Source organism: Eucalyptus grandis, chromosome 6 (genome assembly GCF_016545825.1).
Source record: "Eucalyptus grandis isolate ANBG69807.140 chromosome 6, ASM1654582v1, whole genome shotgun sequence".
NCBI lineage: Eukaryota > Viridiplantae > Streptophyta > Magnoliopsida > Myrtales > Myrtaceae > Eucalyptus > Eucalyptus grandis.
Window position 1 is genome coordinate 54,328,573 of NC_052617.1, and position 110,595 is coordinate 54,439,167.

Sequence of the window (110,595 nt, forward strand, 5' to 3'; positions counted from 1 at the left end):
CGGTGCGTTGGAAGAACGTGACCAACACAACTGGAGACATCATCGAGTTCGTGACAGCACCGAACAATCCCGATGGACAGTTAAATGAGGCCATTCTCCATGGCCCTAATGTTAAAACTATTCACGACCGCGCTTATTACTGGCCACATTTCACCGGAATTCCTTCCCCAGCGGACGAGGACCTCACTATCTTCACTATCTCTAAGCTCACTGGTCATGCCGGTAGCAGATTCGGGTAAATATGCCAAAACCCTTAACTTTTTCCCCAGATTCCGATGTTTCCTGCTATATATCACGGTTCAAATTGTACTTTGATGTTGCTGATTCAGCTGACTGTATCATTGCTTTCGGTAAAGTCTTCTAGCTTGCCCATTGGAGATCAATTCTTTCATTGTTTACATTGGCTATCAATAGATGGGCATTCATAAGGAATGAAGAGGTGTACCAAAGGATGAACACATTCCTGCAATTGAACACGATGGGCGTCTCGAGGGACACCCAGTTAAGAGCTCTGAAGCTTCTGAAAGTAATCATCGAAGATGGAGGGAGGGAAATATTCAAGTTCGGATACAAAACCATGGCCAGACGTTGGGACAGACTGAGGAAGACACTGTCCACGTCAAACAGATTCTCTCTCCAGAAAGTAGCACCTGAAAACTGCACCTATTTCCAGAAAGTTAGGGAACCAACTCCAGGTGAGAACTTGCCACAACCCTATAACTTCTTTACAACGGGAGGAGCAAATGCGAATAAGATGACAGATCGATATAATTGTACAATGATTCGTCAGTAGCAATCTTTTCGAAATGTGGACCGAGTTTCTCTATCGACAACACGTGTCACACAGCTTTTGTCTGAAAAATAGCCCGGTAATGCCCTTTGCAGTCTTATAGACATGTATTTAGAAGAGGATATCTCTTATGTTACGCATCAGCAAAACTGTAGCCAAATTCCAAGGGGTGTCGATGTGAGTGCTCTCTTTCCCGTTTTGGCTGTATTCTTTTACACAAATTAACTCGAGCATTCATGGCAGCTTATGCATGGGTGAAATGTGAGAGGGAGGAAGACAGGAACTGCATTGAGATCCTAAATGCAGCCAAAATCCTCGGCAGAGGAGGGAGCATCTTCCATGATGACGATAGATACACAAGGCTCAGCCTCATTAGGAGCGACGACGATTTTGACATGTTGATAAGCCGTTTAGAGAGCCTAGTCTCCGGGGAAGATGGAGCCAAAATCATGTGATTGTGAAGAAAGAAGAACGGTCAATCTTGTGTTGATCTGTGATTCTGGATAAAGTGATTAAATCATAGGTATATATCGTGTGAACTAGAGTGAGGTCATGACTATTGACCTATTTAAGAAAGAGTAATGTGATAGGTCTTAGTTTGTAAGATAGAGACAAGACCATGTGATTGTGAAGAAAGAAGAACAGTAAATCTCGCGTTGATTTGCGATTCTGGACAAAGTGATTAAATCATAGATATATGTCGTGTAAATTAGAGTGAGGGCCAGGACTATTGATCTCTTTAAGAAAGAGTAATGTGATAGGTCTTAGTATGTAGATGGAACCAAAACCATGTGATGGTGAAGAAAGAAAAATAGTCAATTTCGCATTGATTTGTGATTGTGGACAAAGTTATTAAATCATAAATATATTTACTGTGAACTAAAGTGAGAAATGATGATGATTGACCTCTTTAAGAAAGAGTAATGTGATAGGTCTTAGTATTGAAAGAAATCATGTGATTCTGAAGAAAAAAAAAACAGTCAATCTCACATTGAACTATGTGATTCTGGACAAAGGGATTTAATCATAGGCATGTTTCTTGTGGACTAGAGTGATGGTCATGACTACCGACCTCTTTAAGAAATGGTAATGTGACAGGTCATAGTTTGCAAGATAGAGCCAAAATCATGTGATTGTGAAGAGAGAAAAATAGCCAATCTCACATTGATCTGTGATTCTAGACAAAATGATTATATCATAAGTATGTTTCCTATGAACTAGAGTGAGGGTCGTGACTATTGACCTCTTTAAGAAAAAGTAATGTGATAGGTCTTAGTTCATAAGATAATTCCAAAACCATGTAATTGTTATGGAGAGAAAAAAAAAACAATCATCTCTCGTTGATTTGTGATTATGGATAAAGTAATTAAATCATATGTATATTTCCAATGAACTAGACTGACCATTGACCTCTTTCAAAAAGAGTAATGTGACGAGTCTTAGTTTGTAGATGGAGACAAAACCATGTGATTGTGAAAGGAAAAAGAAAAAAAAGTCAATTTCGCGTTTATTTGTGATTCTGAACAAAGTGATTAAATCATAAATATATTTTTTATGAACTAGAGTAAGAGTCATGACTACTGACCTCTTTAAGAAAGATAATGTGATAAGCCTTAGTTTGTAAGATAGAGCCAAAATCATATGATTGTGAAGAAATAAAAGCAATCAATCTCACATTGATTTGTGATTTTGGATAAAATGATTAAATCATAGTATATTTCCTATGAACTAGAGTGAGGATCATGACTTTGACCTCTTTAAGAAAGCGCAATGCGATAGGTCTTAGTTTGTAAGATGGAGCCAAAACCATGTGATTGTGAAAGTAAAAAGTAGCCAATCTCACGTTGATATGTGATTGTAGACGAAGTGATTAAATTTTAGGTATATTTCCTGCAAACTAGAGAGGATCATGACTATTAAACCTCTTTATGCAATGTGGTAAATCTTAGTTTGTAAGATGATTGTGAAGAAAGAAAAACAGTCAATCTCGCGTTGATCTGTGATTCTGGACAAAGTGATTAATTCATAGGCATATTTCTTGTGAATTAGAGTGAGGGTCATTACTACTGATCCTTTTAAGAAAGAGTAATGTGATATATTTTAGTTTGTAATACATTGCAAACATTGGTATAACACCAGACAATAAAGCAAGACTATACGTTTCTCTTTTCATGAGGAGCCACTTTTAATTGTAGTTGTTGACACCTATTTTTAAACAAAAACAAAAAATAAAATAAAACAACAACAAAAAAGAAAAAGAAAGAAAAAGGGGAAAAAAGAGAGAACTCGAAGGGGGCGTTGGGCCAAATTCGGCCTTGGCCCAACTTGCCTCTCCCTATTCTTCTCTCACGGACGCACGGCCTGGCCCAGCTTCCCTCTCCCTTCAACCCGGCCCACACCTCAGCCTTCTCCCTCCTCCAGCCATCTTCGCACCCAAAACCTACATAAAAGAAGAAGGAACATAAGAGAAAAGATAGCAACAGGAGTAGGGGAGCAAAGGAGGAGCAGAAGATAGGGGCGGGGAAAAGATAGGAGCAGAGCAGAAGGAGGAGGGGATAGCACACAATCGAGGGAGGGGAACGCGAGGGTAGAGAAGGCAAGAAGGGGAGGGAGAACATAGAGAGCAAGAGAGAGGAAACGAGAGGGAGAAGAGGAGAAACAAGAAAAAAAAAAAAAAGGAGGAAGACAGAGTGTTTGGAGGTGGACCAAGGAGCCAAGAGCCCCGGGATACCTTGCCACCGCCGGAGAGCTGCCCATCAATTGCCGATCGCCACCATTTCCTCTGGCTCTCCTCTCGTCCCCCTTTGCATTTCCTGCTATTCCGATACGCCTCGCTAACCCTTTTAGCTCACGCTCGAGTCTCAATCAAGTCGGAAATCTCTCAATCCGATCGTGCCCACCACTTGCTCGCCAAAATGCCCAGCCGAAAGTTGGTTTTTGTTTCCCTCATTTAAAGATCTAGCGCGATCAATAGGCTACCGGAAGGGACGCCATCGTGCGGTCAAGGTCGAGCGTCATCCTTCCCCCATCCGAGGCAACACTGTCGTGCCCGGCCGGAGAATCGCCTGGGCATGGCGTCACCTCCTCTGGTCGCAACTAGGAAGTCGTAGACTAGAAGAGGGCAGGCTAAGCCAGGCCAAATCAGGGATCTAGCTAGCTCGGCCCCTTCTTTCCCAGCAGGCTGATGGCCTAGAGACGGTTTGGATTGTGGGCCTGTGCGTAGCCCTTTTGCAAAAGGGGTTGGGCGCATTGGTCGAGCCCAACCCGCAATTAAACAAAGACCTTATCATGGCTGGTTGGGCCTAGCCCATTCGGCGGGCGGCCGCCCGCCCCCGCCCCAACCGAGCCGGACCTAAGCGATCTAACGAACTTGCCCGGCCAAAAAAAATATAATATTTTTTTGAAATTAAAAAAATCCAAAATCCAAAAAATGCGGGGTTTGGTTTGGAATTATCATGTATTACCTTCTTAGTATAATTAGGCTTTGTATATTGATTATATCGCATGTTTAATTTGTATATTCAATTATGTTTGCGAATGTTTAATTGCACATGCTTGATTTTACTGCAATTAGGATCTTGGTAGTTATAATGGGTGCGTTTGGTAATATTTATGTTTAAAAATTATTTCGAGAACAAAAATAGAAAAAAGTATTTCTACTTTAGGAAACAATTTTTGAACAAAAAACACGTTTAGTAAATGCATCATTCGAAATATAAAAAAGAATAGAAACACGTTTGGTAAATTTGTATAATTTTTTTATTTCTTTTAATTTGTTAATATTTTTATTTTATTTTTTTCTATTTTCTTTCTTATTTTTCTTATTTTCTTATTTATTTTTCCTTTTTTTCTTTTTCTTTTTCCTTTTTCCTTTTTCCTTTTTCCTTTTTTTTCTTTTGGCGGGTCGCGGGCCTCGACCATGGCCGACCAGGCCGACAGGGCGGCGGCCTCGCCCGGCCATAAGGAGGCTCGCCGGCCCCGACAAGGCCGAGCCTCGCCGTAGCTGGTCAAGGCTCGGCCTTACCTTGGCCGGGCGAGCTCGAGTTTGCCGAGATCCCGTGACATCTTCAGTCGACCGTTTCGATAAAGTGAAATGGGCATGTCGTCAACGCGCTATGTTCCTTTTTCTCGAGCGATCACTCACGAGTTAACTAACCTATTGGATGAAACCGTTAAGGGATGTATCCGTAGTAAAATCCCTAAAAGCTACTCAATTGGTTGGATTGAACTAAAATCGCGTACGATTGATTCTAACCATGAGATTTAAATTGGTTTTGAGAATCGAATATTCGAAGATGTCACAATTCATTTTAAAACCGTCTCATCGTCTATCAATTTATTGCCGAGTTCGAAATTTCAAGAAATAAATTATCAGAGGAAAAATCAAAGACCAAATTAATAGAAAGAAAAAGGGGAAGAGAAAAGGAAAATATAAATAATGATATTAATTATTTTCTTTTTCTCTCTCTCTTATCTCTCCTCTCCCCTCGCCCTCGTGCGAATTCCCCCACCGACTCACTTTTCTCTTCTTCTCTCCCTCTTCTTTTGACCGGTCAACCCTTATCTTCTCTCTCTCTCTCTCTCTCTCCTTCCCCTGTTCGCTCGACACCCAGCGAACCAGAAGCGGAAGAAGCCGAGCAGCAGTAGCTCGCCAAAGCCGTCGCCGCTCATCCCGCCGCCCACGCCCGCGCTTGCCGTCCGCCGCTCACCGCCCGCCTTCGCCTCTCCCTCACCCTCCTCAGCCGCCGACGACACCTTCTTTCTCCCCCTCGGCCTGCTGCTCGACGTCCCAGCAGATCTAGAAGGACGCCGGAGCAGAAGCTGCAGCTCGCCGTCGCCGCCGCACGCTGCTGGGCCGCTGTCCGCACCACCCGCGAGACGCCGCGCGTTCAGCCGCCGCCCCTCGCGCCCAGGCGTCCCCCCCCCGGCGCGATCCAACCCCTCCTCCGCCTCTGCCCAGCTCGTCCAGCCACCTCCGGCCGCCGCCCAGCTCCGTCCGGCCACCGTTCGGACCCGCCGGAGCTCCCCTCACCCTCTGCCAGCCTCCCCTCGCCGCCTTAGCCGCCGGACCAGCCTCGGCCAGCCCTGAACAGCAACCCAGCGAGTGGGTATCCAACTCCCTTCCGGCTCGTTTTGGGCCGTTTCTGGGCCCCGAACCGAGGCCCACTTTGGATTTTATCTTTCTCACGTCATCCCCGTCGGATTGGTCCGACTTGCGCGCGGAATCTCACTAATCCCTGCTTAGTTTGTTAATTATGCTTAGGAGTTGGTTAGGTTTAATTAAATGTAATTAGTAGGTTAGATTAGAATGGATTAGTGTATATTAGGCAATTGTGATGCGAATTAGATAAATTAAGTGTGCAATTAGCAAGTACTATTTATTGAAAGTATCTCGGATTTTTCCCGGCCCTTAGTGGGCTTCAATTAGGCTTTTCGGGCCTAAGTGGAATTTTTTGTATTTAAATATTATTTTTCAGAATTAAATTAAATAATTATTTATTTTCGAAAATTCAACTGTGATGGCCCGTGACCGAAATTTTATGCTGATGACCGTGGTGAAGTCCATTTATTTAATCGAGGCTTTATTTTGAGCTAAATTGAATTTTTAATATTTATTAATTAATTTTCGTAATTAATTAATTAATTAATTAATTTTCGGAAATTAAGTTTGAGATGGCCGGTGACTGAAATTTTATGCTGATGATTGTGGTGCAGTCATTTTATTTAAATGGGCTTTAATTTGAGCTAAATTGGATTTATGGTAATTAATTATTAATTTTCGAAATTATTTATTTATTTATTTATTTTTCTGAAATTAAGGCTGGGTTATCCAACGATCGAATTTCGTGAGAATCATCGTGGTGCAGTTTATTTATTTAATCGAGCTTTATTTTGTGCTGAAATGAATTAATTGTGATTATAAGATTATTTTCCTGGATTAATTAATTTGGATAATTAATTGGAAAATAATCGGGTGTCGGTTGACAGCACCAAAAGTGTTTTGATGGATGCAAATAGTGGTGGGATTTTTGGAAACGAAATTATTATATTTTGGTTAAGGCCAATCGTGTACTCACGTACGATATTTTATCGAGAATGATAAAAGATGAGAATAAATGCTGTGTGACTTGGCTCGGCAATTGTTACATCGCTTTGGCATGTAGGATGCCTTAGAGAATGCACGTAAATTGTTGAATATTGATCATGCCTGTGTGACGATAATTGATCATGCCTGAGTGGCGATAGTCAATCATGCCTGTGTGGCGTAGATCGTGCCTGCGTGGCTATATTTCTGTGTGTCGAGTATCGTGCACGTGTGGCTGAAGGTAATTGGAATGCCTAAGAATATGCACATAAAATGTTTATTGTACGTCACATTGGCGAAAACGACGCCCGAGAGCATTACTATAGCTCTGTGACTGAGAGTGCAAATGGGAGGTTTTATATTGAGAAGTGATTTGACCTGGAACCTAGACTTAGAACCAGGGAAGGAGAGTAAATTTACTGCAGGTATGCATCCCACAGCGGGCGAACAACCCCGTTCAAGCCCTTTAGGGACAGCCTTTTAGGAAATCACTCACCCCTTTAGTTCGAGCCTAGAGACACTCGAGATGCCAGGATGGAAACGTTTCTAACCTGCCCAAGCTGCATTTCTTGAAGGATCCTACCAGGCTGGAGAAGAAGAGGGAGTTTAGAAAGCCATGGAGAGATTTTCACAAAGCACACATTTTACTTCAGGGGACTCTGCCCAAAACATTACACCCTCCTTGCCTTATATAGGCAATAAGAGGTCACAAAGACACACAGGGGACCTAGCTCACGGTCCAGTACAACAGGGCACCGAAGGGAATTATTCACACACTATGAACAGCAACAGCATCTGTGAATGCAAGTACATTCCCTAGCCTAGTGCTACGAAAAGTAAACAGTGATTTGCTACGGTGAAACCGTACGGACTCAACGGTCTCGTCCATCACGAGCATTGTAGCTACACACCGAGTCATCCGAATTGTCTTCTAGGAGATGTGCCTCGTACTTGTTCAAGGGCTTCAAGGTCTTACGGTGAGAGGATTTGGTTCGGTCTTGACGAGGATGCTTGTTCATGAGCCCAATGTGATGCTTCTTCTTCACCCAGCTTTGTATTTTCATCTTCTTGAAGGTCAGGAATTCTTGGCTGAGGCCAATTGGATGGTTCTGCATAGAAAGATGTGTCCATGCTTTGGAATTGTTCGTAGGGATCCTGGGACAGTGGTCCTCCAAAGCGTGCATAGGGGTCCTGGGTGGATTGGACGATATCATCTTCGCTTGTCATTTTAGGCTCTTGGGACGATGAGGCTTGTTTGTATTGTCCGAGTGCTTCCTTAGCTTCTGGTGCTAGGTCATAATGATCCCACGTAGTGGGTGCATTATTCCAAATATCTTCGGGAATGGTCTTGTTTTCCTGACACGGGATTCTTTGGAGTTCTCGATATTCGTTTTCACGTAGTCGAACATATCTAGGATAAGATTTGTAAATCCGAGCTTCTCGATTGCTCAAGTTAGGTTTATAGGATGCGGTTCCTATTTCCGGTGGTGCATTGAGAATGCTTCCATTATTTCTGCAAAAATTCCAAGGACGTCAAAAAACAGGATGGTATGGACTTCGGGGTTTGGCGTCATCGATCTCGATTCTTTTTCTAAGTCTTGTTTCCAACATGTAGGGGGATAGAACCAATTTAGAAATTCTAAAAGATTTCTATCACATTCCTTTTCAATGTTTCTTCCGAGCAAAAATATCCTTGTGAGGTTAGCAATGAATCTTCTGGTTGGGATTTCAAAAGCTATTAGATACTTATTGGTTAAGTACCATAATAACGTTTTGAGCTGCTCGGGAAAATCATCTTCCTTCCGGATAAGAGGATGAATGAATGGATAATTCATATTTAACCCAAAAGGATAAAGAATCGAACCTCCATTGAATCGAATAGGTCTGTGTGGCTTTGCCACATGAGGTTCTCCGGGTTCTCGGCAAGGCAAGGTCGTTAAGCGGATCCGAATAATCTCCAGGGATATTTCCAGCTACGTGAATCTTTGATGTTCTCGATTTTGTATTTTACTCCATGATTGAGCATGTGGAAAGCAGGCCTTTTGATATACATGTTGATCTCGGCTGGTACTTTTGGCCTTGATAAGAAGTTAGCGAGTACATTCTTCTTTCCAGGAATATGCTTAGTTTCAAAGGAGTATTTTGAAAACCATTCAGCCCATCGAAGCAGTTGAGAATTTGGAATCTGTTTTTGTTTAAACTTGGTCATCTGAGGGAAAGATGCCATGTCTAGTTCCACCAGAAAGTGGTGGCCAATGAGATGAAACTCAAACTTTTTGATTCCATTTTTGACTCGCTAAGATTTCTTTGAAGGTGGAATGGTAATGCATTTCAGCTTGAGAAAACTTTCCACTTTTATGGGCACAGAGAAGTCTCTTACCATCAATTTCTTCAAAAAGAACAGCCGCCCAGTATTCATCACTAGCGTCAGTTTGGAGAATTCTTTGCTTGTTGACGGTATTTGTAATGGTGGAAGATTCTGCATAATCTCTTTGAGTTCAGCAACTGCTTTGGTCTGAGCTTTTCCCCAAGGTGGGGAATTCTTCTTCAGCATGGATTGCAAAGGAATCAGAAGCTTTACAATATTTGGGACAAAAACCCTGAGATAGTTAATTATCCCAAGAAATTGCTGGACCTGCTTTGTTGTGAAGTTATCCTGAGGAAACTTTAATAATTCTTGAGCGATATGTGGCCCTGGGTAGTATGTTCCTTCGTTAAGGTGCATACCAAGAAATTCAATTTCTGTCTGGGCAATATTCATCTTTCTTTGCGAAAGCATAATACCGTGCTTCTTTACGATTTCTGCAAACTGTTCAAGGAGTTGGCAGTGTGACTGTTCATTAGAACTGTAGAGCAGAATATCGTCAATGTATACGGCTGCACTCGATAGAATCAGTTGGAAGATGCGACACATGGCCTTTTGGAAAAGGGATGGTGCTACCTTTAAGCCAAAAGGAAGAACCTTCCATTGGAAGTGCTGGTTTGGAATACAGAATCCTGTCTTGGATCTGTCTTCAGGATGGATGCCCAATTGCCAAAATCCGGCTTTGAGGTCGAATTTGGAATAGATGTGGGCCTTGGTTAGACCACTAAAGAGTGAGTCTCTAGATGGTAAAGGGAATTTATCATCTTGGAGAAAAAGATTGAGAGGTTGATAGTTGATCACTAATCTCATTTTTCCTCTGTTTTGCTCGGCACGCTTATTGACATAAAAGGCTTCACAAGCCCATTGTGAGTCGGAAACTTCAATAAGACCTTGTTGCAGGAGTTCCAAGCATTCCCTTTGGGCTAAAACCAAATGTTCTAGTTTCATTCCCATGTGGCTCGCCTTGGTTGGGTTTATGTCTTCATTTTTTTTTAAAGGAAGACGAACAAAAAACTCCGGGTTTTTCCATAAAGGATGAGAGCACTTTTGAGCAAATTCTGCATGGGATTCTGAACAAAATTCTAACAATTTTTGCATAATTGGATCTAGTAGACTCATTTCAATGGAGAACAGTCTCTGGATATTAACAAACTCAGAGAATTGATCTTTATATCTAAGACTTTTTCCAGGAATGATGCGAAGCTAGGAGATTTGAGTCATGATATCCCACCCAATTATCAGATCTTTATTGGGAAAGTTAGATCCAAAAATCTTTGCGGTTATGGAACACTGTGGAAAGAACTGACATTCTGAGGTGGTTCGACATTTGTGGAGAAAGTGTCTCCCCGACGACTGAAATATCTTATGTAAGGGGTCCAGAATTCTTCAGGGGAGAATTTTGGTATCTAGAATAGAACAACTTGCTCTGTGTCAATGAGAGCAATAACGGTGATAGGCTTGGCAAACTTTGATGTAAGGATTTTCACAGGAAGTGTGGACAAAGTGAGTTTGGCTCGAAAATATGTCCGTTTGGTTCCGGGGATGATGGTGATATGTGGAAAATCTCTTCGGACTGAGTCGACTCGCCACCGGAAGTTTGGTAAGAGGGAATGGCACAAAGAGTTTGGTCAAATGGTTCTTCATCGGCGAGAATAGGGATTCAATATCATCATTTTCGAGAGAAATACCTATTTCGTTCTCAATATGATGGATTAGATGATTCGACATTTTCTCGCTTGAGGACAACTTTTGGCAAAGTGTCCTTTCGATTGCGAGATGTAACAATGATTTGATTTCTTGTGGCTTGTGCGATCCTTTCTTTTTGCGTAGGTATCGCCATTTCTTCTTTTTCCGGAAATGCTTGGAGCCATGTTTGGATTTCTTTATCCAAAACTTCTTGTAGTGTTTCTTCTTCCGAGAATACTTGCCACATGTACCATCACAGTCTTTCTTGGAGCATTTAATTTTCAGCTCCTGACGGGAACAGCGATTCAAGGCGCTTGTCATATGTGATGTATGTCTGCACCATCTTGCGTTTTAAGCATAATTCTTCTAGGCATAGATGGATTTCTTGCTGTATTTCCCCTAAGGGAATATCTTGTACCCGTCTTTGCTTTCCAAAGAACGATCTTTCAACCATCTGGGATAGTTCTTTCGGGATGGAAGTAAGGAAGACATGCTTCAAATTTGGGTCTGCTCCAACTTGATAAAAAGTTTGAAGCATTAATTTAAAATGCTTATCAAGATGTTTTTTCTGGAGGGAACAACATCTTCTTTCAAAGAACTCTCTTCTTTTTATCTCTATGAGATCACCGGGTTTTCCCACAAAGACATGATATAAGAGAGTAAGGGCATGGCTGAAATTAGGTGACATCGGAAAATGAATGGTCCCGTTCGACGGTGATTGCCACCAGAACTTCAGCTTCTGTGAATCTTGTAACAAAATTGTACAAGACATCATTCATATCATGATTGGTGATAGACTGGGTTTTCAGCCATGTATGAAATTCTTCAAGACGGTGAGGCCATTTCTGGTAAGGAATATCATCAATAGTGAAGAATTGTTTTGATGTAGTGGACACATCTTTGAGTGGGATTGCGAGTAGGATTGCTTGTCTGGCCCATTTCCATATCAGAATAATCTGATTCCATGTCATCATCTGGTGGGTCAGCCATGAATATGGATGAAGCGACTTGTGCAAAGGGGAGAGTATCGACTATAGGAATTGAGAAGGATGAGGAAGAGGAAAAGGATATTGAAGATTCTGTTTCAGTATCATGAGAAGTTTGCTCTACTGGGAGCAAAGTCTTGGGAGGATCGGGTTGTTCGAGTCAAGGATAACGAGTCGGGTTCCTGGTGCCTAAATCCTTTAGAAAAGATTCTAATGGATTTGATAGCATCATATGTTCGGCCTTTCTCTTATAACAATGGAACTTGATCTTGTAGGTGATGCTTTTTCGGGTGATGCCTTTTCTTTCCCCCTATCTTTCTGTAGGGTTTTGATACGATTTCGTAAATTTGCCATATCTGGTTCTCTTCTATAAGGATCTGGTGGAATAGTGGCAAATATGGAGGTTTGAGGTGGTGGGGGTAAATACCCAGTTTTAACAGGAGGTGCTAATGGGTCGAATGGTCTCGAACCTTCCTTCTTCAAGAAGCTGGATTTGGGTTTTGAGCTTTTCTATTTAAATTGTGGACTTTCAAGATAATGGTACCCAAGATGTTGTCCCGATTCCAAGGCGTGGAGCCTTTTTGGAATTCGAAAGTATCTTCTTGGTACTTTCATCATACCTTCGAAGATCTTGTTGCACACTTCCAATTTTGGAGTCAATTGCCTTGAAGGCATTGTTTTGTGCTAACATAGTCTCTGATTGCCAATTTAGAACAGCTTCGGCAGCAGAGGTTTTTTTTCTGTTTCCCATGTTCATCCACATCAGTGGGGGTAGGAATTTTAGGAACATGGCAGTATCTGCCATGAGGATCAATAAACTCTTCTGCAGCAGGGAACGAGAGTTTAGAACTTTCCTTGACAAGAGGAGGAAAGTCAGTATCCTGAAACATAGCGATAGAAGAAGTAGATGATACTTCTTCTAGAACTTCGAGGGGGTAAGAATGTTTCTTGGCCCACTTAAGAATTGGCTTATAAAATGGAGAAAGGACCTGTTTTTTCTGGGGAGGAGATGATGGTGGTGTTTTTGGTAGATCTGGTGAGTCCTAGGATGTAGTTTTAGACTCTGGTGGTGGAGGTGGTGTATAAGAAACCATGAATTGGTATTTGTCACATTCCCCAAGAGTATCAACGGAGGAATCTCCGTCTAAGTACCTTTGGAACACCTTATCCTTTGGCCTTCTCCGTCGAGGTGGGGATCTTGCAAAAGGATCTACCTCGTCGGGGGAATTTGTACAGTGAGAACATTGACAAAAAGGGTCCCACAAACAATGACCATAATTGTCTTTATAGTAATGGACAGGATGTCCATTACCATCAAAATGTCTAACATGCTTCTTTGGATCTGGCTCGGAAATAGATTGGGGGACACATGGTTCAATCATGAGGAGGGTTTGGAAGATAGAAGGACTTTCTTCCTTTTCCTTGCCAAATTTGATGGAAACAGTTCCATCTTTTTTTCTTACGAACTCTGAGTCCGTAGACCGGAAAGGTTTGTTGTGTTGATGTAACTTTTCGTAATTGGTAATCCAGTCTCGGAAGAAGCTTGGCCAACGTATCCTTTGGGATGCATGGGAACATGGATACGGGATGCCCGGTCATTTTGCATGGAAATGAACAATGCATCTTCATTACCATTGTTGAAGTTGAGATCAAGTGCATGGTTTTGTACTCGATAAACCATCTGGTAATGTAGTGTTGATGCTACAGAGTCAGCAGTTTGAGGGGCTCCGGTAAGCTGAACTTGGACTTTCATAAAAGAAAGTAACTGGGGGTCCGAAAGAGCGATGTTGAAGTTGGGATATAAGGTGACAAAGACTGTTCCTGCATTCAAAGTAGTTTGAACAGTACCAATGTAAGCATGCTGGTATTGTAAAAACCTGGTGTCTAGCAATGCTACTCTTGCCACAACTGGCAAACCTTTTCGACCGTGGAAAGTCAGAGCAAGACGAACAGCTCCATAATGGACATGAGTGTATCCCTGTTGAGCCCATTGTCCTGGGAAATTCTCGGAGGGATCCGGAGAGTAACAAAATATTCCTTCTCGGTAAGCGTGAATAGGATGCTGGTCGAATTTAGAGGATTGGACATACTCTTTTACTTGCTTTGGGGTTTGGTGAATAAGTTGGCGGATGGAGCGAATAGGTGAGAATGATGAGGTTGGCTTTGCGAAAAGCGAATAAGGGTTCATGAGGGAAGTTGGGTTTCGAAATCTTGGTTTCATCACTAAGAGACTTCATAAAGATAGTCTATCTTAGAAGCATTAGAGACATGAAACTCAGAAGGTGTTGAGGATGAAGACGAAGGTACAAGGGAAACTGGTGCTTCGAGGATTTCTGGTTCTGTAGACATGATGAGACGAGGTCTTCTCAGCTCTGGATTCACCTATCAAGCGCATGGAATGGGTAATACTAAAAACAAAACCATGGCTAAAACCCTGAGATAGTTAATTATCCCAAGAAATTGCTGGACCTGCTTTGTTGTGAAGTTATCCTGAGGAAACTTTAATAATTCTTGAGCGATATGTGGCCCTGGGTAGTATGTTCCTTTGTTAAGGTGCGTCAATCAGACCATTCAAAGTCACTTCCACTCAATCAGTCAATTCACGACAACGGATCAAATCATTGATCAATCGACTGGGTCGATTTGATCGATACTTTGATCAGTGATGTGATTGCTTGGATGCCTATTTGATCTATACTAATATGCAGGTGGAATCTGAGGCCAAGGTAAGTCATCTACCTTGTGCGTGTTTAGGCAGCCTATAATATAATGGTTTGCTAATTGGGTCTTAGTGTGGTAAAACTCGCTGAGACATAGTCTCATTCCGGTTTGGGGAAAACATTTCAGGACCCCAATGAGGAGCTGAGGAGGAGGAATCTAAGAATGAGATCTCTGAGATGAAACCTGAGGAGAAGGATTTTTAGAAGAAGAAGATAATACCGAAAGGAATCTTGCGTACGACCTAGATGGACTGAGATTACATCTTCTTTTGAGATCTCCATTTTGATGTGAATAGAGATAGAGTAGGAAGTTGTGAAGTACTCTGGTTTGTGTTTTGTATAAAAGTTTGGTTATAAATTTCAATATGAAAAATATGGCCATGCTTTTCTATCCCATCGATTTATTGGCTAGGGATTTATAACTACTTCCGCATATGCTTAATATATAAAAGGGTTGGCGATACATAGTTCTGGGATATTACATTAGAAAATCAACCAAAGGTAAGGGATGTGCACGTGCTCGAGGATCATGGTGTGACAGATCCGGCGAGGCCAAACTCGCCAAGGGTCGGCGACGCTTCGCGAGGTCGCCGGCCTCGACGGCATCGCCGCCATGGCCGAGGCCGTGGATCGCCAAAGAAAAAAGAAAGAAAAAGAAGAAGAAAAAGAGAGAAGAAAATGGAAGAGAGATAAAAAGTGTTCCTAAATTTTGTTTTTCTTGTTTCCGTTCCAGATGTGTTTCGGGAACACAAAATAATTTTGAAACAAAAACGCAAATAAACGCGTTTTGTTCCTTTTTTGTTCCCGGAACAAAAAAAAACAAAAATTTGTGTTCCCGGGAACAAAACACATTTTAACAAACAGGCCCAATTATTATTTTAATAATTACGCACTCGCATGATCACTTCACATGTTAATGGATATGTATAAAATCAATCCAAATTGCTTGAAAAAAAAAAATCTTTTCTTTTAAAATGAACAAGATTATGTAACGAAAGGGCACTAATTGGTTAATTAGTGTAATCAAGTCCCCGACCCTAGATTTTCCGGCTACATAGAAAGTGAGATACACTCTCATACCTCACTTGGTTTCTAGCCGATCATAATAGGCTAGTGGTGACTCCTTATTGCGAAATTCTTGAGAACGTCCCAATAAGGAAATTCTTGAGAACATCCCAATGTCACGCGAGGTATGGGCTTGGGAGAGCCCAAGCCTGATCATGGATCATAGACCCGTCCTTTAGGCAATACCCCTAAACCTATTCTCTCGAGAGAGAGGTAAGTCGTGACAGTAGTCTTCTTCTTATTTGTACAAATCATACGCCATGATTGATGATCACCCTTCTCGACACTGTCATCCTACTGGAGTTCTGCAGACACATTGCACTCAGTCTACCCATGTAAGAACTTTGTAAGTCTGATCTGTGCCCAATTAATTATATCAAACAACTCTATCTTTTTGGCCATGGATTGCTAAAACAACTTAACTATCTACCCTTCCTTCAAAAAGTACTATAAAGTTGAAAATGAAGAAGAAACCATGTGTACACAACATAGCAGAGAGCTCCAAAGTCAAGACAATAATGAGTCTATGGTCGGAGGCTCCACAGTGCAACCCTAAAATGGAGGGGCATTGGAGTTTCATATCAACAAGGGATAAGAGAATTAATCCATTTCGAACTCATGAATGCATGCGAAAAGCCCACACATGTCAATGGGGAATAGTTTTTTATATGTTCACCTGTTTATAAATGACAAAATAGTTCAAATCAAACAGGGAGTGCCTCCCATAGTGCCAGGATCTGAATTGAAATAATACTCAAAACTGTGAACTTTTATTCGTATAAAATTCTGTAATGTGTTGATTCTGAATGTCATAAATAATTTAGGTTTAGCATTGATCATTTGTCATAAGACAGAATTACAAAATCAAGTACCCTCCACAAATGGGCTCTTTTCCCCTTCTTCCCCCTCCTCTCCTGTTTCTGCATTTCTTTCTTCTTCATTTCTTCTTTAATAACCGTCTGATTTAACCTCTGCCACACTCACTAATCGGATTGTCTCATATGGTTGGACATATTTGGCTACCATAGAAAATACAGAGCTGATGAATAAAGGCATAGATGCCACAACTGCGGTGAAGACAGTTTAAGTCACAATGAGAAATTATTCTAACCGGAGTACTCACAAGAACGTTGATGTAACACCACAGTTTTGAGACGAAAGTTAAGGCATTATATATAGTCTAGGAGTTAGAATGAAATACTCTATCGTTGGTAGGGTTGAGTACGCAACCTAGCAAATCCAGGCAGTAAAATACAGTATAATACAATAAAACAACATGAAAATGAGATACATGTCTGGAACTTTAGCCCTTTTTTTGCCATTCTAAAGTCATTTTTCAGTATTCTAACGTTTCTGGACATTTTTTGAGAGTTCAGTATACCAGAGCTACAATCACTCTGTACAAAGCCGAAGACGTCTGAAGCGAAGTCCAGTGACTTTTCGATGCCACGGACGAACTAAAGAAAGATGGCCAGAGCTAAATGATGAGAAATCTGAGCCAAGCGGGTGCACTGGTGATAAGAATGAAAAAGCATTGGATGGCGGACTGCAGGGTGAAAGATGGATGAAGAAATCAACTCCACATTTGCAATGAAGTTAATGAAGAGATCGCATCATCTTTGGGAGAGCGAGAGAATGTTTGGCTGGACTCAAAGCTCCTCCCACGAACTTTTGGCATTTTCCATTGAAATGAAATATAACTTTCTTGTCTTTGAATAATAATAATAATAATAATAATAATAATAATAATAATAATAGAGTTTATTTGTTAATGCACAAGTCTAATGAGAATGTAATTTTAGTATGAAATAAAAAGGAATAAGTGCATTAGATATCTTAAAACTTGTCAGGAAAGTATAATTGAGTCCTAAAACTTTCAAAAAAAATATTTAAATCCTAACACCTATCATGAAAATTCAATTTAGTCCTTCCTAAAATTTTTAAAAGGTTTAATCACATCTTAAAACTTGTCCTGAAAGTGCAATTAAGTCTTAAAACTTTCAAAAAGTGCAATCAATAAAAGAACTTAGATTGAATTAATTTGATAAGTTTTAAGATATAATTGCATTTTTGAAAGTTTTAGGACTTAATTGTACTTTGTAATAAATTTTAAAACTTAATTTCACTTTTTAAAATTTTTATGATTCAACTACACTTTGTGACAAATTTTAAGACTTAATTTCACTTTTTGAAAATTTATGACTCAATTGCACTTTATGATAAATTTCAGGAATTCTAATATACTTATGCCAAATAAAAGTCATATCTCAAGTTCTAAAGACTTTAAGCCGAATTTAGAGGGAGAGAGAGAGAGGGGGGGATGAGGCACGGAAGGTGATGTCGGAAAACAAAACGGGCGGCTTTCTCCGGGGTTTAATTTCTTTGATTGAATTTTCTTAAAATGTATTTTTCTGAAATGAGTTTTTTTTACTTAAATGAAAATGGGCTTCCTCTGAATTTCTTTAGCTCTAAACAGAGGCCCATGAAAGTCAGCCGATTGGGTTTGCTCAATATGAAGCCCGAAGCAATGATCAATTTGAGGACCATTTGTTTTTTTTTTTTTTATAAGTGTATTGCAAGTCTTAAAAGTTGTCACAAATATGTAATTAAATCTTAAAACGGTCAAAAAGTACAACTAAATCCTGAAAAACTCATCATAAAATTACAATAAATTTCTAAAATTTTCAAAAAGTACAATCAAATTCAAAAAATTATAAAGTTTGTGGAATCAAATCCTTTTATTAATTCCATCCAACTTGATAAATATAAAATGATAGCAATTTTTAGGGTTAATTGCACCAACTTGATAAGTTTTGAGACTTGATTGCACTTTTTAAAAATTTTAGAACTTAATCATACTTTTGATATAAGTTTTGAAATTCAATTGTATTTTTTTGAAAGTTTTAAAATTCAATTATACTTTCATGACATGTTTTTTAGGACTTCTAGTGCACTTATCCCTTTTTTTTTTGTCATTTTTTCTGTTTTATTTTTTTATATATGTTAAAACTCCATTTGTTTCGCAAAAAAATATTTTCCAGAAAAATACCTTTCGAATCTTTCGTGAAAAACATTTTCTCCACTTTTTAAGACAAAGCCCTACCTCTCGAATCAGAAAGTCTCTGCAATTCATTTCACTTAGCCCCAACCCAACCAATACAAACAAGATTCTCACGGGATTGGGATTAGTTCTTCGTCGTCTTCGATGAACGATCTGCTCCATCTAATCTTGAACCACATGAGTTCTCTCTGTAGAGTACACTCACAATCCCTAAAAGCTCATGAATCAACATGGCATGGCAACACAATTATTCCCACATCATCTACTTTCTCCTTAGGGTTTAATGGTTATTTGTATGACGTGAATGTGAAGTAAATGTATGGCGAGGAACAAGCTCGCTTGCTAGTTCACAAAGCTCTGTAAGGGCATAGCGATGCTTGTGGGAGGCCACGTTGTAATGCAAATCCTCCTCACGGCTATTAATTATCTTGCTTTGATTCATGCAAGGCATTTTTAGTTTGGCTAGTGTCTTGATCAATCAATTTCTTTATTATTTTTTATTGGAGAGTTTGCTTTGCGTGCCTCGACAAGAAAATACCCTTTGACTATTTTAAAGTAAAAATCAATAATACAAAGTCCTAAAACTTATTAAGAAAAATAACGATGTAAATAGATATATAAACTCTGGCAAGTTGAATTTAAATAATTGACTTAAAGTGGGATCAATTTCAAGAGTTATTCAAGGACTTCCTATTTTTAACTTCTAATTTTGATTTTATATCTTGCTTGTTATTCCACATAAAAAAGAAAGAAAAAGAAAAGAGTCATAAAATTCAGAATTAGTAGAGACTTTCTTCTGAGCAAAATATTGCTTTGAAAATTCTTCTCCTTTTATTTTTTATTTTCATAAGACAAAAAAGAAGTCAGAACCTTATCCGCCCTGATAGAGAGAATCGAGGAAAGGGAATCCAGCACCAACCACACACAAAAAGGTATAGAACGTGATGCACAAAAGGGGCACCTCTCGAAGACCTAATCTCTAAGAGAATAGCACCCATAAAAGTTCTAAGTTTTACAAAAAGGAAATGATGTCCTACTCTCTAAACTGTTCTAACTTTTTTATAGGATTGGTTTCAGTTCATGATCGGCGTTTTCAAGGCCGACCGATATGATCGATCACGGTTGAAGCATACTCCGGTTCCCTCACGGGGGGAAAAATGTTATGAGCACATGCCCCGTTGGTGTAGAGAATGAATTCGTGGGCTTCCATAAATCAGCTTCTACCGCTCAAAATTATACTCGAAAATCCTAATTCATGTGGAAAATCCTCGATCAAGTAATTAAAAAGAAGAAGAAAAAACAGAGAAACAAGTTCACGTCCACACAAGTGTATCATGATGTCGTGGCACCAGAAAAATCGCAGGTGGTGCGTTCTGTTCTTTAACTTTAGGCACGAATTCGAATTTTCTTGCGAACGTCAGGTGAATCCATTTTTCATACAACGGTCCACGTGGCCGATCTCCCATTGGTTGGAGCTTTGGAACTTCGTTGAGGAGGCAGGAGGAAGACTTAAATCCCGTAGCCTTCATGTCATATTCTCTCGCTTTTCCTTTCACCAACTTCAGTACACTATTTCACCCGTCGTTCTCTATGCTCTGTTCTCCTTGATTCCCTCATTCTCTCTCTCTCTCTCTCTCTCTCTCTCTGTGAAAATCTTCTTGGTTGGAGATACAGAGAGAGGTAGAGAGTCTTGGTGATGAGAGCATGGCCAGATCAGAGGGCTCAATCTGTAAGCTGTGCTTGGTGTGTTCCGTGATCGCGAATCTCTTCTTCGGGGTGAATCTTTACCGGGGTCGCCGTGGCCTGTGGGGGCGGAACTGGAGCATCGATGAGGTGAGCATCCAAGGCCTGAGCTGGAGCGGGAGGGCGGCGGCCGAGGCCGAGTCGGCGGCGGCACGGGAGTGCTCAGGCCACGGGAGGGCGTACCTCGACGGGGTGGTGGTCGACGGGAGGCCTGCCTGTGAGTGCAACAATTGCTACGGGGGTCCAGACTGCTCCCTCTTCTTGCCCTCTTGCTTTGCCGATGCCGACGAGTTAGTTTCCCCGTCTCATGTCAATCATTTGGTATAGGACATTAAAGCCTTTCTTTCCTTTCTTACGTCGTTGGAACACGCGCAGATTCACTGAATTGTTACTGTAATAAGGATAGCTGACAGTCTCATCCCGAATTAGATTCAAAATAGAAGGCTTTCCTGAGGAATTCACTGAATCAGTATTTCTAATGGTCCTTTAAAACATTCCCCGTCGCTCGGGGAATGCCAATGTGAATATCCAAGGCCTGAGTTAGATGCGTAACTTTTCACCTCAGTTTATCATTCGAGTAGTGAAAATTGGCAGGTTCACCTGTAGTATCACCATATTCAATACGATATCAAATTATAGGCCTCGAGCGTGATTCTTTGTTCCTATTCACTTTCACGAAAATTCATGGATCAGTGATGCACCTGCACATGTCCCTTATGGATCGGAACCGTTCTTCCACTGGGCACGTATAGGGGTTTATGTTTCAGGCTTTCATGGTCTGTCAGGCTATCACACTTCGGGTATGCGAGTGATAACTCATAAATTTAAACCACCTCGTGTTGGTAATAGTTTAAGGTTTTAGAACAAGGAGCGGCATTTTCCACTCTTTCGAAATTTCCTTAATTTTACAGTCCATAAATTTTATTTTATTGTTTGGTTGCAGGGGAGATCCATTGTTCTTGGAGCCGTTCTGGAAGCAGCATGCAGAGAGCAGTGCCGTAATGGTGGCGGGGTGGCACAGGATGAGCTACTCCTTCAGTGACCAAACCACCTTGTCCCAAGAGCTTGAGTCTCTCCTCAGGAAGCTGCACTCCCTGGTTGGGAATGCCATCACAGACGGCAAATACATTTTGTTTGGTGCTGGCTCTACCCAACTCCTCAGTGCTGCTGTCCATGCTCTCTCTCCTCACAACTCTTCACTTCCTGCTTCAGTTGTGGCCTCAATCCCCTACTATTCGGTCAGCATCTTTCCTTTTATGAGCTTGTCATGACCCTGTGATTCGTCCTGCTCTATCCTTATGCTCAATCTTGACATAATTTTACATTTCGGGTATCGGTGTTTTTCTTCTTCTTCACAGCTTTATCGAGAACAAACAGAGTTCTTCAACTCAGCAGACTGCAGCTTTCAGGGAGACCCGGCGCGTTGGAAGAACGCAACCAACACCACTGGAGACATCATCGAGTTCGTGACTGCACCGAACAATCCTAATGGACAGTTGAATGAAGCCGTTCTCCATGGCCCTAATATTAAAACTATTTACGACCGTGCTTATTACTGGCCGCATTTCACAGGGATTCCTTCCCCAGCAGATGAGGACCTCACTATCTTCACCATCTCGAAGCTCACTGGTCATGCTGGAAGCAGATTCGGGTAAATATGCCAAAACCCTCAACTTTTTCCCGAGATTCTGATGTTTCCTGCTATATATTCACGGTTCAAATTGTAGTTTGATGTTGCTGATTCAGCTGACAGTATCATAGCTTTCAGTAAAATCTTCTAGCTTACCCAGTGGGAATCATTTTATTTCATTGTTAACGTTGGCTTAAAGCAGATGGGCATTCATAAGGAACGAAGAGGTGTACCAAAGGATGAACATGTACCTGGAATTGAACACGATGGGCGTCTCGAGGGACACTCAGTTAAGAGCTCTGAAGCTTCTGAAAGTAATCATCAAAGATGGGGGCAGGGAAATATTTGAGTTCGGATACAAAACCATGACCAAACGTTGGGACAGACTGAGGAAGACATTGTCCATGTCAAACAGATTCTCTCTCCAGAAAGTACCACCTGAAAACTGCACCTATTTCCAGAAAGTTAGGGAACCAACTCCAGGTGAGAATCCGCAACCCTATAACTTAGTTACGACGCGAGGAGAAAATGCGATAAGATGACAGATCCATATAATTTTATGATGATTCATTAGTAGCATTCTTTTCAAAATGTGGACCGAGTTTCTCTATCAACATGTGGCACACAGCTTTGTCTGAAAAATACCCCAGGAATGCCCTTTGCAGTCTTATAGACATGTATTTAGAAGAGGATCTCTCTTATGTTACGCATCAGCAAAACTGAAGCCAAATTCCAAGGGGTGTCGATGTGAGTTCTCTCTCACGTTTTAGCTGAGTTCTTTTTCACAAATTAACTCGAGCATTTATGGCAGCTTATGCATGGGTGAAATGTGAGTGGGAGGAAGACACGAACTGCATTGAGATCCTAAATGCGGCCAAAATCCTTGGTAGAGGAGGGAGCATCTTCCATGACGACCACAGATACGTGAGGCTCAGCGTCATTAAGAGCGACGACGATTTTGACGTGCTGATAAGCCATTTAGAGGGCCTAGTCTCCGGGAAAGATGGAGCCAAAATCATGTGATTGTGAAGAAAGAAGAACGGTCAATTTCGTGTTGATTCTAGACAAAGTAATTAAATCATAGGTATATAATCATGTGAAATAGAGTGAGAGTCATGACTATTGACCTCTTTAAGAAAGAGAAATGTGATAGGTCTTAGTTTGTAAGGTTGAGACAAACCCATGTGATTGTCAAGAAAGAAAAGTAGTTAATTTTGCTCTAATCTGTGATTCCGGATAAAGTGATTAAATCATAAGTATACTTCTCGTGAATTAGAGTGAGGGTTATAAATATTGGCCTCTCTTTAAAAAAAAAAAACAATGCAATAGGTTTTAGTTCGTAAGATAGAGACAAAATCATGTGATTGTGAAGAAAGAAAAGTAGTCAATCTCACGTTGATTTGTGATTATGGAGAAAGTAATTAAATCATATGTATATTTCTTGTGAACTAGAGTGAGGGTCATGACTATTGACCTCTTTAAAAAAGACTAATGCGGTTATCTTAGTTTATAAACTAGAGCCACAATAATATCATTATGAAGAAAGAAAAACAGTCAATTTCGCGTTTTATCCGTGATTCAGGATAAAGTGATTAAATCATATATATATATTTCCTATGAACTTGAGTGAGGGTCATGACTATTGACCTATTAAAGAAATAGTAATGCAATGGGTCTTAGTTTATAAGTTGGAGCCATGTGATTGTGAAGAAAGAAAAACAATCAATCTTGCGTTGATCCGTAATCATGAACAAAGTGATTAAATCATAGGTATATTTCATGTGAACTAAAGTGAAGGTCATGACTATTGACCTCCTTAAGAAAGAGTAATGTGATAGGTCTTAGTTTGTGAGAGAGATACGAAACCATGTGATTGTGAAGAGGAAAAAAAAAGTTAGTTTCGCGTTGATTCATAATTCTAGACAAAAAGAATAAATCATAAGTATATTTCTTGTGAACTAGAATGTGAGTCATGACTATTGACCTCTTTAGGAAAGAGTAATATGATAGGTCTTAGTTTGTAAGATGGAGACAAAACTATGAAATAAACGCAGTCAATCTCGTGTTGATTAGTGATTATAAACAAAGTGATTAAATCATGAGTATATTTTTTGTAAATAAGAGTAAGGGTCATGACTATTGAACTCTTTATGAAGGAGTAATGCAGTAGGCCTTAATTTATAAGATGGAGTCTACCATGTGATTGTGCAGAAAGAAAAGCAGTCAATCTCATGTTAATATGTGTGATTCTAGACGAAGTGAATAAATCATGTGTCCTGGAGCTGTGCAGACACACCGCACTCGGTCTGCTCTTGTATGCACTCTGCAACTCTGATCGGGTCCTAGTTAATTATATCAAACTCTTTCTCTTTGGCCATAGATTGCGGAAACAACTTAACTATCTACACCTCGTTCAAAAAGCACTGCAGATAGCTCCAAATGAAGAAGAAACCATGAGGTACCCAGCACAGCAGATAGCTCCAAAGTCCAGACAATGGAGTTTGTGGCTGAAGGCTCCACAGGGCAACCCTAAAGTGGAGGGGCATAGGAGTTTCATATCAGCATGGTATAAGAGAATAAATCCATTTCAAACGCATGAATGCATGCAAAGCCCACACATGTCGATGGTGAGGAATTTTTCTGTATGTTCACCTGTCTATAAATGACAACATAATTCAAAAGAAATAGAGTACCCCTCCCAGAGCGCCAAGATCTGAATAATGCTAAAAAATGTGGACTTTTATTCATGTAAAATTCTGTGATGTATTGACTCTGAGTGTCCTAAATATAATTTAGCTTTAGCATTGCTCACTTGTCAGAAGACAATGTTACACAATCAGGTTCCCTCTACAAATGTGCTTTTTTCCCCTTCTGCCACCACGTCTCTTGTTTCTGCATTTTTCCATTCTTCATTACGTCTATGACAACCATCCGATTCAACCTTTGCCGCAGTCGCCAACAAGACTGTCTCAGATGGTCTGATATATGTAGCTGCCATAGGAAGTACAGCGCTGATGAATAAAATACAGAGCAAAATTTGCTTCTGATCAACTAACTCCAGAAGCCCTATACAACGACTGACTTTTTCAGTGCTCCAGTTTGTCTATGCTTTAAAAAAGGCATTCTCCGCCTAAAGAGTATGCAGATAAGTGCAAGGACAATAAGAATTAAAAGAAAGTACACTCCCAAGTGAGCATTCCAAACAAAGCCCATTAATTCAATACTGCTCTTGCCACTGCAGCTACAATCACATATACTTTTTAACTGATTATCGACTGGTGTAGCAACGGGATCCAGGATAAAATCCAGAGTCATAGCTCCCTCTTCCAACCAGATGGTCGTGGTCTTGGGTTTGTACCCAGGCATAGATGCCACAACTGCAGTGAAGATACTTTTAAGTCACAATGAGAAATTATTCTAACTGGAATACTGACAAGAACATTGATTAACACCACATTTTTTAGATCAAAGTTAAGATATTATATGTATTATCTAACAAGCACGCGATGTATTTAAAAAATGCTTTTTGTTGCTGTTAAAGTTCAATAATCACCAGTAAGATCACTAGATACTCCTAATAACAAAACAGCAAATAATGAAGTACCTTCATACTTTGCTCCAGGGGCAAGCACCCTATGGTAATCAGCGAGTCCTCTACTAGCTTGAATCTGCTAAGTAATTTAGGACCATATAGCATCTTAGAAAGAAAGGAAAAATAAATGAAACTACCAATACAGCTATATATTCCTAACAGAAAGAATCAGCTGTACTTCAAACAGCTTATACATTATTAAACCACAGAGATCACTACTAGATGGTGAAAATAAATGAACAAGACAACAAATGGCTACTGCATGCAAACAATTAGGACTAAAACAAATGCTGGGACGTACAGTGCTATTTATTCCCTTGATCAGGACAAAGCCAGGCAATGGCCTTCCACTATCCGAAGAGTAGATTCTTCCATGAACTCCAGTCTGTAAGAAGTTTTAGGGAAAAAAACGATTACACAACTTTGCATAGTTAACTAGAAAAGCTTTGTTGTACATGTAAAATTAAATTTTTTTTTCATCAGGGTAGTTTCTTTTTCTTTTTCTTTTTTAATTTCTTGCTAGAGATTTTCTGGATATTTTACTATCTGCAATATAAAACTCTGTGCAGACCACTTACCTTACTAACACTGGCAACAAGATTAAGCATGCTCATTTTGTTGTACTCCCATAGAGTGGGAAGCTGCAAATTTACACAGAGAAAGCTCAAGCAAATCGATCACTTCCCAAATACAAAAGTAATAGATTAGCACATGCAAGTGATGAGTCAGAGCCATATGAAATTAAAATATTAGTCAGTTTCAGCATCAAATTTGGCTCTTATTTAAACTAGGGAAGCAGCTAAGGGTCGAAATACCAGAACCAGATCCTTACGGTAATTAGAACCTATCTGGATTGCAAATGTTTTTAACTCAATTTTCTAATTTACCAGATTTGGTTAATCATGTCCATCCATTTTCTGGAGAAATTATTTGGTGGAGTGAAGAAATTTATGTCAACGGCACAATGCAAGCTCCAAACCATGTAAATGATGGTCGCAATAAGTAAAGCATACAAATTGACTCTTTTGGGAGCAGACCTCACTAGCATTTGGCCATTTATTGTCACTAACTTCCAATGTCAATTCGAAACAGCCACCATGGATATAGTTCCAGTCTTGCATGCCACCATATATCGGATACCTAGAACAAGTTAAGCGATATTATTAATGAAACTTTTTAAATAGTCAAATGCCAGGTAAAGCACTAAAGCGCTCCATTATAGAATGGAACTATTTCTCTTTTGCAAAGTCCAGCGGTTCACTTCACAAAGGTATTAGATTAAAACACTGGAAAGATCAGCACTTCCTATATTATGAGCTACAATGGATTTAGCCTCAAAACTGTCATACCAAGCTGCTCCATTTGTAATTCCTCCTTCAAATTCTTTACTCAATGACATGTTACGGTGAGAACGACTATATATACTTGCCATGAACCGAAAGGCTTCATCATCAGGGCTGGCAAAGTAATGTCTCCTGCAATTTAGGATTGCCAATAGTCATTAAGAATACAAAATATGAAAGAAAAGTATAAATACTGCAGTAATTTATGAAAAGTTATCAACAACAAATCAAGTAGGCCAACAAAAGATCACATGTAAACTTCAATTAATGTGCAGCACCTTTCTATCTTCTGTAAAAGATTTCAACTTTTTCATCACTATAAAAGGATGACTTAACTTAACATAGGAGTAATACAGAAAAGATTTGGGACACGCTGCAAACTGGAGATCAAAGCAGACTTACATATTAGCTGGAGATTTAATTCATGAACATAGAGAAAGAACAACCAATCAATGAAAAAGTAATAATGCCTAGTACATCTGGCAAAGAAGATGCAGGACAACACAGATCAAAGTGACAATAGGCACTGCACACAGGCTGGGAAATCAAGCAAATTATCAAGATAAGTGGCCCATGAATTCAACATATGAACCAGAACGTCAGACAATCACCTCTTGTCCTCCGTTCCATCCCATGGATAATTTGCAACTAGTGCGCCCTGAGAAATTATAAGAGGATGCACATTGTTATGTTTATTGTTCAAATAATTCTTCATATTTAAAATTTTAATCACATTACACATGGGAGGGAGAGGGGGGGGTGATAAACAAGTGTAAATCATGCATCAATAAACAAGTATATAATCAGGCATTGTCATCAAAGGCCCTGCCAGCATGACAGGATCTAGCACAAAAAAAAAAAAAAGTAGCTAAATTTAGTACCCCGTGCAAGGAAGCAGATGCTGTGAAACGAATCCCTCTCAACCATTTCATAATTGCCCTTGTTTCTGGCTGTCGTGAACTTATGTCTCCATTCATTGGAAAGAACTGCCCTTTCATGAAATACATACAGCATAAGATAATACAACAAAACTAAAAGTAAAGGGGAAATTGATCATAAATCATGGAAAGAGAGAAGTCTTTTCTTTATTCATATTAAGCAAGAAGGAAAATGCTTTGCTAACAACTGCAAAAATGCAAGAATTATATCTGAATACGCGACAAATCCTCAAAGGAAGAAAGCATACATGATAAGATCTTCTCCACTAGAAAAGATGAAGAGAAAAGGAGAACAATTGTTAAATTCCACCGTGACTCTTGAAAAAGATCTTAAATTGATGCAAGCCATCAAAGTTGGAATCAATTGCAAGACCCAAAGACTTGTTCCATTATTGGGCTATAGATGAAGGAAGCAATTATTAACATTATCTGACAATGAGAACAAGAAATTGAAGAGAAAATCATTAGACATGAGCCTTGATATAAAGCATGGCAATATTTGATGAAATAAAAGACACCTGTGAAAATGTCAGATTAGGAGTTATCATTCATAAAAGGTGAAAAAAGCAATACCCAAGCATGTTAGGGAAAGCTCCAGACTTCCAATATTAAGCTTTTCACCATATCCTCCAAGGGAAACTACTCTCCCTTCTTGCAAACGCTTTACTATCCTCTTTAAAATTCTAGGAACAAATCTTCACGATGATCCTAGAGTTCCCAATTTGTAAATTTTTTCATTTATCATTTTTCAATTCTTAGTTCGGTCTAACTAGATAGTTAAAACTTCGGTCAAGAAATATATGGTTAATTTTTAAATCACAACATTCGAATGCACATTATAATCACTTTTTTTTTTTAACGATGAAAAGGGAGTCCACTTCATATAAGGAAACCTGGTCCATGGATAAAACTTGTTTCATGCAGATGGACTACACAGACAACTTTGTTCGTTAACATTAAAGCCATGCATGGGGCTGGAGCCCATTATAATCTTTACAAAACTACAGATTGCAGCAGTAATAAACTACCTGATCAGGAAAATCTCGATTTAAATCAATGTTATTGGCATTTCCGCGCCTTCTAAGTGTGAACCCATCTGGGTTCATTGATGGAAGCAAATGAAGGTGAAGATTCTCCACAATTAATTTTGCCTGCAACACCAATATTGGGCGATAAAACATCAAGAATGCTTAATTATATCTACAACTGAATGGACAAGACTGTAACGAGCAGAATGCTACTTCTTAAGATACATCGCGAGAAATAAGATTTACATAGCGCACCATCCATACAAATGCACAGATATAGATTGATCATTAGAGGCCAAACATGACCAACAACGCTAGTCATAAGAACAAGCTAAAAGCCAATCAAGTCATGTTGATATCTGGAATGTTTTTAGTGAATCTGGACTTCCACGATCTGAATGGATATGCAGGAATGCTGACGATTAGCTTGATGAGTACCGTCGAAGAATGAAAAATGAAGCCAATCCTCTACACTGATGATATTAAGGAAAGAGAGAGAGAGAGAGAGAGAGAGAGAGAGAGAGAGAGGGAGGGAGGGAATTACCAACGGATCCTTCAGGTAATTATCACAAATCCAATTCGCTAGAAGCATCAGAAGCTCACGACCGACAGGTTCATCCCCATGCACATTTCCTATGAACTGCAAGAATTTGACAAAATGGGAAATTTCAAATTATATTATTTTGTGATTAAATGATGAAAGATATTGAAAGATCAAGAAAGGTGATCTCAATTCACCTCAAGAGAAGGAAAATAAGAGCAAAAGCCATTTCTTGTAAACAAACACAAAGCACAGGAAATATCTACAAGTTATTTATGAATTAGTCAAAAGAAGGGTTTCCCAAGGAAGTAAAAAATTAACAGTTCAGGATTCAACCTTCAGATCCTAAGTTCCGACCTCCAAAGCAGAGAAAAAGATGGTAAGTCATTTATAAGAAATACATGTGCCACAAGGCTCTGAGTCTCCTGATTGTAAACGACATGCATTTTCGACATGAAAGTACCAGAAGAGAATAGCATCCAACTAATTGACTTAGCCACATATGCGAGAAAATGATACTTAATCAGATGCCGTGTATGATGACAGATCTATGAACCAAAAGAAAAGCACAGTGCAACATTAAATAATTGCAAATTCTGATAAAGCAGCAATCATCAAGTAGCTGATTCCATGAAGATAAGAAAGAACCCATAAAGAATGAGGGAAGTTGTAATAAGTGATGAGAATGGTGCTCAGTTCCTCAAGAACCTCTAAAAAAAATGTTGGAATAGATGAACTCCAGACAAAGACACATTTAGGTGGCCTAGGCCTTTAAAGGGCAAAATAAGATGTACGCTAATTTGGAGGAAACTTACTCCTAAGAAGAAGGTGATGGCATAGTGAATGGCATGAAGGAAAAGGAAAACTTATATGAAGATTAATGCTTTAATTAATGTGATGGTAAGAAACGATACACATCAAAAGGGTTTGAATAGCAGAGACCATTACACTCACAATGGCCCACTGGTGAATCGCTCTATCTTTCACTTGAATATATCATAACCCACAAACAAACTTGCTAAATTCCGTCCATCAGAGTTAAATAAGATTGCAGGAACAAAGGGACAAAGGGTAAGTCAAATAATTGTTCCGTATCAATGGCATAACAACACACTTAAAAACCTTTGTTTAAGGATGAAATTAAGAGAAGCAGGGAAAAGAGATTTACTTTAAATGCAGGTTCAGCCTCTTCTATTCCAGGCTTGTCCGAGATCTCTATAACCCACTGTTGCCAATTTATCAGAAAGCCCGGTTCAGCAATCAGTCAGAGAGCCATATGAAAAAGGAAAAAGACATCGCAGGCTAAAACTGACAAATTCAATACCAGGGGAACTCCATTAACACTCTTGCCAATACTGATGTCCATCACAACGAATCCCTCAAAGAGAGAAGCAAAAAACGAGTCAGCATCACCACACATAGTCTGAACTTCGATTATGAGAGAAAAATCTCGTAACGCACTGATACAATCACAAAAAAGCAATAACAGAAGTTGACAGAATCACCTGTATATCCTAGAGATATTGCCACATCTCCGGCCGAAAGCTTTGACGGCCTTTTCAAGATCAGAATTGGTCATGTACCCACGAGCCACATCAGGACTGCCAAAAAAAAAAAAAAATTACAAAGAAAAGCCAAAGATTTAGACTTTAAGACTTTATACGCCTAACAGCTGAATACAGAGAAGAAGAAACGTTGCACAAGCCAAAAAGCAGAAAGCCCGAGAGATAGCATACCTCACCGCCGGCCGCTCCCCGAACAAGTGCCTCGCGGCCCCAGCATAACCATCGGTCGCAGAGCCTGCGAGCAGCATCAAACAACCAAAGTGAAGCGAACCCAGATGAAGAAAATGAAAACCCATTTCACCCGAAATTCGTAGCGATGAAATCCCGTCATGGGTAAGGGACCTGATGAAGGGAGGGATCGACTCTCGCCGCCTCTGGCTCCCGCGTGACCGAACAACGACGAGGAGAGAACGAGATGGAGGAGGCACGAACACAAGACAAGCTTCATCTTTCCCTCGCTTCTTCGCGGATTGATGGCGCTCGTTCTTCTCCGGAACAAGATCGCGCGACGAGCTCCGGGATCGGATTCATTCGCCGCAGGGGGCAGTTTCAGCTGGAGCAGGGTCCGTTTCGCATCGTCGCGCGGACAGAGAAAGTGCAAGAGAAACTGAAGATGAAAGTAACGCGGCGCCGCACGCAGATCGATGCCCGATCGAGACACGCGATTCGGAAATCCGTTGACTTGGGTCCGAATCCCAGGTGGGGTGGCCTTTTCTTGCCGAACTCGGACTCTCTCTCTCGTAGGATCCACCCCCCTTGAATTGGAAAGTGATACAGATGATCTTTCGATGTGTAATGGCGATCCTTGAACCGGTCCTAATTACTCTTTAGGACGAAGTGGAAGAACATACTTAGTCCTTAAATATCTAGAATTATAGAAAATCAGTTTTAGTTTCTTATTTTTTACTATTCGTGATCAATCCATAGATACCGATAACTTGAACAAATAAAATATAGCTATGGTAAAACTTGGAGATCCAACTACAAGATCACAAGTAATTTGATACAAGTATTGCGCCTCGACACATTTGGAGGAGAGTTGGATGTTTCTTTTAGAGTACACATGACAAAATTTCTAGAATAAAAATTAATTTCTATTTCCTAAATAAGTTTCTAAGTAAAAATATATATTTCATGCTTGAGTCAAAAATTCTATTTCTAAAATACAAATTCGTTTGATAAAAGAATAAATTTCTATTTTAGGGAACAGTTAGCATCCAACAGTCGATGTCTCACAAACGAGGAAAAGTGCCAAAAAGTCCTAAACATTTTGCCTTTGTCGATTTAGTCCTAAACCTTTTTTCGGTCCGATTCGGTTCAGTAAACCTTTTTAAGTTGTGCCAATTCAGTCTTTTGGACGGATTTTGCTTGACCGGCCGTCCGACCCGCGTGGACAACTTTTAATAATCTTTTTATTTTTTATTTTTTTTTCTTTTTATTTTCTCTTTTTGTCTTTTTCCTCTTTTCCTCCAGGTCGCCGAGGTCTCGGCGACCGCCGGCCACCACCGGGCGAGGCGCGGCCGACCTCGCCGGATCCGCGAGGTCGAGCCTCGCGACCCCTCCATGGGCGAGGCTCGCCCATGGCCCGATCCGGCGAGGTCGGGCGAGGGCGAGCCTCGCCCATGGCGATCTGTTGAGCCTCGCCGCCCTTGCCGGGGCGAGGTTCGCCTCGCCAAATCCGGCGAGGACGAGGCTCGACCTCGCCGGATCCGGCGAGGTCGGCCTCGCCCTCGCCGGGCGGTCGCCTCGGCGGTCGCTTTGGCGACCCAGGCTAGAGGAAAAAGACAAAAAAAAAAAAATATTAAAATATTATTAAAAGTTGTCAATGTTAGTGCCGATTAGGCACGTCGGTCGGCCGGTGTCCGTCCAAAAATCCGGCCAAAATTGGCCAAAAAGACTGAATTGGCACAACTTAAAAATGTTTAGACCGAATCAAGACCAAAAAAGGTTTAGGACTAAATCAAGACAAAGACAAAAGGTTTTGGACTTTTTGGCACTTTTCCCCACAAACGACGAGCGGGCGGTGAGTAGTGACAAGAGTGAATGATGATGAGAGTTTTCATTTTTCACTTTTATTGCAGAAATTAAAAAGTTAAAGATTTTAGTTTCTGATTTATACTCCAAATCTATTTCTAGACTAAAATTTGTTCTAAAAATATAAAAATGAAATTGTATTACCAAACGAATTTTTGTTCCGAGTCTCTTTCAGAAAATAGAAAAACAAATAAATAGAGAAACAAACAATTTGTTATGCCTTCTTAATTTGTTCAATGTCTATCTCTAAATGGGCTTAAGCACTTCACTCGCTAGGGGATGGGATTCATTCACTTGCATTCCTGCCAACGCTACAAAAAGCTCAAGTCTTAACGCCCTTACTACCGTTGTGCAGCCTTTCCTCGGGTTCGTAGAGTTGGGTTTCCCATTTACCCACAACGGAGGAGCTGCCCCCACCAGGCAGGCGGCCATGGGTCATAACGTACTCTTCGCACAACAAATCCACTTTGAAGTTGACTTATTTGCTCGGCCAATCGTCGAAATGTGTACGAGATACCATAAGAGCCCAATATCTCAATGGCACTTTTGTCTAAAGCTTTGAATGAGTCCATGAACTTTAACTCGGAGTGTGATGTAATCTCCAAACTTACAATTTCTTTAATGTGGCCCTTGCATTTTTTGTTCATGTTCAAACTAGTCTTTAAACTATTTTGTCTCTAAACATAAATTAATGGAAGGATAACATGAGATATTTTCATATTGTTAAAGGATTAGTTTGAACATTTACAAAAAAATTCAAAGATCATATTAAACAAAATAAAAGTTTATGAACGATATTGCACGTTATGTTAAAGTTTAAAGACCATGTTGAATAAATTAAAAATTGAGTAACCATATTACCGATTATAGTTCATAAACTACATTGCATATTTGTTAAAATTCAAAAGTCATTTGTATCCTTATCCCAACATAAATTTTTGTACATATGTTAATTATGTTATTCTAATCAAGTGATATTGTAAGAGAAAAAGGAAGAAAAATCTATTTTTTAGATCGAGGCAATTTTTGTTTGAATAATAGCGATTTTCCCTTTCGGGAGATATAATATTAAGGGCCTGGAGAATTTTGACTTAGAATGTTTATAATATGAACTATCTTTCAAGAATTTCTTCTCCCATGTGTAACAGTTACAGGTAAATGAATTTGCGTAAAGCACATGTGGTATGACTAGTAACTTCTTATTGCTTAAAGACGGAAAAAGAAGAAGAAGAAGAAAGGACAATTATGATTTATTTATTTATAGGGAGAAATCCCAAAAACGACCCTTTCAAGAAAAGTTTAAAAGTTGGATCAAAGACTTTTGGAACAAAAAGAAAGAGATGTGGAGGTTGTAATCTAAGGGCGCATTTGATAACGATTCTATTCCCTAGGAAGTAGATTCTAATCGAAATGATTTTTTTTTTTTTTGAGAACAAACTCTGATTAAAAATGATTTTTTTTATTCTATTCCCAAGAACAAATTTTAAGTTTTTTAAGTCGTTTGGTAATTGTCTAAAATTTCTAATTTTAGAATAAAATTGCATTTGATACTGTGTTCATTGATTCTATTCCAAACTAATTTTTTTTTAATTTTTAAATATTTTTATACTTTTATACTTTTTTCCTGTTTTTTTTTTTTTTTTTTTTTTTCTTTTTTTTTTTTCTTTTTTTCTCCTATTCTTCTTCTTCTTCTTCTTCAAGCCCACCGGAGTGTCACGGCTGAGCGTCACCGCCCTCCTACAAGGCCGGCCCTCATCGGCCCCCGGAGCCTTACCGAGGAGGCCACCGCCGGCCGGGCGAGCCTTGCCAAGGCTGGGTGAGGCCCACCTAGCCACCGATGGGGCTAGGCGTCACGAGGCTTGCCCAGCCCCAGTGAGGCTCGACCTCGCCAAATCTAGCAAGGCTAAGCCTTGTCGGTGGCTGGACTTGCCTTCGGTGAACTTATTGGACTTTGCCTTGGCCTGGTGAGCCTCCGGCGAGCTTGCCGAACCGGTTGCCGGCGACCAACGGCGGATGGTGGCAAATCGCTACCACGTAATTGAAGAAGAAAAAAGAGAAGAAAATAGTTGGTTTTGATTTTTTTTTTTTTTTTCTGATTTTGAAACAAGAATTACATTTTTTATTTTAATTCTTGATTCTACTCTCAATTTATTATCGGGAACAAAAATTTTATCAAACGCGATTCTAGGCTCAAACTTGATTCTGGAAACAAAAAATCAAAATTTGGTTATGTTTGGATGCTTACCAAACAAGGGCCTAAGCATTGTTACCTTATCATAGCTGAAATTGAGAATTAAAAAAAAAAAAAAAAAAAAAGACTCATTTTTGTTGAATTCCATTTTCAATTCCATTGCATCACGAGCTAGACTTGTAAAAAAAACCTATGTATTAAGTATGACCCTATACATTAAATATGTACCGCCGGCGGTACTTCCGTTATTGCTTGGAGTCAGTGAGCCTCTTAGAAAAGAAAGGAGAAAAAAGAAAAGAAAATGATTTATTTCAGATGTTATTATAAAAACAAGAAATTGCTCTTTTTTTACTTCTATTTTTATTCTGGAAAATGGATTAAATAAAAATTAGAAAGAAAAAAATTGGAACGTTTTTAATGGCAGAGAAACACCAGTAGGGGAGGGGAGGGCAAAAGCGTCATTGCACGCCGTAAACAGGCATATATAACTCGCTCCAAACCCTAGCTCTTCTCTACACGGCCAACGAAAGGAAAGAGAGTTCTCGCGCCCCCTCCCGCATCGCCGCCGCCCGCCGCCGCCGCGTCTCCGAAGCCCGTGTCAACCGCGATGGTAAGAACCGCCGGCGGTACCTCCGTCCAGCTCTATTTTCTCTCCTTCTTCTTCCTTTTTCTCCCTCCCTGGTTTCGAGTGGTTTGGAGATGGACGCGTGCGAATTCGTGATTCCTTACGGTGTGAAAAATGGGCAGTCGCTGGTGGCGAACGAGGAGTTCCAGCACATCCTGCGTGTGCTGAACACCAACGTCGATGGGAAGCAGAAGATCATGTTCGCCCTCACCTCCATCAAGGGTATCGGCCGCCGCTTCGCCAATATCGTCTGCAAGAAGGCCGACGTCGACATGAACAAAAGGTTCGGCTCCTCTTTTCGCTCCCGCTGGTGCGAAGCTTGCGTTGCTTCTGGAGAATCGAGTATCATGTGTGTGCGGCTAGGATAGTTCGGAAAAAAAATTGGTTCTTTATTTGTGGGCGCTAGGATTAATCTTCCGAGTAAGAAAAGTTTCGTGCTTTCTGGCTGTTTGATGTGCAAGTGGTACGTCTCCACTCATACAGGCATCTGGGTCGGATAGTTTCTGTCGTATTTTGGAGGATAGTTGTTAGTGGTCATCATTATCTGAGTGGGTCTTCGGTGATCTTGGAGCACTGTTTTTTCGGTTGGCTACTCACCCAACTACTTGGGCACTGGTCACATGCGAAATGAAGTAGCTACTGATTTTGTAGTCATCGTGAATTTTATGGAAAACCTGGGAAACATGATGACTTGTAGTGTTTTGTCTTGTGGACGGAGTAGGAATTAGGGAGATTCGGTGCTCATTACTTCTTTTTCTAAACTGAATTACAGCACTGGAAGATAGTCTATATGATTGGTTTAATCTTCTGTTTCATCTACTGGTTTAATACATTGCTAGTTCTAGCATGTGAAATAATTGTCTAGTGAATGATTTGTCTTTGAATTCCTCGCAAAATGATAGGCATTTCTGCTATAAGATGCATCTAATGCGGGAATTTTCTCTTTTGCTGCCAGGGCTGGTGAATTGTCTGCTGCAGAGCTAGACAACCTCATGGTTATTGTCGCCAACCCCCGTCAGTTTAAGATTCCAGATTGGTTTTTGAACAGAAAGAAGGACTACAAAGATGGAAAGTATTCCCAGGTTGTCTCAAATGCCCTGGACATGAAGCTGAGGGATGATTTGGAGAGGTTGAAGAAGATCAGGTGACTACAACATTTGCCCATTTTCTTGCTGTGTATTGGTTTTTAGTGCTGTCCCATGATTAAGACAATTTGTCACTTTTTCATTCTGTACAAGTATGTGGTTGGGAGACCTGCATGTGTATCGTCACTTCTTGAGCATATGTTCATCCAAATTGATTTTTTCCTGATTGCAAAGCTAGCTTTTGCTAGTAGCCTTCTCTGCTAGTTTTGTTGGACATATTTGTTAGACATAACTTACTTTATTTTGGCATCATCCCTCTTAGTCAGAGGAATCTGAACATGATGATGTAAGTAGCTGACATTAAAACTGCAATGCAGGAACCACCGTGGTCTGAGGCACTACTGGGGCCTGCGTGTCCGTGGCCAGCACACAAAGACTACTGGCCGTAGAGGAAAAACTGTTGGTGTCTCCAAGAAGCGTTGAGTTTTATTCCTTTCAATTGTTGGCATTACATGGAATGCCTTCAGAGGAGTTCTTCCGCTTGATCTCTGAGTTTAAGTTCCTTGCATGGACTTAGTAGATTTGAAACTCAATATTTTTTTCCTTTCAGTTGTATGATGTGTTTTGCCCGGTTTTGCTGAAGTGGTAGTGCAATTACATGAATCAAATTTTTGAAAGAATGCCGTTTCTCGTCAAGCCTGCTGTTTGTTATTTTCAATGGCAAATGATCATGTAGTTGATATGGTCTATGCTGAATTCACCTAGGCTTGGCTTCTGATGCTGAATTCACCTAGCCTTGGCTTCTGATGCTAATTTTGAGCCTTGGCTAACTATTGGGGACCTCGGGTTTTCCTTTTTAACAAATTTTAGGCCTTTGAATCAATGGGGCACATTCGCCAACAGCTACTGAAACTTATACCATAACTAACGATGTCATGGATTCCATACGGCTTGCAAGTAAATTGGACATGTATTCTGTGTCATTTTTATGGGATGTGATGGTATATCAGGTGTTGCCATCAAAATTCGGCTGTCACTCAGGCATATGAAACTTCGGGGATCAATAGATGAATGTTAAGTACCCAACTTGCATATAATTGTCGCCATCTAAAATGGACTTGCAAAGGTCTGAACTACTTTAATGCTAGACGATAATACTTCAAATCGTGGGGGGAAAGTACACTGGTTGTTTGGGCGTTTTGCGGTGACGAGGGGCTTTATCTTCTTTATCCTCTTACATTCCTTCCGTGGAAGCCATTGAGATGTTCAATTTTGATAACAATCGACAAGTCCAAGATTCGCATTCCAGTCTTTTTCGCTTTTTGCTTGTACATAACTAGCCTCTACCTTTGAATCTTTCATTGACAGCCACGAAGGCGTGGACCTTCATCTATCTGGCAACCCTGTCTCATTTACTCGATATTTGCTTGGTCCACCAGATTGTCCTGTTGAGGTAATGTTATGTGTGTATTAGAATCTTCAACCCTTATTGTGCCACATGAACTGACTAGGGGACATATTCACCTTCCTTTGCTCATCGCACGTTTTGCTTATCGCACGTTTTTGTTTCACTGTCATTCTCGGGTTAGCAGACGAGAGAAAGAGGCTATTCTCTTTTTTAGCCTCTGCTGTCTGAATCTTCGTCTTGGGTGTTGGGTGATCGATCCCAACTCTTCGATCACTATCGAATAGGGGAAAAAAAGGAAAAAAGAAATAAATCTTGTCCGTTAATTGTAAAGCTTTACCATTTTGTGCGTTACAACAATTTTACATAAGAGTTGTGGGAAAAAGGGAAACATCCGTTATGGTCCATCCCCTCAAACAGACCATAGAACTGCCGCTCGGATTTCATCATGCTTCGTCATAATAACAGTTAAAAGAGAACCCACACATTTCTATCCTCAAACGAGGGAAACAGACCGCATGAATTTGATCAATTCTACGCGACAGGAGTCCTCCCCACGCTACTTCCATGCAAGATGATAATGCTCCTCTTCCCCTTATTTACCCTTTGGAAAAACTAACTTTAGAACATTTAACATTGCACCCGAGACTTGAAAAAACTAGGAAATAATTATGAAAATACCAGGTGAAAAGTATGAGGTCTCTTCCAGAAAATGCAGAATCCGATGTCTAGGATTTTAAAGTATGACGTGCCGAGTGTATGTTTTAATATTAGAAGATGCAAAGTGTAATTGACAGATAAAATTTGAAGATAGATTTTTGTAAATCACAGGCAAAATTAATTGGCTAAAACTAATTTCCTGATGACGCTTGAACCCTTATTCAGTAGGTTTGGTATTTCTGATAATTATTTTAATTTAAATGCACATCAGTTCGTTACCAAGCAGTAATAAGGCAACTCAGAATGGAGATAGATGACCTCTCAATAAAAAGTCACTTCACCTAAGTAGGAACCCTAAATGACTGGGACTGAAAGCTGCAGCATGCATGAAGTGCTGCCTTTAAGCCAAAGAACAGAGAATAGCCTGGACAAGCTTGCTCCACCAAGAAGAGTGAAGAAACCAAACCTTTTTATAATTATGAAATGAACAACAATTTAATTACTATAATTTATATGATCAAGCAGGGAAAATTTTTGCAGCACAGCTAAACCTATTCAGCAAGATCTGTTCCCTTGGAGCGGCTTGGGGACAACAAAGAATAACTCAATGAGGAAAAACAATGGAGAAGAAAAGGAACACTGGTTTTCTAATCTCAGATGATAAATTGGAATCAGCTATCTTGTATGTTCGCTCACTGGCAATCACTAATATTCAAACTTTCCCATCTACTTCGGTGGACTCCGACAAACTACCGTGTTTATGTTGTCTGCTGGTAGGAAGTGAATGGCTTCGGCGCTCCTTCCCCCCAGGCTTAGATGACGCATTGCCATACCAGATCATTCCAACTACAGCTATGATCATGCCGATGACTACTTGGAGATTGAGACCCTCCTTCCCAAAGAAGAGGAAGCCCATGATCAAGACAAGGATTGTCTTCATATGGCCAATTACTTGGAAAGAAACAGCAGTAAATCTACCGATGCAGATGAACTGGCTGAGATTAGTCCCCACAGCAATGGTGCAGGATAGAATAATAAACATCTGCAAAATCCAACAAGAAAAGCAAGAGTTGAGTAACTGCTCTTCATGATTAGAACTAATTGAGAAGCTTTAATAGAGTAACTGCCCATTCTTATGGTATCATTCAACACAACCTCGAGTCTTTATGTTTCCCTACTATGAAACATCAATTTTCTGTGGCTAGGAAACTCAAAGATGAAGCAAAATCAAAGAAGCAATATCAAAATCCCATATATTAAGTGTATGATATCCACGACATCCATACTGGTCATGAAAGTTATCTGGTCCCTGGTAAATAAAACTGTAAGGAGGCCAACATCAGTTTCTGAACTCCAACAAGAACAACAACAGTAGGAAGGTGCATGTGGTTCATCAACAGGTCAAATATAGGCAAGCACATTCCTAGAATGTCCAATCAATCAGGTTAAACACTGTCAGAATATACCTCAACAAAGTGCTAGCCTCATCTACGAATCTAACCGGAGCAAGGAAATTGTACATTAAATATATTACTTTTAGCACAAGATTCAGAGAGCAGAGGCTCAGTCCATTGCAGTGCAGACAACTAAAATGTTACTTTAAAGACTATGAATATGTAGGCTTACCACAGCAACTGGGGTGTAGTCATAAGCGTCAACTCTCTTGCTTGTCATCCAATAGTCCAGAAATGGGCCTACCAAGAGCAGCGAACCAGCCTGGGCAGGAGCAGTATGTCCCAGCAAGTTGAAAGAACTTAATGAATACTTTCGCTGAAGGTAATGTACGTACTGCACAAGGAAAAACAAGGTTCCCAGATGGTGAACTCAGGCAGCTATTCTGTACATCTATAAGAAGCTTGAACATTAACTGGAGGTGCACAAAAGGCATACCATAGCCCCAAAAAACACAATTAGGATGCAGGATAATTGACTTTGCATGCCTAAGAAATACTTGAAATAGGGTAAATCATAGACTAACATTAAAAGAAACAAAGATTACTTACATATTGTTGAAGCGCAGTGCTCCACACTGCAATCAGAGCAGCAACAAACCCTTTAGTATTAACACTCACATCAGTGACAGTACAGACACCAACTCCTAAAAGAACAACTCCTATGCTCAGCTTTGTATCTCTGGAGTACCGCATTTTGTCCAACACCACTTCCAAAAAGCAGGAAACAGGGATCATGCTCAGCTTTGCAATCTGATAGTGGATTAAGCAAACGTGTAAATTGTAAAGCATCTCGCAAAATTATTTACTAAATTGAAGAATCAGATGTACCTGATAGAATCCCACTGAGTTCCACATTAGACTGACATTCATTCCGACAATAGAAAAATTGGCGAAAATGACAAATTTCAGAAGCTCCTGGAAAGGCAGATGAGAGGACTGGATGTATCCCAACCACCTTAAGATGGCTGTCATCAAGGTCGTGGTAACAAAATGTAAACCAGTCAATGTTGTAGCTGCAAAGGAAAGAGAACTAATGTCAGGAATAAGGGTATATCGCCGTAAAGTATCAATAGTTTCATATTACAACTGGATTAACTTTATCCGCAAATAACAGTACTGGTTCAGGAAAAATCCGTTGTCCTCACACCTCAAGAATACTACTACTTTTATCCAATTACTCCCTAAACCATACATTTGTGGAGGAATCCATCTGAGATAAGATATCATGTTCACTTTCTTCTCACGATTGTAGAGATCTATTTAGTTACTACCATAGTGGACTGTTTCGGAGTTCTTATCTGAAATTGAGGCTGCTCAAATAAAACGAACCAAACAACTCCTGTAAGCCAAATCTCACAGGTAGCAGGCAAGGAACAAGAACTTCAAGACTACTCAGCACTTAATTCTAGTAAATTTAGAGTTCTTGAGCTTCCTGGCAGGGGGCATCATTGTTTGGGCTCAAAAGTATTACTGAAACAAGAGAGCAGTTAAATATAGTGTTTCTAGATAATCATGAATATGTCCCGTGCCATTGATAATCTTCCTATCACTGCAAAATTTGTTTTGATGGTATCCTAACATCAAACTCCCCAAAATAGATTTGGTTTTGGCCATGCAGAAACTTCACTCATTCTCTGCAATTTTAACTACTTAAAATTTTTCACTCTCTATTCAATTGCTTCACCTTTCCTTTGACATTTATTGTTAATAACCCTCAGCAACTCCTCTTACCTGTTCCCACCTTACAGATGACAGGTACAACTCCAAGGCATAAGCTTAAGATTGAGATCTTTAACCACTATGTTGAACAAACTACCGGAGGAAATCACCCATGTGACGATCATAATGCTAGGACTTGTATGGCTTAAGTATTAAGTTTTATGCTAGGTCAAAGTAAGACAAAAGGATACTCCAACAATAAGAAAGCATTAGCTTACCAAAGCTGAAACCATAAGTAGCCATCAAGGCTTTGTTGACAATGATAATACCAACTGAAGTAACAACATTGAACATCCAGGCAGCTACATCTACAGCTGCCTTTTGATCAGCTTTGCTAGATAGAGCCATCTTTCAATTTCGTCAACTATGCTCCCTAAAGTCTATCTTTCAGTCTCCATAAAGAAAGTCGTGGAAGAAGAGCCAAGAGGGAGTTACTTGCCAACACAAGCTTCTGCAGAGACATCACAACAACAAAGGAGAGTTAGAAAGGTCCGACTCAATAAGCTGGCATCTTAAACATCAAATTTGTAGCATCTACAAATTACACAACCAAATTGCACCATGCAGAAATTATTGAAATAAAAACCTCTAGGATATTCAAAAGCCAAAATAAGAGTCAACCTCCATCACAGTGAAAAATAGTAACAGTGAAGCAAGAATTATACTACATCTCACTTCTTTCTGTAGAGAGCTCAACTAAAATGATGAACTAATCCTATGAAGAATCTGAACTAGAATCTAAAGATCACTAGTTAACTAGCTTTGCTCTGAAAAAAATTGAATTTTGTCGAAGTGCCATTACAGTATGCCCAAACCAACCTTTGGAGATGTGTAGAACGCATTTTAAGATGAAATCAAACCTTAGTATCTAAATTAAGCAAACTATAAATTGATAAGAAACTTATTCTTCTCCTTGTTCAACTGGGATTTGTTTCTGTAAGCAATAAAGCTCCACATGGACTTAATAAGTGGGCGTATAAATCACAATTCTTCCTGTTCAGTAAGTTGTGCTTCGACAATTATTTACCTTTGAAAGGACCCCCAACTCTAATGTAAAGGAGATATTGACATATTTAGCTGCTCCAAGGGCATTTTACCAGACTAACATATAATGTGGATGGACAATCTACTCTGTGAATCCCTATCCTAGCAATTTCCCTTTCTCATTCCATCCAACTGCCTGATAAGTATTCATGCATTGAAGTCTCGATATAGTAAATTTATCTACTACAAGCACAGAATTCTCAGTGATTCTCCATAGAATTCTTTCCTGGAAAAATGGGTAACGTTGTATGGCTTTCACTAAATTGGAATTAAGTAAAAGCTTTTCCACCATAGACAGCAGACTGATTTGAAGATCGTGACGCCATTTAGCAGTATATGTCATATCTAGCTTATTAAGGAAATCAAGCTAACTCTAGCATGCTTTTTCCATGGAAAGATGCCGCAATTCTACAGGGCGTCCACGCAACCAAAACCAGAACCAGATCACTACGTATTCTCCCAACTGAGACCCAACACGATTTCAAAAGATAGCGAGCATAACAACGGACACTCTGCACAACAATTGCTAACAAACCAGCTAAGCCAGCCTCGATCAAGCTCCGGGACTTAAAAAAAGTAGACAAAAACCAGGGAGCTCGAGCAAGAGCTCGCCCTCGGAGCGGCCGATCACTAGACTGCGCTCGAGCTTCAAGATCATCGATCCAAGCAGCGCATAGGGAGATGAACAAAACGCACGGAAACCGAACGACTACAGATCGCGAGCAAGCCGATCCAGAACGGAATTCAGCCGCCGGTCGGGGCGATCGAGCCCGATCGAGCTCAAACAACGAGCAGGATGCGACACGCGCGACACTAGTCTAGCGAGCCCCGCGCGAATGTACCTCACGAGAAACCCTAGATCCGATCCGGCGGCGAGCTCCGCTGGACGGCCGGCGAGGGAGGGAGAGAGATCGCCGAGCGGGAGGGCGGGCGAGCACCCGGAGATGCGAGGAGGATCGAGATCGGCGATGGGATGCGCGGAAGAGAGAGAAAGAGAGAGAGAGAGAGAGAACCTGGGAGATGCAGAATAACGAACCGGAGAAGAGACGGAGCCGCCAAGTTCGCAACCTTCTCGCTCGTTAAGGAGCTTTTAATTAAGCTTACGTTGCTCTAATTAACCTTCAATTATAGCTTCACTCGATGTGTTTTTTGGCTCCCTTTTTATAACCGCAATTAATTCGCATTTATTTTTTAAAATATATATGATTTTCGGCGACGCTAATAGCGCAGCCTCTTTTTTTTTTTTTTTAACTTTTTTTCGTGCAGACGAGACGGATTAAAATGCTGGGATACAAAATGAAGTACCGGCTTTTCCACACAGCTCCTACTTTGGCTAGCGGACGTGGGGCCTTCTTTGCGATATTATTCAAATTTCGGTAAATTATCGTGGCGTTATATGCGGAATCGCGAATACACGAGACATCCAACGACGCATGACCTTGGATTGAGGTCGGGGAAGCAAAGGACGACTTCGACCGAGGTTGGTCATAGCAGTCTCGACTTCAAATCTTGGTCAATTTTGAGTGGCGACCCTGATTTGAGGTCGCCGCGAACCACCATCATTGGTCGACGACCTCATTGTGGTCATTCGAGACAGGAAATGACTTGCGATGTAGAGAGAGAGAGAGAGAGACGTCGAGGTTGAATTTTAGAGATAGCTTGGAGAGGTGACATCAATCAAAGGTGCCAAAGCGGGACGATGGTCGGAGTGGCGAGGTGCAATGAAGGGTGGCAGTAGCAGATGTTGGTGGACATTTTGAGTGATCAGAGATAAAAGATGGAATTCAGGATCTTGTTTCTCCTCATGTGGTCTTTCCATTATAAGAATTGGTCTAGCGGTACTAGAAAAGTATTTTTGAAACTAGGGGTATGAAATAGGAGTGAACGATTTCAAAGTCAGTTAAGGTTCCACCATATACTTATTTATTAGAATCAATTCCTTTAGAATCTAAAAACTACTCTAATAAGAACTTAGAACTTATTCTATCATAGATTCCAAGATTAATTCTAGGGTACACTCAAGTTTTACTCGTATTTTAATTAAATGATTACAGTAAATCATCACCTTTAATAATCCTTATTTGACTATAACTCATAGTTACATACACGAAGAATATGAAGCAAAAACAAAGTAAAAATCTCAATCATAGGATATTGCCAAAATTGGAAACTTGGATGAGTAGTTCCAAATTACACTCATAATTGACCGCCATTAAATGCCATAAAATTGGGCAAAAAATCAAACACACACAAACTTATTCTAAGAATTTGGAACTTGGAACTTACCTGTCGGAATCGATTCCCCAATTTTTGAAACTTAAAACCTATCTTACATATCTTGGAATATGAAATTAGACCATATCCTAGCTCCAGATGGATGATAGTAGCATGCTTGACACATCCAAGTCAAATGGAAAATAGTGTTTCCTCTGGCGAACAAGTGAATAAGGCGTAATAACCTACCCCATAGGCTGAGGAGCAAAAGGAGGAATATGCCTAAGGAGGGGTTTGCGTTCGATTAGCTAGTTAGTGAGGCTATAGTGTACTGAGGCGATGATTAGTAGCTAGTCCGAGAGAATGATCAGCCATATTGGGACGGAGACATGACCCAAACTCCTATGAGAGGCAACGGTAGGGAATTTTTCACAATGGGAAAAGCCTAACAAAGCAATGCCATGTGGAGATAAAAGGCCTATGGGTTGTGAACTTCCTTTTCCAAGAAGAATTCAATGATGATGTCTACGCGATAAGCATTAGCTAACTTTGTGCCAACAGCTGTGGTAATACATAGGATGCATGTGTTTTCCGATTCCCGATCTCTATCCCGAAACATGCTCACCTCTAATACAAAAGTGGTACGTGTGTGAAAAATGTGTATGTGAAGGATATTATTGGATATAAAAATGAAGAAAGTTTGGCCCGATGTATTAATTAGATTGAAAGATTTAATATTCAATAAACTTTGCAATTCTTTTATAATCGATAGGTAGTGGCGTGGAGACTCATTTGCCGGAGGTTTGTGGAACACCCTACAAACTTCATGAATGGCTTAAGTCCAAATGGTTAGCCTATGCAGGTAGTCTTAACTTGAAGCAGTTTTGCACACAGATGAATGGATTTGAATGGGTGACATTTAGTTTGCCCCAATCAACTACGCCAATTCTGAAGGGTTTACTTCATAATTTTCTGAGCTTATAAATCATTTCGTAAGTAAAAAGTAGAAGTAACAAACTCTTAAAATTCTAGCTCGGGAAGTCACTTATCTAAATCTCATGGTAAATTGCTTGCAAACTGCCTTAAATCGGGGCCAGTTATGCTTAACCAAAAGAGCTAGTTTTAGTTGATTTGTAGGATTGCAAGGTCTTCAAATAGCCAGGTTTTCCACTCGTGCCCATGGATCACGGAAAAGAGGAAAGGAAAAGTTGTAATTTTCATCCCTGCATTTATTTATTTATTTTTGCAATCAATTCCATGTGCTTTAAATTTGTCTAATCAAATTCTTCTACTTTCGTAAAGTTTCTTATCAAGTTTTGCCGACACCAAATCCAATCAAATTTAACTTATATGGTCATTGAAAGACGTCAAGATGTGATACGGATAAAAGATACAGACATAAATGGGAATTTTTTTGTGTATGATGTGAATAAAGTGTAGCCAAGGTGGACATCCATGTGGATGACCATGAAGGAAATTTTTTTCCAAGTCAAGTTATGAGGTAACGTCAGCTGGATTCAATCAGCCTTGGTGTTAGAAGAATTTGATTAGACAATTTGTGAAATGTGAACGGATTTGGTTAGCCAATTAAAAGTAGATGCACTTAATTGGAAAGAAAGTACACAGACGAAACGTAGAATTTTTTTCTGAAAAAGAAAAGTGGGAGCAATTAATATACAAAAAATTTAGAAAATTTTTGTTGGATTTGAATAATACACGCACATGCACATGCACATGCACCGTCTTTCCATCTCCGCACTACCCTCCCTTGAGCAAGTTTCAGAACCCTCCATTTGAAAATAGTAAAGTAGTGGAATATTTCATGTGCTATTCATGGGACGCATCAATAAATTCCTCATAAAGTATGAGTATATGATTAATTTATCTTCTTTAATTTGTTTTCAAAAGGAGGTGGGCTGCTCATTCCAAATGAAGGAGCGTTCCACCAAACAAGGTTTAATGGCAATTCCATGGCTCCATCGATGAAAATGGACATTTCAATATTAAAAAAAAAGTTATAATCAAATATTACAAACAATTAATTTAGATGTAATATTATTTTTTGTGTTAAATACCATGAAAAATCTTAAATAGGTATATTTATAACAAATTTATCAAAAAATAATTTTTTGATCATAAAAAACTCTAAACTTGTATATTTATAACAAACTTATCCTGAACTAATTTTTTTACCATATTGGTGATCTGTTAAATTTCCTTAAATTAGATTAATATCACAAAAAACAAATTAGTATAACTATGATAAATGGAGGATAAAATCCTAAACCGATACACTTGCCAACTACCACGTGTCATCCAATTTAATAATTTGATGGTAAGATTTAACAAAAACTAATGAAGTGTAAAATTCTTACAAGTGTACCAGTGTGGAGTGTTTGGTAGATTTGGGTAAATTTGTCATAAGTACACAAATTTGTGATTTTTCATGATATTAACCCTTATTTTCCTTGTAAACGACATATTTTGATGATATTCTAGACTTTTCAATGTCGATCCTTTCCAATCCAAAATTTTCCAAACACACAAAAGAAATCAACAGGAAAAATTATCAAAAAAAAATCATATATATATTGCATGAATGCAACTTAGGCCCAAACTTTTCAATTTGGTTCAATTATTCCAAACATTTTAATAATTTATGGTCAATTTTGGGTATAAATCACTATATGGATGTTAGTCATCACAGTCGGCGTTGTATTGATAGTTTTTACAAAATTTTTAATTTTTAAATTTTCTTTTATTATTATTTTTTTTTTTCATAGTGGCAGCATGGCTGCAAGGGCCTTCAAGTCCTCATTGGCCACAATAAAAAGAAAAAAAAAGAAAGAAATGAAAAATAAATAAATAATTCAAAATTTATTCACATTAACATTGACCGTGGCACAAAGGACAATGGATGTCAATGTCAATGACCTCGAAGCATGATTGACTACAAATGGTTAAAGATTAAATTGGCCAAATTAAAGATCTAAACCTAATTTGGAATCTACATAATAAACTATAACTTTTTTTATAATTTTCCCAAAATCTGCTCATCTTTTGACTTCATTACTTCATAATAGGCCAACGCCATAATTGTAATGCTCATTCCAATATGTCGTATTAAGCACCACGCAACCTAAAGTAGAATGGCCACTGTCGCTGACCTTTCCTTCAATCAGCCATTGCCGACTTGCCCAATTAGCTTTGGATGTTTATTACATTCACTACCGATGCAAAATAAGAATTTACCCATTCAAATAGATTATTAACATGCGATAGAATTTAATTTCAAAACTGACTTTAAATATGCATATCACTTAATCCAACAACAAACGCATAAAGTACTCTTTTCACACCAACAACAGGCTTAAAATAACACCTTACCTTTCTACGCAAATTTTCGTGATGTCCAAAAGTCCTTTCTTTTATTTTATACAATCATATGGAGAGTCCTAAGATTTTCATTCCATGTACTTAAATCCCAAAAATTGTCAGTTTCTCCTCTAGTCCTTAGGTCAGCTTTTATTGCAAAGAAAATCTAGGCAAAGATAATATTTTTTATTATTATTAATTTTCCCTTTATTTTTTTCGCTCCGATGGCGTAGAAGTGATGCCAAATGGATGTCTCACCAAAACCAGACTAAAATAGAAGGATAAAAAAGGACTGAAATAGAAAAAAAAGGCGCTGGTGCGCGATGGTGGTTGGGACGATCCTTGCCATCCCCGACCCAGGACGACGTCATTGCCCTCGTTTGCACATGGCAAGGCCGAGCCCGGTTTTGCCTCGTCCGCGTATCGTTTTGTTTCTCTTCCTTTCATTTTTAATTTATATACAACTTTTAATTTATATATCCTTGATTTTCTTTTTTTCAATAATCTGACGTAGCATCGGAGAACAACGTCATCATCCCTATGAGAAAGCTTTGTCAAGGTACTAATGATTGGAGTGCAAGTAAAAAAAATTGACCGAAAAGCCCGATAAAACCGAGCAATTCTGACTTTGTTTTGTTCGCAGAAAATGGATGATTTGGAAAACGTTTTCCTAAAAATAATTATTTGTATTGCTTGAAATAATTAATCAATAGAAAATATTTTTATTATCGATAATAGTTCCCGTATTAATATATTTATGGACAATAAAAATATATTTTATTCTTTTATTTTTTAAGCAATACAAAAGATCATTATTAGGAAGATGTTTTTTAAATCATTATTTTCGCAAAATAAATGAAGTCATGAAATTTCAAATTTTTGGAGTAAACACAACATTCATGACTCAAACAAAGGTATAATATTATAAAAAAACTTCCAACTTTAGATCTAAGCCCATTCTAGACTTTAAACTTGTTTTGTCTTATAACAAATTAATAAATTTCACTTGAATTCCGTATCTGTTCTGATTAGACCTCCATTTAAAATCACCCTTATCGATCCTACTTGACATTTTTAGCTTTTCCCTAAATTTCAAGTTCAAGAAGTTGTCTTTTGGATATATGAATTTCCACATCAGCCAAATGACATGTTCTTGGATGTGATATTTGGGTAAAAACTAGTGCAATTATGGTTGGCTTCTTTAATTATGCCTACTGTTTCCATCTTACTCGAGAATCTTCAATTTTGCACTCAATCTTCAATCTTTCGCTTGAGCAACTTGCACTTGGGGGCAGATTTGGATGGAGGGCAAATAAGGACAAATTTAGGACTCAAGTAAAAGTAGATTTTTTATGTAAGATTTAAAGTTGGACCCTAAAATTGTTTTTTTTCAAGGTATTAAGGTGAGTTTAGTGGTTTTGAGTGTAATACAAATGTTGAAAGCCAAAAGGTCCAAAACTCTTTGAGGAAATGCACATTACCTTCGGTAAAAACTCTTTGCAAAGAGACTTTGAGTTCAAATATTGTTTGGCAACATATATTACAAGGTGCTTTGGCTACATTTTTTTTTTTATTACAAAAACCTCAAACCTTTCGCTTAAGCCGACAAGTCGCCTCTAGATCTGGCGTTAGCGGCCATCGCTTGGGTCTTGTGATTTCTAGCGACGGTCGTCTTGGTCACCTGACCCTTCCTATCTAGATCTAGCCCTGTCAATTCTCATGGACCATCCTCGAGCGAAGAAGATGAAGAATAACAAAGAGGGGAAAAGAATATTTTAATCACAGCTTCAATATTCAGATGCTATGTCGAAAGACTAGGTGAGAGTAGCTTTGAACTCCTAATAGTAATATTTGGTCAAAAGTTACTTCAAAATACTTGACGAAATTTTTAATAGTTCGTTGAGCACCTTTGGGGGCTGACAAAGTCTATTGAGAAAGTTAAATCAGATGTAACTTGGACCACGAAATGAACCACCAATTTATGAAATTCGGGAATTTTGACCGCACTTTCTAACTTTATGGCCTTTCCGGGGGGGAGGAAGAGAGACAATAATGCCCGGGGGAGGGGAGAGAAGAGAAGACAATAATATTCCTTCGGAAAAACAAATGATTTTAGGGGAAAGGGAGGGGGCTGGGGGTGGGACACCGAGATGGGGTCCCGTCGCTATCATGCGCCATTTCAGTCACTGTCCATGTCGCCTCCCCCTCCCCCTTCCTTTCTTTCTTTCTTTCTTTTTTTTTTTGATAAAAAAATTAATAATTCCTATCCATAATGTGCTCCCCCTCCTCCCTCACTATTCCTTCTCTCCCCCCTTCCCCTCCCTCCTCTCTCTCTCTCTCTCTCCTCTCTTTCTCTCTCTATCGGCGATCTCCCGCAGTCGAATCCCGCGACGCGCAGCTCTCCGGGCCGCGGCGGCGCCGCCGATTCCACCGCCCCCATCCCCCCGCCGCCGCCGCCGCCGCCGCCGCCGCCCCCCCTGCTGAGCTGGAGGAGATCTCTCAGTCTCCCTTCGGCGATCCCAGTCCTTCGTCTCTCTTCGGGTGCTTGTTCTGCTTCCTCGCCTATTTCTCTCTTTCTCTCTCTCGTTTGATCTGGATTCCTCTGCTGTTCGTTTGCTTCGTCGTTTCGCGGGCGGGAGAGTCGGGGGACGTGGATGAGCGAGCGCTCTGCTGGAATTGAGCTCGCCCCGAGTCGTCTTGATTTCTGCATCGTTGCTCCTTTTTTTTTTTTGGTTGATTTTTTGTAAGTTCGATTAGCTTCGGAGGCGGGGATGTTCAGTGAAATTTGGAATGCTGTCGCTTGCTCGAGCTTGGATATGTCGTTTTGTGCTGCGAGTGGAGCTTGTGATGGGAGTGAAATCGGATGAGACTTATCATTTCCGTGTCCGCTTGCTCGTTGCTTAATTTGAACGTGATCGATATCCTCTTCTCTTTCCTTTGCTCGATTTGGAGGATTTTAATGAAGGTTGTAACGACCTGCTAAAATTGGCATCGGAAATGGTCTCTCTGCGTTAAATGTTAGTTTGGCTGGGGTGGCTGTGAGAGCGATTATAATCTTTTAAGGCATTGGAGCTCTGAGGGTCGTCAAATCTAGAGGTGATACATCGATTGTCTCCGAGGTGCTTTTTGACTTTTTGTTTCTCTTGGCTGTGTAGACAAAGGTCTCGTGTTCTGATTTTGGCTAAAGAGGGTTATAGTGCATCCGGAGATTAGCCTTTGCCACGTCAAGGTCAGGACTTAGGAGCCATTAAACATTTTTGCAATAGTAGTAAGAGCAATAATACCAATCGTAGTAAGAGCTGAACACTAGCACTCCTTTAGTTCAGGCTGTTCTAATTCCCATCCTTCTCTGAACTACGTGTGTTATTTTCTATCGTCACCTGCTCTTTGGGCATCCTCACAATTCGCTCATTCCGGTTGGTTCAACGAAAAGTCAATTCAAACAACATGCTATTTAGGGTGGAATGTAGCAATCAAACAGCCATATCACTTGGAGAATGAACCATCGGAGATCATAAATATAATTCAGTTTCAACTTCATTACTTCTGTTTTATTCATTTTTCCCTTCAACAAGTTTTACTTTTCGACATTTAATTTTCTGGTGGATTTTGTTTGGTGCATTTACTTTGATCTTGTTTCTCTCAAATCTTTTAATGTTGTGTGAACAATCTTATAATGATTGATATTATGAATGAAGGGCTACTCGCCTCATTCTTGGAGGAGAAGGCAATACTCTCAAAATTGATTGATGGTGCACAAATGAGCAGGACTAATGTTATTGGCAGTGGAAGGAGGAGGATTCTTCTCTGCTTCAGCTTCTGGGTATAGCAAAGGCCTGACCCTTCTTCTCTTGGGTCAGAAGAACGAAGACAAACAGATGAGAGTATCCCCGTGGAATCATTACCAGTTGGTGGACCAAGAACCTGACACCGACCTCCAGCTGGCTTCCACAAAGAACCGGCTTTCCCGCGGTTGCGCTTCCTTTATTTGCTTTGGTCGCGCCTCCGCAGGACTCGACACACCATCCCCACTTAAAGTAGGCCCAACCCAACAGCAGGAATTTGTGCCAGATCCATTAGTTTCTGATAAAAGCAAGGATCAGTCAACTATTGTTGAAGATGATGATGCTCGAAAGGTTGCTTTACGTAGTAGCTTGAAGAAGTCATTGACTTCTAACATGGTTCCAGTGGAGCATACTAATGAAAATCAGGCTGTTAATGAAGATGGAAAAGATAGCCATGGTCTAGTGGAAGGACGAAGAGTTCAATGGACAGATGCTTGTGGCAGTGAGCTTGCGGAAATCAAGGAATTTGAACCCAGGTATGGGACTTAAATTGTTTTGTCACACATGTACAGTGATGATTCGCTAGTCCTGCTCATCCGCTCGATGCATAATTCTTGTATATGTATACCATTCTGCATACATACTAAACCAACTTCATAAATGCATTGTGTCCTCTCGATTCTGTAAATTTATTCTATATTATGCTTTTGAAAGCTTGCCCATTAGCTGTTTACTGGTAGTGGTACTCTCCACTAATTGTCCTGATAACCAAAGAGTTCATGCGACATGAATTGTGATTTTGTTTGTCTCAACAAGAACAGTATGAGTTTTGCTGAGCTCGGATAATCTTTTTCTTATGTGTGCAAGTATCCTTCAAAGTGTAGTCGTGCTTGATGGAGCCAGGTCAAGTGAATATGTTTCACTGTCAGACTACATCAAGCATTTGTTTCTTTAAATTAATACAATAAAGTCCATCACTTTAATAATCACTTGATGGCTAAGGCTAATTGTTAATTGGTAAAAGAGGGATATGATGGATTCTGCTTTCAACCTTTTAAAAATTCAACTCCTGGATGAATATATAATGTCTGTTGTCCCTTAAACATGTTTTAGCATTGAATGAATGTGCGTGAGGCTGAGTTTTGTACATGTTATTGATTTTGAGAATAGCAGAGTTTCAGGAGAGAAGAAGTTGTAATGCAAGTCTTTGTGGAAAAAAGTCTTCAAGCTCATGAGCTTCAAAGGAAAAGATGTCTGACATGCAATGACTTGTGACTGAGCAAATTGCTGTAAATAGACCAAATTTTCTGTTTTTTCATTTGCTTTTCATTCTTGACCAAAGCTTGACTTTATTATTGTAAATGGAATCGTGAAGGAAAGCTAGGAGGCATTTCATCATTACATGATCCCACTACATGAACTTGGATCAATGAAAATTATTTATCAAGGAGTAATTGGAAATGGGTTTTTTCCCTCTGTGTGATAACTTAATGAAATGCTGTCCTTATTTTCCTTAAAAAATTTGCCATAAGGTGAGGAAGCAGTTTCTCAAGCTGTCTTGTACGGTCAACCTTTATTTATTGGATTCTCTCATATATATTATAGGACATGCTTTAGTCATCAATTATCACATTCTTGGCTTTTTTGCACCAACAGCAGTTTATGGCATGAGGAGATCCTTTAGGCAACTATTTATACTAATCCAATTCTAGACAACTTGGCTTTTGTCAGGCAGACTAAAACTACCCCTTCATGAATATAAACAAGAGGAGTCCAAAAGTTGGTTGGAGCTTATCTGTACCACTTCTCCCATTTAGTTATGATTTTTTAATATAATAACAGCAATGAGTCAGCAAAAATGAATAATAACATTTATTATAAAGAGAAGTGATTCATTTTCAACTTTCTATGATGAGCTATTTACAGCCTGTCACATTCCATTGATCTTAATACCTTCAAATGGAAAATCAAGGACGCATGATAACGTTGTCCTATTGCTACATCTTTTATACTCCCTCACTTGCTTGCACAAAGGGACTGAATAGGCTAAAACTTACTGCCCTTTTCTTTAGGCCAAATGAAAGGCTCCTTAGTCTTCATTGTTTTTTCTTTCTTTTTATAGAGTAATGTGCCCAAAGGCCCAAATCCTTTAGCCATGCTAGGCAATAAAGGGTGGGCTAGCTGAAATTAGAGGAAAACGGTGTAAATTACTTACTTTTCATGAAAAGGTCAGCATTTGTACAATTGCTGTAAACCCATTGATACTTGACATATGAACTTAAAGAAAACAGTGTATACTTGAATGGGAAATGGAAGCATAAATTGAATTTTTGCTATGGCACTTCTGATACATATAGTATGCATGTAAGATAAACCAGATGATGAGTCCCCAGACACATGTCAATATTTTCATTCTCATAGCAAGTCTGGATGTCTAATATTTCTTCGAGTCAGACACTTGAGACTCTCCTGTACCTGCACCCTACACTTGTACTGGAGTTCAAGTGACGCTGCTCTTATATAGCCATTTCTTTTTGCATGATCATGCAAAACTACATACAAGTGTCCATATTTTCGTTTTCTTTGTTTCTTTTCCTTCCAGTACATACCAACTATGACCTAATGGCAGGTCTTGGTCTTTTTCTTTAAGAATGTTTCCACTCAATTCACATTTCCTCTTTTATGTTTGGCATATGACTGACATATTGCTTTTTCCAGGTACTTGCATTTCTATGCTAGTAGCTTTGTGGGTTCATTTTTGTCATAAATTTGTTTGAATAAGTTTGGAAATATAATGTGAGAAAATGTTGGGAAATGTCCTCAGGTGTTAATCCTTCTATACAACTCTTAAAGTTTTAAGTGAACTTATTTTAAATAACCTTAACCTTTTTTTTATGCTCTATATAGAAATTTTTGGCCCAGTTATTAAAATATATTTGGCGCTCGAGAAAGCCTCCCATCTAATATTCAACTCTTGTCCAACACCCATATCTTTTCACATTTGTGTCTGTTGTGTATGTACACTTTTTGGCAATCATTGTAAAGGGGATAATGGGTGGTTGCTTGGTGCCTCCCATCTACAAGTTTGACTAATGTCCTCATCTATCAAAATAAATCGGCCTGATGTTTACCCAAATTTTCTCATGACTTACCATCGACTGTTGGCATTGAGAATTAGATTCATACAGAAAAAGGCTTTGGTTTTGGGTTGTGAAAGAAATTGTTACAGTTTGTTTTCTGTTCCGAATCAAATGGTTCTGTGTCGTTTCAACTTAGATGTCATGCACTAGCAAGTTAGATAACCCAGTAACTTAGTGTCTTGAATGCACTCATCAGAATCTACTGTCTAAGAACTGTTATAGGCCCTTCAATTTTGTACTTTTGATGTCATCAATGAGTAGGAAAAGGTCACTCTTTTGACATTTAATTGGAGGATGCTAAATATTGCTGACAGCACTAGGATATAGATATTGTGAAAAATTTGAATGTTTCTTCAGTTGTCACCGGTGGTCATTGTGTGTGTTCCTTCATCTACTTTGTTCTGCATTTCATTTTCCTTTTCTCATTTTACCTTTCGGAATATAATTAAGATGAAATTTTGAACCAATTGCAGCGAAACCGGTGGATCTGATGATGAGATGGACAACGGTAATGAAAGAAGCTGTGCTTGTTCCATCATGTAGTGGTTTGGCCTAAAAGATGGTATGTTCAACTTGTAAAGAGACGCAGTCGAGGATCAGGGTAAGCATGGCTAGAGAGGGGCTTGTTGATTGCAGACGGCCGGCCGACTCCTGAACAGAGGGTGTATGCTGATTTTGAGTGCCCCTTAGAACGATCCCGCCGGTCGTGAAACCCACCTTCGATATCCTCTCTCCTCCGCTTGTTGCGCCAATGCTTTTTGTCTATAACTGATCGACACGGGGTTTCAGTTTTGTCGTTTCGGGTTGTTGCTTGTTCAGGTTTATTAATCTTTATTGTAGTGTGTGGCTGCACATCATCCATTCATAAATTAATGTGTTATTATTGTATGGACGATACCTTAGCTGAAAATCCCGCGTACTGCCGCGAGTGTAAATTCTTCCGTATCTCTTCCTCTTTTACTGAAAGTTCCGAAACGATGTGGAGAAACGGCGACTAGCGATCAAAATGCATTATGGGTTATATAGGTAATAGTTCTCGTTGGCTCAAATGACCCAGAATGAATTACAGAAGGTTCATCTTTTTGCACTGAATCCAGGAATCCGAAAGTCCGGAATTACTAAAAAGATGGGTTGGTATTCTAAAAAATTTCTAATTGATACATTGACGATAAATTTATTTAAAATTAATTTTTTGACCAGCAAATATCATAAGTATAATCTTCAGTAAATTTTACTGTAAAAATGTCGAGTTGAATGACACGTGATAATTAACGTGCATATTGAGTTGGAGTTTTACTCTCTATTTTCACAAGTATATTAATTTATAATTTTTCGTGATATTAATTTAATTTAATGAAAATTAATGGATCCCGCGTGTATTAGTTTGATTTTTTAACACAAGTATCACATCCTAGCGCTTCTTAAGTGAGCAAAATGATCATCAAAATTAATTTGGATAAATTTATTATAAATATATCAATTTGAATTTTTATCAACATTAATCCTAAAAGTAATTTATAATAAAACTGAATCGACGTCCACAAGTAGTAACAATTTCATTAAATAGGGGAGGAGAGAGAGAGAGAGAGAGAGAGCGAGCCGAAGCGCGCACCTGGGAAGTTGCCATTCACACAAAGCTCTCCAAAAACGAAACTTGGCCACGTCTTATCCACACACGCCACGCACCCGACGCCCCCCTTCTCTCTCTCTCTCTCTTATTTCGTTCTTGATCATGTCCGAAAGAAGTTAGAACCACCACACCCGTCCCGACCAAGGAACTCCAATAACCACTACTCCAGAAAGGGAGCCAGAAGGGAGCAGAATCGGACCGGTCGTCATGTGCGTTCCCTCCTCCGCCCCGTGCCTCAAAATCCCGCCCTCCCCCTCCGCCCCCTTCTTCCGATTCTCCTCCTCCGCCGCCCCGAGGCCCAGCGTCGTCAGCGTCGCCACCACCATCCGCAGCTCCCAGACCGAGGGCCCCTGAGGCGCCCCGTCGCCCCTCCCCTCAGGCCCGTCCCCCTCCCGCCCCCTCCTCCTCCCCGCCGTCGTCCGCGGTCGCCCCGCCGCCCCAGCAGCCGAAGCCGCCGCTCGCCCCGGGGGCGGCGGAGGCGGCTGTGGAGGACGGCGGCGGGATAACGCTGGAGTTCCAGAGGCAGAAGGCCAAGGAGCTGCAGCAGTATTTCAAGCAGAAGAAGCTCGAGAAGTCCAATCAAGGCCCTTTCTTTGGGTTCATCGGCAAGAACGAAATCTCCAATGGAAGGTGAGCTCAGTCACTTTCTTTCTTCCTTTCTTTTTTTCCTTAACGAGTTCGATATGATTAAAAAATGCATTTTTAAGAATTATGCCGGGTATTTATATAATATATAATATATAACATATGGTTGATTTTGAGCTAGAATTCTGCTTTTGTCAAATCCCTTCTAGAGTAATCCAAAATCAAGTGGTGATACCGAGACGACGGTGCTTGTTGTGCCCTGAGAATCAGATTCAGGGTGCTTTTAGGTGTTAGCTAAAGGACATTAAAGTAGTTTGTTGCTAGTGACACATGTAGGCTGGATTGGTCTCCTTTTGGGATGATGTCGATTCAAAAAATGGGTGTTTCCTGGGACGCTTCGTGAGCTTTTGTGGTTCATTATCTGCCTTTCTATTGCGCTCGCCAGTCGCTGCGAGGCCAACTCAACCAATTGGTAGAAGCTGTGGATGGTGGTGTTTCTGTTCAATATATTATCGGATTGATGAGGTCTCGTGTCCGGTTCCTCACATTCCTCTCTCTTATCCCCCCCTTCTTTTGATGCGTTGTTTCCACCATTACTTTATCCAAGTGCGTAAAGGCTTCATACTATATTCTTTTGTCATCTTACTTGCCTTCATGTAAGTGCAGTAGTGCTTTTTTCAGAGTAGTCGGCTCTGCACTCACTTTGATAGTATCATCATGAGTCCTTTGGCTTCTTGACAACCCCGAAAGCTGAAAATGTTTTCAAGGCCTTCCATCTCCTTATTCAGTTCTGGTTCACCCCTGTCGAGATTATTCAAGGGGCTCTTGTTTTATGAGCTCCTTACTTGATGGCGGAATTATTTGGTCTATTATAATAAGCCTGGCTATGCAGAGTTATTCGATATGAGGGACATTTTTTCTTTGCTAGTACTGCTCGTTTCCAATGTTCAAAATGTGCGGATCAGGACAAGTAGATAGTTCTGGGTCAAATTCTGTTTCTAACGCATTCTCATTGTTGTCTGCATTGTCAGACATATTATCATGTTGTCTATGTGCACTGAAACTTTTCACTTGAAACAATTCAGTTGTGATGTGACTGTCTTATCAGGCGAAATCCTTAGATCCCCATGAAATTGTTGAATGTACCATCTTCAAGTGTGTAAGATTAGACCAAAATTATATGACACTTCTACTGGTTTGAGTTTTACATATCATGCCTTGGTCTTATCACCTTATTGGGACAATTAAGCATTAGTCCACTCTGTCAGGGATGTTCTTGCTGGAAGTTAAATATCTCTGTTTTTCTATAGTTGTCTATTTATTAACATGTAATGTCTTTTCCTAATTCCCATGATTTCCACTGCTTCCCATGTGTTGCATTTATTGCACATAATCTTAGAAAGAGCAGTTGGTGCATTTTGTTCTTTTTTACCCATAGATTTCGTCTAAATCCTTGCCCCTGCAATTGGCTATTGTTTATCCGAAAGAAACAGTGCCTCCTGACTTGGTTGTAAAGTTTTAGTTTCTTAAATGGGTGTTGCGAATTTGTTTAAACAGATGGGCGATGTTTGGTTTTGCTGTCGGGATGCTGACAGAGTATGCCACGGGCTCGGACTTTGTGGATCAAGTGAAAATACTTCTCTCTAACTTCGGAATAGTCGATCTGGAATGACTTCTTCTCCTCTGGGTTCCCCATAGCATCAACTCTTTTTGGTGTATGTAATTTGGTTCAAAGTCAGTAATATTTTCAATGTATAATGTTTTTATTGTGATCTTCATTTGCTTGCGAATGAATGATGCTCTCAATTGTTTCCTCAATTTTTCATACATGTAAGCTGTTCTCCTGATCTCGTACTTGGACTAGGATTGGATCAGTAGTCAATTCTTACAGCTTGATTTAGTGAATTTACAAGATGACGGTACCTTGCAATATTCCAAGGGTTTTGTCAACCAGCGCCTTCGCTCTGCTGGTTAAAGCAACTATACATTTTCAAGACATTGGAAAGAAATATAATGCAATAAAGAACTTACATGACAAAAAAATATTATACATGTAAAACTTTATTACTATGAAGAAGAAAATCCTAAAATTTCGGCAGTTGAAATCATGAATTTTATCAGGTGCTGGTAACTTTCAGGAGCTAATGGTAATCTTCATATTTATTAATAATTTCTCAATTATTTCATTGCTCTAGACAGCAAAGCATTCATATGTAGAATCGTCCATCTTATTATAGTTTCGAATTGTTGATAAATCCTCGATCTAGATGTTATCTTACCATCTGAACCTGAGCAAGCTTTCCTTGTATGTTAACTTGGACCCCGCATGACTTTGATCTTCAAGAATTCATATTCTAGTTGATAAAATTATAGAATCTGAACCTCTCTTCCTATCTTACAGATTTAATCCCTCACGTGTGTATTTAGCGTATGCTGCTGCTACTTTAGTGTTAACTGTAGTTTTAGGGACGATACAACCAATTTATGAGTGCGTCGATCCTATCAAAAGGATAAGTTGTCGACTTCAAAGAAAGTTAGTTTTATGTACTCTTTTTGAGATGTCTAGGATTGAGTAGATCTTAATATCTGATCTTCAGACACTCTCAACGATCCTAAAGTAGGATCCAATTTTGTCAAACTTGATTCCCGACGCTCTGATTGTAGCTTAATAAGTGGCTTAACAGCGCTTGTCGAATGAAATCTTTCCTTGAGGTTTAGAAAGAAGAAGATTCGGCTCTTGCTAGGGCAAGAGTTATATATAGCTCTTACTTGTGATGGGATGATTAGTGATTAACTATAATGAAGTTAGAATCAGGCATTTAATTAGCTCTTACTTTATCCTAATTCATATTTGCTGCGAGTTACGTCGCCTCGGCAATTTGAAAGCAGTTTTCTTCCTGTTCAGAAGCTCAAAGCGTAGCTATCTTCTCTTCATTACATTAAGCATAATATACGCATTGCTAATCATTAAACGAGAAGATTTACGAATGGTTTGGTTTGCTAGTGCTTTGTGTAAGCGGTGGAACATTCTTGTGGAGATATCATGTGCACATACTTCACTTCTACCTCAAGAAATGTCATGAGTAGAACTTCATAATATTGCTGCGGGGATTGATTTATTCTTCATGAAGAGATCAGCAAGGTTAAACCGAAAGAAAGTTGCGAACAAAGTTGAGTGCGTAACTGAGGAACCGTTTCATTCACATATGCCTATTGCATGCACAATTCAAGTTTGATCTCCCCACAAGAAAGTATAGTGAAATTCGTCCTTGGCTTCACCTGCTCGGGATTTAGCTTGCGCCGTCTGTCGATTCAAGGCATTTTATGAACCCAAGATTTATTCAAGATGGAATTTCATGTCATTGTAGACATAGGGTTCAAGAAAGGTGAGCAAGAAAGCAAAGATTATCTATGAGGCCGTAGGAGGGAAGGCAGGGGAGTGGATGGAGATCATAATTAGCATTTCATGAGGGGGTGTGTGCGTGTTTGAGTGAACCTTAAGGAAAGCTACGTCTGGAGCTCATAATTTTCTTTGCATCCACAAGATTTTCCCCCCCCAAAAGCGTAGAACTCGAGAGAGTTGTTCACTTTCTAATCTTTTGGGCCACATTCCCTTTGTTACTTAAACTCATATTTCTAATCACCAATGGTTCTAAGTACCACTTCCGAGATTCTTCGATTATCTTACCATCATTCATTCTCGCGGGCATTATGTTTTTTTTTTTTTTGGCCACATAAAAGGATTTAAACAAATTTGGGATCAACCTCACGCGTATTGTTTAAGTCCATCATTGCAGCCGCACCAGGTGGGGCAGAAGTCCTAAACTAGCAATACACCTAAACTTAGGTTCGCCCTCACAAATTAATAAAGGTGTTCCGAGATTGAAAACAGATTGGGGAATTGGACCCATGAACTTCGGCTTGCAAAACAAGTTTTGGATCACTCGGGCCGATCACCTAGTTGGTGCTTCTGCAATTAGATTTATCAACATGCATTGGTTGCCGATGCGATGATGGTGTAGGGCGGAGGTGATGGGGAGGTTTTACGAGTCAATCCCACTCTTCAATAGCTTTACCGTCGGATGAACGGTTAGCAGCGTCCATCAATTCTAATCACGGGCACGCTAAGTAGGTAACGAGAGATATTTCAGCTGTGGTAGAAATCACTTTTACTCTAAACTAAACTCAAACAATCATGAACATTTCAGTTGCAACTACCGATTCCAGTCGCACATCGAAGTCGAACCGTGAGAAAACTGGCCAAGGAAAGAGATAAAAAGTGGCAGCATCGGCCGAGACTAGAATTCCAAGTCGAATTGTTCGTGCGTCGTCCTGTCAAATGATGTTCCTCAAACGATGCTCAAAAACTCATCCTCTCTCTCTCTCTCTCCCCCATTCCATCGGGGATCACAAAGGGGGAAAGAAAACGTGGAACGTAGAAGCAAAAGCATGAAACGAAATTTGAAATGATCCTCTGTTCTCTACAGTCACCTGCATTTTCCAAAAATAGCCGGCCGAAGGACGGCCTCTGCAGATTGATTTCTATACCTCTTCACTGTGTCTCTCTCCCGCTTCACCATATGTCATCTTCTTGTACACCTCCTCCGTTGTCTTATTCATCGTAACACTGTTTGCCCTCGTTTATATCACAGGAAAACCCACCAAAAATAATCCATAAACAGCCCGCCAGACAGAGACAACCGATGGGCTGTGTTCAGACCAAGCCATCCGAGAACTCGCCCCCCAAAGGCCTGGAGAAGCTGAAGCAGCTCAATGGGTACGTCCCGAGCAGCGGAGGAGGAGGGAACGCGAACGACCGGAGGTCGACCAGCCAGGGATATGCACAGCAAAGCCAGGGCGGGCCGTGCAGCCCCGAGTTGAGGAACAACCACAGCGGGCGCTTATCAGGTGGTGTCGGGAGTGATGGCCGAGGCGGCGGCGGGGGTGGCAGTGGCAGCGGAGATGTGAAGTTTGGGAGTGGGAGTGGGAGTGGGAGTGGTGGGGCCAAAGGTAAGTTGGAGAAGGATGGTGCATCGAGGAGGGAGGGTGGATGGTCAGGAGATGATCAAGTTCAGCTTGTGGATGGTTGGCCCAAATGGCTCACCGATAATGTTCCAAAACATGTGTTGAGAGGTTTGGTACCGAAGAGCGCCGACTCCTATGACAAGATCGATAAGGTAATTCAAACTTCTTTTATTCGTTCTTCTTCGATGTAAAGCTGGCTCAAAGTACCATCTGGTGCCAAGCTTTCACTAGTCTTAACATGTGCACTGTCGAAAGCATGAGATCAATGTCTTTTTGAGTCAAGTCTACGATGATTCATTCATATAACCGGTTTGAACTTGATCTGTCTGAATAAAAACTAAAGACAATCTCTCCTCAGTGAGTGGAATTCTCCATTTGATGCCCAAGCTGTCGAAATCAAGTAATGAGAGGAAATATGGGACTCAGAGCTCTAATGTCGATCGGCTCTTAATATGGTTAAAATTGTTAGATGTGAATATCTTCAGTAGTTTGCAGATTCACTGTCATTCGATTCATCATGATTGAAAGTTTCGTCAGAATAGACATTCAGAATGCAGTTTTGGATATTCCAGGTAGGCCAGGGGACTTACAGTAATGTCTACAAAGCATGGGACAGAGACACCGGAAAACTTGTTGCCCTGAAGAAGGTTCGGTTCGACACATCGGAACCAGAGAGCATAAAATTCATGGCACGGGAAATTATGACCCTGCGAGAGTTGGACCACCCCAATGTGGTAAAGCTGGAGGGGCTGGCAACATCAAGAATGCAGTTCAGCCTTTATCTAGTCTTTGAATTCATGCAGTCAGACTTGCAGAGGATTATCACCCGTCCAGAGGGACGACTAACTGAACCGCAGGTACGTGTACCACACTGCACATTGAATGAATCTGCGAGAGAGCCTTGTAACATTTTCGTCAATTTCTAATAATTTTCTTGTGATAGCTCATCAGCAAATATTAGTGACCTAAATCGATGCCAATTGTGGAGTAGACAAATGTAGTGTTTGTTTGTGGTTTCGAGTAAATTCCATAAGAAAGTTCCTTCCACTGAGTTTGATCCTAAGCGCTTATGTGGCTCTGAAAATATTGACTCATGCAGGTGAAGTGCTATATGCATCAGCTTCTTTTGGGGCTGCAACACTGCCACGACAAAGGAATTCTGCACCGCGACATAAAGGGATCGAACCTACTGATAGACAAAACAGGCACGCTAAAGATTGCAGATTTTGGGCTTGCAAATTATTACAGACCTCGAGATAGGCTTCCTCTAACAAACCGGGTGGTGACCCTCTGGTATAGAGCTCCTGAACTACTGTTAGGTGCAACCGATTATGGAGTCGGTATTGATCTTTGGAGTGCCGGATGCCTCCTGGCTGAAATGTTCGCGGGACACCCACTTATGCCTGGCCGGAATGAGGTAATGAAGATTAAAGATACGATAACTGTTTCTCCAAGTATCCCTTATCATAGTGACCGGACTAGGTGATTTCATTTAGATTTTAGGTAAAATTCTTCTCCTTGATCTCTTGATTGGACATATCATATTGTACATGGATCAGTTCATGTTTCTGGGCAATCAACAATGCCTGAATTCGTGCAGCTCTGATTTTTTCACTTTGTCAATCGAAACACTAAGAGGAGCTCGTTTCTCGTTTGGGTCTTCAGGTAGAGCAACTCCACAAGATTTTCAAACTCTGCGGCACGCCACCAGAGGATTACTGGAGGAAGATGAAGCTACCCACGACCTTCAGACCGAGACAGTTTTACAAGTCAAATCTCGTAGAGATCTTCAGGGAATTCCCCGATTCTTCTGTCAGTCTTCTTAGTTCTCTTCTCGCTTTGGACCCTGCATCTCGTGGCAGCGCGTCTTTAGCCTTGCAACATGAAGTAAGTACTAGCCAGAAAGACTTAGTTTTCACATTTGCCATAAACAAGATCAACCGTGTTGTTGTTTTTTCGTGACATTTTTCTAGTTCATACTTTCATGCTACCAAAAATGGAAGAAAGTTCATAATATGATGTTTGAGTCTATTTACTGGCCTTATTCTGCGCAATGCCTTTCTCTCGCAGTTCTTCTACACAAGCCCGTTAGCGTGCGGCCTTTCTGGTCTTCCAATAATCCACCACGAGGAGGAAGAATTTATTAAGACCAACGAACAGAAAATGTACGTTGACTTTCTTCCTGTGGTACATTTACAGTCGTTTCCGCCTTGTGGCGGAACTATTCAAGCAGTCGCTTCCATTTGTTCTCATCATCATTTCCCATGGTGCTCTTTAATTAATTGATTCTCACCTTTATTTTTTTTAGGCGCCGGAAGGCTAAAAGACGGGCTCGATCACAGCGTGAACGGAGGAGGAAAGACACTCTTGCTGAGAATCAAACTGGAAATGGCGAATCAACCAAAGAGGTGAGGCTCTTCACTAAATTTGCATCCTTTCATTCAATTCTTCAAGAGGGAAAAACAGACGCAATATGTTAATGTACTTTTGTCTCGCTAAAGTAGTTATGCGAACATTGTGTCTTTCCTTCCATACTTCGAATTTCTGCACTTCCTTAAGTCATTTTTTTATCGCTTCATCCAGCTTCGAATGCCATGCCTAAGTAAACATCCGTGGTGACACAATCTAAACTTTGATTGTAATGTAATTGCATTTTGAACGTTCTATCTTGAATATGCATGATCGAAATAAATACAGAAGCAGGAGCAGGAGCATCAGGTACAAACTGATAACCAAAAGCCAGAACTCAGGAGCAGCTGGAGTAGCAGCTCGTCCGGGCTAAAGGGCACCCAACCTGAGCAAAGCGAACCACCTGTCTTGCTTTCTTCAGGGCCCATCATACAGTCTTTCAAAGAGTTGTCTCCAGAAATAAGCACGAGCCCCGATGCTGGCAAAAACCGAGACCTTCCGCCACTGCCCGTACTGAAACCATGTGTTGCGGATTACAGAAGAGAGAAAGATGGCATGTACAGGTTGAATCAGGTCAGTAGGTCTGCTTCCACGAGAGAATTCAGAAGTTTGAACAATCAAAGGAAACGCTTGGGACGGTTTGCCGTCGAGGATTAGGAATGCCTTAAAAGGTACTCGATGAGATTCTTTTCTTGCTGTAGTATTGGTCCATTCTTGCTTCTTGTAAGTGAATTTGTCAACCATTGAAGAAATATATATGAAATCGAAACTCAGTTGCATATCTTGCTCTTGGCCGCAACCATGAAAAATCGGATTGACCATGAAGAACACTGGAAGGCATGCTTTCGATTAACGGATGTCGCGATTGCATATGCTTCGGACCAAAGCCACTCTCGCAGTTCAAAGAGATTTTCCATGCTCTTTTTCAGCAATACCATTCTTTTCAGGATTTTGTGGACAGCAGATATGATCATGATTTTCCATATGATTCAGGAACGTTTCATCGATCGAAATACTTTTCTCTCAATCTCAAACCATGATTCAATGAAGATGACACGATGCTTGAAGTGCACATGATGAAAAAAGGTATGGAACCCCCCACAAGACAACGAAACTCGATCCTTGGTTCATGGCAAACGTTCTTCCACATGAATGGAACCGCTATTCTCTCCATCATGCATGAGACTGAGTTATTTTTCATGTGAAATCAAATTGTGAGATTAATCGACTAGAGGACCATAAACTCTCTTCACTGTCTGATACAATGCAAACTCTTTTTTTGTGCCAAATAAAAATGTGGATTTTTTCTTCCGTGACAGCAAATTTTAGCAAATAAGAATCATCAAAAGACTGTTAATAAAAGAAAATGATAGATGATTAGATAGTTTAAGTTTTGGGTGACCATTTTTAACTATTCTAAAAATTTAAAATGTTAAACAAAAGCGGGGTTTAATGTTAAGTATTTTAATGTTCCTCCTTGTCCTATCACTAAAGTGTGAAAGTACATGAGATGAGTCAAATAAACAATCTAGAAAGATTTAAATTCAGGACTTTTTATTATGATACGAAGTGAAATTTTGTAAGATCATTTTTAATTATCCTAAAAATTTAAATCGTCAAATTAAGTCGTCATTTGAATATTATTTATATTATTTTCAACGAAAAGGGCTTGCAACTGCTGAGTACTGCATAATGGAATTGCACCTGATTTTCGGGATATCATTAGGAATGGAGTCAATTGAACCTGGTCGCATTCGAAATCTGAAAGCTCTTGGCTAACAAAAGCAATCGAGACCAATGCTGATCGGTGCAGTTCATGCAAAGTTGCAAACAAACGCCTCAAGCCTTTGAATGATCACAGTTCTCCGAATTCAAATTCCCAAGCAGTAGGCTCGCACGCAACGTCTTGCCAAGTGACACAAATTTTGAGCTTCTGCTGATTACATATTCTTGACATACTCATAAACAGCTGATGCAATTTATTAGACACCGCCACGGTCTATAAACAAGCAAGCAAAAGTAGCAAAGGTCACAGATCCTAGCAAAACAAAGTTAACCCCAGCTGATACATACACACACTTATAAGGGGTCCCATCATTTCAATTCAGCATAGCTCTCCAGGTCCTCTTCCACCACGGACTTCAAGAGATCGGGGTTCTCAGAATTCCTGACTGAGCAGTTGGCTCGGATTTCTCCTTTCGTCCCCGTCAACAAGCCGAATTGCCCCATCTTTGTCATGGCTAGGACAAACTTCTCAAAGAACAATTCCTGGTCCTCGGCAAAGCTAGTGACAATGTCCCTCGTTGCAGGATCCTCATACAGATCTTGGTCTGAGGTGAACAGGCCTTGGCGGTTCACCAAATCAACAAAGTACTTGTTGTCGAATCGGTTGGGTGATCGGATGTCCAAGACCGTAGTGTTGGTGGAGTTTGTGGTGGGGCACACGCCCTTGAGATCATGGGCAAAGGTCTTCTCCATCGTGGGGTCTTGGGTCGGGTAGAGCCGATTCTCAAAGGAGGTGCAGTGCCCAAGCCCGATGGTGTGGCCTCCAGAGAGGGCCACTACGTCGGTAGCGTCTAAGTTTTTCTTGGCTAGGGCGGAGAGAATTGCACTGGCGTTCTCAGTTGGTGCAGGTAAATTCTCTAAGGTCACATTTTGAGTCGCAAACGTGAGTCCATCCCGCCTTCCCAACGGCACATCATACTCAGGTCCGCCTGACTGCACATGACGACGAGAATAACAGAATTAGAATCCAGAACTCGGAAAACATCTGTTGACGCTCATTGATATGATGGGCAATAGTAATCATAATCGAGAAAACTTCCATGATGTATAGGACATGAAGCCAACGGAGAACTTTGATGTCTTTTCGTGTGGAGGTGATCATTTGCAAGTCAACTCTCATAAACTAGAAGCTAGTTGGGATTAGCTTATCATTAAACAGAATCGTCTACCTAGGTTGTTATTTCATCTGCAATTTTCAAGAACTTTGTGAGCACATGCTTACCTGACCATGTTGAAAGAGTCCAAAGACATGTCAAGTTGCAGTATTTTATCCATAAACATGATCCCAAAATTCAGAATAGACCTCCGACTGGTTGGGATCTTAAAAAAATGGTGATGACTACCCGTTAAAACTCAGATATAAACAACGACGATGTCTCAGTTTTGACCATTGAAATTTGCTGTATACTACACTCTTTGGCTCATAATGACAGGGTTAATTGTCCTGAGTTTCCAAGATAATGCTGCCGACTTAAATGGACATCTGCTACATCTCACAAGATATTCAGAACACGAACAGGAGGAAACTACAAGAATCCAGCTATAGTTTAACCACGCTTGGTTACATCAGCGAGTCCACTTTCTCATGATTTATATAATTCCTCTTACCAAGCATCATCGAACATTACCATTGAGAGAGCAATAAAGTATAATTATCACCATAACTAATGAGTACAATCAAGCCTGAGCCTAAACAAGAGTGGTTAAACAACCCTTGTCATCGCATGGCCACATGACCGAGATCAAAGTTCCAGGTACCATGTTGCGAACGCACACATTCTGTTAGGTTTGGGGTATTTTATACATCAACTTGATTTCCAAAAACAGTAGATTAATGGGGTGGTTGAATGTTTAACAGAGGGGGAACTTCCAATCAGTGAAAATTCTATGTGAACGGGTAACTTACTATATGTTTGGTTAGTTTAATAATCCAATTAATCCCTAAAAGGAAATCCATTTATCAACTTGAACATAAGAACTGTTACAATTATCTAGGAAGCTAGCTAACTGACCGATACTGTTTTCTGCTGTTGCTCTATTTTGAAAGCTTATGATCATAATTGCCTTCCCACCACCAAATGCAAAAGCATCATACAGACTGCAAATCAGTACTATTTACAGGGACGAGCATGTTCGGCAAGAATCTGTATTTCTATCAAATTTTTGATAGTATGAGCTCAAGAATGCCTAAATGGTTTGTACGTGGCAAGTATCATAGTCAGAACTCTGTTTTGGTGTGTTACTCTCTAGTGATGATGGAATGATAGCTTAAGGGGGGCTTACCAGGACAACGGAGTCACGAGCAGCAATGGCTGCGATATCAGCACAAGAGACTACTCGACCACACTTCTTGTCCACGAGCTCACGGAGGTCATCGATGATCTTGAATGCTGATGGTCTCAAGCTCCGGTTCGGTGGAGCGTCCTGCTCACTTGGTCCACTGGCTGATCCATCCAGCAACACCGAAGCATCACATCCCTGCATCACTCATCAGATCTAAAAAATAAGCGTGAATTTGAAGAATATTTTATCATTTATTTGAATGTAAGTGATCAAGATTCAATTGTAAAAGAAACCGTGATGACTTAAACCCATCCTAACCTTCAAAGTGAAAAAAATCCTCGCCCCACACAATCCGGGCTTAACTAGACTGCTCGTGCAATCATCTTATGAAGACAATTTACCAGAAATTATTACTGCAGCTCTTTATAACAGCAGAACATGGGAGTTCTGTGAACTTCTATGTTCTTCATTTTAGCATATAAAGCACTAAAGATCAGGACCAACTATGTCAAACGCTCAAAAAGCATCCTCCAAAACTTCAACAAGTGTTTACTATAAGACAGTAATATTTGTATGCTAAAGACGAAGTGACGATGGCTTCAGGCACCCACATGACTTCGTAATCTACCCAGCATCATGAATTTTTTTTTTTTTTTTAAAGTCCACTTCTTGCAGCTGCTAAACTAGGCCACCAGCTCGAGAAGATTTTTTCGTTTTTTGTTGGCATCTCTCATTTCTTATTCTCGTCTATTTTGGTGAAGATGATCACACATCTTGCCAAAAAGTGTGTGTGAACGTTTAACGATCAGCTTTACCATCTTACACAAGGACATGTGATGAGCAAATCAAGATACAACTTCTAAGAAAATCGCAAATCTCTTTGCCCCGTTAGAGTGAATGCGGATTGTGACGGAGCTCGCTGGGTACCTACCTTAACAAAGCAGTCATGGAAGTGCAGACGAAGCAGCCCAGCAGCTTGGCCAATATCCTCCTCGAACACCTTCTTGAGATGTTTCTGATGACGGACTCCACCTTGGGACAGCTCTTCTCGTAGAAGGACCACGAGAGCCCCTTCACCAAGTGAGCAGAGCTCGTAACATGAACATGTGATGCAGCTATCACAAGAAAAGAAACCAAAACGAAAGAGCTGAAACGGGAGGCCATGATGTGGTCTGGGTCTGGGTCTAAAGTTACTTCTGCAAGGTGAGTTCAACAGAGCAAGGGGTCCCTTATTTATAGGCAGGTAATATGACTTGATGCAAGAGCAATTTCGAGTTTTCTAACCTCGCACGAGGTTGAATAGTATTCATTCCGAAGCCGCGTGGGAAAGGGAGGTAGCTTGTTCCGATTCTTAATGGTGATCGGTACGGACATTGACGAAGACCGTGTTCGTGTTCAAGACTTTCCGGATGGCATGTGGGGTTGAAAGTTCAAAATGCCGTGGGAACCCCACAACCATAAACCTTATCTCCCTCCTTTCTGTCGTTTTCTTGATGACGATGATTGGACTTTGGGACACAGGAGGCTCTTATCCGCCATACGTTCTTCTGCCCATTTGACAAACTACAGCTATGGCCGACGTTTGGCAAGTTGGACATGATATTTTGACAGATATTTTTTTGGTCAATTTTACTGTATTTCTATTCTAACTCCCACCTTCATATTTTTGCCCCGACCTATTACAAGACGTGAAAGTCGAAATTCACATTTGAAACTAAATCGTCTTCACTCCAAGATAAAGATTCTAACAAGTTCCATTTCGCACTTGGAGCGATCTTTGTGTAGAATTAAGTTTGGATCATCTTCGATATAGATCAAATCAAATTATTCCACTTGATCTAGGTAGAGTATGAAATATATAAAATCAAAACTAGACAAGGAGGAAAAAGAAAAGTAGAGGGTGAACGGTAAAGAGGAGCCTGACCGATTGTGGAGTATGAGGGAGAGAATCACCGGTCGGTGGTCCATTGATGGCAACAATTGAGGTGGTTACATTCTCGGGTCGTCACCGTCGCTTGAGATTTCGTCCCCCCACTCCCTACCTAACCACCTTATGACCATTGCAATGGACATACTCTATAGGCGACAACCTTGACCGCCACAACAATGGTGGTCGATATCACAGTGTGTAAGATTAAAATAGGATGTTGCCTATTTCATCATGATATATACTACACTAATTATGTCGGTCTATAAGATAACATACTATATGATAGTTGCAATGTATGATAAGTTTACAAATGATACGCAGAATGTAAGAATATAGCGATACCTTACACAATCCTATAATGTGTTTTTTGACTAGACATTTTGAACAATCAAATACAATAAATAGATAAATATCATATTCTTATGTTGATTGAAATTTAATAATCAATTCAACACTGTTCATCATTACTCAAAAATCTAAATTAGAAGATTGTGTACTCTTTGTAGTCATTAGGAAAAATAGGGTTAAGCATCAAGCCTGTTTAATTGGGGAACCAATTGGAACTAATCTTGTTAGTTTAGTAAAAACCGGTTCAATTCTCGATTCAAAAATCAAGAACCAATCCAGATTAGTTTGGTTCCTCGTTCCAAAATTGCAATCATCAATTCTACTACTAAGGAAAAAAAAACCCACGTTCATTAAGATTCAAATCATGATTTCCATTACGAAGAAATATATGAATAACTCCCTAACAAATTTTTTTTTTCTTGCTTAAAAGATGCATCCTTAATGTTTAATAATAATTTCTTAAATTTTTACCTTTAAAAAGAAAAGTGACCGGTTGTTGAGAATTGCCATACTCGAATTAACAAGTTTGCTTCTCAATTTCGAGAATACTATTAAGAAAAGATATATTCCAGATCCATTCACCCCTATAAAGTCCACAAATCGCGCAGATCAATAATCACCTCGTACGCATGGAATCATTGGACTGTCGAGATTAGCGGGGTGTTTGGAAAAATACAAAAAAACTTATTCTGGCAAAAGTTGGAAACTTTTGAATTTTAAACAGAGGCAAGATTCTCGCACATGCTAAAAGTAGTGATCATTATCAATTAACATTCTAACACCTCAAAGGCCTGCAAAAAGAAGAAGAAAAAAAGCCAATCCTGAGGGCGTCGCATTATTGCAAAAAATAGAGGTCTGAAGAAAAGTCGTTGCCCTGTGTTAATTGAATTTATATACCAAAAACAAATCGTTGCTCATGAATCCATACGTCATCCTTCCTCATAATTATTGTTTTCCTTCTTCTATTTCATGAAAAATAAATAAACTAAAAAAATAATTTCCTAATAAGAATCACTTATATCACTTAAAAATATTTGTCAATGGAAAATATGTCAATATTGACAAAATTTTATGTATAAAATTTTTCGTAGATGATGAAAGTTTTTTTTTTCGTTTGTTCTTTTTGTAAACAATACAAGTGATTATTTTTAGAAAAAGATATTTTTCAAATCATTTATTTTTCACAAAATAAATGCATATCATAAAACATTTTATTTTCATTTTCTTGTTCGTGGATTTACTCAGCATACTATCATTGATAATATAAGAGGAAGCCTTGAAGTTGACATATCATATAACCAATCTACTCCCACCTTATTGCGCGAGTGTGTTCGTCACGAGTACATATAATATTTGAAATACTTTTACCTGATTTTTTGTCTCTCTATTCTTCAATTATCGTGAACGGAACATTACCCATCTCATGGTCCTTTTCCTACGCAGAGTACGCCCTCCATTTTTGAAAATTAACATCTCAATCATAAAAAATCATGCTCGCGCCTCAGAATTCAACATGGTAGGAAACGTTCTTTATGAGATTAGGTGAGATGGAAAGTGTAATGAATGAGAAGTTGAGGCTGACTTCTTTCCATACTTTCCCCCCTTGCAAAGGTCAGAAATTAATTTTATAGCAAATGGGTCTAGAACCCCTCGAGGCTTGGGGCGTAAGCTTTAGGGTCGTCGGTGGCCGCCAGGACAATCGCATTCAATCGCCTGCAACTTCTGTTGAAATGGTCTAAGGTCTTATCTTCTTCTTCCATAATTGGTGGCTGTGCATTTTTCAATAAACGGGGTAGGCGCTAGAGAACAGGGTGCGAGATGACTTTCGCTATGCCTTTTTCTCCTTTTTCTGTTTTTCCAGACCGACTTCTTTTAGCCTTTTTCCCTTTTGCGATTCGCGTGCTTTCTGCATTCATCTCATCTTTCTTTCCTCTCTTTAGTCATATATGGAGAAAAAAATATGCGAGAAGTCTTAAATCTATTACATTAATACAAAGTTAATTCTAAATATTTTAAAGGTATCAATTTAATCATAAATCTTTTAATCGAGTATCAGTTCAATTTTTTTTTTTTTTATTTAACGTCAATTCAGACATTTCGGATAATTTTAGCTAGATATTACTGACGTAGATGTTAGCTATCTTATGTGAAATAGCCGGTGCTAACACAGACAACTATTGATAACATTTTTTTTAAAAATTTTCATTTAATAATTCTTTTCTTTTTTCCTATTTTTCGATTCTTTCTCTTTCTTTTTTTTTTTTGCCTTTCCTTCCTTCTTCCTCCAACCAATCGCTAGACCTCCACGACCAACCAGTAGTGAGGCTCAAGCCTTACCGCCAACGCAAAAAGGGGAGTGAAATAAAAAAAAATCAAAAAATAAAAATAAAAAATAAAAATGCTATTAAAATTTGTGTAAGTTAATACCGGTGTAAGATAAGCGGTGTTCACATCAACAATATGAAACCAAAATTAGTTGAAAAGACTGAATTGGTATTAGTTCAAAAAGATTATGACTAAATTAACATAAATATAATACGCTTAAAACTCTTTTTACACTTTTTCCATCCTACGTAGAATATTGAGGGCATTTCCATAAATTCATTTGTTATGATTTCACCTCTCATTAGGCTTTTTTTTCTCTTGTTTGGGAAAAGATCATGTGTTTACGACGAAAATGTGAAGTTAAGGTTAACAACGCCAACTAAATGTCAATGAATGCGAAGCAGGTCGGTTCTTGGTTTGGTCAGAAATAACACAAACACACTATTGAACGCATTTGAAATTAGATTGTGTTTACAAATATGGACGTCATCCATTTGCAAAACTTGCCCAAACGTCAATGGAAGCGATGCTGGAGTGTGGAAAAACTGTGCAGAGGTATGTGCAGCTTTTGGGCCCCAAGCTGGAAGTACCATAATCGTGCGTCCTTTTCATTGGAAGTGGCTAGGTCGTAGATTTGTTGATACCACATGGGCGAGCATGAACTGTCCTTTTCGTCTTTTTCTTTTTTTCATGACCTGTCCTTGACCTTTCCGAATGTCTAGACTTCAAGAAGACCCACGAGAATTCCAAATCCACAGAAGAAGGAAGGCCCACGAGATTAGCCTCTGTGTTGATCTCCAGCCTCGTCATTTCTTTTTGCTCAGAAAATCAGGTTTTGATTCAGGCATGTCCTTTGCTGACTTACGGAATTTCAAGAATATCTCATTTTGGACCAATGCCAATATGGACAAAAGGGTCGGTGTAGAAAGACTTCCCATGTAATGGACACAATGAGCGCAATGTGCATCCGCTCTTTAGATCATATGGTTTTTAGGCTCGCATGCTCTCAAAGCAAAATCCCTTAAGAAGACCTTAAACCCACTCACCGGAACAGCAAGATCGATACCCGGTAAATGCAGGATCACAAAGACCAAACACTTCATATTCACACACAAATTTTGTGGATGTAGCAATTATTCAAGATGTAATAACTCCCGCCATTTACTTTTATCGAGTCATTTACACAAATGCGCAGTTCAAGTTTCATCATGTTGCTCAAGTTAATTTCTTCTAAATAAAGACATAGTTTCGAAGAGATGGTTGCCATTCTCCGTCTGAAAGCATCTCGTCAACATGGAGCAATGAGATGATGCATGGAAACATATTTGCATCATTGCTACAACAAATTCGAGTCTGGATGAAAATGAGAGAGATCGAAATGGTTTCGAGAGAACACCTCTGTGGGATTAATATGGACATGCATGGGATTGTCCTAAGATAAGTATATTACAGTCTAAGCAAAATTCTCGGAGGGAAAGTCAATCTCAGTTTTTTGTTCTATAATCATAGACGAACCGACCAAGTCAACTCAACATCCATCATTCTTATTTCCGAAATATTCGATGAGGATGTTTTTGAGGAAGCATATTGGAGATGAGATTGACATGATGCAGACCAAGATGATGCTTGCATTGGCATGTGAAAATAGCAAAGAAAGTAAACTCTCTATTTCAATCATTCTTAGAGAGGAGATGGCCGTTCTAGCAAATCCGGATTCCCAACAAAATTAACTGTGATCGACATGGTCTTGAATAACTCTATCTAGATACGATATCCTGTTGTCTATCTAGCGTGTATCAAGTTATTAACAATTGCAGAAGCTGCATCTGCATGTCATTGCCTGCTTCAGACCTCAATCAACTCTACAAAGCTATTACATTTTCTCGATAAGGCCACGAACAGAGTAAAACCTTGTTTAAAACATGGATATTTGATGTTTTATAATAATTTCTTAAGTTTTTCCCTTGAAAAAAGTGATTGATTCTCGGGAACTACCATACTCAAATTAATTAGTTCGATTCTCAATTATGAAAATAATATTGATCCTCAATTCTAGGTCTGGAATTGATTTATTCTAGATCGACTAGCCTCACCACTTTAAAACCCACAAATTGTGTAGATCAATAGTCACCTCATATGTATAGAATTATTTGATTGTTGAGATTAGTCCGGTGTTTGAAAGAATAAAACAAAACTATTCTTGCAAAAGTTGGAAATTTATGTAATTTTAACCGAAGCAAGATTCTCGCACATGCTAAATTTAGTGATCATTGTCAATTAACATTCTAACACCTCAAAGGCCCGCAATAAAAAGCCAATCCTGGAGGCGTCGCGTTATTGCAATAAAAAGAGGTTCGAAGAAAAGTCTCGGCACTGTTTTAATTGAATTTATACACGAAAAACAAACCGTTGCTCATCAGCCCATGCCTCATCCTCACTCAGAATTAATGTTGTCTTCCATTTATTTTGCGAAAAATAAATAATTTAATAAAATAAATATTTTTTTAGATATAATCGCTCATGGAAAATGTTTTGTCAACAACAATTTATGTTTGTAAATTCTCATGGACGCTGAAATTTTTTTCTCATTTGTTCCTTTTTTGTAAACAATACAAATGATTATTTTTAGAAAAATATTTTCCAAATCATTTATTTTCTTTAAAAACAAACACATCTTGTAAAACCTCTTACTTTCATTTTCTTGTTCGCAGATCCACTTAGCATAATATCATTGATAATAAAAGAGAAACCCTTCAAAGCAACATATCATATAACCAACCTGCTTCCATGTTATTATGCGAGTGTCTTTGCAACCTGTCACGTGTGCATACGATGCTTGAAAGACCTTACCTTTTTTGTTTGTCTCTCTACTTCATTTATCGTGAGTAGAACATTAACCTTCTCACGATCCTTTTCCTAGACACCATATGTACACCCTTCACTTTTGAAAATTAACATCTCGTCATTAGAAATCATGCTTAGACCTCATAGCTTCAATATGGTTGTAGGAAACATTAATTATGAGATTAGGTAAGATGCAAAGTGTAATGAATGAGAAGTTGAGGCTGGCTTCTTTTGATACTTTTCCCCCCTTTTCCACCCCTTGCAAAGATGAGAAATTATTATCATAACAATTGGATCTAGAACCCCTAAAGGCTTGGGGCGTAAGCTTTAGGGTCGTCGGTCGTCGCCAGGACAATCCCATTAGTCAAATTCAATACCTGCAGCTTCTGCTGAATGGTCTAATGTCTTATCTTCTTTAATGGGTGGCTCCAAATTTAGCATCGGGGGACCTCTTTTCATCAATGCGGTACACGCTAGAGAAAAAGGTGCGAAAGGACTTTCGCTGTGCCTTTTTCCTTTTTGTTTTCTCACCTTATTTTTCAATGCTTACCGCGTTCATCTCATCTTCCTTTCCTTGCTTCAGCCATGGAGAACATCAAGGGGCAGCTTTCGCAAATCCATTTATTATGATTTAACCTTTCAATGGGCTTTTTTCTTCATTTGAGATAAGATCAATACTCGGGGAAAAACCGGTTTACATTAGGTTGTGAATGCTAATTGACTCGGGGCTTGGTTCAGTCCAGAATAACCTAAAACATGCTGTCGAATGCATTTGAAATTAGGTTATGTTTACAAATATAGACATTATCCATTTGCGAACCGACCTAACAGGTCGATCCCAATAGGCTATGTCAGCATATATAACTTCGTCGGTCAGAGTAGTGAAAAACTGTGCAGAGGAACTTGCAGCTTTGGGCCCCCAGGCTGGGGTACCATAGTCGTGTGTCCTTTCCTTGGAAGTGGCTAAAAGTCGTAGGTTGCTGATATCTCGTGCGCGAGCAGGACCTGTCCTTGACCTTTTCGAATGTTTAGAGTTCAAGAAGGCCCATGAGATTTCCAAGTCCACGAAAGAAGGAAGGCCCGCGAGATTAGCCTCGGTATTGATCTCCAGCCTCGTCGGTTCTTTTTGCTCAGAAAATCAGGTTTTGGTTCAGGCATATCCTTTGTTGACTCATGGAATTTCAAGAATATTTCATTTTGGACCAGTGCCAATATGGACAAAAGGGTCGGTATAGAAAGGCTTCGCATGTTTTGGGCGCGATGAGCCCAATGCACACCCACTCTTTAGATCGGATGTGTGCATCTGAATTATGCTCGCATGCTCTCGAAGCAAAATCTCTTAAGAAGGCCTTAAAGCCACTTGCCAGGACAGCAAGATCAGTACCCGGTAAATGCAGGATCACATAGACCGAACAGCTCATATTCACACACAAATTCCGTGGGTTTAGCAATTAGTAAAGATGTAATAACCCCATTTGACTTTTATCAAGTCATTGGCACAAAGGCGGGATTCAAAGTTCGTCACGTCCTCAAGTTCATTTCTTCCAAATAAGGATGTAGTTTCAAAGAGGTGGTCCCTCCTCTCCATCTGAAAACATCTCGTCGACATGGAGTGATAACGCGTCAAAACATTTTTGCAGCATTGCTTCAACAGTTTCAAGCCCAAATGAGGAGGGAGAGAGATCGAAATGGTTTCGAGAGAACACCTCCTTTGTGGGATTAATAGGGACATGATGCATGGAATTTACCATAAATATAATACAGTCTAAGCGAAATTCTCGGTGAAAAACTAAATCTCAGTTTTTTGTTCTATAATCATAGATGAACCAACCAAGTTGACTCAGCATCGATTCTTCTCGTCTCCGAAATATTCGATGAGGATGTTACTGGGGAAGCATATTGGAGGTGAGATTGACATGATGCATACCAAAATGATCCTTGCATCGGCATGCGAAAATAGCAAAGAAACTTAACTCCCCGTTTCAATCATTCTCAAATAGGAGACCGCTGTTCCAGCTAATCCGAATACACAACAGCATTAACCACGATCGACAGAGTCTTAAAATAGCCCAGAAAATCTATTTAGATGCGATATCATTTTATCGACGGAGTATGTAAAGCTGCATCTGCAGGTCATATCCTGCTTCAGACCTCAGTCAATTCTATAAAGCTATTCACAAATTCTCATTAAGGCAACGAACCACCAGAACTAGACTATTGACTCACAAGCTCCCTTGAATCCCTCCCTTTCCGGGTAATTTAACTTCGGCAAAGAAACCATACCTTTGATGAATCCCCCTGGTTTTCATCCGAATGCAGACATCAACAACTCGAGAACTCGGCTCATACCTGGCCTGTCGCGATTACGATGGCTAGTGCACATACACGCAATGCTGAAGTACTCCTCCACCCTCGCTTCGACCAGGCCATCCCTCGAAACGGCCGGATCGACCATCTCCATCTGCCGGTTCTCATCCACCATGTTCCGAGCCCAAACAGTCATCTCGACCTCCTCTCCCTTATCCACCACCGATAAATCAGGCCTCCTACCCGTGGCGATCTCCACCATCAGAACACCGAAGCTATACACATCGGCCTTCACGGTCGCCGCCGTGAACCCTTCCTTATACTCTGGCGGCGCATACCCCATCGTCCCGCCAAATTGCGTGGACACATGGGATCGTGAGTCCTTAATCATCCTCGCAAGCCCGAAATCTGCGATGTGCGGCTCGAATTCGGCGTCCAACAGCACGTCACTCGCCTTGATGCCTCTGTGAATGATCGGCATTGGCAATCCGTGCATGTACGCTAATCCAGTGGCCACGCCCCTGATTATCTTCATCCTAGTGTCCCAGGACAGGGGCGGCCTCTCGACCGAGTGCCTCGACCACGAGATGTCACCGTTCTCGGACGACGACGTGGTGTCGTACAGCCACTGGTCGAGGCTTCCCTTCTCTATGAACTCATAGACCAAGACCCTATCCGAATTCGACATCCAGTAACCGAGGAGTTTGACAATGTTCGGGTGGTGAAGCTTACCTAAGGCTTCCATCTCGGCCCTGAACTCCTGGAACCCCTCGAAGGCGTCGGGCTCGAGCTTCTTGATGGCAACGGTGAGGCCGTTGGCGAGGCGGCCCTTGTAGACGAGGCCGAAGCTGCCGTCGCCGATGATCAACTGGGGTGGAAGTTCTCGGTGGCCGTCCGGAGCTCGGCCATGGAGATCCAGAGCTTGGGGTCGAAGGAGGCGCTCTCGGTGCCGGCGATGAACGAAAGCTCCTCCTCCTCCGAGTTCGAGATCGTCTTCCGCCTGCGCCAATTGCAGGTGATGGCAAGGCAGACCAAGAAGAGGGAGACGCCGACGAGGCTCGCGACCGCAGCGACGATTGCTTGGATACTGGAGTTCATGTCAGAGAGGTAGAGAGAGAGAGAGAGAGAGTGAGTTTGGGCGTTTAGCTGGCTGAGGGAGGTGGGTGCGAGGAAGAGGAGAGAGAAGTCGACTGAGAATATATATAGAGAGAGAGGAGGTGGCAGAAGAAGAAGAAGAAAGACGACGACGACGATGACGACGACGGAGAGGCGCGACGGTCTTTATATATTCGCCGTAAAACGGGGGATTTGCTTTTAGGAAAATGAGGAGTCATTCTCGGTCGGACTTTGATGAACTTAGTCAACGGTGTTCTGCTTCTACTGCACGTTCGATTATTGAAGGTGCAACTTTCTTTTTTAATTGTTACCAGAATTTCTGATAAATTTATCCTAATTTAATTTTTTAAATCATCAATAATCTTAAATTAGTACATTTATAATAGATTTACCAGAGACTTATTTTTTCTATAAAAATTCTAAATTGATACACTTATGAAAAATTTATCCTATCATAAATCAATGCATTTATGATAAATTTATCCTCATTTAGTTTCAGTTGAATTTTACTGTTAAATTTACTAACGTTGATGATTCAAAGTGACGTGATATGAACAAATATTACAAAAAATCTCAAATTGATGAGTTAAATACGACTCTTTTGAAGACCAAACTTTTCCCCAATCCGATGATCATGTCTTCTGCTACAAGTGATATATGAAACTATCATTATCAGAGCTTGGACGATCAAGTCATAGTTTTGGTAATGAGATAGAACTTTTAAGGGCTCTTTCAATGGTGACCTGTGTGACATGATTTAAATACACATTGATCATCAACGAAATATAATCATATCAATTTTGGGACAATATTTGTGCTTAAACAAATATCATCAGTTCAAAATCTTAATAATTGATAACATGGAAAGCAAATAAGTTTTTTGCTGATTATATCTGAAGTGGTGCACCTATAGATCATGTCGCCATTGACTCGTTAATTCGAAGAGGCCATATAGGTCAATCTCGTGTCTGATGAGTTGGTCATGAGTACCGTACGATTATTAATCACGTCTCACGGGCTGGACACGAACACAATTAATCCCTAACCATGTCAGCTAATTTCCAGTCGTGTCAGAAATCGCTATCTCTAGAGTGACCCGGCGGCTGCTCATGCGGTTGCCGTCTAGCTTATTGAATATAGGTCGAATTTATTGAAGAGACGCGAGTTGGGAAATTGCACCACACTTGCGTTGCAAATTTCACTTAGGTTGGAAATTAAGCTGGCTTCGGGCTCTCGTGCTGCTGGTCCGAAGTTAGAAAGCTGTGCAATCTAATCTGAAATTCCACCTTGATTTTATGAAATTATTTTTTAATACTAGTCTTCGATCTCAAGGTTTTACATGCTAGGTGGACCTCTCTCGCAAGGTTTTCATCCAAGAGACCGTGGAGTTTAAATTTCTCTTAAAACACCAGTCATGGTAAGAGTGTCAGAATCAAACTAAAATTTCTTGCATTTGCGGTTCGATTCGGATAATGGTTAAAGCCACATTTCCGGTTTGATTCAAATAATGATAAAAAGACGCATTTCTTTTTACCAATTTGGTTCGATTAACCGAACCAAATGATAAAATATAAAATCCATGCTTATAGTTATAATCGTTGGAAGCCCTGTCAATACTCTCTCTCTCGTCTTCTCCTGCTCGAGTTCAAGACGAACGGAATTGCATTGGTCTCTTCGAAGCAACACCACCAGCAGGTCCCCTATTGCTGGGGACGGCGACGGTGCCGATGTCGGCGCCGACGACTAGGTTTTGGACCCAAAACCCACAAATGAAGCGACCCACTTATTACCTTCTGCACATAACTCTAGGAGATTGAAGGATTCGGAGAGTTCACCTCGGCTTTGAGGATTTCAGGTGAGTAGTTCTTTTGAATCAAACTAGGATCTGCGATATAGGAGCTCTGTTTTGTGTATTCTCCCAGATCTGCGATCATCTGACGAAACCCCTTTTTTTGCCTTTATTTGCAACCATTGCTGATGACGGGCTGTGCTTTGGGCTTAGCTATCTCGACTTTGCTTCAAAACCAAAGGGTCCCTCTTTCTTCTGTTGCCTTCTTCCTTTCTGGTACTCTGGTGTTGTTTGATAACGCTTTTTTGAATCGACACATCATCTAACCAACCCGCTCACACATTATCATGTCAGTGAGTTTATAACTCTGTCATGTGTGCGTATGATACTCGAAAGACTTTACCCTTTTTTTCTTTCTCTATTCTTCATTAATCGTGGACATACCATTAACCGTCTCACAATTCTGGTACTGCCTCTCCACTTTTGAAAATGATAGTTCTTGGAAATCATGCTTACACCAAAGAAATTCAATATGAGACAGACAAAGTGCAAGTGAAGATGTTTTTTTCCAAATTTAGATGGTACGTAATGTCAATTACAAAATTGTTAAAATGCAAAGTGTAATCAATGAAAAATAAAATGCCGTTTGGCAAAATTTTCAAGTTGCTTTTGTCGAGATGCAATTGCATCTCTAAATCTCTCTAAAGGCCTTTGACTCAAGGGAGGTCCGGAAATATTTTGAAATGCAAATAGACTCTTTTTTGTTACAAAATCGTACGTCGATTCCAGAAAAATAACGCTCGCAAATAATTCACCAGACATATTATAGTAATAAAATAACAGAATCGATGAACACACCAGAAAATTTGTTATCGAAGTTCACTCAAACTCCGCGCTACATCTCCGCGCAGAGGCACTCTGCGAATCCACTAGACTTCAGAAAAAGTTAGAATACAACAATGATCTTCTCTCAAGATCAAAGCACAAAGAGATTGAGAACCCTCATTAAGAAAAAACTCACTTTTTTCTTTTCTCTTTTTCTTGCTTCTCTATTTCCTTTTTCAGCGTCTTGACGGCTAGGGTTTTGTCATCGCTAATATAAAGATACCACTTTTTAACCTAAAAGAAAATCTAATAGAAAAGACAAAAAAGCCCCTAAAAATAAATATTTGACTTCATCTATAACATTTTTTTCCCTGCCAACTTTACTCTCGCTCAACTTCAAAATTTTGCCTTCAAAAATACTAATTTTACCTTTGTCACTGATGAGTAACTAACAAGTAGTTGGTGTGCCACCGGCCCGCCACCGACGAGTGGCCGAGCTACCGCTGCCCTCACTTGAGGTCGAGCGACCTTAGGTGAGGTTGGCCAACGGCCGATTTGGTTTGCTGTTTCACTAGCAAATAGTTTGATCTTTTTATTAAAACAATTAGCAAAAATCCTTTATCAAGTATAATTTTTAGCAAGCAATATTTTCATCAAAGTTGTTTTCCAATGTGTTTTAAAATACATTTTATAAAACACCAATAGCACTTCGTGAAATCGTTTTCAGTTCCCATAGATATTCATCAAAATCGAATCAAACGCACCCCAAAACTCTGAAGGGCTTGGGGGCGTAAGCTTAGAGTCGCCGGTCACCATCGCATTGGTCAATGCTTGCAACTTCTGTTGAAGTGGTCTTCTTCTTCTTTAATTGTTGGCTCCAGAATTCGCATCCCTCCGGGACGTCCTTTAATTAATGCCGCGTGCTAGAGGACAAGGGGACAAAGGACTTTCGCTATGCCTTTTTCCTTTTGTTTTCTCATCTTACTTTTCACCTTTTTCCCTTTGAATTTCGGTGCTTACCGCGTTCATCTCATCTTTCCTCACTTCATAATGGTAAAGGGCAGTCTTGCAAATTCGTTCATTATGATCTAACCTTTTATTGGGCTCTTTGCTTGTTTGAGATACGTTTGATGCTGGGGGCAGGGGGCATATTTACGACCAAAAGCAATAGCACGTCAAATTAACGTTTACGTAAGAAATCTTTGTCAAACATAGCCAGCTGAAATTTGAATTAATGTCAATCGAGTAGGTGTTTCATTTATAGCCTCATTGAATTAAAATATGCTACTAAACACATTTGGAATTAGGCTACGTCTAAAAATGTGGACATTATCCATTTGCAAACTTAGCTAAAAATCAATACAGGCGATGGATGTCCCGTGCTAATGACTTAATCGGTTAGAGTTGCGGTAAACTCTGCAGAGGAACGTGCAGCTTTGGGCCCCAAGCTGGGGCACCATAATCGCGTCCTTTTTATTAGAAGCGGTTAAGTCGTAGATTTTGCTGATATTCCTGTCCTTGCCCTTTTCGAATGTCTAGACTGCCCATGAGATTTCCAAATCCACAAAAGAAGGAAGGCCCACGAGATTAGTGTTGATCTCCAGCCTCGTCAATCCTTTTTGCTTAAAAATCAGGTTTTTGATTCAGGCATGTCCCTTGTTGACTTATGGAATTTGAAGAACACTCCTCTTAGATCAGTGCCAATATGGACAAAAGGGTTGGTATCGAAAGGATTCGCATGTTTTGGGCGCAATGAGCCCGATCGCACATCCTGTTCTTTAGATCAGATGGATGTACCTGAATTAGGTTCGTATACTCTTGAAGCAAACAATGATGCCGTCCCTTGAGAAGACCTAAATCCACTCGCTGGGATGGCAAGATCGGTACATCATAAATGTAGGGTCACAAAGACCAAATAGCTCATATTCACACGCATGTTTTGTGGGTTTAGCAATTAGTCAAGATGTGATAATCTCATTGAACCGCCATTCACTTCTATTGAATCATTCGTATAAAGATATGCTTCGAGTTTCGTCACGTCACTCGAATTCATTTTTTCCAAACGAAGACATGATTTCAAAGAGATGGTCACTACTCTCTATCTGAAAGCATCTACTCAACATGGAGTGACCACGGAAGAAAACATCCTTGGTGAGATTCGCGGGGACATGCATATAATAGCATCAGAATAAGTATGATACGGTCTAAGCGATATCCTCAATCTCGATTTTTTGTTCGATAATCATAGATGAACCAACAAAATCTGACTCGGCATCAATCCTTTTTGTTTCCGAAATATTCGATGAGGATGTTCTGGGAAACATATTGGAGATAAGATTGACATGATGCAGACCAAGAAGATCCTTGCATCAGCCTGTGAAAATAGCAAAGAAACTAAGACTCTGTTTCAATCAATCTCAATTAGGAGGCCGTCATTCCGGCAAAAACTCGGATTCACGACAGCATCAAGTGTAACCAACAGAGTCTTGCAAAAGCCACAAAATCTATATAGATACGATATCATATTGTCTATCTACTCACAAGCTTAACCTTGATTCCCTTCTCTTTCTGGGTAATTCAACTTTGGCGCAGAAACCACACCTTTGACGAATTCCACCGTTTTCATCCGAATGCACACTTCAACAACTCGAGAACTTGGCTCATAACTGGCCTCTCCCTCGAATGCTCGCTAGTGCACACGCACGCAATGTTGAAGCACTCCTCCACCGTGGCTTTCACCAGGCCATCCCTGGAAACGGCGGGATCGATCATCTCCATCTGCCGGTTCTGAACCACCATGTGCCGAGCCCACACGGTCAGCCCGACCTCCTTTCCCTCATCCGTCACTGGTAAATTGGGCCTCCGACCGGTCACAATCTCCAGCATCAGAATACCAAAGCTATACACATCGGCCTTCACAGTGGCCTCCGTGAACCCTTCCTGATACTCTGGCGGATAATACCCCATCGTCCCGGCAAGTTGCGTGGACACGTGGGATCGCGAGTCCTTAATCATCCTAGCAAACCCGAAATCTGTGATGTGCGCCTCGAAATCGGCATCCAATAGCACGTTACTCGCCTTGATGTCTCTGTGAATGATGGGCATCGGCAATCCGTGCATATAAGCCAATCCACTGGCTACGCCCTGATTATCTTCATCCTAGTGTCCCAGGCCAGGGGCAGCCTCTCGTCTGAGTGCGTCGACCATGAGATGTTGCCGTTCTCCGACGACGGGTACAGCCACTCGCTGAGGCTCCCTCTTTCTATGAACTCATAGACCAAAACCCTATCCGAATTTGACATGCAGTAGCCAAGGAGTTTGACGATGTTCGGGTGCTGAAGCTTGCCTGAGGTTTCCATCTCGGCCCTGAACTCCTGGAACCCCTCGAAGGCGTCGGGCTCAAGCTTCTTGATGGCAACGGTGAGGCCGTTGAGGCTGGCCTTGTAGACGAGGCCGAAGCCGCCGTCGCCGATGATCTTCTTAGGGTGGAAATTCTTGGTGGCCGTCCGGAGCTCGGCCATGGAGATCCGGAGCTTGGGGTCGAAGAAGGCACTCCCATCGACGGCGATGGATGATAGCTCGTCCGGCATGCAGCCGGTCTGGACTTGGAGCTCGCGGCCACGTTTCCGCTTGCGGCGGCTGCAGGTGAAGGCGAGGAAGATGAAGAAGAGGGAGGCGCAGATGAAGCCTGCGGCCGCGGCGATGCCTATTTGGATGTTGCGGTTCATGTCACAGAGAGAGAGAGAGAGAGAGAGAGAGTTAGAGTTTGGGAGTTTAGTTAGATGGGGGAGGTGGGTGTGAGGAGGAGGAGAGAGAAGTCGACAGAGTATATGTAGAGAGAGAGAGAGAGAGAGAGAGAGGAGGTGGAAGAAGAAGACGACTGAGAAGACGCGGGAGGGTCTGTGTTTTTCGCCGTAAACCGGGGATTTGCTTCTAGGAAAATGAGGAGAAATTTCCGATGGACCACCAACACTTTCGGAGTATTTTCGTATCATATTGAACACTTATTCAACACTTTCCCATACATTTTGATACTTAAGTCCACACGTGTCGGAAAATTTGAGACCTGATTAACTCTCCCGACACTCTCTCATATTCAAATCTAAAATTCCGACATACGAGTTTGAAATTCCAACACGTAATTCCGACATGCATTGGTCAATTTTAAATTTTTTAATAAATTATGAGTCCAAATGTAAGTATGTAAACAAATAATAAAAATAATAAAGAGCAAAGAAAGAAAAACTTAATATTGTCTTCTTTCGACTCTTATTTCCCGTGATACACGATTCATCTCTCAAGTTTGTTTTTTTCTCTTCTCTTCCAACATGTTATGACATACAAGTCTAAAAATGTGGATTGCTTATTTTTTTTTTCCTTGAAGTTTTATGAATTATTGAAATGGAATTGAATTTGTCAAATTGAAATAATGAATGATATTAATGAATTATGAGTTTTTGTTTTTAGTATATATTCATTTTATGCTCTTTATTTATTTATTTATTTGTTAATTTGAATAAAATAATCACAAAAAAGATAATTTATCATATATATACATTTTAATATGTGTCCCAATGTATCAGAATTCTGCATTTTTTAATAAATAACGTATTGATGTATTGTGTCGTGTCATGTCATCAGTGTTAATGTTACTTAGGTCATTTTCAGTTGGACTTTGATGAACTTAGTCAACGGTGGTCTACTTCTACCGTACATTCAATTATTGACAATGCAAACTTTTTTTCATTATTGTTATTGTGAGAAATCTTATATTGATGTACATGTGACAAATTTATCTAAAATTAACTTTTTAATCATTAAAAATTTTAAATTAGTACATTTGTGACAAATTTACTTTAAACTCATTTTTTTTACCATAAAAATTTCCAAATCGATATATTTATGACAAATTTACCATAGACTCATTTTTTTTACTATAGAAAATCATAAATCGATACATTTGTGATAAATTCACCCTCCGTTACTTTTCGTCAAATTTTACCGTTAAATTTGCTGACATGGATGATTCAAAGTGATATGAGCAGATACAAAAAAAAACCCCAAACTGATGAGTTAAACCTGACTCTTTTGAAGACAAAATTTTTCCTTGATCCGACGATCATGTCTTCCGCTGCAACTGACATTTGAAACCAACACTAACAGAGCTTGGACGATGGAGTCGTAGTTTTGATAATGAGATGGAACTTTTAAGGGCTCTTTCAAAACACGACAACTTGTGTAACACGATTAAATAGTGCATCAACCATCAACGAAATATAATCATGTCAAATTTAGGACAATATTCGTGTTCGAAGAAATATCGCTGGTTTAAAATCTTAATAATAGATAACATGGAAAACAAATAGATTTTTCACTAATTATATGTGAAGGGGTGCACATAGAGATTGTGTCGCCACTGACTCAATAATTTGAACAGGCCATATAAGTCAGTCTTGTGTCTGATGAATTGATTATGAGTACGATACGATTATTAATCACATCTCCCAGGCTGGACACGAACACAATTAATCCCTACCCATGTCAGCTAATTTCAGGTCGCGCCAGAAATCGCTCTCTAAAGTGACCCGGCAGCTGCTCACGCGGTTGCCATCTAGCTTACTGCATATGCGTCCAATTTATTGAAGAGATGCGAGTTGGGAAATTGCACAACACTTGCGTTGCAAATTCCACTTTTGGTTGGAAATCAAGCTGGCTTCAGGCTCTCGTGCCGTTGGTCCGAAGTTAGAAAGTTGTGCAATCTAATCTGAAATTCTACCTTGATTTTTTGAAATTATTTTTTAATACTTGTCTTGGATCTCGAAGTTTTACACGCTAGGTGGATCTCTCTCGTAAGGTTTCCATCCAAGAGATCATGGAGTCCGAATTTTTCTTAAAACAAGTAGGGCTGTCACAATCAAATTAAAATTTTGTTTATTTTCGGTTTGATTCGGATAATAGTAAAAACCACATTTCCTTTCACCGAACCAAACCGAATGATAAAATATAAAATCATGCTTATGGATATAGTCGTCGAAGCCCTATGAATACTCTCTCTCTTCTTCTCCTGCTCGAGTCCAAGACGAACAAAGTTGTATCGGTCTCTTCGAAGTAACACCATCAGCAGGTCCCCAATTGCCGGGGACAGCGACGGCACCGGCGCCAACCACTAGGTTTCCGACCCAAAGCCCACAAATCAAGCGACCCACTTACTACCTTCTGCACATAACTCTAGGAGATTGAAGGATTCGGAGAGTTCACCTCGACTTTGAGGATTTCAGGTGAGTCATTCTTTCGAATCAAACTAGGACCTGCAATATGGGAGCTTTGTTTTGTGTATTCTCCCAGATCTGCGATCGTTTGAAGAAAATCCTTTGTTTCCTTTACTTGCAACCTTTGCTGATGGCGGGCGATGCTTTGGGTTTAGACGTCACGGGACTTTGCTTCAAAATCAAAGGGTAGTGGATGGATAAATTTATGTTTGTTCGATTTCTTTTTTTCTTTTGGCAAAAAAAGTGAATCAAAACAAAAAAACAAAAGTAAAAATTGAAAATCCTGACCAAACCAAACCGATAGGAGTTTCGGTTTGGGTCGCATTTGATTCAGTTTAGCTATTTACCATAATGATTTGGTTTTTTTGGAAAACTGAACCGAATCATTAAACCCCTAAATGACGATCATAAATAAAAGTTTTAAGAGAAGAAGTGAACATTCTTGAGAGAGAGAGAGTTTTTGGTAATGTTTTTGTTTCTCAATTTTATGATTTTTCTTTTGTTCTTGGAACAAAGAGAGAGAGAGTTTTTGGTAACGTTTCTGTTTCTCAATTTTATGATTTTTTTTTTTTGTTCTTGGAACAAGAAAAGAATAGAAATCTATTTTAGCTAATTTTCTTATTTTCCAGAGCAAATCAGAGTGTGGACAATAACATTTCCATTTCGAGGAATAATTTCTTTTCAGAAATAGATATTTTCTACTTCTACTCCCTGGATCCATTTCTGAGTAAAACAACGCATTTAACAACTATACAAAATTTCTATTCTTGGAATAAAAAAGAATATGAATGCGTTTGGTACAATCCATAAAACGAATGGGAACACGTTTGATCGCTACCATTTGCCGCCTCTGCAATCGGCAACTAGTGGCGATGGTTGTCGGCAAAGGTGGCTAGGCGCAGATGGTAGCCCAAGCAGAGTGGCAAGGAAAAAGATGAAAAGAAAATGAGAAAATAAAATAATTACTTATTTTTAGAAACTATTTCCGAAAACAAGAACTATTTTTTCTACTCCTTATTTATGTTCTAAATCTATTCACTGGTTACTCTTTTATTCCAAGGAATAAAAAAATTAATTAACATTATCAAATGAATTTATATTTTTTTCTTGTTCCGGGGAGTAAAAGAACAAAAGAATAGAGGAACAAAAACGTTCCCATGCGCCACCTTAGGCTGTGTTTAGTAATGCTCCCGAGAATAAGTGTTTCTGTTCTTTTGTTTAGGAGTAGAAATATAACAAAAACACCTTTTATAAGTTTTTTGTTCCCAGGAACTTGGAAACAAATTCCTATTTGGAATAGAAACAAGAAACAAAAAAAAATTACTTCTTATTTCCATGAACAACTCAAGAAACAAGAATCGAGCTTCTTCTTTTTTTCCTTTCCTTTTCTTCCTTTTTTTTTTTTTCCTTACTCTTTCTCCCTTCTTCCCCTAGCCAATCGTCGGCCTCAACACTGACCAGCTACCTCACCGGAGCCTCATTAGCCCTCGGCAAGGTCGCCATGAGCTTGCCGGCCATTGGCAAGGTCCCCCTGAGCCTCCTGTGGCTGGGGAGGCTCCCCCGAGCCATACCATGGCTGGGCGAGGCCCCTTGAGACCGACCTTGCTAGCCCTTGTTTGGCCGATTGCTAGCTAACAACCGGTTGGAGGAAGGAGAAGAAAAATAAAGAAAAGAAGAAAAAGTAATAAATTTATTAATAAATTAAAAGAAATTATAATTTATAAAAATATATGGGGTCGTACCAAACGCATTTCTTTCTCAAGAATAGAAATTTTGCGTGGTTACTAAACATGTTGAAATGCTCGGAAACTGTTCCCGAGAATAGAAATAGGAAAAAGTATTTCTGAAAAAAAAATTGTTCCCTAGAATAGAAACGTTATCAAACGCACCCTTAATAAATGCCGAGAATAAATTTGAAATAGAAACAAAAACTTTAAAAAAAAAAAACTTAATTTTTGGTTTTAAGAAACAATTTATGAAACAAGACATTTTTTTCTTTTTCCTTTTCTTCTTCATTTAGCTGGTCATCACAAGGGCCTCGGCGAGGCCGACCTCACCTAGCCACGATCAGGTCGTCGACCAAAAATGAAGAAGAAGGGATTAAAAAAGAAAATAAAAGAATTAGAAAAATCTCAAAAAATTATTAAAAAATTAAAAGAAATCTTATATCACAACAAAATTTGAAGTTCGTACCAAATAGATTCCTATTCTTTTTTTATTCCGGAAATAAAAATTTTGTGTAATCATCAAACGTGTTTAAATGCTTAGAAGCTCATTGAAGGAATAAAAAAAAAAAAAAAATTAGGAAACACATCCTAAGTGTATTTATGTTCCTCGTCCTATCACTAAAGTGCGAAAGTACATGAGAGGAGTCAAATAAACAATCTAGAAAAATTTAAATTCAGGACTTTTTATTATGATACAATATGAAATTTTGTAAGACTATTTTTAATTATTCTAAAATTTAAATCGTCAAATTAAGTCGTCATTTGAATATTATATTCCACGAAAAGGGCTTGCAACTGCTGAGTACTGCGTAATGGACTTGCACCTGATTTTCGGGATCTCATTAGGAATGGAGTCGATCGAACCTGGTCGCATTCGAAATATAAAAGCTCTTGACAAACAAAAGCAATCGAGACCATTGCTGATCGGTGCAGTTCATGCCTTTGAATTATCACAGTTCTCCGAATTCAAATTCCCAAGCAGTAGGCTCGCACGCAACGTCTTGCCAAGTGACACAAATTTTGAGCTTCTGCTGATTACATATTCTTGACATACTCATAAACAGCTGATGCAATTTATTAGACACTGCCACGGTCTATAAACAAGCAAGCAAAAGGAACAAATCCTAGCAAGACAAAGTTAACCCCAGCTGATACATAGCCACACTTATAAGGGGTCACGTCATTTCAATTCAGCATAGCTCTCCAGGTCCTCTTCCACCACGGACTTCAAGAGATCGGGGTTCTCAGAATTCCTGACCGAGCAGTTGGCTCGGATTTCTCCTTTCGTCCCTGTCAACACACTGAGTTGTCCCATCTTCGTCATAGCTAGGACAAACTTCTCGAAGAACAATTCCTGGTCCTCGGCGAAGCTAGTGACGATGTCCCTCGTTGTGGGATCCTCATACAGATCTTGGTCTGAGGTGAACAGGCCTTGGCGGTTCATCAAATCGACAAAGTACTTGTTGTCGAATCGGTTGGGTGATCGGATGTCCAAGACCGTAGTGTTGGTGGAGTTTGTGGTGGGGCACACGCCCTTGAGATCATGGGCAAAGGTCTTCTCCATAGTGGGGTCTTGGGTCGGGTAGAGCCGATTCTCAAAGGCGGTGCAGTGCGCAAGCCCAATGGTGTGGCCTCCAGAGAGGGCCACTACGTCGGTAGCATCGAAGTTTTTCTTGGCTAGGGCGGAGAGAATTTCACTGGCGTTCTCAGTTGGTGCAGGTATATTCTCTATGACCACATTTTCAGTCGCAGGCGTAAGTCCATCCCGCCTTCCCAACGGCACATCATACTCAGGTCCGCCCGACTGCACACGACGACGAGAATAACAGAATTAGAATCCAGAACTTGGAAAGCATCTGTTGATGCTCATTGATATGATGGGCAATAGTAATCATAATCGAGAAAACTTCGATCATGTATAGGACATGAAGCCAGCGGAGAACTTTGATGTCTTCTTCGTGTGGAGGTGATCATTTGCAAGTCAACTCTCATAAACTAGAAGCTAGTTGGGAGTAGATTATCATTAAACAGAATCGTCTACCTAGGTTGTCATTTCAACTGCAATTTCCAAGAACTTTGGAAGCACATGCTTACCTGACCATGTTGAAAGAGTCCAAAGACATGTCAAGTTGCAGTATTTTATCCATAAACATGATCCCAAAATTCAGAATAAACCTCCGACCGGTTGGGATCTTAAAAAAATGGTGATAACTACCCGTTAAAACTCAGATATAAACAACGACGATGTCTCAGTTTTGACCATTGAAATTTGCTGTATACTGAACTTTTTGGCTCATAATGACAGGTTTAATTGTCCTGAGTTTCCAAGATAATGCTGCCGACTTACATGGACATCTGCTACATCTCACAAAACATTCAGAACACGAACAGGAGGAAACTACAAGAACCCAAATATAGCTTAACCACGCTTGGTTACATCAGCGAGTCCACTTTCTCGTGATTTATAATTCCTCTTACCAAGCATCATCGAACATTACCATTGAGAGAGCGATAAAGTATAATTATCATCATAACTAATGAGTATAATCAAGCCTGAGCCTAAACAAGAGTGGTTAAACAACTATTGTCTGTCACATGGCCACATGACGAGATCAAAGTTCCAGTACCATCTTGCGAAGGTCCACATTCTGTTAGGTTTGGGGTATTTTATACATCAACTTGATTTCCAAAAACAGCAGATTAATGGGGAGTGGTTGAATGTTTAACGGAGGGGGAACATCCAATCAGTGAAAGTTCTGTGTGAACGTGTAACTTACTATATGTTTGGTTAGTTCGATAATCCAATTAATCCCTAAAAAGAAATCCATTTATCAACTTGAACATAAGAACTATTACAATTATCTAGGAAGCTAGCTAACTGACCAATACTGTATTCTGCTGTTGCTCTATTTTGAAAGCTTATGATCATATTTGCCTTCCCATTACCAAATGCAAAAGCGTCATTCAAAGCTGCAAATTAGTATGATTTATAGGGATAAGCATGTTCGGCAAGAATCTGTACTTCTATCAAATTTCCGATAGTATGATAATCAGAATCTGGCGAGTATCATAATCAGAACTCTGTTTTGGTGCGTTACTCTCTAGTGATGATGGAATGATGGCTGAAGGGGGTTTACCAGGAAAACGGAATCACGAGCGGCAATGGCGGCGATGTCGGCACAAGAGACTACTTGACCACATTTCTTCTCCACGAGCTGACTGAGGTCATCAATGATCTTGAATGCTGTCCGTCTCAAGCTCCTGTTTGGTGGAGCGTCTTGCTCACTTGGTTCACTTGCTGATCCATCCAGCAACACCGAACCATCGCATCCCTGCATCACTCATCAGATCTTAAAAAATAATCGTGAATTCAAAGAATGTTTTATCATTTATTTTAATGTAAGTGATCAAGATTCAATTGTAAAAGAAACCGCGATGACTTAAACCCATCCTAACCTTCAAAGCAAAAAAATCCTCGCCACACACAATCCGGGCTTAACTGGACTGCTCATACAATCATCTTATGAAGACAATTACCAGAATTATTACAGCAGTTCTGTCTAAAACCTGAACATGGGAGTTCTATGAACTTCTATGCTCTTCATTTTAGCATATAAAGCACTAAAGATCAGAATCAACTATGTCAAACGCTCAAAAAGCATCCTCCAAAACTTCAGCAAGTGTTTACTAGTAAGACAGTAATATTAGTATGCTAAAAGACAAAGTCGTGATGGCTTTAGGCACCCGTATGACTTCGTAATCTACCCAGCATTCTAAAAATTAGCAATATCAAAAGGAAAGAAGTTCACTTATTGCAGCTGCTAACCTAGGCCACCAACTCGACAAGAACTTTTTTTTTTCTTTGGCCTCTCCGTCTTTTCTTATTCTCGTCTATTTTGCTGGGGAAGAAGATGATCACAGATCTTGCCAAAAGGGTGTGTAAACATTTTAACATCAGCTGACCACCATATACAAGGACATGTGACGAGCAAATCAAGATACAACTTTCAAGTAAATCCCAAATCACTTTGCCCGGTATAGTGAATGCAGATTGTGACAGAGCTCCTTGGGACCTACCTTAACAAAGCAGTCATGGAAGTGCACACGAAGTAGCCCGGCAGCTTGGCCAATGTCCTCCTCAAACACCTTCTTGAGATGTTTCCTGATGACGGACTCAACCTTGGGACAGCTTTTCTCGTAGAAGGACCACGAGAGCCCCTTCACTAAGTGAGCAGAGCTCGAGACATGAACAGGCGATGAAGCTATCACGAGACAAGAAATCAAAACGAAAGAGCTGAAGCGGGAGGCCATGATGTGAACTGGGTCTGGTCTAAGGTTCTTGCACAAGGTAAGATCAACCGAGCAAGGGTCCCTACTTATACAGGCAAGTAGATTGACTTGATGCCAAAGCAATTTTGAGTTTTCTACCTTGCATGAGGTTCTTGCACAAGGTAAGTTCAAGACTTTCTGGACGGCATGTGGAGTTGAAAGTTCAAATGACGCGTAAACAGAACAAAAGATAAACGTAATCTCCCTCCATTTTGTCAATTTCATGATGATGATGATTGGAGGTTGGGACACAGGCGGCACCTCCGAATAGGATCTTATCCGCCATATTTTCTTCTGCCCCTTTGACGAGGTACAGCGATGGCTTACCTTTGGCACGTGGGATATGATGTCTTGACAGATTCCGACCAGTTCCATTTCGCACATGGAGCGGTCTTTGCGCAAAATTAAGTTTGGATCGTCTTCGATATAGATTAAATAAAATTATTCCATTTGAATGGGATAGAGTATGAAATACATAAAATCAAAACTAGACAGAGGAAAAAAAGAAAAGTAGAGGGTGGACAGTAAAGAGGAGCCCGACGGATTACGGAGAAATAAAGCAAGGAATCACAGGTCGATGGACCATTGATGGCAACAATTGGGGTGGTTATATTATCAGGTTGTCACCACTTAACCACCCCATGACCATTGCATTGGACATGCTTTATAGGTGGCAACCCCAACCACCACAAGAATGGGGGTCATTATCACGGTGTGTAAGATTAAAATAGGATGTTGCCTATTTCATCATGATATATATTATGCTACTTATGTCGGTCTATAAGATAGCATACCATATGATAACTGCAATGTACAATAAGTTTACGAATGATACATGGAATGTAAGAATACATGGATACCTTACACAATCCCGTAATATGTTATTTGACTAGACATTTAGAAAAATCAAATACAATAAATAGATAAATATCATATTCTCATGTTGACTGAAATTTAATAATCAATTCAACATTGTTTATCGTCGCTCGAAAATCTAAATCAAAAGATTGTGTACTCTTTGTAGTCATTAGGAAAAATAGGGTTAAGCATCGGGCCAGTTTAATAGGGGAGCTGATTGGAACTAACCTTTGTTAGTTTAGTAAAAACTGGTTCAATTCCCGATTTGAAAATCAAGAACCAATCTAGATTAGCTTGGTTCCTCATTCCAAAACTACCATCGTTGATTCTACTAATAAGGGAGGAAAAATCACATTCATTAAGATTTGAATCATGATCTCCGTTACGAAGAAATATATGAATAATTATCTAAAACAAAACCTTTTTTTTTTGTTGCTTAAAAGATGCATCCTTAATGTTTAATAATAATTTCTTAAATATTTGCCTTAAAAAAGTAAAGTGACCGGTTCTTGAGAATCGCCATACTAAAATTAATAAGTTGGCTTCTCAATTTCGAGAATACTATTGATTCTCGATTCTGGTCCAGAAGAGATTTATTCCAAATCCACTCACCCCTATAAAGTCCACAAATCACGCAGATCAATAATCACCTTGTATGCATGGAATTATTGGACTGTCGAGACTAGCGGGGTGTTTGAAAAAATACAAAAAAAAAACTTATTCTGGCAAAAGTTGGAAACTTTTGAATTTTAAACAGAGGCAAGATTTTCTAAAAAAAAAAAAAAAAAACAGAGGCAAGATTCTCGCACATGCTAAAAGTAGTGATCATTATCAATTAACATTCTAACACCTCAAAGGCCTGCAAAAAAAAAAAAAAAAAAAGCCAATCCTGGGGGCGTCGCATTATTGCAAAAAATAGAGGTTTGAAGAAAAGTCGTTGCCCTGTGTTAATTGAATTTATATACCAAAAACGAATCGTTGCTCATGAATCCATGCGCCATCCTTCCTCATAATTATTGTTTTCCTTCTTCTATTTCATGAAAAAAAATAAATAAACTAAAAAAATAATTTCCTAAAAATAATTACTTATATCACTAAAAAATATTTGTCAATGGAAAATATGTCAATATTGACAATAATTTATGTATAAAAAATTTTCATAGATGATGAAAGTTTTTTTCATTTGTTTGTTTTTTTTTATACCCAGGGAACCCCGACCACAGCTAGCGGGTAAACCCTGGAGTGACGCTAACGGAGGATTCATCACCCCGACGTCACACTTAAGACCCTAAGCATCACACTTGAGATCCCAAGCGACGTGAGAGAATTCGAACTCCTCCCCTTTGTGAGGGGGAGAGAGCCCAAACCATCGCGACCATCAAGGCAGTGGTTTCATTTGTTCTTTTTATTATTTTTAGAAAAAAATATATTTCAAATCATTCATCTTTCGCAAAATAAATGCATTTCGTAAAGCGTCTTAGTTTCATTTTCTTGTTCATGGATTTACTTAGCATACCATCATTTTTTTTTTTGACTTAGCATACCATCATTGATAATATAAGAGAAAGCCTTTAAGTTGACATATCATATAACCAACCTGCTTGCACCTTATTACGCGAGTGTGTTCGTCACGCGTACATACAATGTTTGAAATACTTTTACCTGATTTCTTGTCTCTCTATTCTTCTATTGTCGTGAACGGAACATTAACCATCTAACGATCCTTTTCCTACACACGGTACGCCCTCCATTTTTGAAAATTAACTTCTGCTGAAATGGTCTAAGGTCTTATCTTCTTCTTCCATAATTGGTGGCTGTGCATTTTTCAATAAACGGGGTAGGCGCTAGAGAACAAGGTGCGAGATGACTTTCGCTACGCCTTTTTCTCCTTTTTCTGTTTTCCCAGACCGACTTCTTTTTGCCTTTTTCCCTTGCGATTCGCGTGCTTTCTGCATTCATCTCATCTTTCTTTCCTTTCTTTAGTCATATATGGAGAAAAAAATATGCGACAAGTCTTAAATCTATTATATTAATGCAAAATTAATTCTAAATATTTTAATGGTATCAATTTAATCATAAATATTTTAATCTAGTATCAATTCAATTCTAATTTTTTTTTGATTTAATGTCAATTCAAACATTTCGGATAATTTTGGCTAGATATTACTAATGTAGATGTTGACTATCTTATGTGGAATAACAGGTGCTAATATGGACAACTATTTATAACATTTTTTTTTTTAACTTTCATTTAATAATTCTTTTCTTTTTCCTATTTTTCTTTTCTTTCTCTTTCCTTTTTTTTTTGCCTTCCCTTCCTTCTTCCTCCAACCAATCACTAGACCTCTGCGACCAGCCAATAGTGAGGCTCAAGCCTTACTGCCAATGCAAAAAGGAAAGTGAAACAAAAAAAATCAAAATAAAAAAATCAAAAATATTAAAATACTATTAAAAGTTGTGTAAGTCAATACCGGCATAAGATAAGTGGTGTTCACGTCAATAATATGAAACCAAAATTAGTTAAAAAGACTAAATTGGTATTAGTTAAAAAAAACTAGGGTTAATACTTTAAAAAACTCCAAACCGGTACACTTGCGACAAATTTACCCCAAACTATTTTTTTGACCATGAAAAATCCCAAACTGGTACACCCGTGACAAATTTACCCCGACTAACTATAAAAAAACCCTAAACTGGTATATTTATGACAAATTTACCCCAAATTTACCCCAAATTAATTTATTCGACCACAAAAAACCCCAAACTAGTAAATTTGTGATTAATATACCCTCCGAAAAATTAGATTAATACCACAAAAAAATCACAAAAATTATAAACTATGACAAACAGAGTATAAAATCTCAAATTGATATACCGGTCAATTGTCACGTGTTATTTAATTTTATAATTTAACAAGAAAATTTAACTAAAACTAACAGAGGGTAAATTTGTCATAAGTGTATTTAGGTAAATTTGTCAAAGGTATACCAGTTTGGGGTTTTTGGTGGTCAAAAAAATAGTTTGGGGTAAATTTGTTACAAGTGTACCAGTTTGGGGTTTTTCAAGGCATTAACCCAAAAAACTATAACTAAATTAGCATAAATATAATATGTTTAAAACTCTTTTCACACTTTTCCCATCCTATGTAGAATATTGAGGGCATTTCCGTAAATTCATTTGTTATGATTTCACCTCTCATTAGGCTTTTTTTTTTCTCTCGTTTGGGAAAAGATCGATATTCCAAGGAAAAATGTGTTTACGACGAAAATGTGAAGTTAAGGTTAACAACGCCAGCTAAATGTCAATGAATGCGAATTAGGTCGATTTTTGGTTTGGTCAGAAATAACACAAACACGCTATTGAACGCATTTGAAATTAGATTGTGTTTACAAATATGGACGTCATCCATTTGCAAAACTTGCCCAAACGTCAATGGAAGCGATGCTGGAGTGTGGAAAAACTGCGCAGAGGAATGTGCAGCTTTTGGGCCCCAAGCCGGAAGTACCATAATCGTGCGTCCTTTTCATTGGAAGTGGCTAGGTCGTAGATTTGCTGATACTACATGGGCAAGCATGACCTGTCCTTTTTTTCTTTTTTCTTTTTTCATGACCTGCCCTTGACCTTTCCGAATGTCTAGACTTCAAGAAGGCCCACGAGATTTCCAAATCCATAGAAGAAGGAAGGCCCACGAGATTAGCCTCTGTGTTGATCTCCAGCCTCGTCATTTCTTTTTGCTCAGAAAATCAGGTTTTTGATTCAGGCATGTCCTTTGTTGACTTATGGAATTTCAAGAATATTTCATTTTGGACCAATGCCAATATGGACAAAAGGGTCGGTGTAGAAAGACTTCCCATGTAATGGACACAATGAGCGCAATGCGCATCCGCTATTTAGATTATATGGTTTTTAGGCTCGCATGCTCTCAAAGCAAAATCCCTTAAGAAGACCTTAAACCTACTCACCGGAACGGCAAGATCGATACCCGGTAAATGCAGGATCACAGAGACTGAACAGTTCATATTCACACACAAATTTTATGGATGTAGCAATTAGTCAAGATGTAATAACCCTGCCATTTACTTTTATCAAATCATTCACACAAAAGTGCAGTTCAAGTTTCATCACGTTACTTGAATTCATTTCTCCTAAATAAAAATATAGTTTCGAAGAGATGGTCGCCATTCTCCATCTAAAAGCATCTCGTCAACATGGAGCGATGAGATGACGCATGGAAACATTTTTGCATCATTGCTTCAACATATTAAGTCCGGATGAGAAGTAGAGAGATCGAAATGTTTTCAAAGAGAACATCTTTGTGGGATTAATAGGAATGGGATTGTCCTAAGTTAAGTATATTACAGTCTAAGTGAAATTCTCGGAGGGAAACTCAATCTCAGTTTTTCATTCTGTAATCATAGATGAACCGACCAAGTCAAGTCAGCATCGATCATTCTTATTTCCGAAATATTTGATGAGGATGTTTTTGGGGAAGCATATTGGAGATGAGATTGACATGATGCAGACCAAGATGATACCTGCATTGACATGTGAAAATAGCAAAGAAACTAAACTCTTTGTTTCAATCATTCTCAAGAGAGGAGATGGTTGTTCAGGCAAATCCGAATTCCCAACAAAATTAACTGCGATCGACATGGTCTTGAAAAACTCTATCTAGATACGATATCCTGTTGTCTATCTAGCGTGTATCAAGTTATTAACAATTGCAGAAGCTGCATCTGCATGTCATTGCCTGCTTCAGACCTCGATCAACTCTACAAAGCTAATACATTTTCTCAATAAGGTCACGAACAGAGTAAACCCTTGTTTAAAACATGGATATTTGATGTTTTATAATAATTTCTTAAGTTTTTCCCTTTAAAAAGAAAAGTCATTGATTCTCGGGAACTGCCATACTCAAATTAATCAGTTCAATTCTGAAAATAATATTGATCCTCGATTCTAGGCCTGGAATTGATTTATTCTAGATCGACTAGCCTCACAACTGTAAAACCCACGAATCATGTAGATTAATAGTCACCTCATATGTATAGAATTATTTGATTGTTGAGATTAGTCGGGTGTTTGAAAGAATAAAACAAAACTATTCTTGCAAAAATTGGAAATTTATGTATTTTCAACCGAAGCAAGATTCTCGCACATGCTAAATTTAGTGATTATTGTCAATTAATATTCTAACACCTCAATCTTACCAAAAAAAAAAAAAAAAACATTCTAACACCTCAAAGGCCCGCGATAAAAAGCCAATCCTGGAGGCGTCGCGTTATTGCAATAAAAAGAGGTTTGAAGAAAAGTCTTGGCACTATTTTAATTAAATTTATATAAATAAATAAAAACAAATAGACTGCTGATCATCAATCCATGCCTTAACCACCGGGATTCGCCCCAGTGGCCACCATTCCAACATGGAAGGGGGAGGTGAGGGGTTCAAATCCCCACCTTCTCAAGGGGGGATGGAGTGGGGACACGTAAGTTTCAAGAGTGGGTTTCAACTTCCACGCTCTGCAAGAGGCAGGGCAAAAGTATGAGTGTGAGTGTAGAGTAGGAATAGAGTAGGACCGACAAAAAAAAAAAAAGTCCATGCCTCGTGCTCACTCGGAATTAATGTTGTCTTCAATTTTTTTACGAAAAATAAATGATTTAATAAAATAAATATTTTTTTTTAGAAATGATCACTCGTGGAAAATGTTTTATTGTCGATAACAATTTATGTTTGTAAATTCTCATGGAGGCTGAATTTTTTTTTCTCATTGGTTCCTTTTTTGTAAACAATACAAATGATTATTTTTAGAAAAATATTTTTCAAATCATTCATTTTCTTTAAAAATAAAAGCATCTTGTAAAATAATATCATTGATAATAAAAGAGAAACCCTTCATAGCAACATATAATATAACCAACCTTCTTCCATGTTATTGTGTCTTTGCAACCTATCATGTGTGCATATGATGCTCGAAAGACAGGAAAAGTGCTTAAATGTCCTAAACCTTTTTATATTTGTACCAATTTAGTCCTAAACTTTTTTTTTGTGTCAATATAGTCTTAAACATTTTTACTTAGTGTCAATTCAGTCATTTCCAGCTAATTTTGGCCAGATTTTGCTAACTAGACATCAGCTAGCTGACGTGGCTTGATCGGTGCTAACGTGGACAAATTATAATAATATTTTTGAATTTTTGAATTTTTTTTATTTTTTTTTTTTTTTCCCTCCCCTCCTCCAGCCAATCAACCCCGCCGACCTCGCCAACCACCTCACCCTCGCCGCCTAGCGTGACAGTGGCTGCGAGGGCGGCCTCACACTAGGTGGCACTGGTGAGGCCGCAAGGGCAACCTAGCGCCGAGTTGGCAAGGTCGAGCCTCGCTGACCATGGGCGAGGCTCGCCCTTACTAGCGTTGCCCAAGCTGCAAGGGTGACCTAGTGTTGGGTTGGCAAGGTTGAGCCTTGCCGAATTGCGACCCGGGCAACCTAACGCCGGGCTGGCAAGGGTGAGGTGGCTAGTGAGGTTCGGTGGGCTTGACCTCGCCGGCCGTTGCCTTTGGCCGGTCACCGAGGTTCGGCGACCGGCTGGAGGAAGGGAGGAAAAACAAAAAATATAAAATATAAAAATATTCAAAAATATTAAAATATTATTAAAATTTGTCCACGTCAACACCGATTAGACCATGTCAGCCGGCCAACGTCTAGTCAACAAAATCGGACCAAAATTGGCCGGAAATGATTAAATCGGCACTAAGTAAAAATGTTTAGAACTAAATTGGTACAAATATAAAATGTTTAGGACTTTTTCAGCACTTTTCCCCTCAAAAGACCTTAACCTTTTTTGTTTTTTTTGTTTTTTGGTGAAAGGTAATTATATTAAGCTAAAACCAATAATTACAACAAAAACAGCACCTTAACCTTTTTTGTTTGTCTCTCTATTCTTCATTTATCGTGAGTAGAGCATTAACCTTCTCACGATCCTTTTCCTAGACGCCATAAGTATACCCTTCAGTTTGAAAATTAACATCTCATAATTAGAAATCATGCTTAGACCTCATAACTTCAATATGGTTGTAGGAAACGTTAATTATGAGATTAGGTAAGATGCAAAGTGTAATGAATGAGAAGTTGAGGCTGACTTATTTCTACACTTTTTCCCCCTTTTCCACCCCTTGCAAAGATGAGAAATTATTATCATAGCAATTGGATCTAGAACCCCTAAAGGCTTGGGGCGTAAGCTTTAGGTTAGGGTCGTCAGTCGTCGCCAGGACAATCCCATTAGTCAAATTCAATATCTGCAACTTCTGCCGAATGGTCTAATGTCTTTTCTTCTTCTTCTTTTTAATTGGTAGCTCAAAATTTAGCATCGGGGGACCTCTTTTCATCAATGCGGTACACGCTAGAGAACAAGCTGCGAAAGGACTTTCGCTGTGCCTTTTTCCTTTTTGTTTTCTCACCTTACTTTTCACCTTTTTTGCCTTTCGATTTCGATGCTTACCGCGTTCATCTCATCTTCCCTTCCTTGCTTCAGCCATAGAGAACATCAAGGGGCAGCTTTCGCAAATTCATTTATTATGATTTAACCATTCATTGGGCTTTTTTCTTCATTTGAGATAAGATCAATACTCAGGAAAAAACAAGTTTACATTAGGTTGTGAATGCTTATTGAGTTGGTGCTTGGTTCAGCCAGTAATAACATAAAACATCCTGTCAAATGCATTTGGAATTAGGTTATGTTTACAAATATAGACAATATCCATTTGTGAACCGACCTAAAAGGTCGATACCGACAGGCTATGTCAGCATATATAACTTCGTGTGTCCTTTCCTTGGAAGTGGCTAAAAGTCGTAGGTTGCTGATATCTCGTGCGCGAGCAGGACCTGTCCTTGACCTTTTCATATGTTTAGAGTTCAAGAAGGCCCATGAGATTTCCAAGTCCACGAAAGAAGGAAGGCCCGCGAGATTAGCCTCGGTATTGATCTCCAGCCTCGTCGGTTCTTTTTGCTCAGAAAATCAGGTTTTGGTTCAGGCATATCCTTTGTTGACTTATGGAATTTCAAGAATATTTCATTTTGGACCAGTGCCGATATGGACAAAAGGATCCGTATAGAAAGGTTTCGCATGTTTTGGGCACGATGAGCCCAATGCGCACCCACTCTTTAGATCGGATGAGTGCATCTGAATTATGCTCGCATGCTCTCGAAGCAAAATCTCTTAAGAATGCCTTAAAGCCACTTGCCAGGACAGCAAGATCAGTACCCGGTAAATGCAGGATCACATAGACCGAAGAGCTCATATCCACACACAAATTCCCTGGGTTTAGCGATTAGTCAAGATGTAATAACCCCATTGACTTTTATCGAATCATTTACACAAAGGCGCGGTTCAAGGTTCGTCCTCAAGTTCATTTCTTCCAAATAAGGACATAATTTCAAAGAGGTGGTCCCTGCACTCCATCTGAAAACAGCTCGTCGACACGGAGTGATGACGCGTCAAAACATTTTTGCAGCACTGCTTCAACAGATTCAAGCCCAGATGAGGAGGGAGAGAGATCGAAATGGTTTAGAGAGAACACCTCCCTTGTGGGATTAATAGGGACATGCATGGAATTTACCATAAGTAAAATACAGTCTAAGTGAAATTTTCGGTGGGAAACTCAATCTTAGTTTATCGTTCTATATTCATAGATGAACCGACCAAGTTGACTCGGCATCGATTCTTCTTGTTTCCCAAATATTCGATGAGCATGTTACTAGGGAAGCATATTGGAGGTGAGATTGACATGATGCATACCAAAATGATCCTTGCATCGGCATGCGAAAATAGCAAATAAACTTAACTCCCCGTTTCAATCATTCTCAAATAGGAGACCGTCGTTCCAGCTAATCCGAATACACAACAGCATTAACTACGATCGACAGAGTCTTGAAATAGCCCAGAAAATCTATTTAGATGCGATATCATATTATCGACGGAGTATGCAAAGCTACATCTGCAGGTCATATCCTGCTTCAGACCTCAATCAATTCTATAAAGCTATTCACAAATTCTCATTAAGGCAACGAAAAGAGTATACCCTCTACTTGCTACCAGAACTAGACTATTGACTCACAAGCTTACCCTTGAATCCCTCCCTTTCCGGGTAATTTAACTTCGGCAAAGAAACGTTTTCATCCGAATGCAGACATCAACAACTCGAGAACTCGGCTCATACCTGGCTTGTTCTGTTTAAGATGGCTAGTGCACATACACGCAATTCTGAAGTACAACTCCACCCTCGCTTTGACCAGGCCATCCCTCGAAACGGCCGGATCGACCATCTCCATCTGCCGGTTCTCATCCACCATGTTCCGAGCCCAAACAGTCATCCCGACCCCCTCTCCCTTATCCACCACTGGTAAATCGGGCCTCCGACCCGTGGCGATCTCCACCATCAGAACACCGAAGCTATACACATCGATCGCCGCCGTTAATCCTTCCTTATACTCTGGCGGGGCATACCCCATTGTCCCGGCAAATTGCGTGGACGTGAGTCCTTAATCATCCTCGCGTGCCCGAAATCCGCGATGTGCGCCTCGAAGTCGGCGTCCAACAGCACATCACTCGCCTTGATGCCTCTGTGAATGATGGGCGTCGGCAATCCATGCAAGTACGCTAATCCACTGGCCACACCCCTGATTATCTTCATCCTAGTGGCCCAGGACAGGGGCAGCCTCTCGACCGAGTGCCTACACCACGAGACGGCGCCGTTCTCCGACGATGACGTTATGTCGTACAGCCACTGGTCGAGGCTTCCCTTCTCTATGAACTCATAGACCAAGACCCTATCCGAATTCGACATCCAGTAACCGAGGAGTTTGACAATGTTCGGGTGTTGAAGCTTCCCTTAGGTTTCCATCTCGGCCCTGAACTCCTGGAACCCCTCGAAGGCGTCGGGCTCGAGCTTCTTGATGGCAACGGTGAGGCCGTTGGCGAGGCGGGCCTTGTAGACGAGGCCGAAGCTGCCGTCGCCAATGATCAACTTAGGGTGGAAGTTGTCGGTGGCCCTCCGGAGCTCGGCGATGGAGATCCAGAGCTTGGGGTCGAAGCAGGCGCTCTCGGCGACGGCGATGGACGAGAGCTCCTCCTCCGAGTTCGAGATCGTCTTCCGCTTGCGCCAATTGCAGGTGATGACGAGGAAGACCAAGAAAAGGGAGACGCCGACGAAGCTCGCAACCGTAGCGACGGCTGCTAGGATGTTGGGGTTCATGTCAGAGAGCTAAAGAGAGAGTGAGTTTGGGAGTTTAGTTGGATGAGGGAGGTGGCTGTGAGGAGGAGGAGAGAGAAGGCGACTGAGGATACAGAGGAGAGAGAGAGAGAGAGGAGGAGGTGGAAGAAGAAGAAGAAGAAGACTGAGAAGACGCGGGAGGCTCTTTGTTTTTTCGCCGTAAAGAAGACGACTGAGAAGACGCGGGAGGTTCTTTGTTTTCTCGCCGTAAACCGGGGATTTGCTTCTAGGAAAATGAGGAGTAATTTCCGATACACTGGCATGTATTCGACATGTATTCGAAAATGTGGAGTAAACCAGGAGGGTCTTTGGTATCGTCTTGAACACTGACATGCATTCGACACTTTCCCATACATTTCGACACTCAGCCCACACATGTTAGAAAATTTGAGACCTGATTAACTCTCCTGATACTCTATGATACTTGAGTCTAGAATTCCAACACGTGAGTTCGGAATTCCAACACGTGATTTTGATATACATGGGTCAATTTCAAAAAATTTCAATAAATTATAAGTCAAAATGTAAGTATGTAAACAAATAATAAAAATAATAAAGAGGAAAAAAAACTTGATATTCTCTTCTTTTCTACTCTCACTTTCCGTAATACACAATTCATCTTTCAAGTTTGTTTTTTCTCCTCTTCCAATTCTGACACACAAATCCAAGAATGTTGATTGCTTTTCTTTTTTTCCTCCAAGTTTTATGAATTATTGGAATATAATTGAATTTGTCAAATTGAAACAATAAATGATATTAACAAATTGTGGATTATTGTTTTTAGTGTATATTCATTCTATGCTCTTTATTTATTTATTTATTTATTTGAATAAAATAATCACATATATATATATACATTTAATATATGTGTCATAACGTATCGAAATTTTGTATTTTTTAATAAACAACATGTCGACGTATTGTGTTGTGTCGTGTCGTCAGTATCAATACTACTTAGGTCATTTCTCAGTCAAACTTTGATGAACTTAGTCAATGATGGTCTAATTCTACCATATGTTCGATTATTGACGATGCAAACTTTTTTTTCATTATTATTATTATGAGAAATCTTATATTGATTGTTGACACCTATTTTTAGCAAATCTAGGAAAATAAGGAAAATAAAAATTGCATTTTGAACAAATAAAAGGAAGAAAAAATAAAAATGGGGAAGATTGATTTGATTGATTATGCATGGAAGTTTGAAATTTTGATGAGCATTCGGATTTCGTTAAATGCAGAAGTAATTTAAAATTCAAGTGAATACAAATTCCCATACTGTGTTAGCATCACTTCCTGTCGTTAACAAATGTAAACTAGATGATTGCATATTCCCTTGAAGTCACTAGGAGAAATAGAAATGAGCAACGAGTCTAGTTTAATCGGCGAATTGGTTGGAATTAGCTTGGCTAGTTTCGTTATGAGAAAAGCTTGTTCAATTCCCGATTTTGAAAATCAAAAACTACCCTAAGACAACTCTCAATTTTAAGGTTGGAATCGCTGGTTCTAGTATGAAGAAGAAAACTTGCACTCATCAAGATTCGGATTTTGGTATGAAGAAACGTTAATAATAACCATCACTTGACCAAAGCTAATTTTCTTGTTCGAAAGATGCAAATTTAATGCCCTAGAAAGAAGTTTAAAAATAAGTCTTTTGCATTGTGTTGAAACTTGAAAGCGATGACTAATTGAAATTATATACTCAGAATTGTTGTGTGCGTCCATGACTCCAAAGGAAACGTGATCCATGGGAAGGGCAAGCACGAACCATTTTCCATTGACCTTACCTTCTCTCTTGCTCTTTCTTCTTTGGCTATCGCAAACATAACATTAACCGTCTCTCAATCCGTCATTGTAATTGTACATCATCCGCTTTTGAAACCTACAATTTGGATCTCGAGATATTTAGTTATCATGCTTACACCTCAAAATTTGAATGCAACGGTGGACGAAGTGAAAGTGAGGATTTATTCAAATTAGATGGTGTGAAATCTTAATAATTGAATTAGATAGATGCAAAGTGTAATTGAGGAAAAGTTGAGGCTGACTTCTTTCTATACTTTCCCCTCCCCCACAGCCTAATTCCCTCGAAACAATTCCCAACTTTAGGTCCAATTTTAATTTTGCATTGAATTTTTTTTTGCCTCAAAATCCCAAATCTGTCCATTTGTCCAAAAACTGCGATTGATTTTTTTTTTTTTTTTATAGTTATCAACATCAAAGCTAATTAGAGGTTCATTTTCAGAACCTACCATTTCATCTATTCCCTCACATTTATGTGGAACAACAATAGCCTCCTAAAGTTGATGATCTTGAAGAAACTAGTGCAATTTTTGGACATGTTGGCAAATTAAGATGAGTGAAAATTAATGATTTTCTTTTTACTAAAAAAAAAGTGCATGGCAGAATTAAGAATAGACCTAAAATTAGATTTTTTTTTTAAGGGATTAGCACTTTAGAGATATTAAATTATTATTATATATGCAATTATAAACCCTAATTTGGGATGTATGCTTAAGCTCCGTTTATTTAATGAAAAATGAATGATTTGGAAATATTTTTTAAATATGATCACTTTATACTTGTGAAAACAAACAAACGAAAGATATTCATCATTTATGAAAATATTTAGACATAAATTATTATTGATAGTAAAAATTTTTATTAACTAATTATTTCAAGTGATAAAAGCGATCAAACTTCAAATCATTCATTTTTTAGAACACATAAAGCCCAAGTTCGTCGATTTCCCCGAGGATAATTGTAGAGTCGGTACCAGCCAATTCTGTTGGCAATTCAATATCTAATCTATTCACTATGCCTTTTTCTTTTTATTTTATCCTTTTACTTTTCACCTCCCATTTTAATTTCGATGCTTACCACATTTTCATCTGATTTCTTTTTTTTTTCTTTCTTTCCATAGCTTCAAACACTTGAGATATAATTCACAAGCACAAGCTTCTCTTGGATGCCCTTCTTGGCGAGAAAACCCACTTCTTACATAGAAGGAAGTTGGATCCAAAATAGAAAACTTCTCTAATTGAAAAACCTATTCAAAATACAATACCTAGTAGGAAAGTTTCCTCTTCATACTCAAACTTGAGACGTATTTTCAATCATAAATAGGATGCAAACCAAATCCAAACTCAACTAGAAATAAATGTGAACGATGTTCGTGTTTGTAACTTGCCGGTTGGGTTGCGACTTGTGTGCAGAGGAACGTTCAAAGCTAGGGAACCATAACAATCGGGGGTCCTCCTCTTTTCTCTTTTTTTGGTCGAAGGTGTCCTTCTCTTCAAAGAGCCTAGGAATAGACTGCCGACCGTCCACACGGGAGCATGGCCTTGTCTGTTTTGAATGTCTAAATTTCAGGAGGGCCCATGACATTAGGCGACTTATCAATAACGTGCAGCCTCGTCAATTCTTTTGCCCTGATATGGTTCCGACTCAGGCATATCCTTTGTTGACTTAATAAAATTACAAGAATATTCCCTATTAGGCTTCAGTATTGAGATGTAAGGATGAGCATGGTTCCAACCAGACTGATGGGACCTGTCCGGAAGATACTTTCTAGGTTCTAAAAATTAAATAACCTATTTCCATAGGTAAGTTTCAAGTTTCACCCAAGTTCTAGGTAGATAGAACCTAAAACCTGAACTTTTTTTTTAATTTTTATTTTTTCTAGATTTATGTTTTCAAACGATCTCACAGTATTCTATGACATCTAATGATGAGTGTATAATTTGAAATTACTAATCTAAACCTCCATTTTATGACAACGACACTTGTACTTGTTAATGTTTCATACTTTTTGTGTGTCTAGATATAAGGCCCTGTTTGGCTTTCTCACGGAGCTTTGGCTCCCAAAAGCCCATTGAGGAAAATATTTTATGTTTGTCATGTATTTTTGAAAGTTCATTTGTCAAATATCAGCATTCCCAATGATGAAAGTCTAATGCTGGGGAGGAGTTGCTTTAAGCATTGGCATTTTGGAGATGCGATTTCACTGTTCACCAAGTCACTGTTCATCTTCTTCTTCCCTACCTGAGAGTTGAGCTTCTCCGAAGAACCGCCAT

General features: G+C 39.7%; 10 protein-coding genes and 3 pseudogenes across 16 annotated transcripts in view; 6 read left to right on the plus strand and 7 right to left on the minus strand.

The window, feature by feature from the left end:
- The window catches only part of LOC104450822 (tryptophan aminotransferase-related protein 4), a 3,171-nt gene extending 1,719 nt beyond the window's left edge, over window positions 1-1,452 (plus strand). The window contains exons 3-5 of the mRNA XM_018876164.2: window positions 1-235; window positions 415-695; window positions 1,034-1,452. The exon at window positions 1-235 is cut by the window's left edge and continues 58 nt beyond it. Of these exons, the coding sequence (XP_018731709.2) occupies window positions 1-235; window positions 415-695; window positions 1,034-1,245 (728 nt within the window). The 3' untranslated portion in view covers window positions 1,246-1,452. The remainder of the gene's footprint in view (window positions 236-414; window positions 696-1,033) is intronic.
- Window positions 1,453-20,299: 18,847 nt separating this feature from the next.
- Window positions 20,300-23,390, plus strand: LOC104450819 (tryptophan aminotransferase-related protein 3). Of its 3 annotated transcripts, none has more exons than XR_005552303.1 (5): window positions 20,300-20,791; window positions 21,445-21,739; window positions 21,860-22,152; window positions 22,331-22,878; window positions 22,943-23,084. XR_005552303.1 is itself a non-coding variant. In XM_039316070.1 (5 exons), exons 1-5 carry the CDS (start codon window positions 20,463-20,465, stop codon window positions 23,152-23,154), a joined length of 1,413 nt encoding a protein of 470 aa, XP_039172004.1. In that variant the 5' UTR covers window positions 20,302-20,462; the 3' UTR covers window positions 23,155-23,390. The 3 variants fall into 3 exon arrangements, 2 of the variants coding, with proteins under 2 accessions (XP_039172004.1, XP_039172005.1); XM_039316070.1 differs by having other exon boundaries at window positions 20,302-20,791; window positions 22,331-22,614; window positions 22,943-23,390; XM_039316071.1 differs by having other exon boundaries at window positions 20,303-20,791; window positions 22,334-22,614; window positions 22,943-23,387.
- A 1,455-nt stretch (window positions 23,391-24,845) lies between these two features.
- On the minus strand, window positions 24,846-31,891 carry LOC104450823 (carboxypeptidase SOL1). 2 transcript variants are annotated; one of them, XM_010065522.3, is made up of 15 exons: window positions 31,481-31,891; window positions 31,310-31,373; window positions 31,079-31,174; window positions 30,898-30,928; window positions 30,742-30,798; window positions 29,577-29,672; window positions 29,033-29,155; window positions 27,948-28,052; window positions 27,678-27,724; window positions 27,073-27,198; window positions 26,761-26,863; window positions 26,302-26,364; window positions 26,025-26,108; window positions 25,736-25,799; window positions 24,846-25,508 (listed from the first exon to the last, which is right to left on the minus strand). In XM_010065522.3, exons 1-15 carry the CDS (start codon window positions 31,584-31,586, stop codon window positions 25,198-25,200), a joined length of 1,476 nt encoding a protein of 491 aa, XP_010063824.2. In that variant the 5' UTR covers window positions 31,587-31,891; the 3' UTR covers window positions 24,846-25,197. The 2 variants fall into 2 exon arrangements, with proteins under 2 accessions (XP_010063824.2, XP_010063825.2); XM_010065523.3 differs by lacking the exon at window positions 31,481-31,891 and having other exon boundaries at window positions 30,898-30,951; window positions 31,310-31,355.
- A 3,992-nt stretch (window positions 31,892-35,883) lies between these two features.
- Window positions 35,884-37,769, plus strand: LOC104450824 (40S ribosomal protein S18). The gene is made up of 4 exons (XM_010065525.3): window positions 35,884-35,973; window positions 36,111-36,271; window positions 36,944-37,132; window positions 37,451-37,769. Exons 1-4 carry the CDS (start codon window positions 35,971-35,973, stop codon window positions 37,554-37,556), a joined length of 459 nt encoding a protein of 152 aa, XP_010063827.1. The 5' UTR covers window positions 35,884-35,970; the 3' UTR covers window positions 37,557-37,769.
- Window positions 37,770-39,614: 1,845 nt separating this feature from the next.
- LOC104450825 (UDP-rhamnose/UDP-galactose transporter 6) lies at window positions 39,615-44,508 on the minus strand. Of its 2 annotated transcripts, none has more exons than XM_010065526.3 (6): window positions 44,369-44,508; window positions 42,530-42,762; window positions 41,421-41,605; window positions 41,142-41,342; window positions 40,765-40,926; window positions 39,615-40,180 (listed from the first exon to the last, which is right to left on the minus strand). In XM_010065526.3, exons 2-6 carry the CDS (start codon window positions 42,657-42,659, stop codon window positions 39,851-39,853), a joined length of 1,008 nt encoding a protein of 335 aa, XP_010063828.2. In that variant the 5' UTR covers window positions 42,660-42,762; window positions 44,369-44,508; the 3' UTR covers window positions 39,615-39,850. The 2 variants fall into 2 exon arrangements, with proteins under 2 accessions (XP_010063828.2, XP_010063829.2); XM_010065527.3 differs by lacking the exon at window positions 44,369-44,508 and adding an exon at window positions 44,198-44,299.
- A 6,748-nt stretch (window positions 44,509-51,256) lies between these two features.
- Window positions 51,257-56,807, plus strand: LOC104450826 (hypothetical protein). Of its 2 annotated transcripts, none has more exons than XM_010065528.3 (3): window positions 51,257-51,485; window positions 52,643-53,265; window positions 56,343-56,807. In XM_010065528.3, exons 2-3 carry the CDS (start codon window positions 52,718-52,720, stop codon window positions 56,410-56,412), a joined length of 618 nt encoding a protein of 205 aa, XP_010063830.2. In that variant the 5' UTR covers window positions 51,257-51,485; window positions 52,643-52,717; the 3' UTR covers window positions 56,413-56,807. The 2 variants fall into 2 exon arrangements, with proteins under 2 accessions (XP_010063830.2, XP_010063832.2); XM_010065530.3 differs by having other exon boundaries at window positions 52,713-53,265.
- An 849-nt stretch (window positions 56,808-57,656) lies between these two features.
- LOC104450827 (light-harvesting complex-like protein OHP2, chloroplastic) lies at window positions 57,657-59,989 on the plus strand (the record flags this gene model as incomplete). Its single annotated transcript, XM_010065531.3, has 2 exons — window positions 57,657-58,129; window positions 59,642-59,989. Coding segments are annotated over 2 exons (588 nt in total), but the record flags the coding sequence as incomplete, so codon positions are not given.
- A 2,390-nt stretch (window positions 59,990-62,379) lies between these two features.
- LOC104450828 (probable serine/threonine-protein kinase At1g54610) lies at window positions 62,380-66,299 on the plus strand. 2 transcript variants are annotated; one of them, XM_018876760.2, is made up of 8 exons: window positions 62,380-62,643; window positions 62,737-63,261; window positions 63,682-63,966; window positions 64,209-64,526; window positions 64,775-64,996; window positions 65,180-65,274; window positions 65,418-65,517; window positions 65,807-66,299. In XM_018876760.2, exons 1-8 carry the CDS (start codon window positions 62,551-62,553, stop codon window positions 66,173-66,175), a joined length of 2,007 nt encoding a protein of 668 aa, XP_018732305.2. In that variant the 5' UTR covers window positions 62,380-62,550; the 3' UTR covers window positions 66,176-66,299. The 2 variants fall into 2 exon arrangements, with proteins under 2 accessions (XP_018732305.2, XP_039170131.1); XM_039314197.1 differs by having other exon boundaries at window positions 62,393-62,608.
- Window positions 66,300-67,364: 1,065 nt separating this feature from the next.
- Window positions 67,365-70,926, minus strand: LOC104450830 (peroxidase 12). Its single transcript, XM_010065533.3, is given in 4 exon segments — window positions 67,365-68,236; window positions 69,587-69,781; window positions 70,518-70,603; window positions 70,606-70,926. Coding segments are annotated over 4 exon segments (1,050 nt in total). The 5' UTR covers window positions 70,751-70,926; the 3' UTR covers window positions 67,365-67,612.
- An 8,172-nt stretch (window positions 70,927-79,098) lies between these two features.
- On the minus strand, window positions 79,099-80,535 carry LOC104430924 (annotated as a pseudogene).
- A 4,747-nt stretch (window positions 80,536-85,282) lies between these two features.
- Window positions 85,283-86,853, minus strand: LOC104430925 (annotated as a pseudogene).
- A 5,162-nt stretch (window positions 86,854-92,015) lies between these two features.
- Window positions 92,016-95,550, minus strand: LOC104450831 (peroxidase 12). Its single transcript, XM_010065534.3, has 3 exons — window positions 95,144-95,550; window positions 94,204-94,398; window positions 92,016-92,870 (listed from the first exon to the last, which is right to left on the minus strand). Exons 1-3 carry the CDS (start codon window positions 95,375-95,377, stop codon window positions 92,247-92,249), a joined length of 1,053 nt encoding a protein of 350 aa, XP_010063836.2. The 5' UTR covers window positions 95,378-95,550; the 3' UTR covers window positions 92,016-92,246.
- Window positions 95,551-105,422: 9,872 nt separating this feature from the next.
- On the minus strand, window positions 105,423-106,584 carry LOC104452304 (annotated as a pseudogene).
- Between the last annotated feature and the right edge of the window lie 4,011 nt (window positions 106,585-110,595).

Coding starts and splice junctions, on each gene's coding strand:
- LOC104450819 (XM_039316070.1), top strand. CDS start 20,463: ATGGCCAGATCAGAGGGCTCAATCTGTAAGCTGTGCTTGGTGTGTTCC. Junction 20,792..21,444: donor TGCTTTGCCGATGCCGACGA/GTTAGTTTCCCC, acceptor GTTTGGTTGCAG/GGGAGATCCATTGTTCTTGG. Junction 22,615..22,942: donor AGTTAGGGAACCAACTCCAG/GTGAGAATCCGC, acceptor CATTTATGGCAG/CTTATGCATGGGTGAAATGT.
- LOC104450823 (XM_010065522.3), bottom strand. CDS start 31,586: ATGAAGCTTGTCTTGTGTTCGTGCCTCCTCCATCTCGTTCTCTCCTCG. Junction 29,156..29,576: donor ATTACCTGAAGGATCCGTTG/GTAATTCCCTCC, acceptor TTGGTGTTGCAG/GCAAAATTAATTGTGGAGAA. Junction 27,199..27,677: donor GATGGAACGGAGGACAAGAG/GTGATTGTCTGA, acceptor CCTAAATTGCAG/GAGACATTACTTTGCCAGCC.
- LOC104450824 (XM_010065525.3), top strand. Junction 36,272..36,943: donor GACGTCGACATGAACAAAAG/GTTCGGCTCCTC, acceptor TTTTGCTGCCAG/GGCTGGTGAATTGTCTGCTG. Junction 37,133..37,450: donor GAGAGGTTGAAGAAGATCAG/GTGACTACAACA, acceptor ACTGCAATGCAG/GAACCACCGTGGTCTGAGGC.
- LOC104450825 (XM_010065526.3), bottom strand. CDS start 42,659: ATGGCTCTATCTAGCAAAGCTGATCAAAAGGCAGCTGTAGATGTAGCT. Junction 41,606..42,529: donor TACTTATGGTTTCAGCTTTG/GTAAGCTAATGC, acceptor TTTCCTTTGCAG/CTACAACATTGACTGGTTTA. Junction 41,343..41,420: donor ACTCAGTGGGATTCTATCAG/GTACATCTGATT, acceptor ATCCACTATCAG/ATTGCAAAGCTGAGCATGAT.
- LOC104450826 (XM_010065528.3), top strand. CDS start 52,718: ATGTTATTGGCAGTGGAAGGAGGAGGATTCTTCTCTGCTTCAGCTTCT. Junction 53,266..56,342: donor ATCAAGGAATTTGAACCCAG/GTATGGGACTTA, acceptor AACCAATTGCAG/CGAAACCGGTGGATCTGATG.
- LOC104450828 (XM_018876760.2), top strand. CDS start 62,551: ATGATCCTCTGTTCTCTACAGTCACCTGCATTTTCCAAAAATAGCCGG. Junction 62,644..62,736: donor TTTCTATACCTCTTCACTGT/GTCTCTCTCCCG, acceptor TTTATATCACAG/GAAAACCCACCAAAAATAAT. Junction 63,262..63,681: donor CCTATGACAAGATCGATAAG/GTAATTCAAACT, acceptor TGGATATTCCAG/GTAGGCCAGGGGACTTACAG.
- LOC104450831 (XM_010065534.3), bottom strand. CDS start 95,377: ATGGCCTCCCGCTTCAGCTCTTTCGTTTTGATTTCTTGTCTCGTGATA. Junction 94,399..95,143: donor TCCATGACTGCTTTGTTAAG/GTAGGTCCCAAG, acceptor TGAGTGATGCAG/GGATGCGATGGTTCGGTGTT. Junction 92,871..94,203: donor CTCGTGATTCCGTTTTCCTG/GTAAACCCCCTT, acceptor CGTCGTGTGCAG/TCGGGCGGACCTGAGTATGA.